This window comes from Haemaphysalis longicornis, unplaced genomic scaffold (assembly GCF_048455015.1).
Source record: "Haemaphysalis longicornis isolate Haplotype H1 unplaced genomic scaffold, Haemaphysalis longicornis Haplotype H1 scaffold_6, whole genome shotgun sequence".
Classification (NCBI taxonomy): domain Eukaryota; kingdom Metazoa; phylum Arthropoda; class Arachnida; order Ixodida; family Ixodidae; genus Haemaphysalis; species Haemaphysalis longicornis.
The window spans coordinates 59,425,917-59,570,095 of NW_027526407.1; the positions used below are offsets into that span (position 1 = coordinate 59,425,917).

Below are 144,179 nucleotides of genomic sequence, written 5' to 3' on the forward strand. Positions count from 1 at the left end.
CTACCCGTAATCTAGCCAAGGCGACTTCTGTGTATCTATTGAGCATGTCGGTGGTGTATGTGGTGCATGATCCCAAGCGTGGTTTTATTACGTGTAACTTGTTGTCTGTTTGTTCACTCCAGTGTGTTTGCCATGTTTTGCGAAGTTGTTGTCTGATGTGTGGCTTCACGTCGGCGTAGGGTAATGTGGTTATCTACTGTGTTCAAGAGTAGTAGCAGCAGCAGCCATTCGATCCGCGGCTTCGTTCCCGGCTATACCACAGCGGCCAGGGACCAAGCAAAGGACCAGTTCAAATTTGTGGACATATACAGACATTATACCCTTGACGATCAGATTGACAACGTGGTTTTTCGTAGACTTCGTTGACGACAATGCCCGCACAACACTGATGGAATCTGTATAGATAATGGATTTTGGGATGTGGCTTTGAAGTATATGATTAACAAGCACACCATAAGCCTCTGCCATAAAGATACTAGTATTACTATTCAGAGTTTTAGTGACATTAAGGCCGGGTCCACGCGCAGCGCAGGACACGGAGGTGGCAGTTTTAGAGGCGTTCGTATAAAATTCAGAACACTCATACTTCTGTTGCAAATACATGAAAGTGCAGCAGAATTGAACATCTAGGAGCTCGGTTTTTATCTATACGTGTGAAAGATGTGTCGCATGACACATGGCGGAGATGCCATGGCGCTAAAAAATCTGTTACAGAAGTTTGGATGGTATCTAAAAAGAAGACAGCCAGCTCTGACACTTCCTCTCTAACTGTGCAAGAAAAGGGCGCAGGCAAAGATGGTTGGTTTAGCAGGAGTTCAGTCATGGATGTATCATAAAAAACTGGTTGAAAAGGGTGGTGAGGCATGGATGAAATTCTAGAAGTATAAAAGAGATCTGTGTATGCTCGCAGACGTTGTAGGCTCCATTTATTACACTCCACATAGAGGCTTTCTACCGGGCTAGTGCGGAATGCGCCACATTCCAGGCGAAGCCCCAGATGAAGCACTGGGCCCGGCATTTTGAGGGGTGTTCTACTTGCTGACCCATAAACAACACTTCCATAGCCCAATCATGAACCTATCAGGCTAGTAAAAACACGTAAAAGAAGTTCTTTGTCAGCACCATATAAAAAGTGGGAGAGCACCTTGTGTCGTCCGTGTGTATTCTTTCCGTCCCGTGTGTTTCTTCTCCCCTACATTTGATCAATATGAATTACAAACTAACCCAGTCTACAGCTTTACTTTGTGCGGGTATTTGGCTGCATCTACGTTGAGTGTATGTTTGACGTGGGGATAGGGTTTGGCATGGTAACTTGCACGAGCTGCGTACCGGTTGACGTGGAATATGGAGCGCATGGGTGTAGTGATGTCAGGGTTTCGTTGTGAATCAGTGAGGCATGTACACGAAATCAATGAAGACAGCGTCCACAAGACGGAGGTGAAACGTAGTCAAATTATAATATGCACAGCGGGACAACGCGGTTGAGCAGGACAGGATAGAAAAATCATAGAATTGAAAGGAAAGAATAAACCCCGGGGGAATGGGGGGGGGGATGGGGGTAAGCGTGACAATGTTCTTCACTGTACCAGTTCAGTGGCGATTTGTAAGAAGGCGGGAAAGCGTGACTAAAAACGGGACGGTCTCACTTGCGCAGCTCGTTGTGACTCGGTCACGAGTGACGTCGATGGTTTCACATAGACCGGAATGGGATGAGAAGCCACCAGGAGCAGCAAGAACGATAGGAGAGGTATCCCGGCGTGGTTGCCCGGTGTAGTGGCGGATATGGCTGGTGACGAGGAGTAGATTGGCGACGTTCGAGTGCGGTACCACGGGTGCCATCGATGGGTAAATTCGCTGCTCTGTGCAAGCACATCCCAAGCGTGCATCCGCCGAAGATCGTCATCACGTTACTTTTTCTCGTCCTCTCTCCAAGGCTGTTGCCTTCTCGAGGCTCATACCCATAGGCGGGCGATCGGCCTACTCTCCATCCTGTGTTTTCTTTTCTGAGTTTTTTCTTCTCTTGAGCTCAACACAACTTGACGGGGAAGCTATTTTATGCGGATGAGGGCTCGGATATCGCGAGGAATGGGGTGAGGAAGGAATGGGCTGGCAACTCTTTTGAAGTGGTGGATAGTTGAAGCTGTGTATGTGGGGAGTGTACATCTGTTGTCTGGGATAGTAAGACAGAATTCTTTGCTCGTGAGTGTGGGAGTTCGGTATGTCATTCGCCAATACAGTAGCCGACCATTTTTTCCTACTTCGAAAACTCGGACTTGCTGGATATTCCAGACTTTCCCGAGGAACTGGCAGTTGTCCCTTAAGAGAAATGTACATGAACAACGGATATTTCTGGCAAAATAAAGCTTAAACATCGATTTTTCGGACAAATGTTTCTGCGACAGAGCCACGGTGTGACTCCAGGTTGACGCCATTTTGAATCCTAACACCTGGCTAGCTTCGGATTGGACGGGGATCGGCTTGACTCCCCCCGACGTAGCCACTTTGATCTTTCGTGAGATTGCGAGAGTTTGCTGCAGGGGACAGCAACTAACTGTTGTGCGCGGAGCTAACGGATGACGGGATCATATGCAGAGCAACCGCGGTACCGCAAAGTGACTTTGACTACGACGAAGGAACTCCCGACCACCTGCAGCCGTCAACGCAAGACATTACCAACAGTTTGGCATTGTTTCCCAATGTTTACGAAGAAAGCGTGACACCTGCAAAGATGCAAGCAGACATTCTCACACGAAGGAAGAAATTGAGGTAAGGTACCGTTCGCGACTTCTTCAGTCAATTTAATTGAAATAAAGATCGTTTTTGCGGCTCGCGAATTTTTCAGAGGCTCCTTTATTCGGGCTATTTTTGGTTCCATCCAAGTCCGAAAAATTGGTCGGCTACTGTAGTCGTAATGGGGATTGGGGAAGGATGAATTTCGGGAGTAGGACAGATTCGGTGGCCGATCATAGTAGGACATGGGGGACGCATGTGAGGACGTTGTGTATGCCGGTTTGTAAGATGTTTCCTATGCCGTTATCACTGCGAAGTGGCACCCAGAGGGTGATGTCATCTACGTTAATGGTGCGGCGAAGTGCAGGGCCTTGAGGAGCTGGAAATCAAGTGAAGGAAGTGTGATGTTAAAACGTAGTGGTGACAGAACTGGCCCTCCGGATACCTTTAATTACCTTGATACCTTGCATTCGGTGGCCGATCATAGTAGGACATGGGGGACGCATGTGAGGACGTTGTGTATGCCGGTTTGTAAGATGTTTCCTATGCCGTTATCACTGCGAAGTGGCACCCAGAGGGTGATGTCATCAGCGTTAATGGTGCGGCGAAGTGCAGGGCCTTGAGGAGCTGGAAATCAAGTGAAGGAAGTGTGATGTTAAAACGTAGTGGTGACAGAACTGGCCCTCGGGATACCTTTAATTAGGCAACAAGAAAGGTGTAGAGTGTATGGGGCCGAGTTTTATAGTGGCTGTGCGTTGAAGGAGAAAGTTGCGGATCATCATCAGCCAACTCACAGGCAGTTTAAGATGAAGGCCGCTGCCATTGACCTCCAATTGCTCCTTTCCTGCGCTGCTCGAGTCCACAGTTTACCCTCCAAGTTCAGTATTTCATCCCTCCATCGTATTATTGGCCTTCCCCTTCTCCTAGACCCATCTCTTGGCATTCAATCTGTTACCCTAATTCTCCACCGGTTGTCACTTCGTCTCATTCCATGGCCTGCTCAAGCCTATTTCTTTTTGTTTATTTGAACTACGATATCTTCTACTTATAGTTCGTTCTCTAACCCAAGTAGCTTGTTTCCTGTCCCTGAGTGTTATTCCTAACATTATTTGTTTAATATCCGTTGAACCAACCTAAGTTTACTTTCTAGTTGTTTAGTAAGGCGCCAAGTTTCAGCCCCTTATCTTATCACTGGCAGTATGCACTGGTTGTAGTTTACTTTTCGGTATTTGAGAGTGTTTTGCGAGTGCCATAGGTATGAAATCACGTTCGCAGTGCGAGGTTGCTGATAGCTGTGAGGATCGCCTGCCATAAAATGTCATCCAAAGCTGTGTGCAAGTCCAGTGAGGCTATCGCAAAGTTGTCTTTTGCAGGTGGGTGTTGTCTTAAGTCGTGGTGGAACTGAAAAAGGGCATTCTGTGTAGAGCGGGCCGCATTGTAGCCTATCATATTGGGGGGATATTGGTTGTAATATTCTAGATAGTGGGACATACGGTTGTAGAAGACGTGTTCCAGCAATTTACCAATACAGGAGGACAAAAATGTTGGGTGGATTTCGTGTCTAGAGGATGGTTTTCCCGATTTAGGTATGAGGGTGATGTCCGAGTGTTTCCAGGAAGATGGTAGGGTGGCTAAGGCCCATTGTTTAATGTAGAGGTCGGCAACTTGTGTGATGAGGTCGTTGTTCAGATATCTGAGTATCGTATTTTTGACTGTCGGGGTCCGGGGCTGTGATTCCGTGCAGGGTTCATATGGCCATTTCACTTTCTTTGCAGTCATAGTGGTATTGAGGGCTGCAAAGCTCATGTACTTTGAGGCCAGTAATTCGAGTCAAATATTACATCTGCGCTAACGTGGCTTAAGATGTGGATGTGAGACCATCATCATCAAACTGTTTGTGTCTTTCCCTTGATCTTTTCAGTATTATGACTAAAAGCCCTGGCCGATAATCCTCCTAAAGTCTGTAGCAAGGTGGACATTTGACAGCCACAACGATCAGTTTATCGCAGGCCAAGCAAAGGAAATTCTCTGTACGCAATCTTTGGGTACCGTTTTATGACATTCGAACTCATCCCGTTGTGCTAAACCTAACATCACCCCAGCGCAAACTCCTCGACGCCAGGTCCACTGTTTCTCCAGCCTTGCACCATAGTGCAAGCTGGTTGCAGTGAAATGCTCGCATGTCTAAAATCTACGCATGCTTTTCGTAAGTAGGGATGGTTTGGTGTATTTATTATAGATTTATGGGCGCGACGCGACATATAAACAAGTTCATTTAACGTTCTGCATCACCCCGGAAGTGCATGGCTTGTTCACGTCCCAAAACTGAACGTCACCGCCCTTGATAATGCAGTTTCATTCTACATCCGGTCAATCAAAGGAGGTAGAGGCGAATGGCTTTGACATAAAAAAGTACTTTATTCGTAATGGGCATATAAAGCCACGGGCGATTGAGGAAAGGTTCCTTCGAAAGATTTAGCGTGTTTTTCTTTGTAGATGTTCATGGAGGCTTCTGTTTGTGCGACAAATGATTTCCAGCATTCGGTAGTGCGGTAAATTCTAGATGGGCGGGTACTTTGAGTACTTTTGAATATATTGTTTCAGTAAAGACAGAAATTGTTGCTTCGTGGATTCAAGTACCTTTTATATGGAAGCTACAGGTGCGATGTGTTGGAGAGGCATCCTTAGCTCTTGGTTTCTCCATGACCGGTAGCTGTTGGCTGCGAGAAAATTTAATAGCAACCAGCTTAAATGGAGAGCACTGGGCACATGATCCAACAATTTTTTAACCGTACAATCTCTCAACTTTAAAAGTTTAATTAGTCGTTAACCAGATAACTAGTTCCATATTTCCCCGCCCGCGGATCATGTATTGCCTTGGCCAATACCAACTGAACTGGTAAGGCGTCAGATAGAAGGACAGGCCTTCCAATGCCGTAAGATGTGCCGCCCCTGTTTCTACGTAACCTTTGGCCATTATTTGAACATGATGTTTGTAATAAACGAATTGCCCTACCAGGGTTAAAAACGAAACCCTTCATGTGTAGGCCAAGTATTTATTCGGGGAGAGCAACAATATTTGCGGCCATTCGTCGTGACGACAGTTGGTTTCAATGACTGAGGGAGGATCGTTGTTTAGTAAGGAGGAGAAGGACACGGCCTGAGCTTCAGTTCCCATTTTCATGGGCACAAGCCCTATGCATTAGTTACTCTTTAGCGTAAGCCAGGGTGAACAAGCTCCTTCTGCAAATAAAGGACATAATTTTCAAGAATGAGCAATTCAGAGGAGATGGAGAAGTGGCGGCAGCAGCTCTATTCACGCCCAGCGTCAAACGCCGTTGGCTTTTGCTCCCCTTCTCCGGGGGCGTGGTGGCCACTTGCGAGCCAGGGAAATTTGCGCGCGAAGACCACCCTGCGGAGTTCGACTGGACCTTCAGCAGAGTTCACCTGCCTTCACGTTGATTATCGGCAAAAAACGCTGGGGTGTGCTCAGTTTTAAAGACGACAGTCGTAATTGGAATACTCAAACCCGAAAATGTCTGTCTGTCTGAAAAAATGTATCCGTCTCTCTCTATCGGCCTGTCTATCTGTCGTTAGATTTAGCATTCCGGCTAAAACATTCAATAATTCTTAAAGAATAATAAAGATTAAATACAAAATATAGCCAAATCTTTTCCGAACCACTAAATCAAAAACGCGCTTCAACCCTGTCAACATTGTATAGCAAAAACCAAATATTAGGCATATATTTGGCATACCTGGTACTAGACAGTGCTGATTTACTTGAAAATAAATGTGTGCCTGACATTGAGGTAGCACAACACAATGCATGTCGGAATAAATTTTTTCGCCCACAAGTACCAGAACAGGCGGCGTGAACCTGGACCTCGCGGTAGTGGTGCAAGTTCAACAGTAACAAGAGGCTCCAGTAGGTGGCACTACAAGTGGAACGCGGGAAAGTTGAAAGGGCTTTAGCAAAATTTTCTCATCTTTATCGTGAGAGGACCGAAAGGGCGGGGAAAAGAATGAGAGACGGGCAAGGGAGATGAGAGGCCTTTAAGTTGCGGAGGCGGCAGAAGACTGTAGTCGTTCGACGACGTTTCCAGCGAACAAGATAGGCGGTCAATTTTCGGTCAACTCTATAGTAACATGACTGCCCCCTGCAATTGATTCGGTTTGTCTTACCAGTTTATAGCATCCGGCAATCCACACAGTTTAAAAACAGCGCGGAAGACTCTTTTGCAATACACAGAGGGTAATTTCAATTTCTATTTTTGTACCAAGGTCTGTCGGGAAATGTTTATGGAGTTCTTTTGCGCGAAAGAGCAAACGTAATGCCAATAAAAATTAGGCATCTCAGAATTGGGGGTTCACATGCTAACGGTTGTGTTTGCCTAGTAGACACATATTGTTTTGCTTGATTATGTGTCGTATTGTCAAATATTGTCTAGCTTGTCTAGCTTTGCAGCGCGGTAGAGAATCCTACAATGACAATACAACAGATATTAGGCTTTGATTTCAAACGCGTTTGTACTGTCTTTAACGCATTAAATAGAGGTGAATGTTAACGACAGCTCGGGCTTTAACTTTCCTTTTCCATGCAGGTGTTCTCGCTCGAAGCCCGACCAGTGTTTCACAACATCATACAGCACACAGTGACGAAATAGCCATAAAGTACGAGAGACGTCCACTTATTTGCCCCCGCATAGCTTAAGTCTGTCTGTGTACGAGCCCTTTCCATGTACGATCATACGAACTAAACGATAACCCATCTCAGAACCCACTCTACAACAAGCATGGGTGCCGTAAATGGGCTTTCCTCACACTACGGGCACACAATGATGTCTTAGGTTAGCTGTTTCCACGCCTTGTCACCACCGTTGGAAGTATCTGAGAAACGGCACATCGACAAACGTTCGAAAGATCTGAGAGCCACTACAGGGCAGAAGGTATGCGGCCTGTTCGAAAACACCCACCTTGCTGTTGTCCTGCGCCCACGGTACTTCGGGGTCCATGCTTGTCACGCCCACAGTGTTGTCACTCCCGCAGTGTTGTCAGCCAACGGCCCACACCACGCAATCCCCTGATGAATGCTTGGGCTGTGGTTGTACACCGCGTATGGTTGGAGGAATCTTGCGCTGCGGCCCGCGAAGGACAGGCATTTTCCTCCAGTTCCTGAGAACCAGAGTGGGTCTCTACAGGCATATTTTCCCCGTTTTCATCGACTCGAAGGCCTGCCTTCTCCAGAATCTCCTTAGTCTTTGCGGCACCCTCCAGCGTGATCTTCTCGCTCTCAGCCATGATCTGGTGACCCTCATTGCTCTTGGAAAAGCTCTCGAACCTCTGGTCGATCAGCTGCGAGGCAAGAAAGTCCGCTGCAACTGAACGTAGTAAGGTCGGGCCCCACCGTCCGCTTTAGGCGGTTGTCTGTTCTGTCCGTTCCCCTTCGCGCCTTTAATAAACGAAGTCGTTTTGCCTAAAATGTGCGGAGTTTCGTGCCGGTGGTTGGCATGTCTTTTAAGATTGCTATCTGCTCTCTGTAAGCAGCGTAGTCTTCAGGCGCAGTCTTTATTGCTGTCATCCCTCAGGTTGATCACCATTATAGTTGAAAAGGCATCCACGTATATTACATTGAGTCGTATTCATTGCAGCTGAAATTAAGAGCCCTGTCCTGATCTTGCTACCCCTCCAAAACCCGTCGGTTCGTTGTTGCGTCTACTTAAGAGTGCGGCGCTTCGTGGGTGAGAAGGGGACGGAGCGCGCGCTGCCTCACACGTGGCCAGTTACCACTGCGGCTGGCATGTCAACACTGATTTCCGAAAAAAAAAGAATAGCAGGCCGCCGGTTTAACGTCTGGTATAGACAGCCCCTTGGCAGAATGTGCTGCTCAGCCATTTGCGTAATAACGAGCCACTGATATCTATTCCTGTTGTTTTTAACCGCACCTCGGCAATTTTAATGCGGAAATAATGAACTATATTTTAAGCGAAAACGTCAGCCGCGGCCTTGGCGTCGGTGTCCCCGTTTGTAAGAGAAAATTGCCTTCTTGGGAAGTCTTGCCTAGCTGGTGGGGGTTTATATCACAAGGCCCTCCGTAGTGCGAGCTTAGACTAGGCTGTAGTAACTGCTCCGCGCTGGAACACTGCATTAAAAAAAGTGGGTTAGCCACCCAAACGAGCGACCGTGCAAACAGCAAAGTACACCACCCTGGGCAACTCTTTCGTTACACTGTGGCAAGAAAGACCAGGGGCACAATGCATAGGATACATGTCGAAGCCATTCAAAAGCATTAAGGCGGATTCAAAGCTAAAATGCAAGAGTGGCAGCATTATACGGCTTTCACCAACGCGAGGCGGAAGCAAGGCGTGTAAGGTATTCAAATGGATATTCACACTTCCTTATTCACAACAATTAAAAAGTGCTTAGGCGTCTTCGGTGGCTGTAGTCAGTGTCCTCATATTTTTCATTTACATCAACGACTTGGTGGACATCAATACCTCTTCCATGCGATTATCCTAATATGTCTGCATGCTTTACGGACTGATTTTCTCAAATCCTTCGGTGACCCACAGTGCCACGTCATCGTGATTAAATCTCGACTTAATGCGGTGCTTGCCACGAGTAGTTAAGCCCAAATACCTGTAAACTAATAAGTATCTCGCCACCTTCTAATTTCGGAGAAAACTTCTTGTACAGAATACGAAGCCATAACTATAAATAAGCGCAGGATACAAATATTTGCGATGGCAAAATATCTCTCTTGGAACCCACACGTAAGCTACATCATTGCTTCTTTATCAATGAGGCACAAACATTTAAAACAACTTGTACTTCAAAAACTGCGCTCAAAAACAACAAGAAAACTTGACTAATCTTCCTGCGCATATTTCTGTAATTACACCACCGCTAGTGTGCGTTAGGATGCCCGTGCCACGATGAATGGATACGGGTTAATATGCTTAGAAGGCTGCAGGTTAAATTTCGTGCTCTCATACTCGCTGTCAATGTGTTGCAATCTTTGTCCATAATCTAAATATTCTACCACCTGCCATGCACACAAAAGTTTTCCGCCTATTATTTTCCCACAGGTTATGCTCAACTAATTTGCTCTCCGGAAATTTTATTTACCCGGCGCCACACGTTTTATACGCATCAACCATGCCCATGAGATCAAACCTGTAAACATATATACTATCCTATTCCGCCACTCAGCAAGTGGATTTCTCTGCCCTTTACGCTTTCTAGCCCCGGCATTCTAGTCACTTTTTTGGTTTACTGTGCTTTCTCGTTCGTGCAGCAGATAAACAATTTTAGTCACGGTCGACATTTGGTGCTGTATCAAGAGTAAGTACTGATTTTGCAATATGAGCTATTTTCTATGCCTTTTTGATATTGTCGACAAACTATTTTTCATCACCGAAGGATGTTAGGGTTACCTCATCATTTTTGCACGTTAAAACACTCCTCGCTTACTGTTTCCATACCTCCCTAGGTAATGAGGTTTTAGCCTTTAAGGTATAAAAATCCAGAGCTCTTTCACTACTATGCCTATAGATTATCAGCGAGCTGCACTGCTGGGTAGCTATATTAAGTTTTATAAGGTGAGTAACCATACTGATCGAATAAAGACTCGCCTATCGAAGAATAATTCGCAATTATTATTCTTGTATAACCCTTTTCTTGGGGGGGGGGTTATAAAACAAGAGTTACAGCCATTTTCTCTAACCGCACTCTATCCGCATACACATGTACTGACAGCAAACGGGAGTTCTCCAACATGAACAACTTCAGTGTTAACTAAATAATTATTACAAACAAATGAAACCTGGCATAATCCCATGGTCGTCTTAGCGGCTGACTTTCGTGCTTTTTTCCCAAGACATGTAAATTGCGTTGGGGCATTCAGAGCATTTTACACTATCTCCAGAGGAAGTGCGTGCGATTCTTTGTCGACGGAAAACAGTTTCGCTGTGAAATAGCTAAATTAGGACAGGGATACCAGCGACGTAGTAATTCTGACACCTGCCCATGTCGCGCTACAATAATTTACAAAAAAATTCCTCTAATCTCAAGTACATCTGTTAAGTATAGGATCCTTACTAACGAATTAAAATCCTTGCAGAACTACTATGCACACTCTGTCTGAAGTACTCTCGCAAGGCTAGTGAAACTTTGCTCAAACGAAACATAATTTATCTCAGTCTTTTCCCATGCAGAAAAGTGGCCCGACTAATCTTCTAACCAGAATGTACCGCCTGAATCCACTAGTGGAAAAAGATCTTCCCTCTAGTTTGTGCAACTAATGTAACTCGCACAGTACAAAATCGCACGTGGGCCTGCAAATCTGACCCATTCCCTTTTACAACTTGTCTCGAGCACTGGAAAGCAGCGCTGGGTTGCTCAAACCTGGAACACAATAAGGAGCGCACGGGTCAGGCAGCCATGTTGCCGAAGCCCACTCCCACCAGCCTTGACTAACCCATTGATCATTAAAGTTTTATATTTTTATCTCCCTCAAGAGAAAGAATAGCACCATTTGGCAAGACGAATGTACGCCAAAGGTAGCACAAAAGCGTGGTCAGTAAAGCGCTTGAGAAGCATTGAATACGCACTCATTTCAATTAAGATATCCTCCCCAACAAGGCAGAGGAGAAGCATAATGTTTGGTTGGCATTTACCGCTAGAAGTCTCTCCTTGTGCTCGTGAGAAATAGGTTTCCCGGAGATATTGGGTGCTTTCACGAGCAGATCTAGTGATGACTCCCGCAATCTGAGGTGCTGTTCGTGCAGAAAGTCGGCATCCAGGTAAGATCTGCTTCCGTTAAAGACCTGCGTGTAAAAAAGAAGTTTTCTATTTCCGAGCGCACGCTGCTAACCGCGCTCCCTCACTTCTTCCATGCCGCTCCTGTAGTGTTCAAATGCTCTAGTGGCAGCCGTCACGTCGCTCGTTTCTGCAGTAGCCTGCAAAACGACACCACTGTAGTAATGAATCCCACGAGGCAGAACACTGATTTGTCACCTCAATAATGGATTTCGGGTCAGGAAGATCGCCACTGTTGAAGACATCGGCGAGTTCCTGCAACGACACGAGTAAGGTGAAAAGGCGAAATACGATCCTAGCAAACGTACCTGCAAGGAGGTCAGTAGTTGCTGGCACGTCATGTCTGAGTCATTGATCCTCTTCACTAACAACTTAGTTTCGTCCAGTACCGAAGGCACAAGCACCCGAAGTTGCTCCTTGAAATCTTCGCCAATGTCTGATAGGCACCCGTCGAAAAGTTGTCCCAACGCCACCTGCGCAGTGGCACCAGAGCTGTTTCGCTGTCATTTTTAACCTCTGTGGGTACCTTTTTTCCCGGGTGCGGCATGAGGAAGCAACTAATGTCCGAGTAGTTCGACCTGATGTCACGTCGTGAGAGCTGGAGCTCCGGTGCCTGCTTGTCATACCCCGACAGGCGCTGTTCCAGAAGGCTGCTACCACCTTCGAAGCCATATGGCTTTTCGTAGGCATAGGGCCAGTCTCGGACGACAAATAGAAGGTTTTGGAACGGTTTTTCTCCCGCGGTCTGAAACAGCAGGGCAATTGAAGTGAAGGGCAGATTCTGCATCTCATTTAAAGAAGAGCGACAATTGTTACAGTTTTGCAATGACAGAAGTCATAATTTCTGATGCCAGTTGGATAACAAATAAAACTCTCAGTTTGAGAATATTTGGAAATGTCAGCCTGTAACGGCATCCCATTCACTCGGAAATTGATTCTGGAACATGCAAGCCAAAACGCGCCTTCTGTGTGTCACTACAGAGAATCATTATGTGACGTTAAGTGTAAAAATATCTCCCTTATGTGCCTACATCAGTTTGTTGAAGTTCTTTTTGTGTGAGATTTCATGAAAATATTTGTCCCTCAATTGAAGCCATTCATAGACATTGGTCATAAGAAGCCACGTTTGACGTATGAAAAACAGTACAGTCATTCAGTACCAGTTTTCAACACCTCTGTAAAAAATACACTGAAGAAAAAGGCTTAGGTGTTTTCTATGCACTCAGTACACTCCGATGGCAGTAATCACGAAAAACTGAGAGCGGTCTTGGAGCAAATACCTCATTCTGAACTCAATTATTGTCCCCTTAAGGACAGCCGATTTCTTCATCAGTTCTTTGAGAGTATGGCGGATGAAGGGAATAATACGTCATGTCACTATTGTCAGCACTAATTACGTGAGCTTAAATTTTATTTTCCACCAAAAAAGTGGAAAAACCAAAAAAGTAAGTTCCGGAGTGCCGCTGCGGAATGCAGGTTGTCACTTCACCAAGGTTGCATCTAGCGTGCTTTGTACTTTCTTGATGAAGTAATTCATCGCGTCTTCTTACAGAATCTACACCTTCACTCAGTGTGTTTTACGGACACCGCAGGCCTGCAAACCTTTCCTCCTAATCACGCATTCAGACGTGCTTCCGCTACTGTTGCTTTTGCCATTAACAAGTAAATGAGAATAAAGGAACTGGAACTTCCATTTCCCACTACAGTACTTTTATTAGCATAAAAATATATGTAAAGGTTGATTTTAGATTCCCGAAGCAATCAGAACAGGGGGCCATGGTGTGGACCTTGTATGTATGCCATAAAATGTGGCGGACATTTGGGGTGAAGGCTGCAGGAGGCTTTGGGCACAAGGCGTATGCTTCGGAGGGCGGAGGAGCTCCGCACGAAATTCTCTGCTGTAGAAGGCTCAACAGGAGAGGGACAAAAGGGGCATGGTACTGAGGTGTCCAGGTCCTCGTCACAGCCGGCGTGAGGGTGCTCCCCAGGCGAAGACGTAGGAGCAGAATCTCATCTTGGTAAGACGACCCGCCAGGGAGATCCGCATCGCACGGCAGTAAGAGCGCGCAGTGCGAAATAGGCGTTCTTTTGCACAGTCTCTTTGAAAAGCCACTGAAAAAGGTGCAAGAGCGGGATACCGCAGACGCACGCCGTGCGCATCGGCGTCTGCAGCCTGCACCACGGAGTGGCTGTTGCGTTGGCGCCATGACACATGAACACCGCATGAGTAAGTATCCATTATGACCTGAATTTCGATCAGAAGTTCAGAGGACGCAACAGTGTCCACTATGTCCTGAATTTCTATCAGAAGTTCAGAGAACGCAAGATAGTTACGAAGCTCTCCAACAGCTGGGCATAAATCCGTGTAGATTGCGCACGGTTGTGAAGCTGGGTTGCTAAGCACAGTTGTGTGTAGCAGAGCATCTCGCACTGCGAGGAGTCCTGCTTGCGTTGATGGACACTTCTATATCGCAATGTAAGTACACGTCATCGATCGGGAGCCACGGCCGGACAAGGTGAACTAGTATGAAGAAAAGTATCTGAAGCGCTGGCGTCAAGAAACAGTAGGGTATACAGCAGGGTCTATACGAAGGTGAATCGGGGCAACAACCGTTCGGGGATGCATGCGGCCAATAAGTCTTGTATCAGTTTATGGGTGTAACTTAGATGGGGGCCGTCTGTTGGTGTTTGATAATTATGGATCTGGTGAATCGGTCATGTACGCTACAAGAGCAGCGGCATCTAGGTCGAGGGCTTGTTTTTGGATGCGGGCTTATCGACGCTGGTGGCCTAGCTCCCCAGATGTGAAGTTCAGTTGTGCTTACAGTTGGAGAATTCGGGTGTAGGTGAGGGCTTGACGACCGGTTATTGCCCCCATTGCCGACGTGTTTTGATTCGAGTAGCGCCCAGTCTGACGTATTGAGGAAGTCGGATTGAGCTTGATAAACTATGCGAGGCTGAAAAATGGCTCCAACAGGCATGAGGGTCATCTTGGATGTTGCGCGCCGGCTTTCCGCGAAATGCGACGGGACAAACGCAATGATTGAGACGCTTGAAGCTTTGAAGTGCGAAGTTTGAAATTTGAAGGTTATATATTCAACCGAAAAAAGATACATATAAAATATACACAAGGACCCAGCAATTCTGCGAAATGGTCCCAGAGCAATCCATGGTTTTGCAAAACCAGTGGTCGTAATATCCAAGCACAACACCCATACAGTAGAAACTTGGTACAGGCATGCCTTGAGCAGAAAGACGGATATGGAATGTTGCAAGCGCTGACTGCCGGAAGTGTAGTTCACGTTGAGAATAGCTGTTCCGGTAGGGAAAGTGGGAGGTCAAGATACCTGATCCAAGAATTGGTTTTATCAAGAGCCTGTTGCAGGCTTACACAGAAAGCGGCCAGTGTCAGCCTGCATGATGAAAGAGTTTGTCCTGGTGAATAGACAATACCATAATGACGTCCACATAAATGACACTACAGATGTGCGGAACAGCACCGCGTCGCCAGGCGAGAGGTATTATGTGCATGTTAAAAAGCAAGAGGGATAGGAGAGATCCCTCAGGCACACCACGGCGGTGCTGGAAGAAGCCGGTGGGGATTCCTTGACACGGATGAAGAAGGTGCCGTTTCGTAGGTATAAGAAGCTGAAATCACATAGGCGTTGGGGCATGTGAAGAAAATGGAGTACCTCGATGAGGGTGGCGTGGCCCAAGTTATCGTACGCTTTGTAGGCTTTCATGCCTAGCACAAAAACGAACACACTCGGGTCGGCCGCCAATGAAGATAATCCCCGATAGGTGGCAGCAAGGGGGACACAATCCAATTTGGCATGGGTGGTAAAGATTTTGCATGTAGAGCCACCTCTGAAGGCCTGCGGGAAGCATGCGCTCCAACAGCTTCCAAATGGTCGTCGTGAATGCTATTGGTCGAAGTTGCGTATATGGGTATTCGGTTTTTCGAGATTGCAATAGTAATAACATCCGCTTGAAGCCAGGCCGGGGGAATTTTACACACCCAATTTTACCCCTCTACCAGACCCACGTGAGAACAATCGTCGAAGTTCTTGAAAGATTCATAGATCACACCGTCAGACCACGAGTCCAGCAGAGTTTAGGCATGTGAATTGCCGCAGTTCTGTCATTGTAAATTGTGATAGTATATCCTCGGTTGGTGCCTTCGATGGCGGCATACTGGCACCTGTCGGAGACTAAACTGAGGGGTATGATGGTTGGATGCAGTTCAATATTTGGGTATACAGTGTGAGGCAGCGTATCTGCAGATTTCAATGAAGTGGGTTTAGAGTTGATGAACACTCAGTCATCATGATCTGTGGACGTGGTGGTCGTCCCAAAGAATGAAAATGCGCCATATGGTGCGCATTCCAGACGGGCGCCCTAACGAAGCTCCCATGTCTAGCTAGCGCTGGCGGGGCAGCCGGCGTTCATGCTTAAAGCGGGGTTGGGAAGATCGACAGTTGGAATGGCTACAACCAAACAATTCCGCCTTGTCGGCACTACGCTCACAACTTAATAAGGCGCAAATCAGGGTTGAGGTCTCATCAGCCCAGTTTAAAGTCACAGAAACTTCACGAGCTCTTTGTACAGTCTATAAAAGGTTCTTTTTGAACATTGGCATCTGTACAACGATTTCCGAAACTAGTCCAACTTGGTGATATGAGATTTACGACGTAGACGACGAGAGGGTGAAGATGAATGTTCGAGGTGAATGGGATCATGGCCAGTACCTTCGCTGCCTGGATCACCACGAAGTAACTGCTGATGGGCGAAGCCGCCACATTTTTCTGCGGAACGTGGAGGCATACGCATGGACGTGGATTGGTGAGTTCACTGGGTCTTGTCAATAAGTAAAGTGAAGGGAGCATGGTCCATGATCTTGAGGAGATGTCAGCCTCGCGCATTCACCATGTCATAACCGCAGGCTGTGTGCGAGTCATTAGTCACCGCCGATTAGGATGGGACAAACGGGATGTTGTGCTCGTATATTCGAAGTCTACCTTAGCCAAACAATGGTGACATGGCTATTGGGAGAACGCACATACCAAGATATAAGGATCACTGCGCAGTGGCTGAGCTCACCTCTAACAGCAACTATTTTTTCCCACGGAGAGCACCAGGTTTCAAAGTCAACAGATTGCTGGGAAGTCTTGTGAGGACATACACCACACCTTTACTGCATGACGTTACTGGGGGTTTAAGGTTGTCAACAATGAATGGAGACGCGTAGCGGGTAAATGCGGAGATATGGGGTAGGCCGCACGCTTCCTGAAGCACTATAGCCCATGCGCAAGGTGAGTCCACACGAAGGCGTTCCTTAAGTTCACCCGCTTGTTGAGGCAGACCCCTGCAGTTCCATAGTAGTATAGTGTAACTGCCTGTTGTTGCAGCTACGACTGGCGAAGAATTTAGCGAATGCATGCTGACAGACTCGTGGTTAATATTTGTAGTCACAGTACCACCAAGGTAAAAATGGAGCGAGCGTCAGATGCTGACAAGGTTGAGGCTGCCCGATTGTTTCCTCTTGGAGTACCTTTGCACTGTACTGGAACTACGTTTTGAGGACACGGAAAAATACAGCTAAAATAGCATGTACACTTGAAGCTGCTTCCGTGTAGGATATCGAAATCCATGTTGTTCAGCAGGTGAAGTGCTGGTGAGTAATGCTTCCACATGTACTGCCTGTTGATTAAACTGCGGTGTCGCAATTATTACTTGTGGATTTAGCTCGAGTACTTCGGGAGTTACACCTGAAGCGCTGTGCATACAAAACACGTCTTTTTTTGGCTCTTGACTCCTCATGTTTTAGGGCTAACTACTGCGATATGCGGATTCGCGCCACTGAACGGGCAGCTTCCCCGAAATAAAGAGTTCTTTGCTGCTGATGTGCACCTGTCCTACAAGCTTGCCGTCACGTCCCGAGTCACGGGATATGATATCGCCGCCCTAACAATACAGTGAATTATCGTTGATACGTTGTTCACGGGGTAACCTGGACTAAAACGTGTTATGCAATATTTTATTATCCGAAGAAATTAAAATTAGGAAAATATGCATACATCAACAGAAACTCACATTTATTAAGCAATATTGAAGTGGCTGGTCAATTACCGTTGTTCCTTCTCCTTTTCAACGTTCAGGAGTAAATTCTTCCGAAATGTGAAAAAGAAGCTGCCGTTTTCGCGCTCAGCTCTGCATTCGCGACGAAGCTGCGAAGTGCGTCAGAGTGCTCGAGTGTCTCGCTTGCTGTTGAACACCAGCACTTTGATGTGTATCGAGTAACTATGGCTATGGTTGAACACCCGTCGCCCTGGCAGTCTTCATCTTCTAATGTGTCGTCGTCGTTGCCGTCGCCATCGTTCGCACCTGCCGCCACACCGGAGGGCTCCGCAATGATATCTTGCAGGGTTTGCAATTCGCAGCTTCTTAAGTCGTCATCCCCGCACACAAACACTCGTAACAGAATTCCCACATCTCACAGGTTCACTTCTGCGGTTCCTAACCACGTAACCAAGCAGCCTACCCACGTGCAGATCGTGGCTTGTTGCCGAGTGCTGTCTTAGCTAGCATACCGAAGAATAAAAGTACGAGATGTAGAAATGTCGGCAAAGATCCACTTTCGCGGCAGTAATTTTCAACAAAATTTGGATCGCACCAAACACACAAAGATTCATTATTGCCAACAGACGTAGGCCAGGAATACAAAGAAAAACGTATTACGCCGAAAAACGCATTATGTAGGATCGTATCAACGAGATTCCCCTGTAGTTACAAAAACATTGCGGGAAAAACGGGAGACGGACGAAGTGAAGACAGACACGCACAGCGCAATTGCGTTGGGTGTGCGTGCTTTCACTTCTGCCGTGTGCAATGTTTGAGATAATTATTTGTAATTATGGGGTACTAACATACCCAGACTGCTACCCTTATCACGTAAGCAAAAAGCTAATTCTTGTGGCGCGCTGGCAATGTACTAGGGTGACGTGTTGGTACGTACTCGGCACCTCTTTCGGGCGGGGGGGGGGGGGGGGGTCGATTGTTATACGAACTCTAATGTACCCCATTTCGTTTTAAAACTGGTTTTTTAAAGCTAACTTATTTCACATTCGCACTTCGTATATGCGAACGATTTAGTAATGTTTTTTTTTTTACAGCGGCAATAGTTTCTACACTGGACGCCGCCACTTTTTCGCACTATACTGAACTTAGGGCACTCATGGCTTAAACATAGGTGCAGACTTTCTTCTGATCCACATCATTGTCATCATCATCATCACCACCAGCCTATCTACGCCCACTGCAGGGCAAAGAAAGGCCTATCTCATTAATCTCCAATTACCGTGGCCGTGCGCCAACTGCTACCAATTTATCCCCGCTAACTTCCTGGTCTCATCTGCCCATCTAACTTCCTGCCACCCCTGCAACGCTTGCCTTCTCTAAGGATCCACTCTGTTACCCTTAATGACCAACAGTTATCTTGCCTTCGCATTACATGCCCCGCCCACATCCATTTCTTCTTTTTAATTTCTACTAATATGTCCTTAACACGCGTTTGTTCCCTGACCCACTCCGCTCTTTTCTTGTCCCTTAATGTTACAGTTATCATCTTCCATTGCATTGCGCGCTGAGACGCCCTCAATTTGACTTGAACCCTGTTAGTGAGCATCCAAGTTTCTGCCCCGTAGGTGAGTACCGGTAAGATGCAGCTGTCATACACTTTCTTCTTCGGGGAAAATGGTAGGCTGCCATTCATTATCTGAGAATGCCTGCCGAATGTACTCCACCCCGTCCTTATCCTTCGAATTATGTCTGCCTCATGTTTGGGATCCGGGGTCACAACTTGGCGTAAGTGGATATATTCGCTTACCACTTCCATGGCCTCGCCACTTAACTCAAACCGCTGTGCTGTCCCGAGGTCATTGATCATTAATTTAGTTTTCTGCATATTAATTTTCAGGCCCACCGTTGTACTCTGCTTGTCCAGTGCGGTAAGCATACTTTGCAATTCCTCTCCCGTGTTACTTAACAAGGCAACGTCATCAGCAAATCTCAGGTTACTGAGGTATTGTCCATTAACCCTTACTCCCACCTGTTCCCAATCCAATGTTCTGAATACTTCTTGTAAACATGCTGTGAATAACATCGGAGAGATCATGTATTCTTGCCTGACGCCCTTCCTTATAGGGTGAACAGTCCTTCCAAGCGGTAATTTGTACTAGAAAATATTTCAGCGAGCAAATGATCCAGCGAAAGTATAGGTGGTTGTTGGCCTCGGTTATGGACGCAGTAGGACTGCTCATTCCTTCAGATTCCATCCACCGGTAAGAGCGAATTCTCATAGGCTGGGATAGCCCTCCGCCCTCTTACTGTTCCTCAAATGGTTATTTTACCGGTGGCACCTTAGTTTCATCGAACTCCCACCCCACTTAGCAGTGAGTATTTGGCACTTTGCAGTGCGGATTGCCGACTTCCTAGCCCGTCTCACGTACTGAACGTAGCACGAACACGATTGTACAGTGCGTGAACCCACCTGCAGTGCCAGCCGTCCATATTCAGTGAACACTTGTAAGTATTGCAGTTCATCTTCGCCAATGTTCTGTGAAAGATTGAATATCTGCACTGAGCTTGCTATGATGCTGAAGGCAGATATTGTGGTCCAGGATTTTAATGTCGACCGCCCATCGAACATGCCCTGGGTGTCCAGAAAAACCACGGCCATTCTCTTCCCTTCTGTTGTGGTTACCTGGAAATTCCCAGCGGTGACTTCGCGATTGACAGTTCTGCAGAAACATTAACTTACCACAAATACTTCATCCCACATCAAAATGCCCATAGTCTCGGGCTCCGAACCACCACGCCAAGGAAATCCTTTCAGTGGGGCGTCGCAGTCCTCCATCCATTGGTCTTTTGTCCTGTTCCGCATGTACTGAAGAAAAAAATTAAGCAAGAAAGACTTTCCTTTGCGGAACGCTCCAGCTACCGACACCACCACAACAGGCAGGTTCTTAACGTTGTCGTCCAGTAGTATTCGCTCCAGCTGACCAATGTCGAGGGTAAAACGGCTTCCGCCTTCACGTCGCAGGATCGGAATTGGCCGACCAATGTCCCGCTGATGTGCCATAGCGCCGGAATCGTTCCAATGTTTGCGACAGTGGTGATTTTCGTTCGGTGCGGAGAGAATCTGTTAGCGTGCCCGTTTTTACGCCTGCAATGAAAGTACAGGTTGAGTTTTTATTGTGTTTTTTTTTTCCTCTTTATGTTAGGGTAATAGCGCCATTATAACAGTGTATCCGTTGCGCGACATCTAGTTTACTAATCGCTGGTTTGAAACATAAGGCTGCTTTAAACAGCCGAAAAATCTCCATGTTTGGACTGCTCGCTGCAAACCTGCCTACGAACGTCGACTCAAATCCATCAGAGGGCCTGAATACCTCGTCCCGAAAAGTCCACAAAGAGAACAGCCCGACCATACAGTGGCCGTTCAAATAGACAAGAAATAAATGTTCTAGTGGAGGGCAGAACAATGATCACTTTTTGATTCTATACATGAGATATTCCCCTATAGATGAAAGCCAGAGATCGGGGAAAGATACATTCCGAACGAAGGCAAGAGATGTACTAGAAAGGGTGCCCTCACTGACCTGGGGAGTAAGCAGCCTTTTTCAAAGTTCTCAGCTTAGGCCTAATGGGCCTGAATAAGAGTCTTCGTGGTCCTAACAATGCGACTTTTTAAAAGGCAGTTCTTGAGCTGCAAAGTTACACGTGAAAAAGGGGCCACGAAGATAAAATAGGAGTTTAGTTCATTACAATACTGCGTTATCCCTGTAGTAGCGGTGTTAACATTATCACCAACGTCAAAAAGTAATGGAGATTATAAAGACGTGTAAAACATTGGCGACTTTCCATCACAGAACCTTGTTTTATCGATTGGGGGCCGTACCCTATATATATACCTCCACTAAGACACAAGACTGGGCGATTACATGGCACCTTTATTTCCGTTTTTTTATTTATTTATTTATACGTACTGCAGCCTTTCTTAGGGATTTTTTAGGGGCGGATATACAAATGATAAAGTGATAAAAAGCAGAAACAAAAACACGAGCGTATGGCACAGATTGACTCGTTCACAATACTACATAAGATACGCAATAAACAAAGGCAAGACCAAAGAAAGCCGGCGTACATACAAATCTGTATTTAACATGCATCTGATGTTGCACTCAAGAGTTTATCTATAAGGATCCCGCGAGTATCACCGGGTAGCGAGTTCCAGAACCCAATAGTCAAAGGGAAAAAACAATATTTTAAGAAATCATTTTTGGGGTGAAATGGTGTACTATTTAGCGCATGTTGGCTTCTCGTACGTACAGAGGATGCTTTCTAAAGCTGAAAATACCTTTGAAGCGATGGCAAGCGCGGTCAATTAATCAAGGTGTACTGGAATTTTAAATATTCTGATTGCCGCCGAGCAGCTAATTGTGTTAAGCTCAAAGGTGGCAAGTTGGATTAAGGCGACGGATTGCGGTCATATCTTCGATATATAAAACGGACTGGTTGTTCTGGATTGATTCTACATTTGCTATGTAGGAAGCGTTACTGGGATTCCAAACGACAGAATCGTATTCAAGTTATGGGCGTACCAAGGTTTTGAGACTTAAAAGCTTGGTTTCTTTTGGGGCGACACAGAGAACGGGCTATAGATAACCTAATCTCTTCAGCGCTTTGTTATAGGTGATATCAATGTACTTGGACCAGGACATATATTGAGCAACATAAATTCCGATGTATTTATACTCCGTTTTCCTTTGTAAAGGGCAATCATTGAGTGAGTAAAGAAATAAATGAGCAGATGACCAAGTATGATGATGATGGTTGGTGTTTAATGGCGCAAGGCCAACGAGGGCAAACAGTGACAGAGAAGTGATTTAATAGTTGAAGAGGAGTGATTACCACAGAAAGGTAGCTATAAAAACGGGTAAACCGGACTTAGTAAAATCCCTTGAAGATAATGGTGATGGCTGGTGTATAGGGCCAGATTTGGTTATGCATGATAGGAAATGAGGTGTAAAAACTTACCGTCATATTCTTAAACACGCGTTTCACAGAAACCATGGCATCGTCACCTAGAAAAAACGTTGGGGGTAGCAGAATGTGTTGTCTGTAGAGTTCTCTGAAGTGTTTATGTCGTGTAGTTTCGAGTGCCTTGCATTGAATGAGTATGTGAACTACGGGTAGGGCCTCTCCACACCTGCTACACACTGGTCTTGAAGACCCTTAGAGCAGATACGAGTGTGTGACATGTGTGCGCCCTATCCGTAGCCTAGCATGTGCAACTTCTGTGTATCTGCTGCGTGTGTCGATAGTGTATGGTCCCAAGAATGGCTTTATTACGGCTAACTTGTCTGTGTTTTCAGTCCAGTGCGTTTGCCATGTTTTGCGAAGCTGTCGTCTGATGAGTGGCTTTATGTCAGTGTAGGTTATTGTTGTTATGTCTACAGTATTCAAGAGTGTTACAGCAGCAGCCATTTGATCTACGGTTTCGTTTCCGGCTATCCCTCAGTGGCCAGGAACCTAACATAGTTTTTTTCGAGGCTTGAAGGGCCTTAAACCCAAGATTGATTGCATAGTGCACACCCGTCTTGCTTACGAACTTCACCAATGAGCGTCGTTATCTCGCGAAAGGTACTACCATTACATTCATCGAGGAAGTCACCGAAGTGACCCATTTAACCACATTGGGGACAACTATGGATGAGTCACCGACAGCTGACATACAGATACCTGTGGAGATCGGCCCGAAACTCTCGACCACAGTGAAGGATGCTTTATTACGCTTTGTGCGCGAATTCTCCGATTGCTTTGCCACGACATCTAAATTACACCGTACGCCGGTCAGGAAGCACCGAATAATTACGCATGAGCCCGCCAGGCTTGCGCCGCAGCACCCGTACAGGGTGTCGCCTAAGGAGCGGGAGGAAATCGAGAAGCAAGTGAAAGAGATGCTAGCAGATGATGTTATCCAACCGTCGAGAAGCGAATGGGCCTCACCTGTCGTGCTAGTAAGTAAAAAAAAACACCCTCTGTTTCTGCATTGATTACCGCAGATTGAACAGCGTTACAAAGCGAGACGTCTATCCCCTGCCCAGAATTGATGACACATTAGATCGCCTGCGTGATGCTAAATTATTTTCTTCATTGGACCTGGAATCTGGCTATTGGCAAGTCGAAGTCGACGAGCGAGATCGCGAAAAGACGGCGTTCGTGACACCGGACGCGGCCTGTACAAATTCATGGTCCTTCCCTTCGGCCTATGCTCTGCGCCGCCTACGTTTCAGCGCATGATGGACACTGTTCTGACTGGACTTAAATGGCAGACGTGCCTGGTGTATTCGGATGACGTGGTTGTGTTTTCTAGCACGTTCGCAGAACATTTGTCCCGCCTGAGAAGTGTCCTCGAAGACATTCGTGCAGCACAGTTAACTAACTATCAAGCCGGAGAAATGTCACCTGCGTTTTCAAGAGCTCACATTTCTGGGCCATAAGTGATACAAGCGGGCCATAAGTGATACGAAGGCTGTCAGACGCTTCTTGAGACTTTTGGCATACTACAGACGCTTTGTTGAAGGCTATTCTCACATAGCGGAGCCCCTCACGCGACTTATGAAAGATAGTGTAGCCTTCGAATGGAGTGAAGAACAGCAGAATGTGTTTGACGTCCTCCGTGAGCGCTTGCAAACTGCACCCGTACTGGCCCACTTCGACGACGCTTCGGAAACCGAAATTCGTACTTACGCCAGCAACGTTGGCATCGGTGCCATCCTTGTACAGTGGCAGAACGGTGTAGAGAAAGTGATAGCTGAAGCGCAGCCAAGGGGTGAAACCTTGCGTCAAGGATAGGAAAAGGTCACCAGACGTTCAGTCAGTTGCACTGCTCAAAGTTCCTGGGCGAAATTGCCGTTCGTCACGCGCCTGAGCCTGGTGACTTGGCGGCTGGATCCGTCAATAGGGAGGACGACCAGGCTTTGTTAGGCGCTCCACGTGTCAATAAAGGAAAGGAATTCTGGCGGCGCGGAGCACAAACATAGGCGTGCACGGTTCCCGTAGTTAGGTCTGCTTTCCGTTGGTTGGTTTTTATTTCTGTTGGATTTGTGTTTTTCGGAATACCTTTGGGTTTCTGAATGAGGGTGATAGAGGTGGGTCACGTCACTATTTTGAACCCACCTAGCTTTGTTTGTCACGGTGGCCAATCAGTGGCCTAGGGTGGGCTAATAATAAGCCATCCTCACTCTCCAGTTGTGACGTCCCTTGTGTGGGCGGGGTTTTGTTAGTAAAACCGAGGTGTTTGATGACGGATTGGAACAGAGCAGAGAGGAGAGGTGGAGAGCGGCGAGCCCCGCTCGACGCGGGCTTTGCCCGACCTCTTGTTTGCGATCAGTAGCCATGAGTTGTAAATACGTAATGTAAGTAAAGTGTACATATTGTACATTTTGAGTGTACTTGGAGTAGACCGTCGTCGGCTATGTGCCGTCGGCGAACGAGCCAGCGAGTCGTCGCTTCATCGGATCGTCGATCATCGACAGCGGGCGACCGATCCACCACCTTCGTGTTTTAACTGAGCCTTTACCAATATTTCTTGATTAGTAAAATTGAAAGGGTACAGAACTTAGCTTTATTTTTATTTTTGCGGTTTATACCCGGCACTCTAGTGTAAACATTTTTCGTAATAGGACAAACCATCAAAAAGGTGAGCAACGTACGGTCATATGCAGTTTAAAATTCATTTACCAGCTTTCCCACGGACACTTCATATTGTCGCCGGGTTAATACCTCCAAGATTCTTTGAAATGATCAGTGGAAACACATAAGAGGGAGACAATTTGGCAACCAATCTGCCACGTTATTACCGTTGAGTCCTCTTTGTTGCATTCTGCGATATCTTCCTGGAATAAATGACCTAAGACAACAGTGAAATCGGTGTTAGATTTTTTTATCAACGTATTGTAAATATATGTTTTAATTGAAGTGCTCTTTTTTTCAAAATTGAAACACATTATTATTGCATTTCTTTTACGCACCAATTTGTGTCTATTGCATACTTTAGGCCTCCACTGATTTTAAAATTACGGCAAGCAAAACTAATCCATTGCTGAGTTATGTGCTGTATTTCATTCAATGTATTGCCCTGAGTCCACTCTTACATGAGTTTGAGAAGGACCTCAGGTGTATGTAAAAAATAAAAATAATGTACCCATAGTAACACACAGACTTTTCGACTGATTTTTCTATAAAAGTTTTTTTTTCAAGAATAGCACCCGTCCTGGTGGTCAATCTGTCTTAGATTCTTCTGTGTTGCAGATATCTTAGGTTCGTTCGTGCATATATACCAACCAGCCCAGCTCGCCACTCTGCTGCAGCATTATTTTCGTCAGAAATAATAACTCATATTGCAATTTCTAATACATATGACAATGTTTCATTTACGATGGCACAAAACTGCGCTTTACCAGGGATTATGGTGCACATAATTGCAGTGTTAAGCGGGGCACCACCAAAAAATCTAAATGAACGACACGCTTCATCGTGATCTATCAATAGTTGGCTGAAACATTAAGTTATGAGCACGACATCGGGACACGTTTTATTAAGGAATTTCTGGCCAATATATGAAGGCTGTCGCAGTGTAAAACTAAGATTTTATAAGAGTGGTTTGCTGCTTTTACCGTATATTATTATGAAGGAATCTGGCGGCTTGTTTCTAATACATGGTAAATCCTGGCAATAACAAGTCTACATTGCACGGTGGATGTGGTGAAATAACAAGCAAGAAATAGTGCGTTGTGATGCAAAATGGAGCAGATTGTCCCAGATTGCTGTTGCTACTTTGGGTGAGTATACGTTGGATAAAGATCATTCAAGGAATTTGGTCCTACGTTACCGGGGACGTTATCAAGAAGATTGTGGATTTCGTTTTGGAATAGAGGCCATTTCAGCAGAATACGTTCAGTGGTGTCCGGAGTTCCACAATTGGTTCATGTGCCTCGATTAGAATAAGAATAAATTATTTTGCAGCTTAGCAGTGGAAAGGATCGCGCAAATTATACGTTGTTTGAGGTAGACTTGGGAGCGAGAGAAGAACGAGGGAAAGAGGGTACAATTACTTAAGAGGCCAGAAACCGAATCACTAGCCCCGAAGAAAAGTGTAAAGCTGCCACACAACATAAGAAACGTGCTTACCACCATACATATTCAGCATTTATCGGACCGGTTTACAGAAACATTATGTTAGCTCGAGTACACACAAGCTGGCGCTGCCCAAACGCAATAATATAAGTTTGTGTAGCTCACCGCTCAGCGATTCGTCGCCATCTCGACCGACTGGATCAGCGGAGGACGTTGTGTGCGTGCGCCTGAAATAGATCTGCAACGAGCGCCGCAGACTAAAAAGGGCGAGCGATAGCACGAAATAACTTTTTGCGTACGGCGATCATCCTAGGACATGCACACGCACTTCGAGGGGAATGATATGACTCATCTGTGAGCTCAAAGGGATATTGCTCGCGATAACTAGCTCGAGTCAACAGTCCCGCCTCTTTAGATAACTCTCTGTCCTTCTCGCTATCCCCGACGAAAGAGCAAGGCTAGCTCAATCGGTCGATAATAGCTCGCAGCAGTAACGTGTACAGAATAGAAAACCTCTTGGCCACCCTTCCTATGCAAAAACCTACAACAGTCGAATTTTGTTATATCAAGGTAGTATCAGGGAAGTAAATTAGTTTGTTATATCCGATATTCGTTGTAACAGTAAAGGTAAAAATTGGCTCCAACAAATCGGCAATTTGGCTCGCCCGAAAATCCTAGATACTAAAACGCATTATTCTGTTCTTCAAACCCGCTGTAAACGCCGTAATCGTTACCTGTCTCCTTGTGCCATTTCAAACTAAATGGACCGGAACATGGCAACGTAAAATTACGACAGAACAAAATTCGCGTGAGAAAACAGGCCTTCGTTCTTATTTATTTAAAGACGGATCTGATCTTTACCTGGCGGCTTTTCATATATCACTGCAGGATGAAGTGTCCCATAGTGTACCCGCACGAAACGGCCCTTTCTACTTTTGTAGGTTTACAAGGTGTTACCTTGTAATTTTTTTTAATGCTTAGCATTCATTGCCGACTACCACCCCAGGGTGGACCGTGTAATGCCCTGCATTTCCGCAAAAATGTAGAGAACGCCGAAGTTCCGTCTTTAATCATTATAATAGCGTAAATGGAGATAATTGGTCGCCCGAAATGTTGAAAAACTAAAAATAACAGAAATAAAAAAATTATGAGGAAGAGCGATACATGTCACCCCCTGCATTTCCACAATAATGCAGATTTCGCGGAAGTTGAACCTGTAATAGTTATAATAGCATAAATGGAGATAATTGGAAGAACGAAATTCTGAAAAAAAAAAACTGAAAAAATACGGCAAAATATAAGAAACTGGGAAACGGTATAAAGCATAGCATCTACACAGAAATGCAGACTTCGCGAAAGTTTCCCCTGTAACCGTTAAAACACCGGGAATGCAGGTGATTGGTACAACACAATTTTGAAAAATTTGAAAAATAAGAAAGCTATTTAAATCTCGGGAAATGCCGAACCGTGTAACGCCCTGCATTTCCACAATAATGCAGATTTCGCAAAACTCCCAAATTTAATTGTTATATTAGCGTAAATGAAGATGGGCCGAAATTGTTTTTGAAAAATGAATAAATGAGAAATATATCAAAAATTAAGGAAAATGGCCAACCGTACAACGGCTGGTATGCCCGCCATAAGGTATATTTTGCGGAAGTTCCACCTGCAATTCTTATATTAGCGTAAATTGGGTTAATTGGTCGAACGAAATTTTGAAACACTAAAAAAATAAGACAAATATTTGTAAAAATATGGAAAATTTCCAACCGTATCACGCCCTGCCTTTACACAATGATACACATTTCACCAAAGTTCCAAATGTAACGCGTTATAATAACGTAAATAGACATAATTGGTCGAACCAAATTTGAAAGAAACTGAAAATTAAGAAAGATATAAAAATCACAGAAAATGGCAAACCGTATAACGCACCGCATTTAATAAAACAGAATTCGAAAAATTTCCAACTCTACTCGTTATGATAGCGTAAATGGAGATAATTGGTCGAAGGAAATTTTGAAAAACGAAAGCAAAAAGAAAGTTTTAAATACAAATTCTGCAAAATTGTTTAACTTTTCTAGCTTTCGAGTGCCAGCCTCGCGCGAATGAAATATTTCTTCGTTATAGCCGATATCGCACATGGCTGTGGCGGTTTCGGTTTCATTATTTAAAGGATAAGTGTAACTGAAATAGGAGGTGGACCAGGAAAGTTCGTATTTAGTGTGCAACAGCCGATAATTCGCTACATGAGTGTTGGTTATAACGAGGTTCGGCTGTAGTATTCTCACGAGGCGGGAAGGGACCATCTTTTCTATTCGAAACTCCAAGTCCACAGTGTAGCCTGGCAACAATGTCCAAAAACAGCAGGTGGCCGGTGCGTGCCGGTCAGCGGCGACACCATAGCGGCGCTACTGCCCTTTGCTCTCCAGTGGAGTCTTTTGGCGCAGCAGCTAATCTCGTTTTTCTGTCACCTTTATATTACCGCGACCGAGGCGCAGGAAACCCAGCCACTGTCAGGTAAACCGCACGCAAACGACACGCTGCGCTCGGTAGTGAGAGCGAATTGCCGAAGTAGGCTCGCACGCGTTTGCTTGCTGCTGCGCCAGCTTGCTGCAATGCGCTTCGGTCGCAGCCACGTAACGCGCCCATTAGGAAAGAGTGTATTACGCCTAGTGTCAATGAACTCTGCTTCGATGAAACATTGAATCATATGGATCAGCTTCAAGGACTGCCCAGCGATGGCGCGGAAATCGCCGTTTTATAAAATCCCCGGCCATCTCCACTAACGTAAAACCTGCGGAGGGAGTAGCATAGCATGCAGTGTATAAGTGTACTCTTGGCGCCTTGGCGTTTTTGGCAGCGGATGTGAAACCGTTGGGGGGTGGGGGTATACAGCTTTGCTGTAGAAGTCTAGTGTCTTTGGAGCACGAAGCTCTCTAGCGCGAGGCGTAAACGAGCGTCCCGGTGTTTTTTTAGCACGAGTTAACGAAGCACTCCACGTAAGGCGTTAACGAATGTCCCGGTGTTTTTGTTGCACGCGTTACGTTCTAGAGCGAGGCGTAAACGAGTTTCTCGGTGTTTCAGTGCCATAACTACATTTAACGATGATTCGAATGGCGATTACGACGACGATTACGACGACGACGAGAACAGGATGCCAACAGCCCCAGCCCCTAAGGGGCTCCTCCCCTAAAAAGTAGCGACATCTCCTTTCGTGAAGGGTCCTGTGGTACCTCAATTTAAAAGGCATTTCCAGGGAACCTAAAGTTGTTGTGGAGACAGACCTGTGCTAGAATTCTTTACCAGCAGAGCGGTTTAAGCTTGAGCTTGGCCCGGCGGCGTTCACAAATTGTGTTCGCTAAAAACTATCTAAAAAAAATGAAGACAGGTCACAGTAACACGTAAGAATTGAAAGTAGCGAAGCTGTACGCAACCTTCATTACCATCACGAAGGTCTAAGGCCACGATTGCAGCGAGTGCAGCCAAGCTCCTAAACGTCAGTGCGGCTCTTAAAAAAATTTACAAACCAGATAGCTGGGAGCATGTTACATATTTTGAAATTTAGCAAGCAGACTAAATATCTACATTTCGTCAATTCCAGTGAGAACAAACCAGCGTGGAAACACACAGGTGACGAGTTTTACCAAGCTACAGAAAGAATTTTTACAGCCTAAAAATTTTACGTGAGGTAAAATGCGCAGTTGTGTGCAATAAAAACCCTCCAATCTTGCTGTCAGTGTACTTGTGTTCAGAGCCCTGCTTCTGTCGAGCGAGCAAGAAATGCAAATTTGTTCAAAGTAGAAAACTTGTTCAAGTCAAATACGCACATTTTGAATTCTTCTAGGTCATGGTTATAAGCACAGATAGTGTACTAAAATTCATTACGTAAGCCCGAAGCGGCCTGCGTAAATAAGCACTCACTTTTTCATCCATCAGCAGCAGCACTGCCATAAAAAAATCCTCATCAGCTGCACTTGAGTATTAATAACGTTACAATGTGGTCCCAGTAACTACATTAACAGTATAGATTCAAAGGCAGCATGCGCTTTGTGCCACTGATGAAAAATGGTAGAGGGAGGCGTGACTTCAGTGTTCAGTTGACATGCCACTTGCGGGAGCCAGTCATTTAAACCTCTACATCTGACCTGACCCCTTCATGCCTTTCAATAGAGACTAACTTCTGCCCATTATATAAAATCCAAAGTAGAGTTGACCCCTTGAAGTATTTAAAAAGAGATTCCAACCTAAATGACACCTGATTACTGTCAAATGACTCATGCTTACAAGAACTCCCTGCAAAGGTCCCAAGAAGGCACGTAAATATCAGATGACGAAGACGACATGATGCGAAGAGGATGACCATACCCTGAAGTGACAACACAGGCAGCGAATCCACGATGTGCTTCTTTCGGAAAATATTTACGCTGCCATTCTCTTCTCAGAATAACCAAGCCTCGAGGAGACTTATTACTCACCTGATGTGCCTTTAAGGAAAGAACAAGAACATTTTGTTACATGGTGGCTTTGCATAGGCACATTCATGAGTTGCATAGGCACATTCATAACACAATAATTGATTTAAATATCAGGGATTTGTTGGTTTCTTTTCTAAGAATGCTGCTTAAGGTGCAAGTATGCGCGAAAACAATATCAGACTAATAATGGCCTTGCTCTGACTATGAAAAGTGTTCCCGCCAGTCTGACCGACGATTTCTTTAGTAACCACATCAGGCGTATGACACGAGCAATCAAGAAAACCGCTCTATTGGCGGTGAGCGCGAACACAGGCGGCGCTGCGAAGCGCGCCTCCGTGACGTCAGCTTAGGGATTCTCGCATTTGTCGTCTGCTTCACTCAGGATCGCTCTCCCTGCTGTTTCTTTGCGCTCAGTCAACGTCTGATGCTTGTCCGCACCAGAATTGGCGTGTGGGTAAATTTTTATCATAATAATAGGCTTAAAATCGCATACACTAGCTCATGATGTCAATTGAAGTATAGTTTTGGATACCGCTACGGGAGAAACATTGCCGGCGCCACCCCATTCCTTGCGAAGCCGGTCCTGTGCGGAGCGCGAAGAGTCGGAGCTAGGCGTCGGCTTCTCATGTAAGTATTCGAACAAAAGGAACAGTCAGCTGCTAATAACCGACAACAGCGAAAATGGAAGACCAAAACAAATTCTAGGCCTTCAGGGCTGTCGGCTTTGACAGAAGGCATCACGATTCCCGGTAATCATATGTAAGGTAAAACAGTTTTTGCAACCTTGCCGAACGCTCGAACGCGTTTTGTCAGATCACTTTACGTTGTCAAGGCATGAAAGTTTGCCGACATGCACTATAGACTACAAAAACTGTAGGTTGAGTTCAAATAACCCAGTGTGTATATACGCGCGTGCTGGAGGTTTATTGAGCAAAACGAGTCACGTCTTCGTTAAATTTATAGTAACACATATATGTTTGCTAAGACCTGGAGGGATATTTCGGAACATTTTGCACAGCCATATCTTCCCGATATTCGGATATGCGTTATAGGAAAACTACACTCAAGAGGAGGAGGAGGAGTAAGGGGAGGAGGGGAAAACTTAACAATTAAATCGATCTGGTTAGTGGGCCGGTTCCTCAGTCCAGGACAAGAGAGTAAAAGTAATTTTCTTCAAATCATAGAACGCCATCCCGAGTAGAATAGGATTTGTTCTTCGCGCCTGGAAGGGTTGAAAAGCAATGAAGAGCTACTTGGAATTCTTCTTCGGTTTCGAGTCTTGTAATATATGCAGGTATACTATTTATTACGTTAGTTAGCGAGTATATCATGCCTTCAACACCGTAATCATGTCATCATTGTTCGAGTTGAGAGTCAGTTCGTTATGATACGATATAATTACGATAGAAATTCGGAGCGCAAAAGCCGCCTTCGAGTACTGTGGACCACGTTGTTTAGGGCGCGATCGCGGTGGCGTAGCACAAACCTTCTCATTGTATTTGCATGTAAATAAACAAAGCACGCTGCGGATATGCACCTTCTTGAACGCAGCCGTAATGAAGCCAATTTGTGAAGAAGGGAACGTATGCCATACAAAATGAAGGAAATATCCACACGATTTTTGTGAGGCTCCCAAACATCCAGAAACCTCCTAATAAGAAGTTTGTGACGGCGCAGAAAAATTAATGCGTTGGGCAGAAAAAAAAGCAAGAAACATTAATCTGATACAAGACAACAACGAAAGAAACAGAAGAAAGCCGCTTTATTTCCTGCTGTGCGATGAGCGTGTAGAGGCCGCTGCTTGGTACGTAGTATTAGACTGTTGAGTCTTCATAGGAGCATCTCAAAAATACTGCAAAGAAGCCTACGCATTTTGAATACTTATCGAGAAGCTCTGATCGCCGATCCTCGCGAATAAGCAGGAAAGGACGAGTTACACACGATCTTCTGACCGATACTCTAAAGAAAGTTGTTCGTAATCTCTTCGTGTGTTGCAAACTTGTGGGGGATACAGCTTCAAATTATTCAGATGCGTCAGAAGCTGGCAAAATAACTGAGTCGCTAGAAATACGCTTTTTAACGCACTACAGCAACGAAGCGGGTGATTTCTAGCCCAGGCACTGTTGCCCCTCACAAGCGGAGTGTAGCAGACGACAGCGGCGCGAATCCCTAAGCCGACGTCAGAGCCAGGGGGCGCCACTCAAAGATCTCACCGCCAATAACACCACTAGTGGCGCTGCATGCGGAAGAACGCAATGCTAGCGGAGTAAACGCTGAGAGATAGAGCCGCTGCTGCCGTTTAAAGTGTTGACGAGGTCCCATTTTTTACCAATCGTCGATGTACCCGTTGTTGTCCCACTGTACTGTGCATCAACCCGGAAGATCTGCCGTGCGGCTGCCGACACAGGCGCGTTGCATGCCCTGCTGGAGTGGCGGTCGCTTCATAAGGCTTCGTCCAACTTTTTCTTCCTCCGTTGCTTCGGCGATGTGCGCCGTAGCGCATCGCCCACGAACTCGGCACCTTGACTGCTTTCATTTGCTTCGGAAAATGGGAATATGCCTCTAGGCGGATGTCTACGGTACCCTGAGACTGGAAAAAATTGGCTGTGGCTTAACTCAGTTATGCCTGGGTGTGCGTAGGGACAGGTATGGTTAATGTTATTGTTTAAAGAAACAGCGCAAGGACGCGGACGACAGAACGTAAAAAAGACAGTACAAGCGCTGTCTTGTCGCGAAACCTATCGCCAAATATGAAGATATTCTGTTCCCGTATCGCCAAATCAAAAGAACATTCCCGGCTCCACATCCCGAGTTGTCCAGACAAGAAGCCACAAGCCTCCAAAGAATATAAACTCCTAAGCTCATTGCACACTTCTTCATGCCGTCTACCTTACACTATACCAGGCCACCTGTGATTTATATCCCTTAACCGGCACCTTATAGCACCAAGTATGGGAGTACGGACCAACCCCTAGGCCTACCCACAAACTCTTCCACCTCTTACGAGGAGTGGGTGGCCTGCCTGAAAAGTCCGGACCCTGGGACGCAGCGCATACTGGGGAAGAGGGCCTGGACAGCCGCCAGCCAAGGTCAGGGCATCCCGGACTATAGTCCGGGATGCCCTATAGGGACGCCCCCCTATAGGGACGCCCCCCGCTGGGCGGGTGCCCTAACAGCAGCACCAACGCTCGTGAAATAAACATTTATTCCTCCCCGTATTGTTACTCCGCTTGGTAACTCGCCCTTTTCAGCCCTTATATACGCACTTTTCGGCGGGAACGTGCACTCCTACCTACCTAATTGCTCCTTGTGTCAGTTAATTGCTCCAGCTAGTTGCGGCTTGTGCACGCGTTTCAAAGTCGAATGCCACAACGGGATCCCTCGTTTTATTTCCAATCAGCTGGAATGATGCGGCTGTGGTTGCCCAGGGGTTTCGCGCTCGTCTCGCATTCCGGTGAACCTTGGTTGGAATCGCACCTATAGAGTCAAATCAAGCCCGCTTCCGTTTCATCTGAATTAGCTACTTAGCCTAAAGTAGCTTCCACCGGAGATATGTGACGCATTTCCCATCATTCATTAAGCTTGAATTTATCGTTCGAGCAGTCGGCCTTTACTCGTACAATTCCTGAGCCGTTTGGTGTTACATGGACTACACATCTTGCACCATCCCAGATAACTGGTGCATTCACATTAAAGGTGTTACAGCGGTGCCTTGGCTTTCAAGGTGGTGTTCTGGGAGTCAATTTCACATATCCTTAATTTGAAGAGCCGCGGATTAGGGACAGGGGTTAATCTATACCATTTCGATCTCCGCAACGCCCACGAAAATATCGCTATGCGGGGTGTACATGTCCGACTTCAGGTTAGGCTGGGAAAAGAGTGGAGCCAGGCTACGCTCCGAACAAAAAGGGGCAGAGCAATCTAACCTAAGTTTTGGAAGGTTTAGACGGCCACTGATGCACACGGCGTTGACGACCGCGAAATGGCCGACTAAAGTGTTCTTTCCGCCAGCCCGAATACGAACGAGTGCTTCCGCAAGAGGCAATTAAAGTGGGCACTTCCCACGGCGGTAAAACAATTGTTTCCCCGCCATGGGAAGATTCATTTTGTTTACGTGTAAAAGGCAGCACTGAATCGGCTTTTTCGATGCAAAGCATCTCTTAGTCGACCCTCCATCGTCCGGCGTCCCCACTTCTCCTCCTCTCCACAACAGCTGTGATAAGGCTGCTCTCTCTCCCCTCCTCCTCTCCACACCACCTCTGCGTTAGCGCACGCTGCTCCTTCTCCCCTCCCCTCTGCCCACCAGCTGTACAATCACGCGCATGCGCGCTGCTCCTCCTCTCCACTCCCTCTGCTGTGCAAATAAACCCGTCCGCGCTCCGCTCAGTTGCTTCTTCGGCACTGCGCCGTCCGATGACTGCAAATGAACGCCATGAATTCCATCAGCGAACTGACTGGCACACCTTCAACTAGCGGCAGCCAGCACGCTGTCAGAACCGCGAGCACGTCCGAAGATGAGGCTGCACAGAGGAGAGCTCGCGACGCCGAACGTAAACGGCAGCGCCGAGCAGCGGATACCTCGCTTCGAGAACGACAAGCCGCTTTGAAACGCCAGCGGTGAGTAGCTGATCCAGATGGCGGGCGGCAACGTGACAACGCTTCGAAACGCCAGCGTCGAACAGCGGATTCCTCGCTTCGAGAAGGAGAAGCCGCAAAACGTTCCCCACTACTCGATAAATAAAGAAGACATTTAATACGCTACTACACGTGTCTTTACTCTAACAACCAATTAACACGCTACTACTCCACGGCTTTGCATCCCCTCAGGGCTCCCACGTGGGAAGATGGTGTAATTTTTTTTTCCGTGATTGTGGAACGCAGAACGCCGGCCCATATCTTGCACGGGTAACTGTTCGGCTCTGTTATCTGCCGGTACAGCCTAGCTCGCTATTTTGTCGGCGGTGGCCAGAGGGACGGGGTTTATCTGGAGAGGCGCGGTTGTCCGGCGTCGCTTATCGAAGGCAGCTTCAGTTCAACACAAAAAGTAGTCATCGCTCTCAAAAGGTGCCGCTTTGGCCTGGGAGGCTGGGCAGTAACGAGAGTGGGAGAGACGGAGAGAGAGAAAAAAACTTCATTATCCAAACAGCTTGAGTCCGGGCCGTCAGAAAAATTTCCTGACAGTGTAGTTAGACTTCTGTTTTGTGGCCGCGCTAGTCGTCACCTTCCTTTCCAGCTCACAAACATTACGGAGCTCGCAGCTACCCGACCTACACAGTCAGATGGGATGGCGACAAACCGCTGATGTGTGAGTTACACAATCTTCTCGTGTCCTGCTTGCGTTCGACTTTCTTGCTGTGTCAAATCGCCCTTTGTAACAGCCCGCCTTCTATGCCACGTGCACGTCCATATTCCAGACAAATATTTGTTACTTTACATCACACACATTTTGTTTCGAACACTTTTTCCGCTACTGTTTAACCCTATAGTACGCGTGCGTAATATTTTCCCTCGTTCCGAACAATTTCTGTCATCGCAAATGGTTTAGTGCTCTTCCCGCAACTCGTCATCGTCTCACTTTTTTCAGGCAATTATTTCCAGTTCTTTCATTTGCTTGCTCACCGATTTTTGTACGGTTTTTGACGTACACTCTTTGTCAAAATTTTGTGGGCCACGGCTCCCGTGGCCGGAGCAGGCGCTCTGCCGAGCAGGGGCGCTGCGCTCACGGCTGTCGGCTGGTTGCGCTGCTAAAGAGAGTGAGGGGGACGCTCTCTCTTTCTTTCTGTAACAGGCGCGGCCAGCAAGTGCGCCGCGCGGACAGTTCTCAGCGCAGGCACTTCGCGGCGGGTGGCGTCCTGGTGGATTCAGGATGAATTTGGAACCACGCGGTTTCGGGCACAGCCGCGCACCTTCCAAGCTTTTGCTTTTTGGTTTAGGCAGCGCGCAAACACCTTTGGCGAAGCATGCGCAGTTCATTTTGGGCGTTTTTTTTTTTTGTGCAGGCATAAAATACTTATCGCAGGATACACCATTTCTTTTCCGTGCTTGCACATCCGAGGACAGGGATTGAAACAAATAAAACGGAGCGTCTCCAGTTGTGTTACGGAGGCGCGTATATAAGGTTTTGAACAGAGTGGCTGGGATACCAAGCTTCCAAATTGGTCACCTGTGCCTAAATTGCGTCATAAAATTCTACCTACAGCAGCAATGCTATAACCCGCACACAAAAAAAGAAAATTTTAATGGCAGAAAATACGCAAAGGCTTGGAATAATCAAAATTCTGTATACTCCCCTTTATCTTATGTGCTGTATTTTCTGCAGAATCCGGTTTTTACAATTATTGTGTATAGCAATGACTTTATTGGTGGAAGTTTAGTAGACAAGTGGGTTTGAAGTGTTAATTTTTATTTCCGTGGCTTTCAGACGTTACGGTCAATTTCGGGAGTGCAAAAGAAATAACAAACCAAATGCACTGGCGCTTACATATTTCTCTGTTGTCACGTAGTGAAGGACGCAGCAGAGTATTGTAGAAATAGCATTTATTGGAGTGACTTTGTTCCTACGAATAAACCAGAAGAAAACGCCAAAGGCGAAGACGACGTCAACGAGGTGACATGCACGATCAAGCGTCCGTGAATTGTATGCGGCGATGTTTGCTTTGCGTGCATTTATCTCTACTGACCCTTCTTCCGGAACCAATGAATTAGACCGAGAGCATTGCTGACTAAAGAACAGTAGGTTATTGACGACAATGTAGCGTGTTATTTCGTCTAACCCGCTAGCGTAACATGTTGGTTTTTGCCATGAAGTACTCGAAGGCTCTTGAGACTCTGGGCTTAACTTGTGTCATATACTGGCGATCACAGTTGCTTATAACCAAGACATTATTTCATATGTTGCTCTGTGTACATCGAAAGCATAAAAATACTCAACGACAATTAGAGCAAAAGATCTGACCAGCGACGGTCTTTCGGCGTCTCCTTGCGCCTGCTCTAGCAGGGTGTCGGAACGAAATGTTTTTCGTTCCGGTTTCTGTTTCGTTCCATGAATAAAAGTTCCGTTTCGTTTCAGCTCCGGAACTAAAAAAATAATGGTTCGTAACGGTTCATAACGGTTCGTGTTTGCGCAAGAAAAATTGATATGTATGAAATTGTTAAAAAGTATTGAGAATTGTGAAATTACGTTAAAGAATATGAAGTGATGCTTAATAGTTTTTTTTTAAATATAATTTTTGAAAAACTCGTATAGTTGTGATCTTACTGTTGAAAGTTTAAAACGGTCTCTCTCACGGAACACTGAAAAACCCAGTTTTTAATATTAAAAGATATTGTGTGCGACTATGTAGCAATGAATTACCATCAGTATCTTCAGCAACCCCCCCCCCCCCTTCCACCGTATATATTCGAACGAAGGGATAACAGCACGAAAATTGGTGAATAATTATTGCGCACTTCCGCATTGCAAGCGTATTTTTCTAAAATACTATAATAGATAGGAGTGCCCTGTCCAACATGGTTGCTTCCGCGCTCCTTATGAAATATTTTCCGCTGCGCTCTGGCACCACTTCCTTACAAGGGCAACATGACTTGTAGCGGTTTGCATTGAGTGTGCGGCTGTAATCTGCTTTTTGCGCTGCTAGTGGTGTATGCAAAAGGTTGTACGCTTTTGCTCCTTGTTCTTATGTCGTGTTTTAGAATATTCGTTTCTTTATGTATCACACCCCCTAAACAATGCCGTAGGAATAATGTGGGTATTTTATTAAACTAAATAAATAAATAATGCCGCGACGTCTGCATCGAATCCAGATGCCCGTGGCAATCACGCGTGGACCTCAGCAGCACGCCTATCGGCACAAACGGAGAGAGTATGGAAGCAGGCAGCAAGGCGAAAGACGATTTCATGCAAGCAATCGACGGCAATTTCTCATTTCGCTGAATGTAAATTGAATGAATCCTGAAACACATGAAATTGCCACTCAAACCTAAAACCGAAACGAAATTTTTTCAGTTTCGCTCTTGAACGATGTAATAAATATCGTTACGTTTTCGTTTTCGTTCCGGCCAAAAATTCCGTTTTTTTTGTTTTTCGTTTCTGGTTTTCGTTTCGTTCCGACACCCTGTGCTCTAGTTCGCTCTTCTCCGCCAGCATCTGTCTAAAATACCAAAACCCCCGGTTTTATTACAATTTCGCAAATCAAAAGGAGGTCGCCAAAGCGAGTGAAGAGGGCCTATCGATTAACGCCCATTAGTCCACTGGTTGGCCACAACAACTAATCCCGGGTGCGCGTATAAACAGCGACGTGACGCAACTCTGTCTCGTGCAGGTATTAAAAGGTGTTTATCACAAGACGCCAAGGAAATTAAAAAAAAATGGACAAACCCTCAACATTCTACGATTACACCTGGGACGCTCTGTACCGTCCATGAAATGAACTCCGGATAATGAGCTCTTGATGTCAGTGCAGTTCCCCGTTCCCAATACACGCAAACATCAACAAAGCCAGACCGTCCTACTTCTGTTCAAGCCGTTTTCATGCACAACACACAACGTACCTCTCTCGAAAACCGAAAAATTGCGAACGGGATGCGGGCTTCGCGACAGCAAGGTGAAACTCTTTCCCTATCAAGCAGATTGCCGGGCGAGGCACACTACAAAAAAAAAAGCTAACTCGCTCGCGCTCAGCTCTGAATAACAGATAAGATAATAAGGCGCTGTCTGGCGTTGTTATGAGAACCTAAAGACATGTTCCAGGCAATAACCCTCGATTTCAATCCGGTTCCGATTGGTCTTCAAAAGCTAAAGCTGCCGTTTGCAGTCTTCGGAACAAAAAATGATTAAGGGCGCATTGATGCGCAAGAAATACAGCGTCATTGACACGAATTGTTCAGGTTAACAGGAAAGTCTTGCGGGGCTGCCACGGTCGCTGAAAGCTTTGTCTTAGTGTCGCCTGAAGCTGCCCTTCGCATCCACCACATCGAACACGTGGCCTGGCAGAGAGCGGTACAGGTTTTTCACCAAGTTCCGCGTCTGCCACAGGCGCTCCCACTCCTCTTGCACAACAGACCACAGATGGTCTCGGAACTCTTCCTGCAGGGAACGTTGACCTAGATGTTTCTTCATCAGGACCCATACATTCTCAATGACGTTCAAATCGGCCCCTTTTGGCGGCCATTCTAGCACGATAACCCCAATTTGGTCCAGGCACTGCTTAACCTTCCTACAGAACACAAAACAGAAAAATACCATTCAGCAAATCTCATTGGTATATAACCATACTCCTTCAACAGGAGCTCACTTTGCGGTGTGAATGGGGCTCATGTCCTGTTGGAATACGAAGAGGCCGTCAGGAAAGTCGCCATCCAAAAGATACGGCAGCAGGACATGCTGGAGGATTTCCAAGTATTTTCCTGACGTGAGCGTCCCTTCAATACGAACTGCCCCAATCCATGGCACGTCATGAAGCCCCACACGCTGACGGAGCAACTCCCGCTAGAAGCGACCATCTTGATGTAATTGATTGATTGTAGGGTTTAACGCGCCGACGCAACGCAGGCGATGAGGCGCGCCGTAGTGGAGGACTCCGGATTAATTTTGACCACCTGGGGATCTTTATCGTGCGCCGAAATCTCGTACACACGGGCGTTTTTGCTTTTCGCCTCCATCAGAAAAGCGGCCGCCGCGGCCGGTAATCGAACCCGCGACCTCGTGCTCAGCAGCGCTACGCCTTAGCCACTGAGCCACCGCAGCGGGTATTGATGTAATCAGGGTCGTATCTGAAGAAAAAGACAACAGCACGAAATTTCATTTTGAGAAAGTTGCTTAATTTGACTGAATGAAGATATTGACGCCTCTGGGCTTCCAAATTATGATTTTGTGTAGGTATTGACTACTTGGGTCCATGCTTCTGGGACTGCATCAAACTTGCTTTCTGCTAAACGATACCTCTTTCTCTGCTGCAGTGTTTTTGCAAATATTCTGAAAGCAGAAAACAACCAACGTTTGACGCTGTAGATTGTGATTATACCACTTCAGCCCAAGCGACGCCCCACAGAACACACATTAAAACTGTGAGAACTGTGAGAATGTTAGAACCCTCTGTTCTGGATGGAAATAACAAAAATGTTCGCGATTTCTAAACCGTGCAAAGATTTCGCCGTAATCAAGCTCCACTTATAAACACATCGCGCTATAATGCTACGATTGTTATTAGGCGAAAAGTTGGGAATACCGGCAACATTCTTTCACACACAAATTTTGGATCAGATACCAATTAATCTGAGAGAATCCTAAGCGCGCAACACCCAACCATACAAAGGCCATAAAACATTCGAGGGCGTAAGAATGTTTCTGTTGTTCGCTTTTTCTTGGAATAAATGTCGTTGTAGATTGTTGCCTAGGCTTTGTTTTTTTCAGTGTATAACACCTAAATAAAAGCTAGTGTATCTTACCGTGTTCCTACAAGCCGCCACACACGTTGTTGTTGGTCCCATCGGCTGACGAACGTTGACTCGTCGCTGAACACGACCTGAGACCAATCCTCCTCCTTCCATGACTTGTGGTCTTCCACGCATACCAGGCGCGTTTCCTTTTCTCTGGGTGAGAGCTGGGGCCTCTGGCATGCAATTCGGCTGCTCAAACCGGCTTGAGCCAGTCGGCACCGAATGGTGCAAAGAGACACATTCAAGGATAGCTGCCGCCGTATCTCGGTCAATGAAAGGGACGGCTCCAAATTCACCATGGCTATGATGGCAAGGTCCTGATCTTGGACGTTGACGACGGTCTGCCAGTTCTCGCTGCATCGGCGATTCTGTTTTCATACTTGTACGCATGCACAATTCTGTCTACGGACGCCCTGGCACAACCGATTTCAGTAGCAATTTCCCGACGCGACTTCCCGCCTATGGCTATGCCTATTATTCGCAGCCTGGTCTCTCTACTTATTCTTCGCATAGTACTTCCACAAACTAAAGAACCTGGAACCCACCCGCCTGTTTCCTGCTTATATATGGTAAAATACCCATCAGTCAAGAACCCTATTGGCCGAAAGCGAAGGCGATTACGTGCACAAGGTATACGCGTTAGTTTTACGTACCGAACAGCATTCGCGGCCTTCAGTTCCCGCTGTTATCGTGTTTCTTTCATAAAAGGCAGATGGTTCTAGACGTCAAGCTGGCTCTTCGTGCTACAACTGTCCGCTAAAAAAAGCGAAAAAAAGCCGGTTGATGACGTGGTCACAGTGAGTGGCGTTGACTTAGGAAAATTTGAAGGCAGTAAGAGTTTTCATTTATACGAAATTGCCAAGCATTAAAGCGTTACTTTTTTTTCGGAAACCAGCTCAGTTCAGGAAAATTGGTTCGCCTTTTTTGGAGCAATATCGAATTTACAGAATTTATGTAGTAGGTTCCGGGATTTGTAACAATATTAAGACCCTAATGTAATACGAGTGACAACTGAGAAAATCACAAAATCACAGCCCCCCCGAGATAACAACCACAGAATCACGCAGCATAGCGTAAAGAAATGATAATATTCTGCTGTTAGAACTATGCTGACTGCGTGTTATTCCAGCATTGCTGATTTACTTGTGCTCATAGGACGTTTTATGTAGTCTATAGTTCAAGGAAATGTTTTCTCTCTTTAGTGTTGTCGTCTTAAATTTGGTTTTCGCCTTCTCATGGTGTCCTTAAACAAGGACGTAATAGGAGGCGTCTTCAGGGAAAGACGGATTTTTCAATACGCGACAAACAATATTAGTAACACCTCAACATTCTCAGCAAGACAGCTTGGAGTTCTCAACAGCTCTCAATGCCTCGTCTCATCTCCCATCGCTCAGTAGTGGGCCCCCCACCTCTCCCTGACGCTACTTCATTACCGAGCGTTCAGCCGCGCTGCGTAAACCAACCGCCTACAATCGCTGGTGCAGTTCGCACCAGCGGGTGCAGTTCGCACAGAAGAAAATGCGGAATCAAACGACGAAGTGCTTGCGACTTACGACAGAGAATGCACGGACGCGGAGCAGCGATGCAGAGATTTGCAGCGTGAACGGCAACATAAGCGTGCTGCTTTTGACGAACGGCTGATTCACCTTGAGCAACAAATAGGTCAGCTCCGTATTCAATACAACCATTGGGAAGAGGATCAAGAAAACCTCCTGCGCACTGTTCAAGATAAAGCGGCTGAGGTTCACCGCAAACGGAGCGAATATGTGGAGCATTGCAAACTTGATGCCCAGCGTCAACACCCGGACATCTCCCTTCAAGTGAAACCGAGCAAACAACAGGCAAGCAGTGCATCCCCAACCCAACCACCCAACCACCAGAGTTCCTAGGTGATCCATGCCATTCCTGTGGCTACAGAGCAACGACAACAGCTATCAACTACAGTTACAACGGATAATACAACGGTAGGGGAACCTCGCCCTTTGGTGGACCGTCTTCTAAAGGCGCAACAACAATTACACCAGCAGCAACTCAACCATCTAGTTCAGCAGATTACGCAGCTCATAGCGCAAAGCATTCCTCAATGCGTAATACAGCAAACGATGACTACCACGACACCAGTTCCACAACATGCTACAGAGATCAACGAGCAGGCATAAAATGCAGCTATCCAGTAAAGCATCCACAGCGGGCACACCTCCGGACCTACTACAGTGGAATTGCCGCTCTCTTCGACAGTGTGCGGCCGAGCTCAATGAGCTCTTCCGTAGTGTCGGTGGGCACATCACACTCCTGTTGCAAGAAACTCGGGGAGATACACCTGGTATTTCCGGATACAAAGGCTATTTCCAACCCAGTATTGAACATCGTGTGCCCAGAACTCAACAACAATCAAACAAGGTTGAGGCACAGGCGGCTGTGTTTGTGCGCCAGGATATTCCCCACGCGCAAATCGATACTGCTCAATACTGCAGTAGCTTCCAAGAGATCGTGGCTGTATGTTTATATATTGGTAGAAAGACTATGCTAATTGCGTATATTACGCGCGTCCTGAGCCCAGCTGCTGCCGCCACGGGTCTCAAGGGGGCAATGTCGGGTACCAGTGGATGCTCGACATGAGAAAACAGTACCCAGAGGACCGATTCCTTGTGGCAGGAGATTTTAACGCACACCACCCAGACTGGGGATACAGCACGGCGGACGCACGTGGCAACAAACTTCAGGAGTCTACTGAAGCAGCCCGCCTTACACTCATCAATGACTTGGAATACCCTACGAGGCGCGGACTTCACGCGAGACAGCGCGATACCACCGTAGATCTCACATGGGCAGATCACCGCGTTATTAAAGAGTGGCGCTGCGGAGCAGATCCCATGAGCTCCGACCACTACTCCATATGGCTGCAGTTAAACGCCTGAAGCCTCCGACAGTCCAAGCGTACTACACAAACAGTCGATCGGGATGCCTTCCGTGCTGCTATGGCTGAATGTGAAGGCAATCTTTCCATCACTCAAACGTTGAAGCGCGCAGTTCAGGACTCCACACGCGTAATCCAAGTGAGTGAAGACATGCCGGTACCGGACAAACACATTGTCAATCTCTGGAATACGAGGGAACAACTATGCATTCAGTACTTGAACAATGGAAGACTGTTCAAAGATCTTCTAAGGGTACGTAAAAAGGCGGCTGAGGCTCGACGGTACGCCAAACGACTAGCGCGATCGCGCTGGCTCGACCACTGCGCCTCTTTTAATGAAAAGACCGGTTCAGCCAAGCTATGGCACACATTTCGTACCCTAGCTGATAGGGAAGGCCAAAGCCGCGCATATGGGCCGCAATATTTGTCTGGCAACCAGCCTTTCCGCTGCAGAATTTGAGGAGGAGGCCGCTCGCACATTTTTCCCGCAACCCAGCATTCCCCCGGCAGCGACTACGTATCAATGGCAACCACCAGATAATGATGTGGCCCAAAATGCGCCGTTCACTCCACAGGAAATGGCAATCGCTCTGGGGGCGATCAACGTGAGGAGCGCGCCCGGTAAACATGGGATTACATGGCGTATGCTTCAAAACTTGGATGAAGACGCCAAAATGCAGTTGTCAGAGTTAAACGCTGTGTGGATGTCCGGTGAGCTGCCAGTCGACTGGAAGCACTCCGTAGTTTACCCCATTCCCAAGGCAGGAAAAAGATGAATAACATCAACATGAGGCCCATCTCCTTGACTTTTACACTTTGCAAGCTTCTTGAGCGCATGGTTCTCACCAGGTTAACCTACATTCTTGAGCACGCTGGCGCAGAGCCGTACTATGACGCAGGGCAAACTGGATTTCGCCCTGGTCTTTCCACCCACGACAGCCTGCTGCTCCTCCGCAACTCGACCAGCAAGAAGCGCCGACGTGGAACGAAGATCCCCGCCGTGATCGTGGCAGTCGACCTCAAAAAGGCTTTCGACACCGTCCGCCACAGTGCCATTATTGAAGCTCTCCAGGACTGTGGGGCGGATACGGGCGTAATTAATTTTGTTAAAAGCTTTTGAAATGGCCGCACGTTTGAAATTAGAATGGAGCTAAACCATCCCCGCGTCCTCACAAATACAGCTGGTGTACCGCAAGGAGCCATCCTCTCGCCCACGCTATTTAACCTAGTGATGCGGAAGATTGCAAAACAACTTCGCCACATTCCACACCTGCAGCACACTATGTACGCTGATGATATCACCATCTGCGTTGACCATCGATGCACTATAGATATACGCTGAACACGCAGCACGTCATCGACACAATTCAGCTCGGACTTGATACCATTGACAGGTGCCTGCCTCCGACTGGAATGAGTCCGTCTCCAGAAAAGACAAAATACCTCGTCATTGGAGGGCTCGACCATCTGCAGGCACAAATACATTTCACGCTGAATGGTCAACCCATCGAGCGTGCTGCCGACAGGTGGCTCCGGATACTTGGCGTACCACACCACGAAGACGGAGGGGCCAGTGAATGGATCCGGCAAATCATATGTGTTTGGAAGCAGCAGCTTCATATCATCAAGCGAATTGGAGGCCGCTTCGGCGGGGCAACAACGCAGGTCCTGCGCACACTTACACAGGCCGTCCTGACTTCCAAGGCGTGCTACGGTGCTCCATGCTTTGCCCTTACGAAGACGCAATATGACCGACTGGAGACATTACACCGCGAAAGCCTCAGAGTAATTACTGGTTTACCTCGGCACACCCGCGTGGAAAAGAACTCTACCGCTATTCCCAGCTGCCCCCCCCCCCCCCCCCCCGCGCGCTATCATAACTGAGAGGGTCGAAGGCCACAACAGGAGACGCGCCGCCACCCGCGCGGGGCAGCTTGTCCAAAAATTGGCTTCCGGTCAGAGCGATTCGCTTTTACCGCAACTGCCGGCGGTTCGAGCCCCTTGGGAAGATGTCTTGGTTCGTGTGCCAAAGCCCCTATCTCGCCTGCGTGGCCGAAACCATAACCACCATGAGCGCGCCGCTGTTGCTGCACGCGCAGACCTCCGAGCCGGCGCCATCTTTACAACAGCAGTCCTAAATGAAACAACATCTCACGCTTCACTTTCCTGTATTGACGGCCAAATGCGCATTTCCCGCAGAATTCAATTTCTTCACCCTCCAAGCCCATGTCAGACCCGTCTTGCGGCAGTTCTTCTCGCTGCGGAGCACATTGAGGCAACTTACGGCGCCGGTGACAACCACCACTTCACAATATTTACGGACAGCCCCCAAGCCCTCGAACGACTTGGCAAAACCCCATACGTCGGAACCACCTGCGACCTCATCAAGACCATTTGTCGCAGACTGCGAGACACACGCAATATAGTCGTTCGGGTAGACTGGGTCCCGGGACACGCAGGCGGAATCGGCAGCGAGACCGCTTACGCGTGCGCGAGCGAGCACTTCGAACTCCGCTCCAACCCGGCGTTGCCCGTCCCATTTGCACAATACGACCCCGGCCCCTCAGAAGCAAAAGCGGCAGCACGGCACGCGTCCAAACACTCGTTGCGGAACTTGGTTCCACCAGACCCCGCCCCCCCTGCCCGCTGGATTGCCCCATGGCGCACAAGTACTTCTACACAAGGCACGGGCTGGTGCCGCGCTAACCGATGATGTGTTGGCCAAGTGGCATGCGTATGTGCCAAAACGTCACCACCATGCCGTCGAGGTTGCGCAATCTGTGGCCACAGTTGCCTGCACCTCTTGCTCCACTGGAGCCACGCCCACTGTACACCACATGTTGAGGGACTGTCCCGGCCTTCAAACGCTCCGTTTACAGTATCTTCCGCCCGGCGTCCAGCGGCTTGTGGAATGGACAACACCGCTGCAACCCGCCAGTGCAAGGCAGACGCTGCTTTCTCTGTGGGAGTTCGCGCGCTCCTCAGGCGGAAGAACTGCGTGGCGGAAGAACTGCGTGAGTGTAGCCTGCTTCTTGGAGCGCAACGCGTTGCTGGTGACTGCTTGCTCCACGGTATCTATACAGTCGACAAGAAAAAAACCGCTGCCCTCAATAGCGCTGCAGTATCGCCGTAGCAGGACCACGACAGCGATGGCTTCGTTCGTGCTCGGAAGCGGTGCGGAGTCCTCTGCGTCTTCGACAGAGCGGAGACAAGCATGGATACAAACGAATAACGGCGAACCCACCGAACCGAGCAAGTGCGCGCAGCGAGTGGCGCGGACTTGAAGTTCGGTGACACCGCAGCCCGCAGCGCCCAATGTGGCGCTTTCGGCTCCAACGGCATGCATGCGTGGAGCTGGGGCCCTATTCTCGACTGCACAAATTCCCGGGAAATTCGCCATGTTTGCGTAACCACGACGTAAGCAACAGTGACGTGCTGCAGCTATAGCTATGACGACATGCAGTATAATTGGACGATTCACTCATAAATATTGCACCCAAGGTATCAAATATTGCACAAGAAGGATATAAAAACACTTGGCGTGTACTATGAAAATTAAGAAGGTAGCTGAGGCTGACAAGAAAAACACGTTTCTGGAGGTCAAAATTGGCGTCAACACTACAAGGCGATCGAGTAACGTTGATCCAAAAGCGAGCGAAATGCGGATGTCAAGCTAAAGAACATCACACAATATTTTTGCCATGCCTAGTTATTTCTTTCAATCGCTTTTAGTAACATAGTTGGGCTCTCTGCTTCAATGCAAGCTTTGTTGTGTTATCACCTTCCCACGCCGCCACACTATCGTCTGCTGCTATGTCACAAGTTTATGGCGTGATCACAAAAAAAAGACGGCGGCGACATCGCTTGTATGACACATAAGAGCAGCGAAGCGCTACGCCTCATAACCGCGGAGCGCACCGATGTCGCCGCTTCACTCATTCGTCAAACTCGACTTCAATAAGCGCTGTAATGAACCAAATAGTCACTTTTCTTTGTTATTTTTTTCTTGAGTTCGATCGTGTCACCCAGCATATTACTTGGAGGTGCCAGGACAAATACCATGCATTGGGTTCTCTTTGTCATGGCGAGACTTGTACTGCCCTCTTATGTTGCGGTTACGCCAAACAAATATTTTTTTTTATTTTATTGCCAAACATAAAAGCAAACTACGGCACGTTATTTGTGTGTTCCCGGATCGCTGACTTGGAAACAGTCGAAACTATTAATTCTTTTGGTAGAAAACATGCTTCAAACCGCGCGTCATGCGAAACTGTGCCGTCTGCAAATTTGTGGACATTTCGCGGCGCCGAAAGCCGGGGCAATTTTTTGCCCTATTTTGCGACAAAATCAGCCGCCATTTTCGAGCTCTTACGTAACATTACGTCACCTTTACGCAGACTGAAGTTGCCAATGCATGACGTGTTCGTTCCCGCCAACTGTTTAAATTACGTTATGCCTTCCAAGCCAATCACAGAGAGGGCGTGTATTACAGGAATTATTTTTGTTGAATAGCAAAGACAGGTCTACGTTGTCATGTCTAGTGCTTTCAGTCTGGATTTTTATTGCCGGCCAAGAAGTATGCGCTTTCATGAAAGAGAAATAAGCCAAAACTTTAGATCTGGTGCCCGTAAACGTCATAAAACGTCAAAATGATGGCAGCACACACAACCGCTTTGTCAACCCGAAGCACGTGACCAAAATATAAATCCAATCAGAAGAAACTTCCTGCAATTCCCGGGAATTTGTGCAGTCGAGAATAGGGTCCCTGGTCCACTCTGCCAGAGCCCGTTTGGACGTGCCCGAGCTCGCGCGGAAGTCGCAAGTGACACCCGCGCCACCGCTGCGCGCCGATGTAATGCGGGAAAGCCTGCCGCATGCCTAAGGAGAGCGAAAAATCCCGCGCGGGAGAGTTCTATATATTCATTTTGAGCGAAATCGCGTTCGATATAAAAAGGTTTAAATGCGTGTAATTTTCACCAGAATTATACAAGGATTCGCGATATATGCAATAATTCGATATATCCGCGTTCGATATAAGCGGGCTTTCCTGTATAAGCTATCCCGCCAGTAACGTTTTCCAAAAAACGCGCGTCACGCAACACCTCGAGGGAGACTTTCTGCCGCGCTGATGATAAACAAAACGCACGGTCATGCAACGCCTCGTTCGAAACTGTTTTGCGGGCAGACGATAACTGACGCGCAGGCTCCGGCTGCAGACGGATAGACACGCGGTAGGAACCTGCGGGAGCCATGTTTGCCAAACCACCTGAACAAAAGGCGAGGTTTGGGAAACACGACTCCACTGACCATATGTGCACACACTGGCTGACGGTCCACTGGTGGCGGTCAGTGGTGCATTCGCCACGAACGCTTCTGTAGAAGCGGCCCATGGCGTAAAACCGCAACTACACTTGATTCGCAATGGTCTTGGAGTGAAAGCCGCCTCTAAGTCATGGCAAAGGGGGGTCTGTCCCCAGACGACTGCACATCTTATACACAGCACTTCTGGAGAGGGAAAAACAAGCTCCAAATTCCTCCTTCGTTTAAAAGACCTGTCGGGGTAGAAATATGCCTGCTACGGTGACCATAAAAATAAACCACGCCGCAGTAACAACCACCACGGGCGTCCCGAGTTCAACCCTGCAGGGCAAAACAATGCCCGAGTTTCCTCCCAGTCCTAATACCTGTCAAACACGCCCAGCCCATTCGTGCGCGCCGGTTAACAACCAAAGCCACACTCACCCATCGCGTCCACTTTGTGTGGGCATAACGTCGTAACCATGAAGTCGTCATTTGATGCCCGCTAGCAGCGACAAGACCATAGCCCAAAACCAGAATGAAGTCGCCAGGTCTCCGTGAGCCAATGCTGCTTAAGTCGCGGGGGTCTCGATCCGAACTGGAGTTCACTTATGTACACCCGCCCAATTTTTTACCAAAATTACTCCCACCTCCCCTCGCGGGAACCCCTGTGTAGATGCGACGCATAAGGGGTTCCGTTGTTTCCGTTAGGTTGATTCTCCCATCGCGTGAAACGTGTCGTGAACCCCCTGCCGCGGCTATGACGCAACGTGGCGCGCGGCTATGACGCAACACAATCCACTTTAATCCAATCCAATCCAAATCCAATCCAGTCCAATCCAATCTAAGCCAAGCCAAGCCAAGCCAAGCCAAGCCAAACCAATCCAATCGAATCCAATCCAATGACCCTCGCGAGAGAGTGTTCGCAATCTGAGAGGAGAGGGGGTGAGCGGCGGAGAGCGCAGCTCGCGCGGCGACGAGAATGGGGGAGGGGAGTGGACGGACAAAAACAACGCCGTATGGAGGGACAAGGCGAGTGAATGAGATGCAGACGCATATGATATTACGGGAGCGTAGACCGTTCGGTCGACGCTCCCGAAATGCAACCTGCAATCCAGACATCGCTTTATTTGTCCAAACTTTGGCATACCCAAACGTGTCATCACGGTATATGCAGTGAGCGAAGTTGGGCCGGGTATAATAGTCAGTTTTGTACGACGCGTAGAGCGTACAACTTCGCGTTTTTAGCGGATCCAAATAAGGATAACAGATATAGCAGAGAATGCTGTTAGCGTAAGGCACTCACTTTCTCCTTTTGAAAAAAACTTTAGCCTCCGACCTTGCCGGGGCAACGTATTTCGTCTTGGAAAAAAACAGCGCTAAAAAACCAGATAACGCACGCAGCAAGGCTGGCCGGTCCCGCATTATTCCAGTAGCGCTTCTACTGCTGTTCTGTCTCTTTGATTGCCGCTTCGTCTTCGGTTATGCGCTTCACTGACTAGTCTAACTGCTACCTACTGCTACTGGTTCAAAAGGGGGTGATGATGTCGGCCAAGTTACTAGTCTCTCCCCAAAGAGTTACATCTCGTGCTTCACGTGTCTAAGACCCCTTTCAAGGGCAGGAACGGGGGTGGTAGCAAGGCGGAATGGAGACGTATTGATCGTGACAGCACATCCGTAATAGCTCTCTCAAAATACATCCCAGCAATTAGAGTAATAATGAGGAACTGAGTGTAATCTAAAGCTCAATTTTAACAAACCTTTGGCTCACACCTTCGAATACGTGACTGCTAACAAAGTGTCCTAGGTGGTCAAACAATCGAATTTGGAGGTAGCATTTACTTGGCTGTTGGAGAATTATTTTTCTTACGCTGCAACTGATGAAAAAGTAAACCGGTGATATTAAAACACGTCCCCTGCTAATGCACGGAGTATACTTGACGGTACCCAGGCCCAACTGTAGAGGTTTAACGTTCAGGGGGATGAACAATTCCGGAGAGGACATTGCAATTTAGGCAAAAAAATGTGACTCCAATCCATGCTGTGAAGGTGGTTGCAAATCAAAGCTTCAAACGACACCCACAACAATTGCCCCACCTACGTCCCTCGAATTCACACACGTGGCTCTCCAAAGAGCGAAACCAGAAATTCTGCCAGCCGTTACCTGGAATTCGCGGGAGCGGCGTGCCGAACGCAGCAGCGTCGGGCACAGCTGCGCTAGAGCGGCGGACGCCGCCGCGGTAGCCCGGCCGCGCGTCGGCGCAAAGAAAACGGAGAGGAGCGTCTTTGGAAGGGCGAGACAGCGGAACCTATCCATCCTGATCTGCTAGCTCAGGGTACATCACCGCGCGACACAAGCGCAGACACCGAAACAATTTGGCATGTGAGCTTAGTGATTGCCTTTCATACCAATTCAAACTAGTTAGTTTCCTAAGTTTGAGAAATATGAGAAACCTGAGGGAACTTTCATAATCGCTGTTTATCATATCCAGTTGCTCCGTTCGCATTTTGTAATACTTCTTAAAACACAACCGAATCGGTATTTACCAATTTAAAAAACAGAGTCTCAGTCATGGCAAGCAGTGCGCAAAAGGTAGCGTTTCTCTAGCGGCCACGTGCCTGTATGTGGTCTCCACATTTTGTTTTCCCACCCTGAAATGCAAGCATTAACGTATCTATGCCGTACGCTCACTTAATTCCGTCGGGTCCGGATTACCCAGCAGGTGCTGTCGAACTAGTTAATCTAGCAGTGCGAAGGAAGGGCGCAACGGACGCGGAGCTGCGGGAAAACAGGACCAAACCAACCGTCGCTAAAGCAGACGACCAAGCCGGATCGCCGACGCGCCCGGCGGTGTGAGCAGTCACCTGTGTGCGGGGAAAGCTGGTTAATAGCGCCCTATCCCTGCGCCATCTACACTGTGCTCCGTTAGTAAAAAGCACCCTCCCTACCCCCAGCCGCGTCGGGAGTTTCTTGTCCCGCACCACAAAAGAACCGTTGGCAGGTAGAGGTAGAAAGCTTTGCTTTAAAATAAAAGAAGCTTACAACAAAATGGAGTAGATGTCGTTGCGGCAGCGAAGAAGCAGATCGACGGCAATCGTGGACTTAAACCTTCGTGATGGCCGTGAAGTTTGCGTACAGTTTCGCTACCTTCAAGTCTTACGTGTTCGTGTAAGCTTCCTTCATTTTTTTTAGGCAGGTGGGTAAAAAAATGGGCAAAGATAGAGAGCCTTTCGGGCAACGATAGATCAGCACGCAGGGGACAGACACAGGAGCAAAGGGTAGCCCAATCGGCTCGTATGCAGGGCCGCAGATACGTAATCGAAGGGTGCGGTGTCCAACAGAAGCATCGCCCCGTGGCGCGGTGCTGACAATAGGAGCTCGGCTGCCGAAATCGAAATAACTGACTTACATGCGAGTAAGAAAGGATGCTCTTGCGCGTCGCGTCGGTATCGGCAGCAGGCGGCGTGCCTCCAGAGTGCGCAGCGACGGTTTTCGCCAACCCCGCCTGAACGTTCTTCACCTCTTCAACCAAAGGAAACGCTCTGGGTTTATATGACACTGTCTTATGACGACGATATAGTCATAAAATCATTAAAAAAACCGTTAACTGCTAAACGCGCGAACCGGTAAAGATGACAGTGCGGGTGCCAGTTCACCCACAATTTCGTGCAAGGCGCTACTCTTGCACAAGCGCTAACAGTCTTTTTTTTAAAATGGCCCCCAAGAACCCTGCGCAGAAGTTCACGTTGGAACAACATTCAAATGTAGTACGCAATTTTCTGCCACGCGTGTTCCCAAGACGTCAACCAAACACCCTTTTTCAAAACGACGGCCGCAGAAACCCAGCGAATTGTGTAGCCTAAAGCAGAGAAGTACCTGACAGACACCTCCGCAGAAAACAAAGAAATTGCGCCACAGTTGGGCACGCGCCGGCGCCAGTGCGTCTGCAACGGCTATGACATCCGTCCTCTGGAATGCGCAGACCGGCGAATGTGCAGACCCAATTCTCTACACACCCCTACTCCAATTGGATTGGATTTCCAATCTAATCCAATCTAATCCAATTTAATCCAATCCAATCTAATCTAAATCCCAATCCAACTAAATAAATCCAATTCAATCCAAACCAATCCAATTCAATTGAAAGCTCCTCGCGTTTGCGCAACACGGCCCTTCAAGGTCCACGTGAAACTGCTCAACCTCGGCCAGTGTAGCTTACGCTAAAAAATTGCGGTTAGCAAATATGTTACTGGGTTTGCAGCAGGGTGCTTTTTAAGTGTCTAAGTGCGTTACCGCACTACATATTAAGGAGCCCTTCAGTGAGATATCTGAAAAAAGTTCCCTTTCAGTCGACGGGTGGGCACGAAAAACATACCTAAAGCCTTGACCAAAGTTGTCGTATATGTTTGTACCTCTGGGAAGTCGTGGTGGCGACATCCCACTTCGATACACTGTGTCAAGGTCATCAGTAAAAGGCTTTTGTGCCGAAAACTATAGCGCCTTTCAAATGATAAGGTCTCATAAAGCAATTCTACACTCATTTGAAAGAAGGCGTGTTACACAGATTAATGACTTCTACCTGCGTTTTCATTTCAGGATATCAACTACCACGCCTGCGGTTTTCCTTACGATGTATCCCGGAATCAGCCCTTTTGACCTTCGTTGAAATCGCGGTGATACTCAGGCGCCATGACACATCACGAAAAGGAAGGTCGCCACGTTCAAATCGTGCGACTTGAACGTGGAAGCCCCTGCAATCTCGACATCGCTGCACTCAGGAAAGTACTACTGGCTGACAACGTTAAGAACCTACCCGTGATGGTTGTGTCGGTGGCTGGCACCTTCCGCAAGGGAAAGTCTTTCTTGATGAATTTTTTTCTTCGGTACATGAGAAACCGGACACAGCAGAACTGGATGGCCGACACCAATGCTCCACTTCAAGGGTTTCCATGGCGTGGTGGCTCGCAGCCAGAAACCTCTGGCATTTTGATCTGGAGCGAGGTGTTTGTGGTGAGGGAATCCATTTGTATAAACTCCAAGTGCCCAACGTCAGAGTTCCGCGTTTTCAGGTTACAACGACTGAAGGAAGGAAGGTGGCCGTGGTGTTTATGGACACTCAGGGGATGTTCGACTGCACTTCTACGATAAAGGATGGCGCCACATTGTTTGCCTTCAGCATGATGGCAAGCTCGGTGCAGATCTACAACCTTTCTCAGAACATTGGCGAAGACCACCTTCAGCACCTGCAGCTTTTCACGCAGTACGGGAAACTGGCACTGGAGGTGGGTGCCTTCTTTCGCGTCCATGTATTAGCAAGGGGCATGACGTGCTCTATACTAACAGGACCATTGCAATTTTTGAGAATTTAAAGGCTTGCGGAGGGAACTACATCCTCCGTGTAGTCTTTTCAAAACCTTCGAGATCAATTGAGGAGTCTCTTTCGAAATGGGTAAAATCCACCCATTGAGAATTTGAGAACAGCGAAACGTTGTTACGGGACCTAAATGCGACGCTTTAAATGCCATTATGTGATATGTTTACTTGTCAGCTAAGAGAGAGAAAAACGTTTATTGACGCCACTGGCCTAAGGGGCCGCCACCACGGCTTGTGCTCGGGTGACCAGTGGGCGCTGGGAGTCTTCGTCCGAGCGGCCCAGGGCCTCCGTCTAGTGGTCAGGGGAAGTTATGGTGGGTGGGGGTGAGAGGGGCAGGCCCACATGTGGTGTTGCACTGTGGATTTAGCGCCACAATGCGGGCAGAGCGGAGATGGGTAGGCGGATGGGTAAATGTGATGAAGGAGGGCTCGGTTGGGGAGTGATTCCGTTTGGAGGAGGCGCCAAAGCCGTTCCTCCGAGGGGGTTAGGGATGAATGAGCCGGGGGCAGCGCGTTGCGGGAGAGGCGGTAGTAATCTGTAACCTCCCTGTAAGTGGTGAGGGAGTCCCTGGCGGAGTAAACTCCTTGACGGGAAGTGGTCTCGTCAGGCGCACGGGTGACGAGTGCTCGTGCCGCCTTATGAGCCCACTCCACGCCATCTAGTCCCCCCCAGCATCCTACGGAGGTCCTCCGGTACTTGTAAGCTAAGCGAAGTTTACGGCCACAAGAAATCAAAAAGTACATAGATAATAGGTTAGTGAATTGTTGAAATGATTATCTACATATTTCAATAATTACTTAAACGCGTGTAACAGTCCGAGCTGTCTGCCAGAAAAAAGGCTGCCATGTTGGTTATATGACGTCAAACCAAAAGCAAACTCCTGTCGGGAAAACGAATTTGGCTTATTTTGATCCGAACGACAGCAGGATCTGGATGATTTTCGATGCGAAATGCAATCTGCGCACACATTCGCCGGGGGTTATCGGACCTATTTTGTTGCAACCTGTCTTTTAGGGAAAAGTTGTCGAGGTTTTTTTGAACTACAGTTTTATCTGATTTAGTTTCGGTTTCTGAATTTGGCTCATTTCGAAGAAAACTTCTCATTTGCTGAGTACGCAGCGTTAAATGTAAAAACACTGTTAAAATGCGTACAAGGGATGTACTGTTCTTGGTAGCCGGATATAAAGAACGACAATATTATAAAGCAAAAATAAATTTCGGTTTATCTTCGCGGGTGGATGATTTCATAGCACATAACTGCGATGTTAGAAAAGAGTACAAAACGGAGATATGAGCAGCTAAATTTCTCCTCTGCATCTTCTTGGTAACTGATGTAGACGAAATAATGAGGCTCTTGAAGACGCTCGAGCCGAGAGGACAATCTCGACTCGCTACGATGACCGATGTCCGATGCTTGAAGCAGGTGAGAGATGAGGACTGCCTTTCTTGCTAGATATTAGGTTTATTTACACTATTTACATTACTCCAAGTAATTACATCAAGACAGAATGGCGGTTACATTTTCATTCTGCCCGCAGCAGCCTGTTCGGCCAAGATCTATACTGAACTAGATCCCTCTTGACCGACCCCTGACAAAACCCAACACTCCGGTTTTGATCCCAAAAACCACGCCTCCAAAGGGGGCGTTCAAGAAAGAGCGAAAACCCCTTTCAAAATAATTAATATGAAGCATTGATTGGATACAACAGCCAACAAATCTCACACATGTCCCCACCTGCGGTCACGTGACACAACACTCTCTCTCATGCACTCGTAGTACGTTTCCCACGCACGCTGTTGTAACCGACCAGCAAGTACAAGACATCTGCATCCTAAAGTCACTGACCGCGTGGAGTGGACACACCATTACGTTGAGCGGGCGGCATCTGCTCAAAAGCCAAGCCGAAGGCTTGGAGTGGTCTTCGCGCGTCTAACCTCTTCCCGCGTCCTCGCTTTGGCGCCTCGTCTGCGCGCGCGCCGGGACAATGAGGGAGTCGTTGCTAATCCCCTCCAAGACTAAGAGACGCCGCAGCCCGCCGTCTGACCCACGGGAAGAGGCGCTCCAAGCCCAGGCGACCATCTTCGAGGCAAACGACCCATCAACGAACAGAACCGACGCCGGCTTCGCAAATCCTCCAAAACTACGCCGCGCGCCTTTTCGACACCAAGAGACGGCACCCTTTCGCTTCCCGTTAGCTCGTCACCGAACGACCGCATACCAACAGAGGTACTCGGGCTACGCACCTCCGTCTTTTGCCACACAAAAACGAAAGAGCACAAAGCATGCACTCGGCGGCCTCCAGCCTCGCGTCTATGCGGCTGCATGAAAGGAACGCAGCATGATAGCTACAAGCGGAGGCGACGCCGATACATGAGCTACCGGAGGCTTTAATTAATTAAATGAGGAGCCCGAACTTAACATGAGCCAAAGGACATGCGGCTGCGAGCAGTTGTGAAAAAAGTTAAAGCAGTATCACTCAACCTGAAAGCTCTCGGAATTACAGAGCAGTGATTCACCAGTGTTTCCCTTGTTATTCTTGTGAGTACCTTGGGTTTTTATTGTTTTTTACAATATTTCGTACATTTATTTACGAACACCGCCTATATGACACTGTGATACAGGCGGCGTTTCCCATACTCCCCAGCCAAGAGTGCACCATCCTGTGCCGTCTTTTCGTGACTATAGTTTCAGTATTAGCATGATGTTGTTACCGAAATTAGAAATAGAGGACACCGCAACACCTAAAAAAGTCTATAATAAGACACTAGATTGAGTTTTGATTAGTTTGGAGTCATAATGCAATTCATGATTTCTTCTTTATTTCCTAATATTGTGTACTTATTTGCGGCCTTGCAACGGCAGCGTCAGTGGCAACGGCGCAGCTCAAAGATCACCCCCAACACTTTGCATATAAGTAACGTGTGGCTCTGTGACCCAATGGCATAGTCATTAGCCTCTGTTCTGGTGCGTGACGCCGTGACCACGGGACGAGCTACGACGACGAGAAGCCGGGCCCCTAAAACACTACGCACTTAATAGGGAGTTTTCGAATAGAGGGCCCTGACACTCTTGCGTCCCCAAGCGCCTTGGGGCCCCGTATTGCGCATGCGCAGAATCGAAGCCACCCTTGGGCTTTTGGGTTAGCGTTTAGCGCGCACGCTATTTTGCCGAAATAGCGAGCACCCCAAAGCTGCCCCAAGAGGAGCTTGCGTTTCTTGCGTCGCTCTCGCAGCCAGCGAGACTGCGCGTGACCATAGCTGAAGCGAAACCTGCGGCTCGTTTCCCGATCCCCCCGATCAACTGCGACGATCGCTGAGCTAACAACTTCCCCAACCCTGTTCTCTACAACCGATATTACCCAGACACGTATTCCGACAGATGCAAGTGGTGTGCAGATAAAGCCACCCTACAACACATCATATGGGCATGCCCACAGAAACCTCGTTCACCTAATAGAGCATTAAACATCAGGACTCAGGAGCAATGGGAGGCCGCCTTGCTCAGCGCTCACCGCGACTTACAACAACTACTCGTCCAGCTGGCGGAAGATGCCGCTAGGGCCCACGGGCTCATGGCCGCCATCTAACGGGGCAGGCTAGGTGACTTCCTTCCTGTCACCACCTTCCTTCTACCAGTTTGGGCTCAAATAAAGTTCCTTCTTTCTCTCTCTCTGAGCTGAATTTGTAGATTCCGTGCACCGTTCGCAAGAAATTTATACAGCAGGCAATCCTGAAGCGTTTGTGCCCTCGGAAACGGTCCAAACACAGCCCGGCAGCGGCTTCCCGCTCGGTTCATGCAGTAAGCGGCTCAAACCGGAGCAGACCACGGTAGCAACAGCTTGTCGCCACTCTTCCGATCAATCTGACTGCGAAAAAGAAGTTCCGCATGCGAGAAAGTAGATCTTAGTGTGGCGCAAAATTGTGATGCGGATTGTTATCATGGCTGATTTTAAAAGCGGCGATCAGATGTCTGCCGCGATGCTAAGCCTACGCAGACCAGCCGTGGAGGTTCGACGGTCCGACTTGGCCCCGCCCCGGTGCGCCGCGGTGCCAAGTCGGTGCCGTGAGCGGCCGAAGGATGACGCCACCTGCGCGGTAGAATCAGAACAGGCCACGGAAGATGTCTTAGTTGTTCGCAGTTGTGCAGATAGCAGCGATCAAATATTCGCCACGAGAATAAGCCTAATGTTTCCAACACCCGAGCCGACCAGAGCAACGTAAGCCGGTTGCGGGCTGGTGGGGACACCCCTCTTCTAAAACTATCTGCACGTGAGCGCGTTGCGTTTGGTTTCCCCTAACTTATTGGAAACCCCCCACGCCGGCTTCCCCTATTCTAAAACTGCCTGATATATTCTGGTGAGCCGGTACGGCATGCGGTGTGAGCTTTTATTTGATTAATTAAACATTTGTTTGAGTGTCTGTTTGTCGCTCACAGTTTACATGGGCGGAAAAAGTGCAACAAAGCTGCGTTTGAGCAGTTTTACTGATACATCCACCAGTTCTGTCCCTTCTCACAAATTCCACAATTGGTACAGACAGCAAGACAGTGACGCACAAACGTCAACCTCAGTACTGTTGGCTTCGAGGACATACCGTGGCGCCACCAACGAGGGACGTCACTTGTAGGACGTTGGTTTATGTTGTCGCTGCTAGAACACATTTCCTGTGATTATACAACCGCGTTTTTTGTTTTTTGTTTGCGGCCACCGTGTACCCACTTCTCGCGGTTTTGGTGCAAATTACAGAAAAACGTTCTCTACAAACCGAACTATCCGTGCAAGCAATCAGCGACGCGCTTTTTCCCCGGCGGCACCACCGCGTCGAGGTAGTTGCTACCATAACAATCGACAGCTTGTACGCAGCCAGCTAACACCAAGGAGGATGAAATTGATGCCGTCAAAAGTACGCTGTTAGTTCATTGTGTAATACTTGCGACGTTACATGTCCGAGACTCTGTGTGCAAAGCAAATAGACCTTGCAACAGCTACAGAAGCGTGCTGCTTAGTTGTGGTGTTGAATTTTTTTTGCGTAGTATTTGTCGGCAAAAGGCCACTTAATTCATGTGATTTTTAATATTTTTACGTAGTCTTTGTATACATTGGGCCAGCACTAACATCTGTGGCTCTTAAAACTACCGTCATTGGAAAGCTGCCCACGAAACTTGAACAATTATGTTTTTGAAAGGTTGATGTCGAACCACAAGGCGCAACTTCTCTTACATAATTGCTCGTGGTGCATGCCTATAGTGCCGCACATGCCCACGCGTTGTAATATATACATGTGGCAATAAAATGCATCCACTGTATGCAAAAACCTCTAGACAGTCTCTATCGATGGCGTTAATAAATTTTTAGAAATGTGGGTTTCACTTTTAAATGCGAAGCATCTCATCCTCGGGGCTGTGTCCCTCCCTCCCTCGTTGTCCGCCATCCGCACTCTACTGCGCATGCGTGTCTCTTCAGCCCCGTCAGCGCTTGGGCTGACGTAAGCGCAGTCCACTATAAAAAGAAAGTTAGGCGGCGCCCGGTTTCGATCCCACAACTCTCTGGTCACAACGGGAGGTACGTGGCGCTCTTCCCACCGCGCTACAAACTGAGACGGGAGCATGTGCTACGAACGCGCTTTATGTCCTTCACTCATTCAAACTACGTCAAGAAGCTACTGAAAGAACGAAGGCACGCGAAGCTGAACGTCAACGGAAACGACGAACTGAAAACTAATGGGAACTTCAGTCGACCCCATGGCTGCTTCGCATACTACTCAGGGCTCCCCTACGGGAAGATGGTGTAATTTTTTTAGTGAGTCACCATTGGCACTATTAGCATTATCAATGCAAATGTTTGCAGAAAATAGTACTGCTAATAGTGAGATGGCATGCTTCCAGCTCACTGCCTCGTTTCTGTTGTTGCAGGAAACCGGAGAAAAACCGTTTCAGAAGCTCATATTTCTAGTCCGAGACTGGCAATACCCATACGAATGGGCGTATGGGTTTACCGGTGGTAAAGGACTCGCGGAGAAGCGCCTGTCGGCTAACGAAGCGCAGGAACCGGAGCTGAAGGGCGTGCGTAAGGACATCTTCTCGAGCTTCGAGGAAATTTGGTGTTTCCTCATGCCGGAACCTGGGACAAAGGTATTCCCTACATGTTTGAATGACCCCAAAACAGCTGGGTTCCTCCGCAGGTCACGTCGGAGAAAACATTTGACGGGCGCCTTTCGGACATGGACAAGGATTTCCAAGAGTATCTAGGGGTGCTGGTGTCTTCCGTGCTACAACCAAATGAACTAGTAGTCAAGAAGATCAACGGCTGCGACATCACTTGCGAGGAGCTTTTTTACCACCTTGAGGTAGGTTCGCTGGGGATTTCTGCCCCTGTGTCTCTTAACCGTGTTCGTTCCAGATCTACGCTAAGCTTTTCAACAAGGGCGATCTTCCGGGCCCCAAATCTATGTTTGAGGTGAATTCCCAGCGTTTTATCTGTGGGCTTTTAAAGACACTGTGCTTTAATTTTCCAGGCAGCTGTCGAGGCAAATAACTCTATGGCTGTTGACAGAGCCATGGTCCACTACAGGGACACCATGAACGAAGTAAATAGTCGCAACCCTCCTCATGTATTTGCAATTCGCAAAGCTTTTTCGGTACTCGCAGGTGCTTCATCGAGGGAAGCCCTACCTTCTGAGCAGCCGTCTCGAATTGGAGCATTTTCGAGTCAAGAGCTCAGCGCTGGACCTGTTTGACAGAGTGTCAAAGTTCGGCGGGGTGGCCCGTTCCCAGCAGTACAAGAATAGACTTGAACATGTAAGGATCACAAAACAACATCTAGCTTGATATTTTTTCCAGTGCTGAAAAAACCATTCATTGGACGGGCTGCAGCCTGCGTATCTGCAGTGAGTAGAGAGCCTTACGGATAGCGCGGTTGTGATACCGCGGACGCTGACTTGGTGGGCTGGTGTAGGTTATTTCAATGGGCCTTGTGGAACACACTATTGCACGTATGCAGCGGCTTATTGGGAAGCCTGGCCTTGTAAAGATGACGTGTGCGTGGCGCATACTCAGTTTCATCGTATTTTCTCTGCTCATTGCGCTAAAACGCGGAAGGTGTGGTTTTTATTAACACATACTGCAGCAACAGAAATCATACAACAAAAGAAATTGAACCATTTCGGATGCTTATATAAAAAAAGCAAAAATGCAAACAATTTTGTGAAAATATTTTTCTCTACCGCTTACTGCAATTCTGAGTAATGGAAGGATATCTCTCTCGGGCGCACAAAATACGAATTCAACCCGTTGATCTTGAGAGGAAATTTCTTCTGGCGTGCGTCCTGTGGCCGGTTTCGCTGTGCCGAGCGTTGCCCTGCATTTCTTAGTCATAATTCATGCTCCTTAACTAGTTTTCTTACCACATGGCACATACCTTAAAAATGATAGGGAGTTATTAGCAAATGGCTTCAGTAGTATTATATCGGCTGCAAATGGTGGGAATGTTCTCCAGAAATTTTGTTGCCGATTTTTCGAGTGTCACTTTTTCGAAGCCGGTTTTACCTTACTGTCACCATTTTTTTGCAAAAAACAGTGTTCATAACAAGGTCCATAGACAACAAGATCTATGTTCTCACAGACGGATGACCCATCAACTAATTCCTTTAAAATATATTCATGCGAGTAATCGTACTGTCGAAGAACACGAAAAAACGACCGTCGGAGAGGCTGGTGGACTGGTTTTCTGACATACAGTAATTATAGGAGCATTACTGGCCGACCGACCGACTCACTCACCCACTCACTCACTCACTCACTCACCCACTCACTCACTCACTCACTCACTCACTCACTCACTCACTCACTCACTCACTCACTCACTCACTCACTCACTCACTCACTCACTTACGGTCTAACTGACTGATGATTCGTCAGCGACCAGACGAAGCGGTTTGACATAGACTTGACATCTGGGGAGTGCATTTCTGTTATACCGACGGGGATCATTGAAGATAGCATCTCAGAAATTACAACGCTAAGAAGAGTCAAAAGGAGGAATTGTGTTTTTAAAAATTTCTCAATATTTCGCCTTACCGTTGAGTTATCAAGCTGGGTTTTGGTGATATAAGATTGTTCTTTAGTCCGTCAGCGCTCACCCAATATGTGTACAAATCATATGTATATTTTTGTGTACCATATGTCGGCAATTTCCGTGCCCTGTGCAAGGAATTTTTTGTTATACAAAAGTAACTATTTCTTTTGCAATAACACTTACCCAGTGTTGCAGATATAGACTGATGGCTTGCAACTTTATGGTCTGGGTGTAACTCAATCTTGAAATATCTATAAATATGAGTTTTGTTGGGGCAAATTGTACGGTGCTAGGTGGTATTGATTAGAACTGTTGACAACGGGGTTTTAAACCGGAACTCAACCGAAGCGAAAACTCTAACGGGACCAGTATTTTTGCCGAAAGCGATCCCTAACCAGAACCGTTATTTTTGAGCACGCTGAACCCAAACCGAAACTGAACCGCAAAGAGGTAACCGCACTGTTACCAGTTCACGATGAAGCGGTTCGACTACCAGTTGTTTATAATGCGCGGTGAGTGCTATCCGGGGCTCCTCTCTTTCACGCACCACCAACTTCATAAGTTCTCACGCACTTTCCCCTTCAGGCATGTCACAACACTTTCAACGCTCTCCTCGTATTCACAACACCAGGAAAGGCATGCGCAACAATGTTGCAATTGTGCAGTAACTGGTAGCGCGAGCAGAGTGTAAGGCTGAGAAAACAATGTCATGCTCGCGGCCGCCTGGTGGCCAAATAAAGCATCTACTTCTCCCTTCCCTTGCTGCGACTGTGCAGGGACAATCAGGCCGCAATATTGCACCATTGAGCAACGGCGAAGGCCCACACCCAAAATGGGCAGACTTCGGTTGAGCATTTCATCATTTGTTTGAAAAGGTCGCATTCCTGGAAAGTGTGCAGTTGCCACCACTCTTAAAGGTAACAGTATCAAGCAATGCCACGACTTGGGCCACGAGCATAGCGCCACGGCTAGCGCCGCGGGGATGTTGCGGCAGTGCGCAATCATCGCCGCAGGTGGCGTTAGCAGCCTGTCGCCTGATATGGTCACGCAGTGCTTCGCGCTGCGCTGCTGGTGACGAACTTCGGAGCACTCTACAGGCTGCCGTGGTACATCTTACAGTGGCTGCGCCTGTATATGATTGACAACTGGGGTCCTCAAAAGCTACTCGGTGGGTGAGCCGTGCGCCGCTAACCACAAGAATGTAGATGATGTCGAGATTCCGACGACCGTTAAAGGTCCCCAGGTTTGTCAAAATTACGCTGCTGGCCTGCAATAAACGGTGTGCGCCTCATAGCACAGTAGTAGTTTCGGGGGATCAAACACACTAATAGTTTTCGAGAAGTGTCTTTCCAAGGGAAAACAAAAGAAGGAAAGGCCCACCACATGGTTTTAAATAATTCCTTTCGAAGTTTCCGCACACATAATTCGTGCTTTTTCGCTACTTTCAAAAGGTAGACATTGTTCTAGACATCTTTTTTCTTAGTTCGAACTTTCACATATCGAGACGTGTCATCACTGCAAAGGCATGGCACGCCGTTCTGCCGGGTAAAATAATAGTCACTTTTTTCAGGATGCGTAGACATGACCACTTCGTGTTTTAGCAGCAGCCCTGATGAAGCTTCAGCTTCATCCGTCTGCGTTCGCAGAAAAAAATATCAAGAAAAATCACCGAGCGCAGGTGAGTGTGAACCTCCTAAGGAGCGCCCGGCGTCGTCCACCTCGACAATCGAGAACACTCTGTCCAGTGTTCGCGGTGTCATATCTCGCGTGTTGTTCTCCTCAGCAGTTCACGTGAGCTCACGCATGAAGCGGGCGCAACAGAACAGCTCGTGCTACAGGCGCCGAATTCGCGACGATGGCGTACAAAACGATCCGGGTGTGCCAGTGACAGAGAACATTCAGCGGGAAATTTGAAAATTCATGTGAGGTGCACCAGCCGGTCTCCGACGTATGTAGAGGGGGCCGGCAACTCTGCTGTTTCTCCAGCCGCGCCCCACTAGCAGAAGCTGCGCCAATTTTCCAAAACGATCCATATAATGATAACACATATAACAGAGAAACGTGTTAGCGTATGGTACGCACTTTTTCCTTCTGCGAAGAACTGCATCCCCTGTCCTTGCAGGTACTAAGGCACTAAAGAAGTAGACGACACATGCAGAAAGGCAGGCCAGCCCCACACTATCCAATTTGCCCCGCGTTCACACTTGACCCTAGCTCTGCTGTTTTGTCTCTTTCACCATGCACGGCTTTGTTTTCCGAGGTACTCTTTCGCTGAGTTGTTTATATCGCTACTCTATTGCTATGGCTGTTCGTTCCGGAGGGGGAGTAAGAACGTCATCCCAATACAGTTCCATCTCATGATTCGCGCGTCAAATTGCACATTGACTTGGTAATTACATAATCTGTTATATAATTCCTCCGTGTTGCGGGCGGTACATGGGCGAATGCCGAACGGAGACGTATTTATTTGGATGCAGAAATCCGTGGTAGGTATCTCACAATTATTTACAGTGATCACAGCAATAGTGAGTAACTGAGAATTAACCGAAGCCAAATTTTAACAAAATGTTGGCTTATACCCTCGGGAACGTGGCCAAACACTAAAATTCACAGGTAGCATTTACATAGCTGCTGCACGATTGTTTTGGCATTCTACCACGGATGACAAAAGTACGCCGCTGGTATTTATACATTTCCTTCGCTAATGTACGTAGCTGACTCGCCGGTACGCTGGCCTAACCACCGGGATTTAACGTTCAGTGTGAAGGCCGACTCCACAAAGGGGATTGCGATTTCAACAAAGCGGAACCCGGACAAAGTTCACCCCGCGGTGATCAAACTTGTTGGTGGTCGAAAGTCCTATTTTCACTTAGGGACCTTAGGATCACCACGTGGTGGTGATCCTAAGGTCCCTAAGTGAAAATAAGGGCTAGTGGAAAAGTAGCCGATAAATCATTGCTACATTCGTTTTTCTTAATCTCTGGCCTGATTACTCACAGTGGTCTCAAAAATTTCGCGAATTTTAGTGGGAATAAGCAAGAATTTGAGTTAACCAGAATTGTACTTTGTTGTTTAGAGTACCTTTAAGCTACATTACATGTTTTCGCACTTTGCCAATAATTTAGCTTACCGAACACGTTCGCGAATTGATTCCAGCTTGGTAACCGGTTCCCGAACCGGTTCAATACGGGATTTAGCCGAACATGAACTACACCGAAACGAAAGGAACTCACCCGAAACAGAACCGTAAGGGAACCGTAATTTTTTTCGTTCTACAAATTGATTTTTATGGGGTGCCCCTCTATTGCAATAAAAAAGAAGGCAATGTGAACAAAAAAGAAATGAAGAATAAATATACCGTATTTTATTACTGTTCAACATCGCTCCAGGCTGTCCAATTTATGTCTCCCATGGGCCACCATGTCCTCAACGCGGTGCAAAAAATAGTACTCATTGTGGGCGAGCACTTTTCGCCCCATACGCAAGATGACGAAAATTTTCTGTTGTATGTCGTCTCCAGCATGGATAGTAGATATGGAAAGTTAGTAATCTACGTTGTTGGGCTAGTTGGTCGATCATACTTAAGGAATGTATAGCGGAACGAAAAGACAAAGGACGGGAGCGATGCATAAGGTCAAAGGAATAGTTGAGCTAGTTGGTCGATCATACTTAAGGGATGTATAGCGCAACGAAAAGACAAAGGACGGAAGCGATGCATAAGGTCAAAGGAATAGTTGAGCTAGTTGGTCGATCATACTTAAGGAATATATAGCGCAACGAAAAGACAAAGGACGGAAGCGATGCATAAGGTCAAAGGAATAGTTGAGCTAGTTGGTCGATCATACTTAAGGGATGTATAGCACAACGAAAAGACGAAGGACGGAAGCGATGCATAAGGACAAAGGAATAGTTGGGCTAGTTGGTCGATCATATTTAAGGGATGTATAGCTCAACGAAAAGACGAAGGACGGAAAGGGTGCACAAGGACAGCGCTCTGTCCTTGTGAATTCGTTCCGTCCTCCGTCTTTTCGTTGCGCTATGCATCCCTTAAGTATTGAAAGGCAAGACGTCGCGAGTCATAAACAGCACCTGATATCCAGGCCCCACCACGCTGCAGGCTGCGTGTTTATAATGTCGACGGGAATCCTGAAGCCGAGATACTAATAAGCAGAGTTAACTTTCCTCAACCTCAGGTTTCGTTTTAATTCAGGGCGGTCTAGCCTTGCTATGTTGAGCAATCAACGCGCGGCTAGATCGTGGCCGGAAGCTGCGATCTGAGTGTGAAGAAGTGTGCCTCTTGCCATTCGCGCAAGATGTACGCTGCACCAAATACGGATCTGAAAGGACTTTTGTGTACTGAGCCATGACATCGGGGTCTACTGTAGATTCCAGCTCATGGTGAAACACTGTTGGAAGTAGTACGTAGTACAGCAGTTCAATTATGACCCGAGATACGCGTACATACTGCTGGAGCCCCGACTACGGTACAACGTAAGACGGCGATAACATACCTACCATGACAGTTTCGGTGGCGGAAGAATGGCTTGGCCTGTCGTAGGCGAATGAGGATAACACCACAACCTGTGGCTGGATAGCTCGGCGCTTCCTGCTGTGCCGCCAACTTAAAATAGAACCTTGAAACCTTCACCAATATACAAACGGTTATTTACGTTACTAAGCAGTTATTTAAAAAAAAAACACCTATCTTCCTTTTTCTCATCAGGTTAATTTGCTCACGTTCCCAACGGAAACAGTATACTAATGAGTTTCCCATCGTTATCAGCGGTCAACGTGAGCCCAGTTTCAGGTTACACAGTAAACGGTAACATAAACACTATAAGGGTGGGCTAGGATTTGTACGTAAGCATTCGGGTACCGGTAGACTACGTTACAATTGAAAGCGTAAGGTTGGGCCCAGCGGGAAGACAGCGCCTATCAACGTTCGCTTCGTCAAGCAAGCAGCCCACGAACCGAAATCGTACCTTGCTACTCGCGCCAGTACTACTTCTAAGTCTAGCATGGTCAACTTTACTATGTAGGCACTAGTACCTGTCTCTAACGCTCGTTATCAAGTCGAAGGCATAACGCGTTCCAGGGGTCCGCGTTTATCCAGGTAAAGCCACCTAGACGTCGCCGCTTTGAGGAAATGTGCTGGTCTGTATCGAATTCCTCCGGTCCTGGCTTCGATTCCTATTCAGACCGAAATTTAGTCAATTTTATGTTCAATCCTCCTTGCTTTACTTTGGTTCCTTTCCTCACTACCACCTGTGTGGCAGGGACACAGGGTTTTCTAACTACAGGAAATTTAAACAGGAGACCAAGTTACTGGACCAGAGATGGGTTGTCGGAACTGCCAACAGCTCTGCTACAGTTAAGAGTGGCAGTGCTGTGGGCTCAGAAACGGAACAACGGAAACCATCTCAGGGCGGCTTCGACACGAGGACCGGGAGAGCCTCATCTGTTTTTTTTTATTTTTTGTACTTCTTCTGGGTGTACCCCAAGAGTGATGGATGGTACTAGAAGAGCGTCCTCCTACGGCCAGAGTTTACCGGGGGCTTTTTAATGCGAACGGATTGTCTGGCTCACTGAGGGAAAACGCCGCAGTTCCAGAAACTCACGTAATACAATATTTTCAATACATGCATCGCATTCCATCGCGCGTGCCTTTAAATTGAAAGGCAAAAGAATGTAGCCGGCCGCCAATCTGGCAGCGGCTGGGACGCGTTCCTTGGCGTGTTCCTCAAAATAAAACGGTAAGAAAATATGAAATGCAACCAAAGAAACTGATCAGCACTACAAGGCAATCCGAGCGCATCCGCAGAGCATTGTAGTTGCAGGAGCAGCTGTTCCGCCACCGCTCTCCTTCTGCCGAGGTCGGCACTGCAGCCCGTCCTCTCCTTCCGCACGACGGCGCAACAGTTATCACCCATCTAGAAGCCTCTCAGCAGCCCAGATGACCGGCAGCGTTCAATTAAAAATTCTGCAGAAATTCAGAGAATTATTCACTAATGCGTAGCATTCTTATGCCGCCTGTCTTGAGTGTGAGTTTTTTTTTTCCAGCGAAATTTTTTTTATTTATTTTCTGTCCGACCAATTATCTCCAATTACGCTATTATAACGATTACAGGTGTAACTTTCGCGAAAGCTTCAATATTTTGGAAATGTCATGCGTTACACGTTTGGCGCTTTTCCGTAACTATTTTATATCTTTCTTATTTTTCAGTTTTTCGAAATTTCGTCCTATTTACGTTACTACAACGACTACATTTGGAACTTTCGCGAAATGTGCATTTTTGTGGAAAGCAATGCAGGGCGTTACACACTCCTGGCTGGGGTGGGGGGGAGGGGGGGTAATCCGCGAAGAATGCTACGCATTAGAAATGAGCCGTGTTCACAGTGACATTAAAAATGTTTTCCAGTTCAAAACTCTTAAGGAGTGGTTACGCTTTCTGTATTCCCATTTTCTTCCTTAATATGGCTTCATTTTTGGGCTTATTCTGTTTATTCTGTTTTTGAAGAAACCAACGACTGTTTTTAACGCGAAAGTGTTTAATGCCGGGGTCATAGCCACACCGACGTCATATCCGTCACAGAAATGACATCACCAGGAACAGTTCCGTTGGCGTGGCGGCGCTAGGATTCCAGCCAACGATCAATCCGGCCGCTACGGGAGGTGTCGAAAGCTCTGCCAACTCAGACATGAAGTCGTGCGCGTATAGCTGTACTAACGCGCCTTATGTCCTTCCCTCTACCTTCTCCATTCAGATGGTGCTGCCGTCTAGGAGAGGCGAAGTGAAGTAGTGCGTCATGACGCTAATGAGCGCCGATAGTTAGTGCCTCGATAGGGCAGGGTATAGCAGCGGAAGCTGCTCTGTGTTTATCTATACGCCGCCTATGTGAACGCCGCTCAGCTTGCAGAACGCCGCCGCCGCGTTCCACAAGCTGAGCTCGTCACAAGGCAAGCGTCTGGCGTACAGGCCACGGAGCAGGACCAATGTGGTCGCGCCTTGGCCGAAGCGACCCGCCAGCAGGACGTCGCTCGCCAAGCACGCCCACAAGACTTTTGCCGACCCGCAATTCATGCTCCTTTCGCTGTAGCGGACCATGACTTCAGCAAACGATTCGCACACAACCCGTTCGGTTTCGTTCGCATGGTTTGTAAGTGCCTGGGATTTGAATCCGATTTACGCAATGCCCCGCGGCGTGTAATCCAGTTTCTAATGTTGATGCGTTGACGGTGCCATACCGACGAAATATGCATAGCGATGTGCAAGTTCATATCGATGCACAATAAACATTCAAATGCACCTGTGAAGGCCCATTTCACTTTCGTGTTTTACCGATTCCTATGAAAGAAGGATCAACCACATTTTTTGGTAATAAGAATAGTACTACCATCGGTAATTAGACAGTATTTCTGTGAACTGGGTGAACGACTTTTATCTGCAAGAAATTGTAGATATATCATTATGACACGCTGGGAAACCTGTTTGCCTATTCATGCGAATGCTCACTTACTCGGTGGAGGCCAGCGTGTTTTGCCACCAACATGAACCCCGCTCGTTTCAGGTTGCTTGAGTATGTAAGCGAACCCAAAAACGTTGATTGATTGTGGGGTTTAACGCGCCGACGCAACGCAGGCGATGAGGCGCGCCGTAGTGGAGGGCTCCGGATTAATTTTGACCACCTGGGGATCTTTATCGTGCGCCGAAATCTCGTACACACGGGCGTTTTTGCTTTTCGCCTCCATCAGAAAAGCGGCCGCCGCGGCCGGGAATCGAACCCGCGACCTCGTGCTCCGCAGCGCAACGCCTTAGCCACTGAGCTACCGCGGCGGGTGAACCCAAAAACAACGCTACAGATAGACACCAACGAAATGCTGGGTTCGTCTAAAAGGTGCGCTTTAGTTAAAACCTTGAGTGCAGTCACGCGAGGGTAATGCGCAATTTTCAGTGACAGAAGTCGTTACGACGCAGTACATGGGCGCCGCGGTGGCTCAATGGCTAAGGCATTGTGCTGCTGAGCCCAAAGGGGCGGGTGCGTTCTTGGCTGCCGTGGCAGCATTTTATATGGAGGGGAAAAGTGAAAATGCCCGTGTGTCCAGATTTCGGCGCCATTTAAAGATCCCAACGTGGTCAAGATTAATCCGGAGCCCTGCAATATGGCGCCCCTCATAGCTAAGGTGTAGCTGCGATGCGTTAAACCCCATAATGAATTATTGAAACCACGTGGGAGATCCAGGGCGTGATCCTACAAAGGAGTTTTAGGCGTTGAACGTATAACTTCTTTGTCCTCATCGCGTCCCCAAGGCAGGGTTTGAAACATCGAAACGCTATCGACGACGACGATGAGACATCTGCTCTTGCAGGACCAATTCCTGTATACGTGCAGTACTTGTGGGTGGCCGTGATTGAACGTCGCAAAAACAGCTGGTGTATTCCCTCACACTGCTGTCATCATTGCAATTGGAGCAGGAATATTGGTTCCAGTCTAAACCACTGACTTTACCGACAAGATACAACAGTGAGTGAGTGAAACAGTTTATTAAAGACGAGAGGCCATAAGGCCCTGCGGGGAAGTGAGGAATCGAATGAGGAGGAGAAAGCGAAAGGTCACAATTCACACAATGCACACAGTTCTAGTCTTGGGGTCCAATTCACAGAAGGCACAGTTCACTAAGACATGAGTGGCAATGTCGCTGTTGACATCGACCGTGGATAAGTGAGGTCAGTCCGAGAGAGTCTGTGAGACCGCTACACCAATTTGTAAAGACAGTTCTCAAGGGCGTAGTGCGTTATTCGGGTTCACGGACACGACTAACGTGCTCCAGTTCAGTCACGGGTGCAGGACCTACTGTTAGCAGCTGATAGCGGTTACGGGCGAATACAGGACAGAGCCAGAATAAGTGGAAGAGATTTGGTATGGCATCACTATTACAGTGGGGGCATCGGTGCAATTGAGAGCCTGCTGGGGCTGACCACTTATGTATAATGTGTGGTGTATACGCTGCATTGAGATGCAACTGCATCCTGTTGAGATTGCAGCGGCGCGTGCATTCTAGGTTGCAGTAGTAATTACCGCTGAGTCATAAAGCGCGGAAAAATCGGCGCAATTCACATAACCAGGGCGTCAGCATGGATGAATGAACGTATAAGTACAGTGATGCATTCTAGACGTCATTCCAAAAGTGGGGCATACAGAATAGCGAAAAAAATTGCATAGTAAGAGCGGGATACTTACGACCTCTTGGCGATAACTGTAAACAAAATTCAAATAACTGTGCACGAAACTCAGAAAATCAGTGAAAAATCTCGCTTAAAGCAGCGGTTTCAGTGTTATTTATGTGAAGTAGTGCACCGAGTAAACAATTAGCTGTGGCGAACGTGACTAATTTGGCTACTACATTGTGTTTTTTTTTTTCGCAGATGATCGCCCAGGAGTTCAAGAGCTTTGCTAAGCGCAATGAAGGTCAGCGGATTAAGGCAGAGGAAGAAAAGATCAAGGCCAAAGCCCTAAAAAAGGCGAAGAAAATAGCTGATAGAGCAAAAGCTAGGGCCCAGGGGATGCAGATAGGCGGCATGGCTAGCGGAATTGCGCTAACTGCCGCATTTTTCACGCCGCTGGGGTCACTCTTTGCCGGTGCCTTGGCGGCGTCATACGGAATATTTACGCTCTACGTAGTCGGTGAAGCCATCTCCAACGCCGTGGTGAGTGCTCTCAGCCCATTTGCCTATGCCTATGTCTTCCTTGAAGTGGCTCCGGTTCTCTTCCTGGGCAGCTGATACAAGATAATGTTAATGGCGGGAAGCGGGCCTCGCAACAGCTAATATAAATGCGCAGTTTGTTGCGTGGCGAGCACTAAGCACGCTCTTGCAATGTTTTCTGCAGCCCTTTGCTCCGCAGATGGTTTGTAAAGTTCATCTTATACCTCCATTATTTCGAAGAAGGTGCACTGACTCGTATAAATTAGGCACCCACATGAGTCCCTGTGGTTTTACCGAAAAATATACCTTTTTGTTCTATCCTACGATGGAAGAGTGGAACAACGCCACGCCTCAAGAAAAAAATGGCACACACCTCGAGAAACTTTCAGAAGAAGTCGTGAATTTCTTTTTGACGCTGAAGGGGCCTATCGTCAAAGTAATCACGCGGGTATGGTGGCCATGTAGAATCAAAATGCCCAACAATCCTATTACCAGGACCATCTGGGAACTGATTTTGTTGACTTTAAACCCTTTTTGAATGCACGAAGGAAACACATCGTTGCTTGGCCCTCAACTTTCTTGCCATACGCTGCAATTTCTGGTTCTGAGCCCTAGTTTTCTTTTTCAGTGCTATGTAGAACACAATGTTTACACAGTGCTCATGTACACAGTTCATGATGGTCGCAATGATTCCTTCTCGAAAACACGAGTTTAAAGTAAATGGCTTTGCTGTAAAGAAAAAGCGAGTGCCAAGGAAGTTGAGAAACTTCACAAAAATAAGAGAGGTACAATGTTTTCTTTTCTTTTCATCTCGTGCTTCAGCGGCTATTATTTATGTTCTAGCGGGTGACACCGGCATGAGAAATACCATGGTGTGCGTGCGGGCCCCTTTGAAGTTAAGCGTCATGTTAGCGACTGAATTATGGTCACCCCGCTCATATCAAATTTGTGGTACTTTGCTCCCGTGAAAAGCCGTTACGTACACTTTCGAATTTTTTAATCAGTGCTCCCTATCGATGACACACCCAATTCTCTCGCAGAATCGAGACGTCAGCTCCGATGAGGACTCGGATGAAGACTAGAGCACCCACTCATGGCATCATACTTCTGACACCAGATATACGGAGCCTACTCCAGCAGCTGTTTTAATTTGTTCTGTAATGATCCATGCCGGAGTGCTTAACGTTGATTTCCTCCGATACGTTTCTGCCTCTGCCAATATCAGAACTGAATGACAAAACAACGGAAGGCTCAGTTGCAATCACACAGTCTTGTATCTAGCATCTTGGGGCGCGGGCGAAAGCTTTATAAGCGATCAATAAAGATTTCCTCTGCTGCGTGTGACACTGCCGCTATAAAAGTTGCGGCCTTGCTGCGTCCGCTTCGGGACCCAAGTTAAAAGGGTAAGCCTGTTTCTACACTTTTTTTTAAATAATAAGACGCCCGTTTCTCACGCAATTGAGAGAATCCTAAGTTTAGATCAATGTTCAAGGTTATAAAAGCCATATATTCTATCGCCGCCAAAATGGGGAAAAACTTCATCTACGAAATACAAGGCTTGTAGATACCTTGTATATACACTGATGGAACTTTTTGGGTCTGAGACAAAGGCAAAAAACAGCCGTTAGCCCTGTGCTGCAATGTATATAACGATACTAGAGTTGTTTTTTTCTCGCTTGTAGCTAATAATGTCAATAAAATTTACGAAAGACAAATGACTATTTACACTGCACACAATATTTTTAATGGCGCTGAAAGCTAGCCATTATCCAATAACACTAAAGAAAACAATGTTACAGAAATGTGTCACAATGGAGATAACCGCCAGAAAACTGAAAAGATAGCAAACAGCGTGATTATTCTGGGGTACTGGCCACACTAGGCCTTTATACATGGTGCTGCAGTCTGTTGCAACCTCCGAAATCAGTTTAAAAGTGTTCTAATTTATCAAAGTTTATAAAAGTAGCCTATATTGTAATCGGCGCTTGCAATTTATGAACCCATATGATTTGCAAGACGCAGGCTAGATGTCACGTGCCTTTGAAGAGCCTGGAGCCCCGGTAGACAGGCCTTTTTCGCGCTTCATCTTTCACGCATCCGCCAACAGGTGCCGATCATAATCTATTCACAAAATTCAAAACGACATCATATCATTTGCCGCAAAGTTAGCTGGCTTTATACAACGCGGCCGGAAACTGCTCTTTTAACAACGAACGTTTTTAATAAATCGTAAATGTTTGTGTCCACAGTAAGAAAAAGCAAAAAATTGCAGAGCGTGCTCACGTGATCGCGGGCCTCGCGGCAAGCCCCCGGTGGCTAAAAAAGCCGTTCCGCTCAACGTGAAAGCTGTCGGTAGTGCAGAGCAGTGATTCGCCATAATGGTCGGTGGCGCAGTTATCCGCCCACTGCTGCCGCCCATCGCCCTTTTCGCCGCCCTGTCTAACTCCTATCTTGACGAATGATACACCAATTTCCCGCCTTCGCAGTGCTCGCGCGCCCCCTGCCTGAAACTGCGGCAGCGGGAGTTCTGTTCCTTTTGTGCTTGCTCTAATTCGTATGCTGCAGCTGTTTTTCATCATTTCGAGCGCATAATTTTTCTTTTCGCGCGGCTGGAGCCTTTCTCCGTCATTTCGAATGCGCCATTTTTTTCCTGGGCTGCTGGAGCCATTCGGCATCATTTCGAACACACCATTTTTTTCTTGCGACGGCGCTTTTTTTCGCTTACAATCGTAAAAACCAACCCAAAGAGCGTTCCTAACTAACTGAATACGGGGGCTGCCGGTTATAAACACAGATTTTGCCTGAAATATACCTGCAGTTATTTTTTTAGCTAAACTACAGGGAGATGTATGACAAGCACCAACGGTTCACGAGGTTCGAACGGTTATGACTACTTAAACCGCGTGGTTTTCGAAGCCTCGGCTGGACTCCCTGACCACGGTACGCCAGTCTCTACTTGGGTCCATTATCTGGCTGCGCCGCCTGATTCCGGCAGTCGCTTGACATCGACCGTGAGTGAGTTACGATGACAAGGCGAGCCCATAAAGGGCTCTTCAACTAAAGCGCTAGTGAGCGCTTGCCTACCGACGACTGCCAAGCGTTCCCTGCGCATGTTTTTCAAACCAATCATACCCACTTAGGGAGATTGGCCAAGACAGGCGAAATAAAGTCCAGCGTTCGCCGTACTCCTGCAACGCTTGCTCGAAACGAGAAAGACACCAGCAGTCGCTGCAATCGTGCAACACTTGTTCGAAACGAGAAAGACACATGACCGCGTATGCCCTTTTAAGGTTATTTCCAATGATTATCACTTCCAAAAAATGAAGGAAGCTCACACCTATAGCAACAATAATGGAGTAAAGGCCGTTTCAGCAGCAAAGTAGCAAAGCGGATGCAATGGTGGACTCGCACCTGTAATCATTACTGTGGTACTACCACTTCATGACCCACGGACTTAATAACCATCGTGTACCATTACAAAAAGCTTTACAAGTACATATCAATGTTCACAACGGCCTAGCTTGGTTATTTTACAGGTATGTTTCTTCTGCACTGAAAAAGAAATATCCAACTTTTGCTCGCTAGACAGCTAGCGCCATGTAGTACCAACTGGATAAACCGAAATTCGGGTATTGTTTATTTTGATGTCAGCAAAAAGCAGTGATATGTTTCTAATAGAAGCAAACAAAGCTGTCAGGAACATTTTCACGAATTTCTAAAACCTTTCGTATCGGTACGCGTGCTTTTTTAACTTTGTGGTTCATGATTTATATAACGCCCATAGGAATGCGATAAATCAGCCCCCATTAAACTTTTGTGACGGTCGTTAAGGGTGCATAAAGCTTCGCTACATTGAAGCCTTGCGCGTTAGTGTGAGCTTCCTTCATCTTTTAAGACTTTCCTGCACCATCGCCCCCACCCATATGAAAAGAGCTAATATTCATTTAAGCAACAAATATTAAAAAATACCCTCCTTAGAATGCAATCAGTCCACTAGATAGTAAGTAACAGGCGTTGCCAGTACAAGGCCTTAATCACACTCGTTTCCAATCTGATAGGAAACTTCCAAAGCAAGACATTATTGCGAAAAAGGCCGTCACTGCAGTAATTTGCGATTCCAAAATACAGTGCTCGAAAAAGGTACCGGTACCGACAGTTTCAAACAGAAGTAACTTTGCCAAAACGTCCGTGCACCGAAATTTCCCAAGTAGAAACATACTCGCCTCCTTTGAGTGAAGGCAATTTCTTTAGGCCCAGTGACAAATCTAGGAAGCCAGAAGTGGTCCCCTGCAGGTACATCCAACTCGATCGGCACGGCTCTATGATGCCCTCTTAGGCTAAAATGACAAAACGTTTGTCCTCTGGGGAATAACGGCCTTTGCCAAAATCATTACTCCCTTTGGGGACTAAATAAAAGGGCACGAATGGTTCGTCGGCCACCCCGTTGGTCCGTTCCGATGCTCCTCAAGGAAGAACTGCTGAAAGAGGGTCGCAGAAAAAAAGAACGCGAGAACCAGCAAGGATGGAACCACCCCCTCCCGCAAGTATACACAAGGAACCCAACACGCTACCACTGGACTACGCTGCCGGATGGAAGCTGCGGTAGATCATATTGAACTGCACCGCATGTAGTGCTGTGCACAACGCGACATATGCATTGCGACTGGTGTCCGGAATCGTATCCGTGCAAATGAACGTTGCCCCGATATACGCTTTGCGCGTAGCGCTTTTCAAACTGTAGGGACTATTGCTCAGTTCGATACAACCATAGGTTTTCCTTGTAAAGAACGACTAACTCGCCGCTCTAGTTGAGACAGGTGGCTGGGTGATCGAACAATTCATTTGTTTCCACACAAATTTTCGCCAAGAGTGTATTCATAGTGTTCGATACATATGCTAAGAACTTGAGGTATCGTTTCTGCAAGTGGTCGTCTGTGTGAGTGTCAGAAGACGGAATGAGACCATATTTTCCCGCATCGGCAAAACCGAATTCGGTGTTGCTTAGCCTCAGTTCTGGAAGTTCCGTTGATAGGCGATCGTGACTGGGAAATGCAACCAGGTTTTACGCCAGTTGCAGCATTCTCATAGCTACGGTACATAAGGCAATTATGTACCGTGTATAAAAGATTAAAAGATAACTTCAAGACGCTTAGCTGTAGCAAGCAATTTAAACTTGCAGTTTTTATCAGCAACTAATCCGTTTTTTTTTTGCGTGTTAAACATATACATATTCATTACGCTTGGGGAACAACGTTTGCTCTTGTTACTAATACTTGTGTTATTGTTGACGTGCTTGAAATCTTTCATTGGCCGTTATTACCTCGCGCGAATCGTCTGCAGCACAGCGTATCAACATAACCTCACCGAGAAGTGTTTGTCCATCGCGTTTCACCGCTTCTTGTATTACCCGCCCCTCAGTTAACACTAGGTGCTTTTCTTACATTTAACATCGATATTTTCTCCCGTGACACAACGTAAAGTACCCACTGACTGCAGTGTCGTGTGTTTTGGAAATGTGAAACTTCCCACAGACATATGCGCGAAATGACAATGATGACGCCATTACAGGGGAGAAATGCTGCAGCAGAGAGACTAAATGCCTGTGTTTCGTCTTCCCGTTACTGCTTATTGATCGACGGGGACGAACATGTAATCCGTATTGGTACACACGGCACACACTCTGCCAAAAATACTTCCCTTGAAGTTGAATGGTTGCCCACGAAGACGAACGGCTGTATTTTAGTCCCTGGTTTTGTCCTTTTTGCCTAAGAGTGTACCGTGCTGGGCAGCTGAACCCCCTTTGCTTCCCGTATACACTGCGGCGAGCCAGGTCTGGCAGAAAAAACCAGGCCCGGAAAAAGGGCAAACAACTCTCCTCAGAGAAGGGTTCTCGAAGGCGGGGGAATCCCCTTGTTAAAAGGGGAGTGGAGAGGGAAGGTTTCGAAAGCGGTATTCTGGGAATGGACGTTGGAGATTAGATTGCACCGTGCCTACCCTCGCTTCACCAGAAACTAGCCTATCGGCGCCGGCATTTCTACCTCGCGTGGAGTGCTGGTCTGCCGTATTTTCACGCGCCGTTTCCGCGTGCAGCTATCACGTCGCCTTGGCAGCCGTGTATTTCGACGGAAGGTGCAATGTTGCGAAATGTATGTTCTTTTGTCTCTATTACGTGCCTAAGATTTGAAGCCAAATAGAAAACCGGTTGTCCTTTGTCCGTTTTCAACGCTTTATGTATTAAACTGATTGCTAGATGAGAAAACGCTATTTTTTTAATACAACAGTATGCAGCCTTCGCACCATTTTCGTTTCAATAGCTTGATATTACGCTCCTTATACTTCGCAGGGAAATTGTTTCATCCGCGATGCATTTGTGCACAATTGTGCGGTGAATTAATGAAAGCTCGGCGTTCTCTCGTATTCTCGTGCGCGTATTTAATAAAGAAAAGCTTGTGGGCATCATACTTAGATATCAGGGTTCTTACATTTCCCGTCAAGAAATCTCTCCGCCCAATGCAATTTTGTGTATTGTATAGAAGTGAAGCCACCTCTAAAGGATGTATATCGGTTTAAAGATATACTTGAAATTTCATGGAGCTATTTAATGAAAAAAACGCTTCTGCCTGCATATTTTCGTATAAAATATTTTGCAGTGACTCAAAATGTCTCTTGTAAGGAACGTATCTGTGTGTAACTGTGGAGCTGGCTTTAAAGGGCCCGTATTTGGCGCAGACGGATATAAGAGGTATTCAGAGCATTCAATAAAGGACCCTTGGGCGTTTGTACTTGGGTATGAAACTGCTCATGAAGCTCGAAAAAAAAAATGGTTGGCAAGGCATGTGCGTTTAGTTGTGAAGCCCACTTTAACCGGTCTCTGTAGGTTGCGGATCCGCGTTAGAATTTATTCCCAAGTTCCCACTTGGGAGTTTCCGCAATTCTTTTTTTCTCGCAGTACCGAAGGCTGGGTCCTGTACAGTGCAGCTAACGGTGCGCTTTATAGATATATTTTAATATCATCAGATGCTAGGTATCTCCGTGTGTTTGACGGGTGAGGTGTTCCATCGCACGTGCTTGAACAGGACTGTATCGGAAGGGATACAGCAGCAACGCCAATCGAAATCCTTTCAGAGCCCTTAATCCCTTCGAATGGACAATTGCCATGAGAATCGCGACCAGCGGCAAGATGATGAACTCCTTCGATATGAGAGAGGGGGGGGGGTTAATTGAGCATGGCCCCTAACAGGTGGCGACGATGGTGTAAAACTGGAAATATGGCCCCGTCTTTGCGTGGTTGTTGTGCGTGCTCCCCAACGTCATGGCCGTGTATCTGGTCACTTCTCGGCGAATGTTGTCCAAAGACGATAGTCTTGTGCCGCCCCTGACACGTCAATACCTCTCCTCTCTCTCTCGTCATGCCTCACGCTGACCCTCCGGCGCATAACTCTTCCAATGATAAATACAATGGAGGTTTGCTAAGCCAATTATATTCTGCCGCCTTTCACTGCTCACGCGCCATCTGTTGGAGCCTTTCGTGACTGTTGGGTTTCAAACGCCGCTACGTGGTCGCGTCTCTCACGAGCTCTTTCGATTTCTGGGTGAAAATATTGTTTCAACGCGAATTTCTTATATAATATCGCAATACCATGTGCACATATATTTTCCGTAAAAGAACACTGCCTGTACCAGTTATGCATATAGACGTTTTTACTTCAAATATTCTGAATGTTTCCCATTAGCTCAACAACGTTGGCAGGTATGAAGTATAGTACCAGATTCAGTGGTTTGGATAGGATTTGTTATATAATCTTCTAGTTAAAGAGTTCTTTTAACAGCGCGCTGTTGTAGAAACCGTAAGTTCGGTTCTGCAGAAAGAAATCCCAATAAAATGCGGAGCGCTCGTGAGCGAGTGCCTCACACCAACTACCGAGCGTTCCCGGCACGCGCAGTGGCTTCAGCAAAAAAAAAAGGAAAAGAACTTCGAAGAACTTCGAAGGGCGATAAAATGAGGAGCGCTCGTGCGCATGTGCATCGTGGTGACAGCCGAGCCCCCGGCTAGCGCAGTGAGTTTAGAAAAAATTCCCCCGCATTTCCCCGAGGGCGAGAATGTGAAAGTGCGAATGCACGGTTGTCGGCCCGCTTGCGGCGCTTGCGCTCGGCCCCCGCAGCCCACCGCCTCGCCGCCTTCTCTTCCATCTCTTCCATCGGGTTTGTAGTATCACGTGTACACCACGCAGTTATCAAGCCGCTATAACGCCGCTGAGTCGCCAACGCACGCCGCTGACGACGTAGTTTGAATGCGTTAAAGATATAAGGCGCGTCACTAACACTGATATCAGCGTCGCGTCCGTGGCTTGGTCGGTAGAGCGTCGCGCTGCGGCCGCAAAGTCCTCGGATCGAAACCTGGCGCCGGATGCTGTTTCTTTTTTAAATATAGAGGAGCACTGCGGACGCCGCCGCCGCCGCCGCCGCCGGCAATGGATGGTTTGGGGTCGCTTATAAAGTGCATTCGCACTTAAAAAAAGGAAACTCTAGGGCGGTCGTCAAGCGCTACGGTGCATGTAATGCTCGTCATGAGGCACCCGACAATATCGATGTATTTGGCGGTGACTACTCCTAGGACAGTTCAAACTTTGGCAGCCGCAGCGGCCGCTTACGGATACGGATTATAAGCGCTCCTCGGTTTTTTTTTTCGTTGGCCATCTGCACGTCGACTTTGCGCGGGAAGACTTTGCCGTGCTGCCCTGTGCTCAGGCTCGGCGGAAGTAATTGGCTGGCGCACTTCGACAGTCTGACGACGTCTTCTGCCGAGCCACAGCCCATTCCTGGAATTCAAACCAGTTCTTCCAGCGCACGGACGTCACTGCTGCACCTGCCATCTCTGAGCAACTGAGGCAGTACCTAATCTTATCGTTAGTGCTGGTGAGCGTGATACCAGGGGCCGGACGCTTCGGCTAGTTTCGGTATCGGAAATAAAGTGCCGCCAGGACGCTGGTAGCCAAGCGAAAATTGAGCAACGTTTGGATACGTGGCTTCATCTTTCCAACATACGCAGCAATAAAGTGAAGTGATGCTATCATGTGTAGCAATAAAATGTGTTCTTGGCTATTTTCTTTTCTCGACACCCTATTTCTTTGTTTAGGCGCTTCATTCATTGCGCCGACGGGCGGCGCTTTCGCTTTTATATTTTCTGCTGCAACGGGATTCGTCTGCTCCGGCCATAGAGTTTCTTAGTAAGTATACTAGATAGGAAACTGCGCCTCGTAAGCCATGTCGTCGTGGGGTTCATGAGAAGACACCCCTTTTTCGCTTGGGCTTGGCATAGAGTTTCTTACTAAGAAACTCTATGGGGCTTGGTATGACAATTAGATTCTTAAGCGGTTTTTGGGATTTGCTTTCTTCACTATGCATTAACACGTTTACGAGCTACAAGGAAGCCGAAATGCTCCCTTTTCTGTGGTAGCCGTGTTCGGTGAAACAGCAGGCAGTGCGTGATCGCACCTGACGTTGCTCATGCCGCAGTCGAAGGACGTATGTCTGAGCGGGTAATATCCCGCCGCGAAATTTGTAGCCGACGAAAAGAAGAAACAAAACGTACCTACTTCGACGAAGACAAGATACGACCGATACGGGCGTTTGTATGCGTCCTATCTTCTCATGGTCCACAAATGTTTAACGCCACGTTTTCTTTTTTCTTGTTAAACTAGCTGGCGGTCAGTGCACCGGTTCACCACGAAGGCAACGTTTTAATAGTCTCGCTCAAAAACTTTCCAAACTCTTCAAGCAACGTAATATTTTCAATAATGGTACAATTAATAAAATCAGAGTCTCTAATGAGTTTCCTCACCAAATATTAACCTTGTTCGTAACTACAACCTCGGCCAGCGGAGTAGCAGGCACAACCGTTCCTGCTAAAACACGCTTCACTTCCTTTTTCTTAGTTTTAAAACAGCCTGTTTTTATTTTCCACTTATATAATTGCACACTATTCTTCGCGTTTTTGTGGCACTTTGTTTAAATTTGCGGTCACCAAAACGTTTCAATCCAAGCCAATGATGAAACTAAGGCGAGCGCGATGTATAATGGCGGCCCATGACGACACAGACGGCCTTGATGTGAGCCGTATAGACGCTAGCGCCAGATTCCTCTCTAGTGTATATTGTAAGAAACTCTATGGCTCCGGCCACTTGCCCTGTGTGCACGTGCAAAAATTTAGTAGAATGCCCTAAAGGCGAAACTTTTGGTGTCTGTGAGTGCGAACGGGCTTAAAATGTCGGAGAAACTGAGAAAAGGACACAACGCATCGGTTAGCTGCTGTGCTGTGCGACAACTCGGGAAGGAATAGCACAGCGAAATTTTTCCGCTTCCAAGCCAACGGTAGGTCAGCACACTTTTTTTCAGTCCAAGTTATCAAGAAGTAAGCGCTATCCTTCTCAAAAAAGCTGCAGGGCGAACCGAAAAATCTTCGGCTGTTGCTTTCCAGTGAATTTTTTTTTGTACAACAAATTTGTCAGTATTCTTGTAAGCATGTGAACGTTCTTGTCGACAGTTTCTCATGAGCCGATTGATGCCAGCGGACACGCAGACGAAAATTTCGCTTCGGTATCAATTTAGTGAGTGGTTGCTCTTCATTTTCTTTCCAACAGAGAAAAGCTTGGAAATTATGTTCGCCGAATGTGCTTAAATGCTTCATCGACGAACTGCTTTGGCTTTAGAGCGTTCCTACGATCAGTTTCTTATAGTGACATTACTACCTATGAATGCTTATTTACACGAAGAAGTCCCCAAAATTATTTACGTGGCAGCTGACCCCTTGCATTCCGTGTTACGAGAAATTCGTGTAACCTGCGTGGCGGCCGAGCTGCGCTCCGCTTTCCAACCTGTGCTAGGACACGTTTTTTGTACCCTGTTTGCACTCTCAATATTTGTTTCGCTTTTACGTGTTGTTTATTGGTATCCATGGGGGTATTTCTTGCATTTTCTAGGTGTGGCATATGGCTGAAACACGCAGAAAATTCGCTATCTAAAAAATATTTTTAGGGCTAGCAAGTTTACAAGAATTAGAATATGGAGCGCTTGTTAATGGTGGCGAAATGTGCTGGTCACCTCACTTCATAATCATTTTATTATTCACGAACGCGTGTCTGTATGAAACATCGTTTCTGTAGAATTGTACTGTGTACATCAAATGAACGTGGTGACGTCTGCAGCAATTTTCTGCATACGATGAATTGTACAAAGACGTCTCTTATGTTTGTGTTACCGACACTGGATGCTGACATCTGTAGTTACTATACGAGATACACAGCTCTGTGCTATTGTGGCATGTATTGAACTTCGCTTGGGATACGTTGCTAATAAAATAAATCAATAAACCACATTTCCCGCCTACTCCTTTTTCTTACAAAATAATTCTCACGCTTCACGGTGTGCTGACTCGCGTGTATTGGACTATAAGAAAGATGAACGTGTTGAGAGTCGAAGCAAATCAGCAAGTGAAAGCTGTCGAAAATAAGATGGGCAGCAGCAACACAATCTGAAGAAAAAAATGCAAGCGGTGTTTGTTCCCGCTTGCGGCACACAAAGACAGTCGCGCTCGTTCAACCCATAGCAGACGATAAGCGGCGCGGCGTTCCCTCCCCGGCCATCAGCGAAAGCGTTGCCATAAGAGGATGAGTGATTTTTTATGTTTTTTTTTTCTTTTGGCAGTTTGGCCTACCAAGCACCAGGGGAAAACTTGGCGCTAGTGAGTCAATTATCGGTTATCTGGAGGGTACACGAGCTGACCTAGCCGTGGTGATACTGTTCACTTTGGCAGCGGCGGCGGCGGCTTACGGACACGCCATTACCGGGCTCGTCTGTTTGGAGGTTGGTTGCACTTTTTTTTTTTGGCTATAATGTAATTGCCGATGCTGCCGATGCCCGAAGTGCTTGCACGTGTGCTGCTTTTTGCAAAGTGTTGCATCGCTGTCTATTCCTGTGCTGCTACGCTGCATATAGGATTTGTTTACGGGAAGGCAGGCCCACATTCCGGCCCTTTTAACGATGTAGGGAAGGCGCTGGCCGAGAATGCTACTAATAGTATTAAGTTAGTCGTCAAGGTCATATCTGAACTAGCCACTAAGCTCGACACGTTCATGGTCGGCTATAAAATTTAGGTTGGAAAGATCGAAGAGCCAAACTCGGAAATAAAAGCCGAGATAGGTAAATTGTGCGAATCTGTACAGTTAATGAGTACGACCTTTGAACAGTTTAAAAAAGATGTTCAGCAATTTCGACGGGAGCTAACGGAGGTCAAGGGCCACAACCAAGAGCTTGCGAAACAAAAACTGAGATGTCAAGGAAACTGGCGGATGAAAAAAAATTCACAGCATATCCACGGGGTGAATGATGATGAGTGGGCGAAGCTCCTTTGGGGAAATCATCGGTAAAACCGTGACTCTTCAGTGAAAGTTCGCCCACTACATCTGTGTCCGAACGTAACGTCTAGAAAGTCTCGCTTAAACCGCGCGTCGGCACCTTGGGGCTGAGCTCGCCTGATGCGTTTTGCAGACGCCTCACGAGCTCTCACTGCATCGGGGTCTGCCTGCCGATACGCGCGCTTTCTCGCCGCTTCCCGTTCTCTGACGTTTTGGAGATCCTCTTCGCGCCGCAGCCGTGCCGCTTCGCGTACGGCAGGGTCCTCGCGCCGTTGCCGTGACGCTTGGGCCTCTCGTTCTCGAACGCTGGGATCTTGGCGGCGTCGTCGCGCAGCCAGACGACACGCTTCGGCCTCCCGCTCTCGTACGGCAGGATCTTGGCGGCGGCGTCGCGCAGCTTCACGGAGCGCTTCTGCCTCGCGGGCTCGCACATCTGCAGCCTTATCCATCGGGCGACTCCGAGCACGCGCCAACAGCGAACGGATTTTATTACAACGCTCCCCGCCATCTAGTAAACAATCCAAGAACTAAACTAGAGGTAGCCACGCCATCTAGTAAACAATCCAAGCGCATCTTTTCATCATATACAAGAACCGCCATCTAGTAAACAATCCAAGAACTAAACTAGAGGTAGCCATGCCATCTAGTAAACAATCCAAGAACTAAACTAGAGGTGGCTACATACATACGTCGAGGATGGACAGACCCACGCCCTAAGGAGCTTCGCCCCTAAAAGGGAGATAATTGAACTCAAGCAGTACGGAAGGAACATGAACGCGGAAATACTAGGATCGCTGTAGGAGGGTTTGTAACTGGGCTAGTTGGTTCTTGCATGAAATTGAACAGCGCAGGGACGGGACCAAGAGTAGAGGCGACAAACACGGGCGCTGACTAACAACTGTTTATTTTGGAAAGAAACAACATTTATACGTGTACAAAAATTAGCATGGTTATCCGAGAATGGATTCCAGAACGCGGGAAGGCATGGCAAACCGGCAGGGAAGCTCTTATCCAGCATGCGCGCGAAGATATGGGCGAAACGTGGGCTCCTCTTATCCGGCAAGATATGCGAGTTCCTTATCCAGCAAAGCCACCGACGGTGTGTTGACGCATGACGACCCTCTTCTGTGAATGAGTAATGCCTCGCATATCTCACGTGTGCGCTGGCCTCTATACCTAGACGGGACGATGTCTCAATGACAGGCTGCGGGAACATGGCAACTCGCTGAAAACCATGACAGGCAGCATGCTTGTCCAGCATGTGAAAACTTGCAAGTCGTGCGTGCCTGATTTTGAAGCCTGCCGTGTCCTGAAAAGGTATAGATGGTATAGAGGCCAGCGCACACGTGAAATATGCGAGGCATTCCTCATTCACACCAGAGGATCGTCATGCGTCAGCTCACCGTCGGTGGCTTTGCTTGATAAGGAACTCGCACAACTTGAAAGTCGTGCGTGCCTGATTTTGAAGCCTGCCGTGTCGTAAAAAGGTATAGAGGCCAGCGCACACGTGAAATATGCGAGGCATTACTCATTCACAGCAGAGGGTCGTCATGCGTCAGCACACCGTCGGTGGCTTTGCTGGATAAGGAACTCGCATATCTTGCCGGATAAGAGGAGCCCACGTTTCGCCCATATCTTCGCGCGCATGCTGGATAAGAGCTTCCCTGCCGGTTTGCCATGCCTTCCCGCGTTCTGGAATCCATTCTCGGATAACCATGCTAATTTTTGTACACGTATAAATGTTGTTTCCTTCCAAAAATAAACAGCTGTTAGTTAGCGCCCGTGTTTGTCGCGTCTACTCTTAGTCCCGTCATTGCGCTGTTCAATTTCGTACTAGGATCGCCATGGGCTGAAGACTGAAGCCTAAAGGAGATAGTGGGTAAAATGGCCAATTGTATAGGACTGGAGTTAGGTGATGGAGGGGTTGACGTGGCCCATCGTTGATTGATTGATTGATTGTAGGGTTTAACGCGCCGACGCAACGCAGGCGATGAGGCGCGCCGTAGTGGAGGGCGCCGGATTAATTTCGACCACCTGGGGATCTTTATCGTGCGCCGAAATCTCGTACACACGGGCGTTTTTGCTCCTCGCCTCCCTCAGAAAAGCGACCGCCGCGGCCGGGAATCGAAGACGTGTCCCATCCAGAGACAAGGATAATCCAAATGTAGTGGTGAGGTTCGCCACCAGAACATCCCGTGATAGTTTCCTCTCTGCAGCTAAAAAAACAAGACTAAACATGAGTCACCACCCAAGCTACCTCAATGAACACCTCTGCTTAGAAAATAAGATATTGTTTCACAAGGCTCGTGAGGCTCACGCAGCAAAAAAAATGGAAATTTGCGTGGACATCCCAGGGCCGAATTTCATGCGGAAAGCGGAAAACTCAACGGTTGTACACATTCAGTCTGAAGATGATCTCCAGAAAATTGTGTGAGGCCACAAAGAATGAGTAGAGCTCAATTTTTGTCAATATGCGTCATCTTACTGGGTTAAAAAATCAAAAGGATTCAGACTTTTATCGCAACCACGGAACTCTGTTGCGTGGTGGGGGGTGGAGGGGGGGGGGGGGGGTTGGGGTGGCATTGTCTTGTTTGTACTGGAGAACACTGCGTGCAGTGTTATACATGGCGTGTGTGTGTCAAGTGGAAATATAGAAACAATGTTTATCAAGATGGAAAAAGGCCCAACCATTGGTGTCGTATACCGCCCGCCCGGTTCTTCGGTGAAAACGTTTGTGAAGGAAGTTGAGGATGTGCTAGTAGAAACTTCTCGCATGCACTGCAAACATACAGTAGTTGTCGGCGACTCCAATATTTACTTGTCCAGCGATACCTAAAATGAATACACATTTCTGCTAAAATCATTTAACATGCATAATGTAATAACTGAGCCTACACGTACCACTAGTACGTCAAGCACCATTATTGATCACGCACCCGCCGCGGTGGCTCAATGGCTAAGGCGTTGCGCTGCCGAGCACGAGGTCACGGGTTCGATTCCCGGGCCCGGCGGCCGATTTTCTGATGGAGGCTAACAAGCGAAAACGCCCGTGTGTACAAAATTTCGGCGCACGTTAAAGATCCCCAGGTGGTCACAATTAATCCGGAGCCCTCCCCTACGGCGTGCCTCATCGCCTGCGTTGCGTCGGCGCGTTAAACCTTACAATCAATCAATCATTATTGATCACGCCTTTGCAACGTTGACAGTGATGCGTCTGCTGCATAGGTCGGCGTACTCACTCGTGAGTACACTCATGTGTACTCACTCGTGAGTTTGAGTACACTCATGTGTACTCAAACTCACGAGTGAGTGCGATGAGGAGTGAGCACACACCCGGCTTAAAAAAGTGAGTAGGATTACCAGTGAGTACAGGGGTAAGTCCACTACTCGTGAGCACAGTACTCATAGGTATACTACTGATGAGTATGAGTGCTGCTGCCGGGCGGTCGCCGCAATCTTGGGCGATCTCTCTAAATGGGTATCTGAACCACTGGGTACTTGTCGCGACAAATGTGCAGCGGGGACGCTGAGCGGCCACCGCAAGGTTTGTTTGTAGCGTTTGTTTGTTTGTTTGTTTGTTTGTTTGTTTGTTTGTTTGTAGCGTAAGCTACACTGGCCGAGGTTGAGCAGTTTCACGTGGTCCTTCAAGGGCTGTGTTGCGCAAACGCGAGGAGCATTGGATTGGATTGGATTGGCGTTGATTGGATTTGGATTGGATTAGTTGGGATTGAATTAAAAATTTAATCCAATTGTAGTACGGGTGTGTAGCGAATTGGGTCTGTGCATTCTAGAGCAGTGATATCGTAGCCGCGGCAGACGCACTGGCGCCGGCGCGTGCCCAGCTGTGCGCCTCCGTTGCGCAGTAGCCAAGTCTGACGCTGCGCCGGAGGCGCTTGATAGCCGTTTCGCGTTGCTCCTGGAGAGCCATGCTGCGCATGCGCGAGGAGAAGTGACTGTACTGGACTGGATGGGATTGAATTGCTGAAGATTAGCTCGCGCTACGTATATCCTGGCATAGCCGAGCTAAGCCACTGCTAATTTTTTTACTGCCGGGCGGCTGCCGCGAGGCATGCGCTCAGGTGTGCTCGGCATTTTCTTCCTTTTTTTACTCCGAACACTAAAAAAAAACAAGTTGCTGAACAGCTTCGCTTACACAATCATGCACCGGAGAACATGCTTCACACCAACACCCTGAAACTGCTGGAGTGTTGACACTACTTCATAGTGGGTTGGTCGACACTGCGTAGGGGGCACGGAAGGGTGGGAGTGGTAAAGGCGTGGTGCCGTGAGGTATTTTTTCTGCCGAAATGCCTGTACCAGGTCCATCTGTCGCGGACGTCAGGAGTGGCCGCTGTGCCGAAGGAGACCTAGTGTAGAAGTACGTAGAGTCCTTGCGATATGTCCTCGGGCACTGGCCGGTCGGGCTGTTCGGTCGCTTTGCGTAGGTGACAGCTTTAACATGAAGATTCCGAGAGCGCTCAGAAACCTCGTAAACGCGGGCGTTAATTCGTGTAATAGGAAGGCAACATATACGCGCGGATGGGTTTTGATTTGGTACTAGCAGATAGAGGAAGATGGGAACGTTCGACGTTTATAAATATAAAAGGCGACAAGTCCTAGATCCGGCACGGATTTGAGGGCTTCATTCCGCAAGAACTGCAGAATGTACACCGTGCAGAAATGTAATGTTACATCTTTGCTGGCGTGATTATATTGCAGATGTCAACAGAAAGTCCGTGCGTACCGTCAAAATAAATTGAGTCCCGAGAGAATGTTTTGCTCGTGCATGCGGGAGGTGCAGTGAAGGGAAGAAAGGATAAGACAGAGTAGGAAAGTCCGGGAAGTTAACCAGACAGGAGTACTGTTGGCTTCCCTGCACGTGGAACATGAAAAAGTAGCGGTTGAAAGAGGAGAAAAGGGTGTATATTTAAATGGGGAGTGGAGCTTGAGGAGTGAGAAAAAAACGAAACTCATTTAAAAAAGGGGGTACAACTCTACCCTATACCCTTCTAAATCTTTCTCGGGGACGCAGCCAAAAGTAGGGGGGAGGGGGTAATACACCGCCTGTAAAAAAAATGAAAAAACGATAGCCTGCGGCCAAGCAATATCATAAGCCATTTTCGTGCTGTAATTAAATAAAAGAGTTGGTTGTCCCGTTCACTGACGAATTCAGAAGTGCAACGGGGGATGATGATCTCCCACCAAGACACCTCCCATGCCCCGCCTTTGCTTCTCGGCACTGTTATCTACCGACTCAGCTATCTCTGTACCTGCGCGAACGGTGGGCGGTACGGGTGGGCCTGGAGGCGCAAAAGAATGTACATAAAGATAAGGTAGCTTACTCATGCCGCTTATCGAGGCAACGTCAGACGGACAGCGCCCGTGTTTGCCTCTTCCTCGTCCTTCATGGCGTTTCTTTGAGCTGTTTTTTTCCATCGACGTCAGCGTCTTGCCACGAAACTCCGCTTTCCCTGTAATTGCCGGTACCATCGGTAGCTTGATACGAGGGGCTTTCCGGCTTTTATATCGGCGTTGGTCGTTCGCAAGCCACATTGCAGCATAGCTCCACTGCTCCGCTGACTCTAACCACGAATATCGAGCAGGTCGTCACTGCGACTAAGCGAAGAGAGGTGAGTTGCACTGACTTCAAGTGCCACTGCTACGTTGCGTACATGGATAGGTTCGAGCTGTTATGCAGACCCAAGATGACTCTTTTGGGAGTTGGCTTCCTGCGTTAAACGGCAGTAGTCCTGCGAGCACTTTCATAAGTAACTCTTATGTCATTTCATGCTAAGCATGCACTATTTGACTGGACAAACACGAAACGGTACGTTGCTTTCACTAGTTGTTATTAGCGTTAGTTCTGGTGTTCACTACTGCGTAGACCATTTGGATGTGCGCACGGGCAGACTTCCAAGCTCTCAAACTAATGACTGAATTATAAACTTGACGTGCTGTTAACGCTCAGCGCCAAATCACGAGTGCGGAAGATTTCTTCCTGTCTTTTAATTCTTCCTTGGAGACAGGAGCTCCGCACTCCACAGCACTCAGGGGTTTGCGCATTTTTAGGCGTGCTTCTATTCCCACAAGCATGTATTTTAGCGAAATTAGTGAACAATCTGGAAATAGGCATACTTTCGGTCGAGCTTCGCGCAAGAACGAGGCACGTCAGGCGTTGAGCCATGATTTTGTTTATGTTTTTTAATCTGGAAAGTCAGGAAAAGAGAGATAAAATTGATATGTCCTTTAGGCTAAAGCCTTCCCATTCGAGGGGGCCACTGGATTCCCTCATTGGTGGGTCTTCCAGGGGTCTTGCCGGGAAGAGGGAGGGGGGTGCCTATGGTGTTTTCAACAAAGCCTGCCAGCGATCGCCCATGGTTTTGTTTTTGCAGTTACCTTTATTTTTTATTTTCTTACTCTTCAACCTCTATTCCTTCCTGCCAACGATAACGGCTGCTCTAGCGTGGCCGGTTCAGTCAGTCAGCCACTCCTTGCGGATATTGCTTCGGTCTACCTTGGGCATAGCCACAACATGTGCTCTAGATTGATCGGTGCGTGACAGTGATCACGCACTGATGGGAAAGTGTTTATAGAGCCATTGTACGTGTATACTTTGTCGGGTATGAGCAGCGTCTTCGTCAGCCTTATGGTGGTTTGCTGTTGCCTGGACAATTCCTTTTGCGGGGATGTGAATTTGCGTTTGCTGTCTGTGTATTCTTTAAGTTGTAGCTTTGGCTGGGTCTAGGGCTTTGGAGTTGGGCCACAGTTGGCAGGTGCCCAGAGAAGCGTTTTGAGGGCGAGCAGGCTTGCTCTTTCGTTTCCTGCCAAACCTGTGTGTCCCGGTGCCCAGTGTACCCTTATCGTGCCTTTAAAGTGTTTAAGCTCTTCCAAAGGCGATTTCAGAATGAAGTTGTGTGTCAGAAGGGTGCATACGTTCTTGCTGTCAGTGTATATGTTAGTAAGAGTGTGCTGTGTTGCAGTGCAGGCGGCTGCCCAAGCTATTGCAGTGGCCTCGGCTTCTTCGGCGGAACAGCCATTACCCTGGTTTGTCCCTTCCTGGCCTGAACTGCTCGTGAATGATACAGCTACAGCCTTGCACTGCCGCATCAGTGTAAACATGGATCTGATGCGCATCTCTCGTGGCTTTCTTGGCACAAAATTTGACCCGGATGAGTATTCTTGCTTGGTTGCGTTCCTTGTCCATATTTCTCAGGATGGGTGCGGTTTGAATGAGGTTCAACAGTTCTGGTGGCAATATAGCCAGTTCTCCGGTGGTGGTTGTAGCCCGAAGCGCATAGAATTTCCTGGCCTTGCGAGGATTTTCGCAATCGATCCAGTTGGTTATGTCTGTGGACTCCCACTACTTCTTGGAGTGTATTGATGGCACCTGTGTCAAGTAGCAGCTTGGTGCTGGCATACAAAGGAACGCCGAGGGCGATCTTCGTGGCCTTCCGCAAAAGCGTGTAAAGTTTGTTCTCCTGAGTCTTATGGATATTTACGTGAGGTATTTGATATCTGAATTTTGACGTGATGAGTGCATCTCTCAGATGAAGGAGGTCGTCTTCTAGGAGTGGTCCGTTTTTGTTAGATGTTCTCTGCAGCGTGTGCAGAATCTGTTCTCCCTGTCTGACAGTGTTATTCACCGCCATTCGTCCTCCTCCGTCACTTTGTAGCGGCAGTTCTAGTACCTTGGTGTGCTTGCCTGGGACGATGGTGTGCCCGTTCAATGATAAGCGAAGTTCTGGTGCTTTCTATCGATGACTATGGACTGCCGGATGCTCTGTTTTCTCCACGGAGCAGTTTAATCCTATGCTTTCAGCGGCAGATTCCGTAGCGTCGAGAGCTTGTTGTAGCAGGTCTTGTATGTGCCGAGGACTGCCTGCGTTCACCCACACGGCAACGATGTCCGCGTACAGGGTGTGAAGGATGTCTGGTACCGATTCCAAGGCCCTGTGAACCTTTACATAGCCAGGTTAAATAAAGTCGGCGATAGTACAGAACCTTGAGGGATTCCTCATTGCGGGTGAGGAAATTCTTCTGATGTGTGCTCGCCAATTCCAGCCGTGAGTACTCTTTGTCGTAAAACGTCTCTGACATAATTATACAACGTGCCCCACAGTCAGTTTTGGCGAGTTCCTCTGAGATTACATCATGATCCACGTTGTCAAAAACTTCCTTCAGATGTATTGCTAGTATAGCTTTGAGTTGCGAATTGCTGGTTTCTTTATTGATATCTTCGTAGATTTGAAGTAGTGCATCCTGTGTGAAAATGTTTGCACTGTACCCCGCCATGCTGTATGGCAGAGCTCCTTTTCAAGAAGATCCTAAAGGCGGTACAAGGCCATACGTTCCAGGATTTTGCCGGCGTTTGAGGTTAATGCGATCGGTCGTAGGTTTTCATGTCGGATTGGCTTCCCTGGCTTCGGTATAAAAGTCATGTTCCCAATCTTCCATTTCTTAACCAGGGGTTGTTGCCCCAGCTACATACTGTTAATTTCTCTCAAAAGTACCAACATAACCTATTCCGCTACGTTCCTTAGATGAGCTGAGGTTATCCCATGTAAACCCGGTGCCTTGTTTCCTTTGCAGTGGCTGAGAGCTCGTTTCAGTTCTGTCATCTCAAATTCTTCATCGATATTTTTTTCCTTTGGAGCACTAGTACACTCAGCGTATTCTGGTTTTCTAGGTGCTGGGATGTATGTGTCTTCTATGGATTTTATGTGTTTGTCCGGATCGTTTTCGTGCTATTTCAGGAGTGCCTGTAGCTTGTGCCGCGTCATGGTTTTGTCGCGTCAGGGTTGATGAGCGCTCCGAGTATCCTCCAGGTTTTCCCTGTGCTAAGTGTGCCTTGTAACTGTTCACACGTTCCGTGTGAACAGTTGCGGTAGATAGTTTTGTATATATTTTTTTAGATGATTGATCCGGTTCCTAACTTAACGGTTGGCATTATTGTTGTTCCAGCGTTTCACCAGTGCCGTCCTTGCTTCCCAGCAATGCGAGACGCGTTTATCCACTGCTGGTTGGTTCTCCGATTGCGACTATGTGATCCCAAAAAACCCAATCTGTGATGGGTTTTTTTTTCTACTTTAGACGCTTAGGCGTAGCTTGAATGATCGCTTGTATGATTGCATTGTCGCTGCCAAAATATTGTTGAGTGAGTGACCATTGGATGCTAACCTGTCTTAGCGAGACAGAATTTTCAAATCTCGTATATTCACTGAAGTCATCATGTACCGTGTATTCGCCTTCGCGTAGCAGTCGAAGTAATCTGCTGCCCTTGGTAGTGTTTCTATGGTATCCCCAAGCTACCATAGAAATGGTAAGGAGTATTTCATTTCCTGTAGCTTATCTTTTGACAGGATCGGTAACGTGAAGAGGGCCTTGCTTTGTAGACACATAGTGTGAGGCTTGCGTTTGTGGCATGTTCAATGTTGGTGGGTATACGTTTTTGGACAAGAGTGGCGATGTCGTGGCATCTTTGATACATCATGCACCCCAAAATTTTCGGGTTCTTGCCTGCTTCTTGTAGTAGGATGATGTCCGGAGTGTGGGGTAACGATGTGATCTAGTGGAAGGATGCTGCCTGTTTTCTTTCGAAACTACGGCAGTCGCACTGTATGACCGTAATATCCTTATTGGTGTGCGTTTTCGTAGCTGGGGATGAGGGGGAGCTGAAGATGGCGTGTCATTTGTTCTGCCCTTATAAAGAGAGGGCTTATTGCCTTCAGGACCCGTGCCTCAAATGTATTCTTGCTGAGTAATCAGGTTGGTTAGTGCAGTGATTGTGCTTGAGCTTCGAAATTTTGCTGGAAAGCCAAGCAGGTGGCTTGTATGGCGTTGGCCTGTTCGCACATTTTTGTGTTCTTCTCTAGTAGGAGCTTCACTTGTTACTCATTTTCGGCGATGTGCTTTTTAAGAGCCTCCATCCTTTTTATGAGTTCGTGTGATCGGATAGATGATGGCTAGCTTGGGGTTTGGGTCTGCTCCCTTGGCGAGAAGCGCTTTGTCAGTGTCGTGCGACCTGTTCTCACTCTCCGCGTCCATGTCGGCAGATTCTGAGGTCACGTATTCATGAGTACCTCCCTAGAGATTTTTGGGGTGTCTTCCGGCGTTTTGTCTGGTGAGTGTGCTTGCCTTTCAGTGCATGTTCAAACGATGCGTACCTAACGTTAGTTTCTTTGCGATGTTTTACAGCAGGGAGCGGCTGACTCCCCTGACGAGTTCGGTGGTCTTGAGGGGGCTTTGACACTTTCATGAGCCCCGTGCTGGTCGATTTTGTTTAACAAGAGCAACACATTGCGCACATATAAGGCATCAAATCAATACAAAACAGATATTTACAGTGTTCCTTGGTTAAAAAAATTCACGGATGGTTGGGCTTTGCGATTGCAAATTAAATACCACATCAACGCCAAAAAAGCCGTCACCTGCTGTTACCAGTGCTATCTCGTGGCGCTATTTAAGAAATCAAACGGCATTAGGAAAGCAAGGTTCCACGTTCCGCTTGAAACGCTCGTGGAGTAGGGCAACGTGCTACTATAAACGTTGTAGTAGGCTGCCTCGATTCACACGTGTCTCCGCCGTACGGCAGAGCTGGCATCGAGACACCCTACTGAAGCAGTGGAACGCGGCAAATTTACATTTACTTGAGCAAACCTGTAGCGTGTTAACTTTGAAGGAACGAGACGGGAGAGGAACAGCATGAGACGTGAGCGGGACAAAGAATGGGGGCCTTTTTTTGGTGGGGCGCCAGTCGATTATCGTCTTTCGGCGACATTTACAACGAAAGGAGCAGATAGGCGGCCATTTTTTTTAAGTTTGGAAATTGCGAACGGCTTTTGAGCAAGCAAGACAGCAATATTTTTGCCAGGTAAGATGCTTACTTTGAGCTCAGCAGCTTCGCTCACGGTGAGTTGGGCTCGAAGTCGTGATGAAGATCTCGTAGTAAGAAGGACTGGATCGGGAAACCGTCCTGGGAGCGAAGTATGAGTTTGCGAGATGGGGGATCGCTCGCCCTCGTTTTAGAAGGTTTACGGCACCAGCTGTCTTGTTCAGGAGTGAATCGTTTTATCTTGCCGGGTTATGAGGCTCTCGTTGTGCTGTTCATCGGCGACGCCGTACGGGTGCAGGCGAGGTTGTCGCTATGACTAACTGCCTGGGCCCATTCCAACGTGGTCCACACACAGAACGCTGTAACTTCACCAATGCTTGTCGAAGTGTCCTAAAACGTGCTGAGGAGGTCCCGGTTATGCTCCTAAACGCGTCGTGGTAATGATACGCACCAACACAGCAGGAAAATCGAACTACAACTCAATAGATGCGGATTTCGGATCAGACACGGCCATCAAGGCGAGACTAGTGGCGCCCTGGAGAATCAGGGAGTCTGCGCGGCATTCTGCCCCTCCTTTCGACGCTTGACGAAAACATTTCGCGGACGTTTGCTTATCGTCCGCAAGAGTATAAAACGAACGAATACTTTATACTGTATTGCGATAAGTATACAGACAAAAAAGACGCTAACAGGACTGGGACGAGGCCCGTCGTCCCAGTCCTGTTAGCGTCCTGTTCGTCTGTATACTCACCGTAATTCAGTATGAATCATCACCAACTAGCCCCATTCTTAGTCCTTTTGAACGAGTACCCTCGGTTCTTTCCTCTAATATTCGATCCGTGTCTTCATTTGCTAGTTGTAAACCAATTGTCTACTTTGTCTGCCAATGCTGTCTGCCAATGCCAATTGTCTGCAATGCTGTGTGCTTCCTAGATTCCCAATTACTTCGTGTTACAAACCTGCGTTCATTTTCATTAAGCGATCATGAGCGGAAAGGCAGGATATTGCGATTTGTAAGGCTGCATAAGTATAAGGCTTCATCCTTCAAAAACACTGAGTTGCGCGGCCTGTGAGATGCGTTCGTGCTTGAATCGGCAGCGCTGTGCAAGCGATAAACTCACAATGAGATTTTTCTAATGCTTTGAGAGAAAGGGTATTTTCTTTTTCGCAAAAGCTTTCAAAAGTAAGTTATTGCATTTGTAAACATGCTTTCACAGATATATGTGCACCGTTAGATCTTTTTTTGTAATTTGATCGAGCATCACTTTCATTTTCTGTTCCTTCAGATGTCTCGCTGGTTGTGTGAGCCCTCAGGCACATTCAAGCGATCCATTATCGCTTTTCGCCTGGAAGGCCCCGGACAAATTTTGTTGAAAATAAAAACGACTTGAATTGACTTCACAACTGCCTATTTCAAACTGTATTTTTTTCTTTCAGGATACACACTGTCGGTGCTTTGAGATAGCTCGGAAGATCAGCCCTCCACAGCTTCTTGGAATCAGCTGTGTTATTCGGGCTCTATGGCCAGCCAAAGGAACACCGGTCGCCCCGTCCAAATCGTGCGGCTGGAAGGGGGCAAAGGTTGTAGCCTCGACAAAGATGCACTGGCGCGAATACTGCTGGCTGACGACGTCAAAGACCTTCCAGTTATGGTCTTATCTGTAGCTGGTGTCTTCCGCAAGGGCAAGTCTTTCTTGCTGAACTTTTTTGTCCGGTACATGCTAAACAGGAACAAAGCCGATTGGTTGGTCGATGACAACGTCCCACTTCAAGGCTTTAAATGGAGTGGCGGCTCGGCGACAGCGACCAAGGGCATTTGGATCTGGGACGAGGTCTTTGTGGTAAGGCAGTCGATTTTGGTAAACCTTCTGTGTGCGATGTTACCGTTGGGTATTTCCAGGTGACGACGACTGGAGGGAAGAAGGTGGCCGTAATTTTTTTGGACACTCAGGGCACATTTGACACCAAATCTACGGTCAACAACTGTGTCACAATATTCGCCTTGAGCATGGTGGCAAGCTCGGTGCAGATCTACAATATCTCGCAGAACATAGGCGAAGACCACTTGCAGCACCTGCAGCTCTTCACTCAATTCGGAAAAATGGCACTGGAGGTGAGTGAACTCTTCGTTTTCGTGATTATCGGGGGCGCTGCATTTGGGTTGATCTTTCAAAAGGTCACCATTACAGTAATAAATACATAGTAGCGATCATTTGATTGTTGACACAAAACATTTACTGTCACCTACCGTTTTTTTCTGAGTCGACGGGAACCGCCGATAAGTCCGAATAATTGGGAGGCCGAATAAAAGGATTCACTGAAAAAAACCTTCATTGACCAAACGGCTGAAAAAACGTATGTATGCGCATCTGTACACACGCACGATGCGCGACTAAGTCCGCCAGCATTTCCGGCAGCCTTTGTCCGTCACAGTAGGAAGACAATAGCACCGTAATGCCGTAATGACTCGTGCTAGATCAGTATTTGATGCCTCTGGTGTTGGCGGCACGTCATCATCGGAGTCGCTGTCCACCTGCGCCAATTCGAGGACTTGGCGTATGATTCGTCATCATCCAACTCAGTACACGGCAGGAGGGCACTGTCGATGTTGGTGAAATCTTCAAACATAGCCGCTCCAACATCGACACTGGTAGCGAGCAACTTCGCGAGCAACTTCACATTGCGGTTGGCGGCTTTTAACTTTACGGATAAAGGCAGCTTTTTTCTAGACCGTGAGTGTCTGGTAGATGCCTCGTTTCTTTGTAACCCCGGATAGCTCCTGACGGCCAGTCCTGAGAGCGCAGGGGGCCATGGTGGCATGGGTGGTGTCGGAGCCATCTCAGAAGATCACTCTTAGCAGCCAAGCAACAGACACAACGGTACACAAAGCACAGGAAACGATTGACCATTACAGCGGCGAAGATGCGCAAACACGTGCGGGCCTCTCCGATTTTTACAGTTTGGCCAGTCCGACAACTCCCTTCTGTTGTGCCACTTCACTGCCAGGTGGCGACACAGGTCTCATGAGAGCACCGGGAGAGAACCAAAGCTGGAGTCCTAAAAATTACCCCGCATTTCCCCGAGGGGGAGAATGTGAAAGTGCGAATGCACGGTTGTCGGCCCGCTTGCGGCGCTTGCGCTCGGCCCCCGCAGCCCACCGCCTCGCCGCCTTCTCTTCCATCTCTTCCATCGGGTTTGTAGTATCACGTGTACACCACGCAGTTATCAAGCCGCTATAACGCCGCTGAGTCGCCAACGCACGCCGCTGACGACGTAGTTTGAATGCGTTAAAGATATAAGGCGCGTCTAACACTGGTATCACCGTCGCGTCCGTAGCTTGGTCGGTAGAGCGTCGCGCTGCGGCCGCAAAGTCCTCGGATCGAAACCTGGCGCCGGATGCTGTTTCTTTTTCAAATATAGAGGAGCACTGCGGACGCCAACGCCGCCGCCGGCGGTGGATGGTTTGGGGTCGCTTATAAAGTGTATTCACACTTAAAAAGCGAATGTCGTGCTTTTCGGCGTCCAAACTATCGGTCGTGGATATACATGCACTTCAGTAGGACTAGTGGCCATGCCGTGAAGGTGTCCGAATAAATGAGCATGTTCGAATTTTCGGCGTCCGAATAAACGGTCGGCGACTGTATGCATATTTTTTTTGATCCGGAGGTGACATTTTGCAACTGTCTTGTAGCTATTTTACAAACGCTGTTGCTTTTATTTATTTATTTATTTAAGTACCTACATTCGCCCGAGGGCATACAGTAGGGGGGCGATTCACAAAAGGCATAAAGAATTGCGCCTAACAGTTTCAAATGCTACAGTCAGAAAAAGTTTACAAGCAAACAACAATATGAAAACAAATAAGCATAAGCACCACAATTAACAATTGCACGATATGTGGTAAGGACTGCTAGCAAGGCATGAAAGAGGACATAAAAGTCACAAAACATGGCTTAAACCAGGGCATATACAAGACAGATTTTTAAGACATTGCAAGAAGTGAAAAGCACAAACGCAGTACTATTCACTGAGTAAATGCTGGGTTAACAATTCAAAAAAAATTATCGTCGCTTATCATCCCCATGACGTGTTGCGGAAGGTGATTCCAATGCTTGATGGAACGGGGAAAGAAAGAATTCATAAACATCGAGGTACGCGCAGCAATTTCTCTTATCTTAAATTGGTGGTCTCGCCGAGTAGATACGTAGTTTGGTGGTATTAAATATAGATTCCTGGTAACGGTATTACGCTGAAGGTATACATCACGAAGGAAACAAATGCGAAAACGTGTCCGATGAAAAGAAAGGTTAGGCCAGCCAAGCGACTTCTTTATTTGAGTAATGCTAGTAGGAAACTGGTAATTATGAGTTAAAAATCGAGCAGCACTATTCTGAATTGACTCTAGATAGTCGATAAGGTTTTGAGTGTGGGGATCCCACACAATGTATGTGTACTCGAGTATGGGCCGAGTGTTTGACAAGTATAGCCGTTCCTTTACTTCCTGAGGTGCATGTCTGAAATTTCTACGAATGAAGTTAAGAGTTGATGATGCTTTGAAAGACACGGCTTCAATGTGACCTTTCCAGATTAGATCAGCTGAAAAGATTACTCCTAAATATTTAACTTCGTTTTTTGTGGAATGGGCACGTTATTCAAACTGTATTTTGCTGGGAGAGGCACGTGTTTCCTAGAAAATCGAATGTGTTGGCATTTACTGATGTTCAAGGGCATACACCATGTGCAGCACCATGAATGAATTTTGTCGAGATCTGATTGTAGCGACATATTTAACCGAATGGTCATTAACCTCTCTGTATAAAACGCAGTCATCTGCATAAAGTCTGATTTTTGACTGAATGCCCTGGCCTATATCATTAATAAATATCAGAAATAACAATGCCCCAGCACTGACCCCTGAGGAAGACCAGAAGAAACAGATTTTATGGCTGATTCGGTTCCATTAACAACTTTTTGATAGCTTCCATTGAGGTCGCAGTGGAGCCATTGAAGAATATTTTTGGGTAATCCCAGAAAAGACAGTTTGTGCATAAGAAACACACGAGAAACCTTATCAAACGCTTTTTGAAAGTCCAGTAATATACAGTTGGTTTCACGGCCACGGTCGTAAGATTGCAACACGTCATGAGAAAATTCTATCAGCTGAGTGGAGCAAGAATGCTCAACCCTAAAGCCGTGCTGATAATCTACAAAAAAGGTATTATTTTGAAGGTGACGATAAATGCTCGAATACAATACGTGCTCTAAAATTTTACAGCATACGCTTGTCAACGAAGTCGGTCTATAGTTTGATACGGAGTTACGTGGGCCACTTTTGCGCAACGGGACAACGTTACCAATTTTCCAGTCTTGTGGAAGAACAGAATACGTTAAAGACAAGTTGAATAACAACACAAGATACATAGTCAGAACTGGGGCACAAGACTTAAGTATAATGTTTGGGATACCATCTGGGCATGGAGCAGCGTTAGTTTTCAGGTTCTGCAGAAGCTTGAGGACCCCGCAACTGTCTACTATAATGTTGGGCATGCTATCATATGAAGGGCATGAGTAGCCAGGCATATCCTGGGGAACAGCCTTTGAAAAAACAGACTCAAAGTAATTAGTTAAACAGTTAGCCTTGTCAGCATCAGCAGAAACGGAAACATCATCGTACGTTAGCAATGGAATGCCCGTATTATCTTTACGATTAGATTTAACAAATTTCCAAAACTCTTTGGGATTATGTTTTATTTTTGAACCAAGAGAGAGGAAAAACTCTTTCTTGGAAGTTTAGATCTTAAGCTTTATTTCAATATTCACCTGCTCTGGGGCAGCGTGAATACCTTTTTTCTTCTGCGTATGGTACTCCTTGAATATGCGTTTTCTTTTTTTTATTAGAGTTTTTATTTCCTTTGTGAACCACGGTTTATTTTTCGTTTGTTTAGCTGAAAGTATTTTAAACGGGATATGTAGTTCGATAAGAGTTAAGAGTTTATGTTTGAGCAGTGACCATAGATCATCTATAGTGGACGAGGCGTTGAGGGATTTAAATGTTTCAAAGTATTTCTCTAAGGCCAGCGATATGCTACCAAAGTTGCCCCTATCATATAAATAAACTTTTCCATGTCGGACAACAGGCGCATGAGGACGCGTACAAACTATGCGAGCTGTCACGCATTCGTGGTCACTAATACCAGGTATGGTTAACACGTCTCGTATTAAATCCCGTGAATTTGCAAAGAAAAGATCTAGAGTGTTGCTTGTGGAAGGAGTGATACGGGTGGGGTTTTCAACAAACTGAAAGAGGCCATGACTGATAATTAAATCACCGATAGCTTTCGAAAGGGCTGACTGAGACGAAAACATAGGCATTTCATTTCGCCTACAAACATCTGGCATGTTAAAGTCGCCACCTAACAGAAGGTTCTCTGTGGTAACTTTATGCAAGATGTTCGAAAGTTCAACAAAAGGTTGATTGCTCAATCACAGGGTGGGCGATAAAAGGCGCCAACTGAAAGATATAATCCAGAAGAGAGCATGACCTTACACCATACCGACTCGCAGTTTATATTGCCAATATCGAAAAACTGGCTGGGTAAATGCTTATTATATGCTGGGTATATCTATGGTAAACGGAGAGCACACGCCCATGCTTGGGTGAAGGGGCTGCGCATTGAGAACTTATAGAACTGGAGGGCCAGTTTGGCATTGTGTGTTTTTTGAGGCAAGTAAACAAAGTCTAACTAGAAAACGTTTGAGAAGATAACAGAAAGATGACAAGAAAAAACTGGAGAGGGGGATGAATCGAGAAATAAAACGTACTTTTTCATCTGCTTGAGGGGATGAGTAGACATAGCGCCTAAATAGCTTGTGATGGCACGTTAAAAAGGCACGCATTGCGCCCCAGTTTTCGGCAATGCTTTTACATTACTAATCAGCGACGCCTGTCGACTATAAGAGCATAAAAGCTGGGTACTGGCATTGAAATGAGTGACCATTGCGAAACTCTCAAGTCATAAATTAAGATTTCTTCTGAACTGTTATTCGTTTCAATGGTTCTCTCCTGCGCACGCCACAGCTCGCCAGGGCTTTTTTTTTCCAAGCTCGGTTAGGAAAGTGTGCAGGTAGGGTAGGAACGGCTCTCCTACCTGCCCACCACGTAGGTCTCATCATTCCAGATTCCGTGCCAAATGGGACAGGTGGCGAATGCTCAGTAGGAAAAGAAATCGTCAGAGACTGTGTAGCCTGCCTATGTGTAGGACAGCCAAGTGCGCAATGGTTTCAACCATTCGTTTCAACTTGCATTTCATGCACACACAAATTCGGAGAGGGGAGTGGGGTGTCGCGGGTATATCTCGTGTTTTCACGCGCGCACTTCGCAAATGGCGCTATGACGATAAAACGGCTTTCTGCGCATTCGTTTCAATGGTTTTTCACGCTAATTGCATAGGGACAAACTTGGTGGCGGGTTCGCTTCCCGGCCGCGGCGGCCGCTTTTCTGATGGAGGCGAAAAGCAAAAACGCCCGTGTGTACGAGATTTCAGCGCACGGTAAAGATCCCCAAATGGTAAAAATTAATCCGGAGCCCTCCACTACGGCGCGCCTCGTCGCCTGCGTTGCGTCGGCGTGTTAAACCCTACAATCAATCAATTAGGGACAGACTAATCAGCTAACACGACATTGTCACGCATAAACACCTGTCCATCCGTATCCCACCACCCTTCCGGGGGTCACCAACCATCAGGAACGGCTCTGCGTCTCCGGCAAACCAAGACCTTGATTTACCGGGCAGTACAGCCCCGCATCTATCCTGCTCAGTACCCCTCACCGAATTGTGTTTTGTGGCGACCCGGCCACGGTTGTCTGCTCTGCGTGGGAATACCCCAAGGATACCTCCTGAGAGGTGAATATTGACGAGCATGAAAGGTTGCGCTGGGAAGCTCGGACGTGGAAGACCGATGACTCCTGGTCACTAGGGCTGCCGCCGTCGCCGCCCGGCTTAAACCAGCGGCCAACGCGCTCCACTAACCCACATGACTCAATAAATGTTTCTCCCTCCCTCTCTTGAAAGGCAATAACAATTTATGCCTCAACTTTCTCTGAATCACAGCTCTCAGTGTGCGACAAGTAGTGGCAGTCTGCGGCGTTGCGCATGTTGCAGACAAATGCGTTCCTACATCCAGTCACGTCGTTGTCATCGCGGGCTCCATTCGAGGAAATGTAGTCTATGTACGGACCGTACAGACTTATGCCGTTGTTTTAGGGCAGGTCGCCTGAAGAAGACACTATTAGGTGATTCTCTAATATTGAGACGGGGCAGTGGCGGGAGAGCATTCTGCGAAGGTCTCTTTCTGATGGCGAGATCCGTGTTGTCCAAATGGCTGAAGACGCCACCGTAACCCTAGAGCTTGTGGCCGCCGTCTGAATGGAGCAAAAAGACTGTCTTCTTGCATTCAAAACCATGTTGTGCAAAAAAAATCTTGTTTTTCTCTCTCCCTATCCATCCATCCATCCATACATACATCCATGCATCCATCCACTCATCCACCCACCCACCCACCCATCCCCCCATCCATCTATCCATCCATTCATCCGTCCGTCCGTCCATCCGTCCATACATACAGATATACATACATACATACATACATACATACATACATACATACATACATACATACATACATACATACATACATACATACATACACATATACACATACATACATACATACACATATACACATACATACATTTCTGATGGAAGCGAAAAGCAAAAACGCCCGTGTGTACGAGATTTCGGCGCACGTTAAAGATCCCCAGGTGGTCAAAATTAATCCGGAGCCCTCCACTACGGCGCGCCTCATCGCCTGCGTTGCGTCGGTGCGTTAAACCCTACTATCAATCAATCACATACATACATACATACATACATACATACATACATACATACATACATACATACATGCGTACATACATCCGTCCGCCCGTCCGTCCATATATATCTTTATCTCTATATCTATATCTAGATCTACATCTATATCTATATCTATCAACCCTTCTATCTATCTATTCATCGATCAACCGACGGGTGGGTGCCGTGTACTTGTTTTATTCCCGTGCCGTCCTGATTACGTATCACAAGGTCAGCCGCCAGCGACGCGCGCAACAGGCTAGCCGTACTTCCGCCGCCGCAACATGATATGTAGCGCGGTATTAACGCACAGAACTACCCCTGCGGAGACCGGGTCCACAATCCGGTGCAATCTCCACTGTACCAAATTTTATTTTGCAAATAAGTGATCACCTTTGTGCGGGTAATTTTCACTTTACAGCAGGAGCATTTGCCTCACTGGACAACTGAAGCAATGGCCCTTTTTTCCAACTTTGGAGTTAAAAATCATAAAACATCCATTGGTGCCTCAGGCGACAAAGGCCCATGCGTGAGTTCGGTGTTTTACCCGCCAACACGATAGGCCAAGTTTCGCGATATGGCTAGACTCATTGAGACAGTCTGCTAGCCGGTCGGTTGTGCACACGTTTTGTAGGTGTACAAATCAATCTGCAATACAGGTGACGCTGCACAGGAAAATCTACATTTTGCCTTTGGGCAAAATTAACCTTGGAAGTCTTGGGGTTGGCCGCCCTTGATGCTGAGGAGTAAGCAAGAGCGGCGGGACAGTGGGACACCTTGATCAGCGTTGTAAAGAGGCACTTGGCGTAAATCCTCAGTACTCCATAGTAAACAAGGTGATCACCAATATTTTCAAGCAAGTCGATCCGTTTTATATATACTTGGTACACACTGAAAGCACGATAAAGGTGGCACGTATGTGAAGCAGCAGGCGTCCACGCACGCACCAATAGGTGTAATGGGATGCAGTGGCGTAGCCAGGGGTATGTTTGGGGACTCCAATCCCTCTGCTAGGGCCAATCTCTCATCTGTGCATACCGATTATAATCATCATCTGTGGATAATCATCGTCACGAGTGGCTTGTTCTGTCGAGTCACCGACGGAAAGATTAAAACAGACTGCTGGTAGTGCTGCCGACCTGTGGGGGGTCTTTCTCCGCCTTACAATATATATATATATATATATATATATATATATAACACAGAAATAAGGGTTGGCAGCCAAGAAAACCTCGGAAAGCAAAGGGGAGGTTGTGGTAGGTCATTGAAACAGATAAAGAATTTGGACCAGACCGGTATTCTGGAGGTCGAGGCTTCGGATCCCACCTGGCGGTCATTTTTTCTCCGCTTTCTTTATTTCTTTCCAAATTCTTTATCTGTTTCAATGACCTACCACAATCTCCCCTTTGCTTTCCGAGGGTTTCTTGGCTGCCAACCTTTATTTCTGTGTTATTTCTACGAGCCCTCATTTCCTATTCTGATTCGCTATATATATATATATATATATATATAAGGATTGGCAGTCAAGAAAACCTCGGAAAGCAAAGGGGAGATTGTGGTAGGTCATTGAAACAGATAAAGAGTTTGGAAAGAAAGAAAGTGGAGAAAAAATGCCCGCCGGGTGGGATCCGAACCCACGACCTCTAGAATACCGGTCTAGCCGCACCAGACCGGAATTCTGGACCATGTTGTTTCAAAGGACGGCGTTTTCCCCTACCCTGCGATGCTCCAAGCCGTTGCCGACTTTCCTAAACCGACTAATGTGAAAGCCCTGTGGAGTTTCGTCAGACTCTGTTCCTACTTCCGCCGCTTCCTGCCCAACTTTGCGTCCGTCATTGCGCCTCTCGATAGTCACGATAGCGGTAGTCAGTACTTGTCTAGCTGGTCTTTGTCTAGCTGGTCTTTGTCTAGCTAGCCTTTGTAACGCTACGCCGCTTACTTACTTCACCTCCAATTTTGCGCAATTTTGACCCCTCCACGCCCACCGAGATCCATACCGACGCCAGCGGTTTTGGTCTAGGAGCAGTGCTTGCCCAATGGAAGGCGGGATTCGACGAGTACGTCGTCGCATACGCGAGCCGCACTCTTATAAAGGCGGGATCTAATTACTCTGTTACAGAGAAATAGTGTTTGGCCATCGTGTGGGCTATCTCAAAGTTCCGACCTTACCTCTACGGTCGAACTTTCGACGTAGTCACAGATCACCATGCCTTTGTTGGCTATCGTCACTAAAGGATCCGGTAGCCTTGCACGCTGGTCCCTTCGTCTTCAGGAATACGACATCCGAGTGATACATCGGTGGATGAAGGCACAGCGACGCAGATGCTTTGTCTCGTTCACCTCTATCCACTAATTCGTCCGAGATAACAGCCATTGATTGCATACAGGCATCTGAACCACTTGAGGACATGGCAGTACAGCAACGCAAGGACCCTTGGAACTCTTCACTTTTTGACCTGATTTCGAACCCTACGGAACGTCGCGCCTCGCGGGCGCTGCGACGTCAGGCCGTACATTTTTTGGTTCGTTACGGGCTTCTGTATCGCAGGAATTACATCCCCGAAGGCCGCAAGTGATTTGGTGATACCTCGTCACTTGCGCTCTACAATCTGCGCTAGTTTCCACACGAATGCGCAATTCGCTCATTCAGGAGCATTTAAGACATACCAGCTGTTGCGGCTGCGCTACGTTTGGCGAGGAATGTATTCCTTTGTAAGTACGTTCATCATGTCATGCCGAGAATTCCAACGTCGCCAGTCTCCGCCGCAGTCACAAACCGCGCCGTTACAGCCTTTGCCCTGCCCCGCGCGCCCTTTCGACCGGGTCGAGATAGACTTATACGGCGGCCCTCTGCCCCTGAATACTGCCGGCAACCGTTGGGTTATCGTCGCCGTCGATTACCTTACGCGATACGCTGAGACCGGCGCCCTACCGGCTGCCACAGCGCGCGAAGTTGTTACCTTCATTTTGCACCATTTCATCCTGCGTCATGGATCACCACGGGAACTTCTACGTGACCGGGGGCGTGTCTTTTTGTCAGAAGTGTCGAGGCTCTTCTCAAAGAATGTAACGTACCCACCACAGCACCACAACCTACCATCCCCAGACTGATGGGTTGACGGAGAGATTTAACCGCACCCTTGCTGACATGCCCGCGAAGTGCGTGTCTTGTGACCACTCCGATGGGGGATACGCTTCTCCCCTTTGTGACTTACGCGTACAACACTGCGACACAGACTACTACAGGGTTCTCGCCGTACTTCCTCCTCTATGGCCGTGAAGCATCCTGCCCTCTTGACACCATTCTACCCTACCGACCCGACGCTACCAAATACACGCCTGTTTCTCAGCTCTGCACCCACGCTGAGGAGTGTCGCCAGCTTGTTCGCAATCTTACTTCCGAAGACCAATTCCACCAAAAACATCGGCGTGCCGATGACAACCCACAAGTGACTTTTTCTCCTGGTACCAGCCACTACCCCTGGACTTTCTAGCAACCTCCTTTCCAAGTTCCATGGATCGTACCGCGTACTCGAACGAACCTCAACTGTTCATTACGTTATAAAGCCGCTCACCCTGTCGTCTGACCTGCGCTGCCGCGGCCGCCAAACAGTACACGTGCATCGCCTCAAGCCGTACTACGACACGTCCGTCGTGACGTGCCCTTAAGTCACCAGGATGCCTCCCTTTGCAGTGGGGGTAATTGTAGTGCGAAAGACGAGAAAGTGGCGCGAAGCCACCGTGAGAGCACTGCCGAACAATGTGTAAGCTACGCGGCCAAAACAATTGTCAGAGAGAGAGAGAGAGAGAGTAAACTTTATTCGAAAATAGGAAGACGGGAATGTGGAAAGAGTTATGGGTGAAGTCCTATTTCCAGGACTCCAGTAGCAAAGGCTCCCAGCTTGGCTCTCTCTAGCAGCTCACGCTGTGTCGAAAGGTCCGAGCTGGACAGTGCTAAATCCCAGGACTCTCTGGATGTTTGGTAGGTGTTCTGTTGCCAAATTATAGGGCAGTTCCAGACTGTGTGGAATAAGTCTGCTCGTAATTTGCATTTGTGGCATTCTTCGTTATATCTCTCTGGAAACATGAGAGACAGTCTGGATTTGTGTGGGAAAACGTTGGTTTGAAGTTTTCTTATGTTTCGTGCGTCTTCGGCATCTAACATATGATGCGGTGCGGGCATGGTCTTTCTCGCTTGCCTTTGAGTGTAAAGCCTTTCATTAAGCGACATGAAGGGAGGAAGGGTGTAAGAGTGGTCCGTTTCCCTGCGGCTGTTGATTTGCCTCGCTAGGGAGTCGGCTCTCTCATTTCCTTCCAGGCCTTCGTGTGCTGGGCTCCATAATATTCTATGTTGGCCTTTTGGTTCGGCTGGTAGAATATTCCTGGTGTCTATGGGAATAAGGCCGCATATTAGATTTCTAATGGCTCTTGTAGAATCCGTGATGATGATGAGGTTTTTGTTGTTGTATTCTCCCCATCTTACAGCGAGTAGTATGGCTGTGGTTTCAGCTTCTTGAGATGTTTGTTTTCTGTTCATGAGAAAGTCCAGGAGTTTGCCCCGTGCATCCACAACTACGGCTGATGATATTCCGTGGTGGTTGGTGGCGGCATCCGTGTATACTGCATCTGGATTTTTCCCGTATGTGTTTCTTATACAATTGTCAGCATTGGCCTTGTGATTGGAGTACGCCCACTCAAGGAGATTCACCACTCGGATTGTGCAGATGACGGCGAGGCAACAGGGTGAGCCACTGCAGCGGCATCGTCATCCGCGTGAAGCTTGTGACGTGCGAGAGACATTCGGCTGGCCGGCTGGACCACCGATCCTTTTGCCATTTCTCTGCTTCTACTATCCGCTGCCAAGCCAAAAAACCCGCATTACAATATATGTATATGTATATGTATATGTATATGCATATGTATATGTATAGTTGAAAAAATGGTAGACGCACGATTAACAACAAAAACAGTGGTTTACTGACGTTTCGACTGGAGGACCAGTCTTCATCTTGAGTAACATACAACGTTGGAGCAGTTGAAAAAATGGTAGACGCACGATTAACAACAAAAACAGTGGTTTACTGACGTTTCGACTGGAGGACCAGTCTTCATCTTGAGTAACATACAACGTTGGAGCAGTTGAAAAAATGGTAGACGCACGATTAACAACAAAAACAGTGGTTTACTGACGTTTCGACTGGAGGACCAGTCTTCATCTTAACAACAACAACGTTGGAGCAGTTGAAAAAATGGTAGACGCACGATTAACAACAAAAACAGTGGTTTACTGACGTTTCGACTGGAGGACCAGTCTTCATCTTGAGTAACATACAACGTTGGAGCAGTTGAAAAAATGGTAGACGCACGATTAACAACAAAAACAATGGTTTACTGACGTTTCGACTGGAGGACCAGTCTTCATCTTGAGTAACATACAACGTTGGAGCAGTTGAAAAAATGGTAGACGCACGATTAACAACAAAAACAGTGGTTTACTGACGTTTCGACTGGAGGACCAGTCTTCATCTTGAGTAACATACAACGTTGGAGCAGTTGAAAAAATGGTAGACGCACGATTAACAACAAAAACAGTGGTTTACTGACGTTTCGACTGGAGGACCAGTCTTCATCTTGAGTAACATACAACGTTGGAGCACGCACGCTTATATAGGCGCAGGAGGTGTGTTGCAGTGCACCCTTTTTAACAACATTGACGGGTTGGGGCGAGGGAACAGGGAAGGGAGGGCATTATACATGTGGCACTATACATGATGACAAACTCTTTTCTTAAGAGCCCAGCAATATTCAACTTAATCCATAAAAAAGACAGGGTAGGGAGCTGTTCAAAAACACTTTTCATACGAATTACACGAATAAATGAATGGTGCAGGGAACGTCTCGACACACGAAATGCAAAGTACACGAACAACATATTCAGAACGGAAGCCGCCGGTGACACGTCCATTCCTGAAAACACCAATCCCCCACGCCACCGGTAATTGAAACAGATAAAGAATTTGGAAAGAAAGTGGAGAAAAAATGCCCGCCAGGTGGGATCCGAACCCACGACCTCCAGAATACTGGTCTGGTGCGATAACCACTACGCTACCAGCGGGGCTATTTTTCCTCTCCACTTTCTGGGGTATTGATGTCAATGTAATTTTTCCTGTGCTTGGGGGTGGTAGCCAGCGCCACTCCGACTTCCGCCTTATTGCACCAGACCGGTATTCTGGAGGTCATGAGTTCGGATCCCACCCGGCGGGCATTTTTTCTCCCCTTTCTTTGTTTCTTTCCAAATTCTTTATCTGTTTCAATTACGTACCACATCCTCCCCTTTGTTTCCTAGGTTTTCTTGACTGCCAACCCTTATTTCTCTTTTATTTCAACGAGCCCCTCATTTCCTATTCTTATTCGCTATATATATATATATATATATATATATATATATATATATATATATATATATAAGTTGCCGACTGACCATTCGGACCTTTAAGTGACCGTTCAAATGTCCAGAAAATCAGCTAGCCCGACACAGTGAATGTGCCAACCACAAGCACTATTTGCTTTGGGGAATGGGGAACAAGTGATGAATGCGCTTCAGAACCATGCTTTGCTTCTTTACGAGCAGGACCGCCTGAATTTCGGCGAGAATCATCGTGACGAAAGAGTTGCGACCGCTTGCATCAGCTGAGCTTTCGTCGGTTGCGCTGCTGCAGGAGACTCGTAGTCGTCGCTCTGAGACTCCGCAAGCACTCGGCGAACGATTTCTTCTCCCGTCAGCCCAGCGCACAGTTCCAACTGGACGTCCAGGACTCTGAAAATAAGACGGTCGGATTTCGGCGCAGGCAGTGCGAAGGTCGTTGATGAGTAGTTCACTGCTGCAGACATACTCGACGACGCTATCCTCGTCAAAGTAGGCCGACTCCCCATTCAACACAAAATTCCACGTAAAGCACAGTTGCACAGCGTTGCGCTGCTACCGACGCACCGTGATATATGCGTTAGCCGGCCCGACTGACAATTGGACAGTCCGAAATATCGAAGAACCCGTCCTAACGTGTCTGATATTTTGAGCTGCGTGATACATGAATGTGTGAAGTACGCCCTGGTGCCGCGAAAAAGTTCGTATAATCCAGCATATACGACAAATTTGGCGCCTTAAAAATCTGCCCGCAACTATATATACTATTCACATTATGGCAGCGGCACTATTGCACATGCAACCTGCCCCCCCTGGAAATAAATCTCTGGCTACGTCATTGGTAGAATGGACCAGTTTGGGTAGTTGTGCAGGATGATTTTGCGGTAGTTATTGCGGTAGCCAGAGACATCCAGTATAGTGCGCGGAGAAATGTACCACTCCTGCCAAATGATGCCTCGTAGTCTCTGCACTAACGGCGCACAAACAGAACCATTCGGATCTAGATTTCCCAGAAAATATGCATCCAAGGGGAAATTTTGCACCCCCAGAAGTGTACCATTGCGAGCTGTTAAAACAGTAGTTAAAAATTCTGATGTAAATTCGGGATCCATATTTCAGCGTATTCCGATCTGCAGTTGTGATCTCTGTCATCGGAACCATCTTCACAAAATCTCACATTGCATTCAGCCTGGCAGAACGAGTCACCAAATTGCATTCATTTTCAGTCGCAGTTCATGGAAGAAAAACCGTTGCAGAAGATCCTGTTTCTCGTCCGCGACTGGCAGTATGGTTACGAAAGTGCGTATGGCTTCGAAGGCGGAAAGGACCTACTGGAGCAGTGCCTGGCGGTTTCTGAAGAGCAGCATCCAGAGCTTCAGAGCATACGGCGTGACATTCGGTCGTGCTTCTCGGATATTTCTTGCTTCCTCATGCCTCACCCGGGAGCAAAGGTACCCACTGCATGTTTATATGGCAGGGAAATAGCTCGGCTGCTGTGCAGGTCGCTTCGGATCGTTGTTTCGCCGGATGCCTGTCAGACATTGATCAAGGTTTCAAGGAGCAGCTGCGGGGGCTGGTGTCTGCCATACTTCAGCCAGATCGGTTAGTAGTCAAGAAGATCGGCGATTCCGACATGACTTGTAGGCAGCTGCTGGATTATCTCGAGGTATGTGTACGTCAGTTACGCTTGTTCGCGTCGCTCCTCAGCTTTGTCCTTGCAGACGTTCGCCAACATTTTCAACGAAGGTAAACTACCTGACGCCAAGTCTATGTTTGAGGTCAGTACCCAATGCTCTTCTCCGGTGCAATTGCCGATACGAGGGTCTCACCTTCCAGGCAGCTGCGGAAGCACAGAACTCCATGGCTGTCAGAACAGCCTTTGACCACTACAGGATTGGCATGGAGAAGGTGAGTGGTCAAAGTTCGGACAGGCTTTCCCATTTTAAAAGCTTCGTCTTGACGCGCAGGTGTTTCATGGAGAACAGCCATTCCTGGATGGCCAATGCCTAGAGGGGTATCATTTCCGATGGCGGGAACTGGCACTGCGACAGTTTGTCGAGACGCCAAAGCTCGGGGGAGATGCACGCTCCAAGCTCCATAAGGGCAAACTCGAACAGGTATATATCGTATCACAACGTCTTATTTTTTGCTACATGAGAGTGAAGGGCAGTACCGACCTCGCTCTTGTAATATTGTGTACGTACACCTGTTGATTCGTGATAGCCCATTTGTTGCGCGTAGGGGAGGCGTTGATAACTCGACGCGTTTGTAACTTGTTCAAGATGTATGCTGTGCGGGCGAGGCCCGCCCATCTGGCTGGTCATTGCATGTGAGGTTAACAAATTATTACGAGCCAAAGGAGGTTAAAAATAGTGTTCATCATACGAAAGCGTATTTCAATAACATTGCAGTAAAGTTAGCCAGCTGAGTAGTTAGTGAAAGGTTCTCTACAAGCCTACAAGTTTTCGCCTCTTCTTGCATCAAGACTTCACCTGAAAATTCCACATATATATACACAAGCAAAATTCTCCCGCAATGAGTACTGATGCCGGCTTCTTCAATGCCACCAAGGGGAAAATCCTACTGGGTGGCGGGAGTTTTCTCGTGCGTTCGATTTCTCGTGCGGGTGCGCGTGATTGGCTTCTCAGGGTTTTTTTTTCGTGGCGTTTTCGGGCGCGCAGCAAACCAGGCCAGACAGCATGAGACATCCAGTGCAGCGGAAATTTTCCGGCACTCAGTACGGCTTGCCCCCGTTACCCCCCCGATTATTTAGCACGCTTCATCATTTTAATGAGTTCTCTGAGCTCCGTCAGGATGCAGCTGCTTTTGACAGAACATAAATAGACTCTAGACGAGCTGCTTGTAATCGTCATCTTTCTCCGTGTATTTTTGTACACCACTCTTCCAGAGCCACTTTCCGCCAGCTTTGACCATTCCTTTGTAAAACATTGTTCTACCACAGCACGGTCCTTGACACGGTGTATCGGTTGTCATAATACAGGTGTCCGAACAGCTAAATTCGAAAAGAAGGTTTGTTTGAACTAACCTTTGCTGAAGAAGACGAGCGAAAACGGGAGGGAAAGTAGGTTGACGCGTATGGCCTGACAATCGGGGAACTAGTTCTACAAGCGACAGATTGTTACGACGCCCGAAATGGGTAACCAACGAGAGAGACGGTACGCGATCGTTAGAACAAGATTTGCTCTACTGACGGCGAAGTTAAAAAGCCGGCATGCTGACTTCAGGCCTAGAAAAGGAAGTTGAACGAGCATGCGTACTGTCGCCGACCGTTAAATACCCATGTGCATGTTTGCTCGCCATTGCTGTCAGCGTAAATCACCCTATGAAGCATGCCTTAAAAAGCAGTGTGCGAGCAGTCTATCATATATTATAGAAGGGTCTGCGGACCAACTCGGAGCCTTCGCACAGCGTATCGACTTTAAGCGTGCTCAGAAACTATTAATACCCCTCATCATCCAGGTATCCGTATGAGAGGGCGTTCCTGTAATTCGAAATTCATAGGCAAAGCATTTACTGAGTTCCAACGCCGTCCATACACGAATGTGATAGCCGAGTCTGAGACTGTCTTAGGGACCACAAGCGTTGCACTGTCTTTTCGCAGTTTACTGGCCTTCGGGCCGGATTCGTGTGGGTTTGTAGGTTCTTATCTTTGTGTGAACGCATTTTTTATCCTTCACACCTTCAGGCGTGTATTGGCGTTACCGAAGACTGTCCTCCAACTACTAGATTAATTGAAATTTTCCGGTTGTTTTGTTTCGGGAACAACGACGTTGACTTCGAACGTCCAGAAGTATCATATCTAATCCCAAGCCTTGTGTTTGAGGTTCGCTAACAATGATAACATGTACTCGTCTCGTTCAGGCTCTGCATAAATGGATTCTTTTGTTCATTCTAACTTGGCGCCCTCAGGAAGTGGGACAGTGTTTATTCCGCCTCACAAAGACCCCGACAAGCCTGCGCAAGTCACCTGTGCAATAGTATAAGCCAGTTCCACTGACGTCGGTGTGGAATTAATTTTCAGCGGTTTTGTCGAAATGCTCGGCACCGCAAGAGACTGGAGCAGATTGCGAAATTCTTGTAGGCACTCTTCTTATGGTTTATTTATTTATTTATATAATCTCAGGGGCGGCGCACTGCCGAGAGGAGCGGGTGTACAAACTTTGGACAAACAAGAAAGGAGCATATAACAAATACATACATACAATGTTGGTCTGAAAGCTAAAAAACACTTTAACAAGACTGCAAAAAAATGAAGATGCAGGACTGTTACAAACGCAGATTCACAAAAAAGATCAGCAATACTCAGCATGGTTGGGTTCATGAATGACACACACAAGATAAACTTGTGTGTTCAAAACAACTCAGCAGGCCGCTGCTACTGCCGAATTGTTCTCAAGTTAAAGCAACGCGGTCTTTGGTGAAGCTTTGGACATCGCTTTGAAACGACCTACGACCGCGTCCGGAGTCGGTTTTTTTTACCAGGCTTATATATCCACAAGTGCCAGGCTTATCCACAAAGTATGTCGCTTCGTGCGCGCCGTACCAACACCCCAAGCGATCAACGTCCCCTCCCGCTGGATTGTTGCACCCGGTTCCCTGCCCATCTGTTCCTTTGAAGCCTTGGGCATAGACAAGTACGGGCCCTTACCTACTACATTTAATTGCTGCCGCTGGATCGTAACTGCGGTCGACCAGTTGACTAGATACGCAGATACTGCTCCCCTCCCGTCTGGCTGTGCTAACGAAGTTGCCGACTTTATCTTACGCAATATCATCTTGGGACATGGAGCACCTCGGGTCCTGCTGAGTGACCGCGGCAAGACATTCCTTTCTCAAATCTTTGCAGAAGTCCTTCGTGCTGCCAACACCATTCACAAAACTTGTTCTAGTTATCATCCCCAAACGAATAGCCTTACCTAACGTTTCCACCACACTTTGGCCGATATGCTCTCTATGTACATAAGCCCCGACCACAGAAACTGGGAGACCATTATACCCTTCTTTACATTTGCTTACACTTCACTGGTTCAGCGCACGACGGGTTACTCCCCCTTGTTCCTTGTTTATGGCCGCCAACCCTCTTTTGCACTGGACACCGCCTTTTTCTCTGCTCCGGTATCTGCCGAAAAACCTTTTCATGAACAGTTGGCCCCGCGGATCACTCACTGTCGACCCACGGCAATATTTCATCCGGATTCGAATCAGCAACAACGGAAGGCAAGATGCGACGCATCACATCGTTCTTTTCGGTTCTGCACAGAGGATGAGGTGCTACTTTACACTCCGATTCAGACATCATGCCTCTGTGAAAAGTATATTCAGAGGTACCTAGGCCCCTACGTCGTAGTCGAACGAGTTTCTCCCGTAAATTATCGCGCATCTCCAGTGGATATCCCAAGGGACCGTCGCTGTCGTGGAACCGAAACCATGCATGTCTCCCGTTTGAATCGTTTCAACCGGCGCCAATCACAGCCGCCTGCTGCGAGGCGGTTTAGCTCGAGGTTCACTGGATTGCTCCAATGTCACACCTTTGTAATCAAGAAGATTGAAACTGGGGAGCAAGCTATATCGCGCCTTCTGCAAAAGACCTTACGCAAAAGTGGTGCCCTATCTCGCCGCCAAAGTAAACCCTCCTTTTCACGCCTTGTTAAAGGGTAGTTCCGATAGGTGATACGAGTGCTGCACGTGTCACGACTTCCCTGTATTCCTGAACGTGGGAGGATCGCGGTACCCTTCAGCCAAGTGATGACCCGAAGCCTGCTGGTGGTGACAGTGACTGACCGCGAGCTCCTGTGTTCATCAGTGTTTATTGGCCATCCCAGCACAGTGTTGCTTACCGAGCCTTGCGGGGCCACCGAACTTAGCGGCCAACGAAGATTAGGGTCGGGAGACACGACATGCTTGTCACAACTCTTACCCCAAAGTTTGTTTGTCCAGCGCAAACACAAAACTGCGCCTGTTACCCCGGCGAGTAGCGGTCTAGCGGTCTCCGCACTCTCGTACGCCGCCTTAGCACAGGTGCCGATGTAGGTATGGCAGCATCGGGTGCTGCCTGTGCCACTCTCGCGCCGTCCGAAGGGTCTGCAGTTGGCGGCCTTGCAGGTGGCGCCGGACTTGCGAGTGGCGCCCAAGTGGCCCGAGTAGCACCAGCCCTTGCTTGCTGGCTTGCTGAAGGGGCGGCTGGGATTGCTGGCGAGGCCTCACACGGCCAGCGTACCGGTGCCACGTGGTTCCGTCCGACATACGGAAGAGCAGTGACGACGCACTGGCACGAGAGACCACTTGCCCGTGGACCAGGATGAACCAGGCCGGAAGTTTCTAGCGAAGACCGTAGCCCCAGACTCCAGAAAAGGCCCTGGATGGCAACTTCAGTCATCAGCCAGTTTCAGCTGCTTCAGAAGCGCTGTGGACCGGAGGTCCGGATGTAAGATGTCCAATGGTGTCTTCACCATCCGCCCAACAGAAGCTCGCAGGGGCACGGCCCGTGATGCCGTGGGGTGTGGTCGTGTACCGGAAGAGGACCCGGGCAACCTGCGTCCGGAAATCCCCAGCCGTGCTCTTCCTGAGCTGATCCTTCCAAGTTTATACCACCCGCTCGGCAACACCATTTGATGCAGGGTGGTGCGGTGGAACCATCATCCGGTGGATTCCCTTCTTTGTCTGCCAGGTGACGTACTCCACGCTGGCGAAAGCGAGACCATAGTCGGACACAATGACGTCTGTCAACCCCTTGGTTGCGAACACTTGCCGCAGTACAACAATGGTTGCTCCTGCCGAGGGAGTCGTGACTGGTAGTACATCCACCGGCTTCAAGAAGGCGTCCACCACCACCAGGAAGTAGTGGCCCTTGCGGGGGCCCAGTGAAATCCACGTGTAGGCGCGACCAGGGTCTCTCCAGGTACGGCCAGGGGGTGATCTCCACATGACGCGACGCTCGCTGGATCTCCTGGCAGACTTGGCAGCTCACCACCATGCGAGCAATGTCGGGGTCCAGGCCAGGCCACAAAACGTGGGACCGGGCCACCATGTTCGTCTTCTCCACGCCTGCATTACCCGCGTGCACAACTGCAGGACCCTGGACTGGAGGCTCTGCGGAATCAACACCATGGAAACGCAGAGCAGGCAGCCTTGCTGCAAGACCAGCTCGGCAGCCTTGTGGCTGTACATCGGCTTTGCCAACTCCTCCCTTCGGGACACCGCTTTGACCACCTGTGACAGGAACGGGTCCCAGCTGGTCGCCTGCGACACTGCCGATCTGGCCAGCACTTCCGGGTATGCGTGCTCAAGCATGAATCCTTCGGCAGGTTCAGGAACAGCAACCCGCAACTCCGGCAGCGACAGTCGGCTCATGGCATCAGAAGGTCCTTTCCCCGACGGAAGGTCAGCTGGTAGCTGTGGGCCGCGAGCCTCAAAGCCCAGCGCACAACTCGAAATGATGCCTTCACTGGAACCGCCTTGTTAGGCCCAAGCAGCGGCTTGTGGTCCGTGACCGCCTCGAACTTTCGTCCTTACAGCTACTGGTGGAAGTTCTCGACCCTGAACATGAGGGCCAGGCCTTCCTTGTCCAGCTGGCTGTACTGCTATTCTGCAGCATGAAGCTTACGTGACGCTAACGACACAGGGCGTTCATGGCCATTCTTCTCCCGGTGGGCCAGGACGGCTCCCACGCCGTACAGTGACGCATCTACGGTATGGACGACAGTTTGGCCGGATTTAAGTGCCCCAGTACCGGAACATTGTTATGAGCTCCTTGCTGCGTTCGAAGGCAACATCCGGTTTTTTTCTTCCAGGTCCACTGCTGCCCATCTCGAATCAGAAGATGGCTGTAGATGCGACGGCAATTTTGACAGGAAACTCCTGTAGAAGTTTCCTGCCAATCAGGCCGAGGTAGCTCTGCAGCTCCTTCTTATGCTGGGGCTTGAGGGCCTTGAGCACAGCATCCACTTTGCAAGGCGCTGGGTCCAGGCCGGCCTGAGAAATGGCGTGTCCCAGGTACTCAACATTGGAAGCCAAGAAAATGCATTTCTCCTGCATGAGCTTCAGCCCGGCACCCTGCAATCATGCCAGGACATTGTGCAGGTTCTGCAGGTGACCATCGTCGTCTGTACTGGTCCCCAGGATGTCGTCTAAGTACACTACCACGTGCCTTATGCCCCTGAACAGGTTGTCCATCGCCCTTTGGAAAATGGCAGGTGCTTAGGCCACTCGGAACGGTAAGCGCGTGTACTGGGAGAGTTCCAGCTTTCTTGAAATGGTGTCATACATTCGGGACAACTACTGGAGCACCAGCTGCTGGTAAGCATCTCTGAGGTCAAGCTTAGTGAACTGCTGCCCCCCGACAAAGCTGACTAGAGATCTTCAATTCGGGGCGCCGGGAACTTTTCGACCGTAACGACAGGTTGGAAGGTGATCTTGAAGTCCTCGCAGATCCAGACACTGCTGTCTTGCTTGGGGACTGGCATGACGGGAATGGCCCACTCCGAATACTTGACGGGCACCAGGATGCCCTCTCGCTGCAACCGTTGCAGCTTACGGTGGGTGCCCCATCCTTCAGGGCGAACGGCTGCGGGTGAGGCTTGAAAACATTACACCATCTTCCCGTGGGGAACCCTGATGAGGATGCGAAGCATCGTGGCGGTTCCGTGTGGTTCTATTGTGTTGCCGGTATGTTGAGTGATCTGGTTTTTACTAGCGCCAGAGGGAATTCCGCGTCCGGGTCCACACCGGTGGCAAAGGCACGCAAGTGCTGTTGTGTTACGGTGAGGAGGCGGTGGTTCTCGAGGCGGCGCAACTCGTCCATCATGTTCTTGTCGATGTTGTCTGTGTGGTACAATCGGTAGTCTCCGTCAGCTTTAGTGAGGTAAAGGTTGTTGACATTGCTGCACCGGCTTAGAGCAATGTACACGCCCACCTCTTCGCAGCTTTGTCTTCTCGTTCTTCTTCTTCTTCGGCGGTTCCCCTACGGGAAGATGACGTTCTTGTCGATGTTGTCTCTGTGGTACAATCGGTAGTCTCCGTCAGCTTTAGTGAGGTAAAGGTTGTTGACATTGGTGCACCGGCTGAGAGCAATGTACACGCCCACCTCTTCGCAGCTTTGTCTTCTCGTTCTTCTTCTTCTTCGGCGGTTCCCCTACGGGAAGATGACGACGGTGGTTGAACGCGAACCTATCTCGTGATGGATTCTTTGGTTGGCCAATCCGTAGGGGCATCCTGCCACAATCAGCATCAGAGGCGCTGCGGACGGGGCTGGTTGAGCTGCAAGGCGCGTGGCGCTTCCCGCCACAGCTTTACAGCTTTCCCACGGGAAATTCAGTAGCTTCGTGACGTAGTTTGAATGAGTCAAGGACATAAGGCGCGTTCGTAGCACTTGCTGCTGTCCCGGATTTGTAGCGTAGTGGGAAGAGCACCGCGTACCTCCCGTTGCGGCCGTAGAGTCGTGGGATCGAAACCGGGTGCCGCTAACTATTTCTTTTTTTATAGTGTAGTACCACGGAGCTGTGGGTGTAAGGAGGAGAGTTGCGCATGCGCAGTGAGCGTGTGGACGGCGCCGCCATCAACGACGCAGGACAAGGCGAGCCTAAGAAATGCTCCGCATTTAAAACGAGGCTGAGCTCGCTATGGGACATGGATGCTGGCCGCCGTGCCGTTGAACGTGCCCACCCTGTGCTGGAGCAGGGCCTTGAACTTGGTCAGGAGGCCTGGGACGTCTTCCACAACTTGTACTGCTTCCCGGTATTCCGGTAACCGCACGGCAATGCCTAGATCCAGTTCCGGCCCAGCAGCGTCAGTGAGGACCCCTTCGTTAAGTACAGAGGCAGGGTTGCCTCCCTGTCGCGAAGTGGAACGCTGACCTAGGCTTGACCCTCGGCCTGGGCGAGCTGTCCGGAGTAGCTCCGCAGCAGGATGCCCGACGCCTCCATGGACACTCGAGGGAAGGTGCGCTTGAAATGTTTTCTGGCCATAACCGACACGCTGGCCCCTGTGTCTACTTCCATCGAAATGGGTTGCCCGCAGACTTCGACGTTCAGCATATACGGTGGAACAGACGACTGAACTATGCCCGTGTGCCACATGTAAAAATCTGTGGGACTTCAACCACGACGTGAAGCCTAGCCATTGAGAAACCCGAGGCTACTGCCGCAGGTCCTCGCCGCCTACCCTTGTGCCGGCTCCCTTGGCTGTGGGCTTGCGTGGAACATGTGCTTGCCCCCGGCTGCTGCTTCTGTCCGTTCGCCGTCCCCTCTCGGCACGCACGCAATGTGCCCAGTTCTCCTACACGCTAAGCGTTCTGCTTCCGCAAACTGCACCGTGAGGGGGGTCACCACCGCAACGACCGCAATGGTCATGCCCTGTCGCCATCTTGTTCCCTGCTGCTTCCGCCGCCGGTGAGCCGGCTGGACGGGCTATCTCGCCTGCATCCTTGGCCGCAGCATCCATCGCCAGCGCTGCCTTAACGGTGTCGTCCAGCCATGGGCCAGGAAGCTCCAGGAGTCGCGTCTGCATAGCGGGGTCGTTTATGCAGCTGGTCCCTGAGGGCGCAGCCACTCGCTAACCCTCGCAGCACTGCGACAACCTGCCCGAGAGTCTGTCCTTCTCGGCGGCTCCTGTAGTTGATGCGGAAACGAGCACAGGGCCGGGCTGAAGTGTTATTAATTAACGAGCACAGGGCCGGGCTGAAGTGCGAGCGTAGCGTCGCGGGCAGCTCACCCAGCGACTTGTCACGCGGCGTGGCTGGCTAGATAGGTCGAGCAGGAGACCGAAGACGCGGGTCCGGCAGCTGGCCAGAAAAATGGCGTGCTGTTATGCCTCGGGTGTGTCGTTCGCCCGGAAAAAACACGCCGACTTGTACTCGTAGACAAGCCAGGCGGATCCCTCACCCCCGAACGGCTCGAACTTCTCGTACAGCGCCATGGTGCTAATGGCGGAAGGCGTGGGGGGCGGTGTCTCGGCGCTGTCGGTGGCTTTGGTCGGTAGTGGGCTTGTTCCCTCGTCGCCAGTGTCACGATCTGCCCCGCATTCGTGAACGTGGAAGGATCACGGTACCCTCCAGCCGAGTGACGACCCGCAGCCTGCTGGTGGGGACGGTGACTGACCGAGAGGTGCTGTGCCCGTCGGTGTTTATTGGCCGTCCCAGCACAGTTTTGCTTACCGAGCCTTACGGGGCCACCGAACTTAGCGGCCAAGGAAGATTAGGGTCGGGGGCGTCACATACTTGCCACAACGCGTGCTTTTTTCGTGCCGTGCTGACCCGCTGCCCACTCCGTGCCGTTTGATCGCTCACAATGACTAAAGAATGTTGTGTGACTTATCTGTGCTGCCCCGGTTTCCGAACGGCTTCGCGCAGAGACATTCCAAGTGTCCAAAACGGAATCTTACAGGAAGCAAAAGCGGATTTTACAAGTTCGCCACCACATCGGAGAAGGCTTCTTCGGTGATGTGCTGTGAACAAACGTGGCCTGCCCTGATGTCAAATAAGGACTGGATAAAAAAAACAACCACCTCGACCAACAGCCTACGTGGTCACAGAAACAGCCACCCTGTTCCTGCCTTCTCCTTTTTGCGCTATCTTCTCAACCCCGACACAGAAAACATTGTTGGAAAATCATTTTTTGCGCTCATAGCAGAAATAAAGCATCCACATTTCACTGCATATATAACTGCGCCTTCTTTATGTTATTATTTCTGCTTCAGGGCATATTTGCGCAACGTTTCTTTTTATTTTTTGAGGTCGGCGCGTTTCTCCGCTCTGGTTATTTAATTGTGCCAGGTAATTGTTATTCATGGCAAGAAAAAGCTCAGAGCTATGAGTGGGCTTCGACACAAAGTTCATACGCACGATTACCCGAGCTCTTTACGCAAAGTGGGGCGGAGAGTGATTGCATCACGCGAAAAACCTACTTCGGTTAACCCTCCTCGTCGTGTACATGTAACAACCATTATTGCACACTGTGCATAAAGAACATCAGACCATTATTGTAGCAGCTAAGTTTGCCTTGAGCTCACAAAGCATGTATATATGTCTGTATATATGTATGTATGTATGTATGTATGTATGTATGTATGTACGTGTGTGTATGTGTGTATGTATATAGGTTTGTATGTATGTATGCAGGTATGTATATATGCATGCATGTATGCAAGCGCATGCAGCGCAACATAGCGATTGCAGCCTCTCCGTTCAAATGAGAGTTTACATTTTTGACTTTCGAATGATGAGATGGTTTGAAACATTGAACCAAAAAAAAGAACGCTGACCAGTAATTGTTCGACACAAGTTTGTATATATCCATTCCGTTTAGTGTTCGCTCTACATCGTCTTAGAACCTCGGTCTCGTTCGGGCCCATCAACAACACACTAGCCCGCAATCACCACTGCGTTAGAGGGAAGTAATTGCCAGAGTTTAACCCGATCGAGAGAGGTTTCATTATTCATAAAATTTGTGAAACCTGGGGTCTTTTTTTATCATATATGCGTCTAAATAAGTCACTCTGAAGCCATCATTGTGAACGTGCTCTATGTTTTCAAATATGGCCCGTGACCATATGGTCACGTTGGGCTCTTAGGTTAAAGCGAAAATCATAAAGCCACACATTTTATCTCAGGCCTTGACACATCGCAAAACATCATGATTAGGAATTTCTCGGGCGCTTACTTAGTGTGCTATAGTAATAATCACGGAATGCACATGCCGATATCACGTTTAGAGCACTGCGTGCGCACCGAACTGATGCAGTTGTCTCCTGCGCACCAGCGCCTTTTGCCGTTATGCACAGTTACAACAAACTGGGCTGGTTCGTCATACCTTGGACCACAAAGCGCACTTTCACCAAGCATCGACGTTCTCCGACTACCTGGTCCTTTTGGTTTGTTATCCCATCTTGTGCGGTAGCTTTGAGCGATTTGCCTCCGGAACTCAAGTTGAGTGATTTTGGATACGGTGCTGCGGATAAGAGCCCAACCGTTGCTTATGGCTACGCCGCAGAGCCAAGTGAATATGGGCCACCACCATTTTACCACCATTTCCTGCCGCGAATTGTGGTTCGATAGGCGCCTACGTTTGCATCCATCTGGTCACTGCCTCCCATAAAGTACTTATATTGGGTTACGGAATCAGGGCGAGACACTTTGATCCTTTTTTTTGTGTACGCGAATACCTTTCTGCGGAGGACATTGGCTCTACGCCGTGCACGGTGCTTGCGATTGTTGAAAAAGAGTTGTCTATCCAGCGCACAATGATTATCCCGTCATCCGAAAGCGCGTGTTCTTCGTATCCACGGGCCTTGGGTTTGATGACATCAGGCCGAGCGATGAGGCATTCCTTCGGCACACGGTTCTTCCTCACTGTGCAAGTGAATTCAAAGTTCTGTTTCAGGTGTGTCAGTAGGTGCACGCTGGTGAAGAGATTGTCGAAATAGAATTGACATGGCAGATGACGAACTGCGCTTGAAAGTTCATCCACCATTTCAAGGAGTGGTGCTGCTGCTTTCCCGAAGTCCTTTTTATTCTGCGTGCTTCTTCCAGTGTATTTCTGCGTTCCTTGGTAGACTTCAAAGTTTGCAAGGTAGCTGTTTTTCGCTCTCAAGCACCAGACTTTGTACCCGAAGCGAATTGGTTTGCCTCGTATGAATTGCTTGCAGCCATGACGCTCATAATATTTTATCATGCTTTCGTCATAACTCAATTGACGCGCAGTCTGAAAGTGCTGCAGGAAATTTGCCTTCAGCAGTTTTATCACGGCGCCAACTTTCTCAGTATGTCACTAAGAGTAAGGCTTGTATTGTCGGCACAGTGAAGAAACCTCATAATTTGAACGAAACGTTTTCTTCGCATTGCGTTGTATACTATTGCATTGCGTTGTATACTATGTCGGTTCCGCCTGTCCCAGCTGGAATTATTTCCTGGCAAGCAGTTTTAACCGTAGAACACGTGGATTCCAAGAACACACTTCATCTCCTCTTTTGTGACTTTCGGGTCAGGCATATTCAGAAATGAAAGTATAGCTTCTTGTTTGTTCTACCAAGAGTTCTATGACACTTTCATCAACGAAGAGCTCAAACAATTCCACAGGCGACAGGTCCATATAAGCGCTGAAGTTTGTGCCTGGAAATATTGTGGAATTTTGACAAGGTCACTATTCTTCCACTTGGTACTTGAAGATCAATTCGAGTCAGCGCTTTTCTCTACTACACATGAGGACACATTTGGCGATTCTTCGCTTTATTTTTCACACTCTTCTTCATCTTCATCAGAATCGCATCTACCAGTACGACGGCCATCGGTAAGAACTATTTCAGCACCTGCTCGAAGCGGCCTACTGTACTGAGGTTGTCTGAGACCACCGGAATCCTCATCTGCGGAATCTTCGTCCGAGCAGATGTTAGACTCCGGTGGCTCAATGTAAATAGGTGACATAACATCATCATCCTCTTCGAATATTATGGCTATTTCTTAAAAAGTCAACCTACGCAGACAAGAGAGTGACGCGTGAGTGCAGCGGAATAACCTTGCAAGGAGCGTAAATTGAAGTAATGAAATCAGGCAAAATACGGAGCCTAAGGGTCCAGCGTGACCATATGGCAACACATAAAGTAACACGCTTTTTCACTAACAACGCATTGATTAATCTTTCTCAAATTCTCACCGGAGATTGCATAGTGCAATTGCTCTTCAAGGATATGTATATAACGCTATTGCAAATAAAATATTACGAAGACTTCTGCTTACCCGCGAGAGCGATGCATTTCCACACGCCAAAATACAGCACCACTGTTTGGCGCCTTTTTAGCAGCTCCAAAATAAACATAGACAACCTCTGCCACCTGGTGTCTGGAACGGGTACCATAACGTATTAAAATGCGTGGTGCCGTAATGTTGGCGCGTCTTTTATGGGCGAAGCAGCTTTAGGCCGAGCCCTGTCCGGCGTTCGTACCAACGGCACAGCACCGTGTGAATCAAACATTTGTAAACAAAAGGTTCACAAGAGGTTAACAAGAACAAAATAAAAAGTTCACAAAAGATTAGAGAGAGAGAGAGAGAGAGAGAGAGAAACGCACAGCACCGTGTGAATTTAAACATCGCCTAACAAAAGGTTAACAAGAACAAAATAAAAGGTTCACAAAAGGTTAGAGAGAGAAAGAGAGAGAGAGAGAGAGAGAGAGAGAGAGAGACAGACAGAGACAGAGAGTGCTCCTGCAGAGCCGTGCTGCATATGCGCGAGGAGCATTGGATTGAATTGGATTTGGATTTGGATTGGGTTGGATTGAAATAGATGTGATTCGATTGGATTAAATTGTATTGTATTCGATTGGACTGGATTGGATTGTTTTAGCAGCAGTAAGCACTCTTACGGATGATTTACTGTAAGAAAGATCCCAAGTGCTTTCCCCCCTCGTCATGATTCACTTCGTGGAGATGCGTGAATTTTTTAAACCTTCAGATATTGAAACGCGTCGTGGAGATATGCGTGATCATTTGGTCACCCTGGTACCTAATGGGTTAAACAAGCAGCAGTTCTTCGGTAAATGCTTTCGTACCACACGATTACAAATGGTTCTTATCATTGCTACATGAACGAAGGCAAAACACATACGATTCACAGCTCACGCAAAACGCATACAAGAGAAAGTAGTCTCGGCACCTGCTGTGCCGCAATGAACAATAATTCTTTGGCTTCCAGAGTCCTTTCCTTTTCTCTCTTCAGCATACTTGTTCCTACTTTGTGTGCAGCGTGGCCCACAGCAGTATGTGAGCATCCTGTATCGACAGTACATGCCATATCTCCCAACACTCTCTGCAGTTAGCTGCTCCGTTTTCAGGTTCAACCCTTCGACGTGCCGGCCGCGCTCGCGATGGCCGCGAGAGCACAGCATGTTTCGCATGGGCCCAATAGCTCTTCTGAAAAGAAGACATTATTTTGTGACGCTTTAGATCTCAAATGTGTCACATATACTTCAGGGTAACGCAGTCTGTACTTAGGTGCCGACGCCAGAAACAACCAGCTCAATTTAGGGCGACTAATAAGGCCAAGCTGTTCACACGTATTTGCAGCCAAACTTGTTCCCTTGCAGATGATCGACCGGGAGTTCGAAAGTATTTATAATCGCAATGAGCGAATGAAGGCAGAGGCAAACAAGATGGAGGAGGAAGCCCACAAGAAGGCAGAAGCGGAATTCCAGAAACAACTGGCCGTACAAGCCTTTATTGATCTTGTTGCGACGGCAGCCCCTCTCTTCGCCAATGCAGCCTGTGAACCATCATCTGAGGTACCTAAAGTAGTCGCCCGAATCTGCGAGCTTCTGAAGCTGGGAAATGTGCTCTACGCGAACAGTGAAACGATCGAGGTGAGTTCCCCCTCAGTTCGTAAGATATCCCTCAAAATTTTCTTCGGGTAACCTTGATCTGTCCGAGGTACTTATATCCTTTACTTTTCCTAGCCTTTCGCTTCCGAAGCTGAAAAAGACCACTTTGGCATGCTTATTCATCATAACTTTAGATTTTTTCATATTTATTTTTGCAACCATGGTTGTGCTTTCTGATTGTAGTTCCTCAAGCAATTGTTCGCGGGTATTCTTCAGTCTCACTCAGCAAGACTATGTCGTCTGCAAACCTAAATGGCTCAAGTATTCCCCGTTTTTCGCTAATCCTGTGTTTTCCCAGTCATGCTTTCTAAACTTCTAAATACGGCCTTTAGAATTGCTGCGATCTTTTTTTGGTGAGATGGTATCTCCCCATCAAAAGCCGTTTCGGATCGGGCCATTATAGCTATGCTTTGGCTGGTTTATACTGGCCATGCATTCCTTATAGCTATATGTCTTCTAGAAATCTTATGTAGGTCTCCTCTATTCCCTTGTCTTTTAATGCCTCTACAACTGCGGCGGTGAGTGCAGAATCAAACCCTTTCTCATTGTCTTTAAATGCCATGTAAATGGCTTTAGTGTATTCTGCGGATTTTTCTATCACTTCATTTGCGACATAGATGTGACACATGGTTGAGAACCCTTTTAATACCTAATATGCTCTCTGGGTTGTTGGGTACGCAAACTGTAATTTATGCGCTTAACTGTAACCATATTTCTTCATTTTTTTCTGGTCGTAAAACTCCTGCCCAAGTTTCGTTTGAGGACAACGGCTACCGCTAAGGGTGGGGAGGGGGGGGGGGCGGAAGGCGCAGATCTGTGGGCAACGGGCGTCCGCCGCTGCTCTCTGCGCTCAGCCGCGCCGCAGAACCTTCGCCCCCCTTCGACGCCACTTTTTCGATAGAAACGCGTTGTTGGTAATGGTGCCCACAAGTGTTGCTACAAAACGAAGCCCGCATGAAAGTCTTATAATTGTAGCCTTACGGGGAATCCGCAGCAGGCAAAACTGACAGACTGATGGGTGTGTTTGATTATGGGAAATTTCTCAGAAGTAACAAAGGGTTCAGAGACTTTCCGGGGAGTTGGGTTCGAGATAGTGCTAATTCTTTCCTGACCTTCGACCGCGCTCGCTCCACATAGCATTGCCTAGCGGTAGCTGTAAACCTTGAAAATCTATTTCTTATTTTGATTATGAAGTTTAACGCGCCGACGCTACACCGGTGATGAATCGCGCCTTAGTGGAGGTCTCCGTATTAATTCTGTCCACCTGGGGATCTTTAACGTGCGTCGAAATATTGAACACACGGCCGTTTGCACTTTGCACCTCTATCAGAAAAGCGGCCGCCGCGGCCGGGAATCGAACCCGCGTCCTTGGGCTCAGCAGCAGAACGCCTTAGCCACTGAGGCACCGCGCCAGGGGGCAATCTACTTCACAGCACGATCATTGAAGCTCTGCAAGCGGCGTTGTTCGCTTCTAGGGAAAATTCACCCGCGTCGAAAGCATAAATAGCTTATTCGAGGTGCTCCGCGTGCTTGACTACCGTAGGCGCCGACGTTCGAGACATCTTCATTGAACCCGCAATGGCATGCGGAACTATTTTCTGACACCTGACAGGGCTGAACCCCGTGCGAAAAGCGGGAGACACATATCGACGGATGGAGAGAGAAAGAGAGAGAGAGAGAGAGAGAGAGAGAGAGAGAGAGAGAGAGAGAGAGAGAGAGAGAGAGAATAAATATTTTATTTGTCGAGCAGAGGCTGACAGATGGACAATTATTTTTTCCAGCTCCCGTCGGACTCAGCTTCTTCATGCAAACTCATGGCACACGTTAGTTATTCTTGCGTTGCCAAATTTTCTGGAAGGCATTTCATTGTTTAGTGATTCACAGCACGCATTCACAAAATCCTTCGCATGTGAAACACAAACTTTATGTTTGACATAATCTTCACTCGGTTGCATATAGCGGATTGATTACGCACTACATATTTCTTGATTGTCCGAAAACTTTCTACACTGTTTCACATGAACTTTTGTTTCTTAAACTTCACAATGTTCACTTGGATGCTAACGTGCTTGCGTGGTTACGTTGTTTCCTAACAAACCGTTCACAATGTCATTGTAAATAACTTCGATTCTCCTTTATCTGCCGTTCGCTGAGGTGTTCCCCAAGACTCTGTTTTGGCTTGCTTGGTAACAGCGCAAATAAAACAGGACACAAAAGGAAGAAGGAACGGACACAGCGCTGTGTCCGTTCCTTCTTCCTTTTGTGTCCTGTTTTATTTGCGCTGTTACCAAGCAAGACAATGTACCAACTCGCCCAGTCGTCTGTTTTGGCTCTGTTTTGGATCACTTCCTTTTTCTACCTACTTCAATGACTCGCCGATTAACATCCGTTAATCAGTCCGACTTTTTCTGATGATTTTTTATCGATAGAGTCGGCGAGAGCGCTTGAGCTCCGCTTTATTTGCGAGCACCGGGCACGGCCACAAAAGAACAGCAACCATTCCAGTCAGCGGAGATGATGGTGATTGGCCGCCGAAAAGCACGATGAAATGACATGATAAACGAGCACAATTTAAAAATACAACGAAACGTAAATGGGATATCAGCCGCTCAGGTTGCTAAGCCTGTTGTATGCTATGTTCACGATCACACTATTATTCCCCCTCGGCTGAAGCGGCCATGCTGGCCGTCACTGTCAGATAGAGGAATCACGGCGAAGATTTTATCCAGGAAACATGCACGATCTTAGTTCCATGGCACCGACGGTCAGTGACAGCGGAAGTAGGCGTTACACGGTAATTGACTGGTGATGTTTACTCGAGGATCTTGTAAGGGCCGATGAATCGGGGCAAGAGCTTCTCGCATAATCCTGGAACACAGACAGGACTGGCCAGCAGAACTTCTTCACCAGGTTGAAAAGAGGCAGAACGATGCTTCTAGTCGTGGTGAGACTAGCGGTTTTCTTGACAGGCTGCCGTGTTGAAACGGGCAAGACAGCCGCAGTGAGCCAGTCGAGGAACATACTGGTCGGGAAGATTCGTTGTTGAAGGAATATGTGCGGAGAGGAAAGACGCGTCAAGTACAGAAGCAGGGGAATGGCCATAGACCATGAAAAATGGGGAAATGGGGGTATAGACGGTATTCATTGAAACGTTTAGCGGTCAATTTCTTCGCTTGGCAACGCTGGAAACGGCCACAGACATGGCCGATGCGCCACGGGCACGGCGCGGCATGGGCCACTGCGGCCGCACGCCGACTGATTGATTGATTCAAGCAAGAAAAAAAAACACCGGCGTGCGTCATCTTCTCCGTTCCAATCCGATTCTAAACGGTGGCGTCAAGAGAGATGTTATATTAACCGCACTCAAACTGAACTCGAGGCAATACTTTGCGTTCGGAAAAGTTTGTAACGTGAAACAGAATCATGTGTTTCACAGTCGTGCTTAACATAGACAAGTACCGCCATCCCGCGGAGCCCGACGTAACGAGTGACGGCGCACTCGCACGGTTGCATGGAGATGAGGGGTGCCTGATCTGGGGGCCGTGCGCACAACGTCGCCTAGCAAGTTAGCAACAGACGCTTGGCCACAGATATGGCGGCGCACTCCTATATGGTTGCCTGCATGCATTCCACGCAATTGAATACCGGCTACACAGTGGTTTGTTCCACCGCGGTATTGTAGGCGTACGTTAGAAACAGTAAAATGGTGTCATAATTGGTGTGGTCAGGGCCAATGTAGAAGGAATAAAGCATGTCCGAAAGAGTTCGATGGAAGCGTTCTGTCAGCCCGTTTGTTTGGGGGTGGCAGTTCGACGTAGTTTTATGAATGGTTTCATTGGCTCGAAGAACTTTGGAAAGTAGAGAAGAACGAAACTTTCACCCACGGTCACTGAGAAAAACTCGGGGCGGATTGTCGCCCAGGAAGATGGTTCACACAAGAAATTTTGCAACTTCTGAAGCGCAGCCCGAGCGAATAGCAGCAGTTTCGCATATCGGGTCAAGTGGTCCACTGCTACGACAACCCACCGATAGCCGGCTGCAGTTCCAGGAAGGGGTCCGTACAGGTCAATTCCGACAATATCTAAGGTAGCTGAAGGGCATGGAAAGGGTTGTGCGCGTCCCCAATAAGGTCGAAGTCGGCCGTTTGCGGCGTTGGCATGGTTCGCACGACGCAACATACTTGGCGACGCTGGTGGAGTGGACGAGACAAAAACAACGGATTTTGATGCGGTCGTATGTCTTCTGGAAGGCAAGGTGACCAGCTGTAGTGTCGTAATAAAAATTCGCAAAATGTGTGACCGAAGGCAGCGGGGAACGACAGGGACCCACTTGTCTCCAGTAGGGTGGAAGTTGTAGTAGTAAAGGCCACCCCCTTCAAGAGTCTGAATTTTTTAAAGTTGGCGGCGTGGACGACTGTTGCATTGTCGAGCTGAACCGTCCAAAAGGTTAATCAGGTTGCGGCATCACGTATCGGAACGCTGGAGAGAGACGAGATCATAAGGGTGTTCCGGGCTGAGAGGTACCGTGATGAGAATAGGGATAGCTGCCACTGGCTGGGCAGACGCTAAGCAACTTCCCTCCGTTGAAGACAGTGGACCACGTGATGGAGCGTCGGCATCTGCGTGTTTCTTCTCGGCCTTGTATATTACGGTAAAATTGTACTCCTGTAGGCGAAGTATCCAGCGGCCAAGGCGTCCGGTTAGGTTTTCGATGGACGGCAACCTGCAGAGTTCGTGGATGCCGGTAGCAACAGGGAAATGACGTCCGTACAAGTAGGGCGGGAACTTTTGAATAGACCACACGACATCTAAGCTATCCTGCTCGGTTAGGGTTTAGTTTTTTTCGGCTGGCGTCAACGTGTGGCTGGAATACACAACTATAAAAGAAGCAGTTCATTGCAAGAGTTCAGCCCCAATACCATGCCCACTGGCGTCTGTGTGGAGTATTGCTGGAGCGTTATTCATTCCTACCCGCGGTGATCGTTCATGACAATGGGCTAGCTTATCAGCGCTGCAAGCCAGACATAAATTCTCTTCGCAATGTGTCCCTTTAAAGAAAGATAACAGATTTTTTGTTACAGCTCCGGTTTTCCTAATGAACGCTGCCGCATAAAATCCGACGGCTTGGCGGTGTTCTCGGGTTTAAGTCGAACAAATATTGATGTTCTGTCAGAATTACAACGCAGGGCACTCATTTTGATGCCTATTGCGTATGCCTGTTCCCTCCGCATAAAGACGATTATTCGGGTGCCATAAACGACCTCGTGCTTGTAGCCTACATTGTACTCTTTGCGTTACGTAGTGGAAGAACAAATCAGGCGAACAATGGTAGATCAGGAGCCCAATATTTACACTATGCACATAGCGGCCCTCAGAGAGTCCTCGCAGGCGGCGCGCCACCACCGAGCTTCTTCCTCGTAAGAGGCTGTGATCCAGAGCTACGTCTCACCGCCCTCTTCATAGTCGTCTCAAGACATGGCCCCCGTTTGCAAGCTACCGTTCCTTTCGAAGTCGCAGTAGGTAGAAGATTGTCGTGAGAACAAAAAAAGTGCTTAGGATAAACAGTGAAGTCCTTTGCGGCAGTGAAGAGTTATGATGATCGTGAGCACCAGCCACGCAGCAGCAGTTCCCGCCGACGCCACGAAAGAACTTTCAAATTTCTTGGAGAAGCGCCGGAGGCTTCAGCAGAAGAACGTCGCCGGCTTTACGTCAGGTCGCGGCGATCAGGTCGTCCGGTCTGGGAGGGTCATGGGCAGGGGACATGGTACTAGCGGGAGCTTGACAGCTTGAAGCCTCACCTCGCCACTATTCAGCGTTTACATTAAATATCTTTTCAATTGTATATTTTTTCCCAAATCTACTAGCAGCATTCTCTTGTTTCTCGTTTTTAGCGTTTCTTGTTTGTCTTCCTGCATTGGCCTTAACATCTAATATTCACCCCCCTATCTGGTGTAGCAAGCATTGTCCCTAGTCACAAGTTTACATTAAAGAGCTCCCTCTCTCTCTCTCTCTCTCTCTCTAGCTCACAGATCACATGTCACGCAGAGCACAAGCAGAGAAATATTGCTACGAAGGTTGATTCTATAAAAGACAGACTCTCAGCTTCTCTGTATTCACCAAACATTTGTGCAGTGATCCCCAATTGTCTGCTTTCAGCGAGCGTTTAGGTTGCCAACTGCCACGACCATGTTTTGTTCCCGTGGGCGATTTTGGGAAGACCAATTGCATTTCCTTGTAGGATGTCCGCACTGCGAATCTCTACCATAATCGGGAAATATGAAGCAGTATTGATGCCATGTTGGACACTCCAGCAGTATTCATGGCGTTTACTGTCCCAGTCAAGATACAGCGCTTTAGTGCCAAGTGATGATAAAGGGTTACCCGCCTCTTACAGTAAGCTGTCATCTGTAGAACCAGGAGAAAATTTGATTTCCAGCCCTTCCTTCTTACCGTGCACTTCTCACCGAACAAATTTGACTATCAGAAAAAAGCGATCTTTTTCCAGCCGCTTTTTCTTTCTGGTAGCTGCGATAGATGGATGGAGGCAACTTTATTGATAGCCTGCAGATCGACGCTGCGAAAAACGTTTCTCACGCCAAGCGTCATGATTGCCAACCTTACCTTTCGTAGTCCACCTGCACAACGTGAGGAAACACTTCAACTTCTCTCATGATAGAGTACGAGATACTGTCTGAACTCAGTTTTGTGCAATCGCCATGGTGAAGTAGGCAACCCTCGAGGAAAAGGTTGTGTTCACATTTCACAGAATTTCTCCCAGAGAATTTCCTTCACAGTGAAATCTCACCTGCACGATGATTCCTCGATATCGTAGAGGGAACATGAAGATGTGTGGATATCTTGTAGCCGGCGCTGCCTTTGTACGGAACAATCTAAAAATGTACTAATTCACTTTTAGTACGACGAGGCGGATGTGGAGTGAAATAAAATGAAATTTGCTACGCAGTTTCACTTGATTAAGGTATTACTGGCACAACATTGTTGCGATCATGCTTGAAACGTTGCTTATTTCACGAAAACTCTCAGAAAACTCTCATGAGAACTCTCATGAGAACTCTCAGTTCAGAGAAGCACATGAAATACTGAATATACAACAGCTACATATGTACAACTTAGCATTATATGTCTACAAGGAAATGCGCATAAATCGTCATGAATTTCAGCAAACATATCTATCAATGAATGATTGTTTTCAATTCAGAAAAATAAACTACAGGTTACCCCGTATTAGAACAAACTATGGCTTAAAGACCATGCCCTATCTCATTCCTAAATTCCTAAATGATAATGCAGATATCGGTGAGATTATCGAAACATGTCCTCCAAATTCCTTTAAATTAATATTACGAGAATACTGTTTTGCAAGATTTCTATTTTGACTTATTTTATAAGCAAATTTAGCTATTGGCATCCTGTGTTGTATATGTACCTCTTATTTTTGTATAAATAATTCCTTTTGAATTTCCGTTCTCTGTAAGTTTATATCGATGTTATTGTGTGATGATATGTTGTGTTATGCTCACACTGTTCCGCGAAGTGTTGCGAGTGTTTGAAAATTTGTTGTTTTTTTGTTTGCTCGGTTACCAGTTGTACTGAATTTTTTTTTCTCGTCTTCTAACTTTGTGCTGCTGCTGATGTCTCAAAGGGAGCAAGGACCCAGTCAGGTACTTATGTGTACCTTTTGTCCCCTTACCCTTAGTCTTTGTTTATGAAAAATAAAGAGTTTTTACATTGAAAAAAAAATTTCTCGGATTAAAAGTATGCAGCTGAGTTGACAATACCAACAACCAACTGGAGCTAACCCGACAATTAGGCCCTACCTGACGACGCGTAGTGACAGCGAACTTCCTTGCTTCGCAGTTAATCGCCAAGATGATCGCTCAACGGGGCATCCATCGGGAGGACCTACAGAAGTGGGTCGACCAGCTGGAAACTTGGATCGCGAAGATGGAAAAGTCCACCGGGATGGAGCCAACTGGAGCATCGGGCACTTTCTCTTTTTTTGCGGGCGGAATGTCGATCGAAATGGCCACCACCTTGCGGAATATTCTGCTGGTGAGTGCTCTCGGCAAGTTTCTCATGGCCACATCGTGGCTGTGAGGTCACTCGATTTTTTCCTAGGTTGCCGTTCCTCTAAAATTTATTGCGACAATATATATCGAAGCAGCCTGAGTCACTTCGCAACCTGTTCACGTAGCCTGAGGAGTTCATGCACATCCAAAGAGTGCTTGCTCTGGCAAATTTGCGGTGGCCGGTTTTTGTAAACTAATTTTCTTAACGTACAAAGAAATACTGCCGTTCAATTAATAACACGAGCGGAAGGGGCGCATAGATCATAAAAAACGTCTTGCGTACATGCGACAACATATACAGTATGCGCCAAGTCATCGATAATATTGAGCAAAAGGCAAAATGAGGAACACCAACAATGCGTCGGAACGGTGACGAAATGGTTCAGATGGTCAGAGAAAAAAACATGCGGCCACCTTCGCAATTGAAATGCAAATACGGAGGAAACAGCGGATCTGGTGGTCTTCACTAGCTTTAACGTGGCTTTACGTGGGTCTTCCCATTGTATTGGTGCAATTTTTTTAACCTCCTTGATTGGTACATCGGACGCTGAGGCCGCCGAGCAAACGCCGTCTTTCTCAACTAGGAGAACACTTGCACCTAAAAGTTCACGACATCAGTTGACGCACCCCATTCGCGACGCGCGCCTCCCCACCCGAATTATATGCGACGCGCACGCGCAGTCCCCACACCTGCTCTTCTGGGGCCGTATTCTCGAGTTTTGTCCCTTTTGCGTCCCTTTCAAAAGTGTCTTTTTTGGCAAGCCCTGATTGGCTAAAAGCAAACAACCGGAAGTGACGTAACGCAAGCGCGGCAAACCTGCTGCCAACACTCACTGCTTAACCGGAAGTACGTCACGAGGAAGGGGCGCAAAAGGGACGTTTTCAAGAGGGCCAGTTACGCGAATACTGCCCCTGGTACTTGCCTCCTCATCACTTGCCATCACAATTCTTGGCGCAGGCGGTATTTTCCTCCTCTCCAATTTGCTTCGCCGGGTTTTGGGCGATGCCAGGTGAGCTTGGCGTCGCTCAAAACCGTCAACGTTAACCTTAAACAGCTCCGCCATTGAAATTTGCATAAGAAAAGGTATTGGGAGGACAAAATTTCAAGCAGATATCTATTTCCAAAGCTAGGTTCTAAGCACTTGCATATGGGAGGTCTTCTACAGAAGAGTTATTTCATTCAGTGAGTGATTGCGTAAAGTAGGGAGAGACAAAAATTGGCCGCATATATGCTTCTTTTGTTGAAAATGTCTACAAAAGACGATAGTCTCTGTCCACATTTGCTTAGTAAATGCCTCTCTTTCCTTTCCCGCTCACCTCTCATGCTGTCCCTCTTCCGTCGCGCTCCTCATAAGGTAAAAATGCAAAAGGTTTGCTCAGGTCAGTTTAAATTTACCGCGTTCCACAGCTCCAGGCCGTGTGCCTCGATGCCAGCGCTACCGCATGGCGGAGACGCGCGTGAATTGAGGCGTCGTACTTCAAGGTTTATAGAACCACGTTGTGCGTTCCAAGCAGAACGCGAAACCTATCTAGCGGAACCTTTCGTAACTGTTGCTGCTTGACTTCTTTAAAGGCCGCCAGATGTTATAGTGGCGCGGGCGACAGCAGGCGACGGAGTGATTTTTTTTTCTGCAGTGGATGTAGTATTTTATTTCGCAAAAATAAAGCATCTGTGATTTTTAAATGCAGAGCATTTCAGTAACTCACGATGTCACCCGCGTTGGCGTCCGTAGTCCGCATCGCTCCCCGTCGGTCTGGCATTGGATTGGATTGGATTGGCTTGGATTGGATTGGCTTGGCTTGGATTGGATTGGTTTGGATTTGGATTGGATTGGATTAAAGTGGATTGTGTTGGATTGTGTTGCGTCATAGCCGCGCCACGTTGCGTCATAGCCGCGGCAGGGGGTTCACGGCACGTTTCACCATCGACTTCATCGACAATGTCTACGCGGGAAGAGAAGGCGGCGCGGCGGCGTGCTGCGGATGCTGAGCGCAAGCGCCGCAAGCGAGCCGCCGACGCCGAACTTCGCCAGCGAGAAGCTGCAGCCATTCGTGAACGTCGGGCGGCGATGCGGGAGGGAAAACAAGCACAAAAAGAACAGAACTCCTGCTGGCGCAGTTTCAGGCAGGGGGCGCGCGAGCACTGCGAAGGCGGGAAATTTGAAATGCGTCGGGTGGTAGCAGTGAGCGGATAACGGCGCTACAGCCCATTATGGCGAATCAGTGCTCTGCATTTCCAACAGTTTTCACGTAGAGTGGAACGGCTCTAACTTTCCTTTTTTATAGAGGAACACTGTAAATATCGCTTATGTATAAATTTGCTGTCTTATATTTGCGTAGTGTCTTGTTCTTGTTCAACAGTGTTGAAAAGTATGAACATATAAACCAGACCTAGACGTTTAGATTTGGCTGTGAGTATATAAGAGTATTGTGCACAGTTGGTTTCACTTTGGCCGGGTGGCTGAACATAGTCACAGACAGACAGATAGAGACATACGGACAGACCGAAATTTCTGGGTTTAAGTAGCCCAAGTAAGACTATCGTCTTTAAAAGAAAGAGGATAAACATCTTCAATTTTGAGCTCAACGGTGCAGGATGGTGAGCGCGGGATGCCCTGGTCCTTGCTTGCTGCTCGTGCTCTCTCTGTCACCAAATTTGAAGAAATCGGTCTGGTAAAAAAACGGGGAAGAGATTATGTGGTCGCCATGGTGACTTGAAGGACTCTGCCGCGGGTTGCAAAGTGAGCTGTGTCGAGACCAAGCTTGCGGTCTGGACCGTATATTCGACGGCATTTCACATACTCGTCGTAAACGCTTCATCTGCCTCATCTAGTGCGTGCCTTGTGCTGCTCACAGCTTTGTGGAGAAAAAACGAATCGGGAATTGCTACCGAATTCACCCATAAAATCAATTCGAGAAACCCTCTTTCTTTCTTTTGTATTTAGCATATAATGTATATTTCGCAATTTATTTTACCCTCCGCCCTGTCTAGGCATGCATGTATAGTTCTTATCTGCCCAATACCTTTTCTGCGCATGCAAGTTGTTTTAAGGCGCGCTGCAGGGCCACAAGTTCAGTTTCAGAAGTCACCAATGAAACGTTCATTTGTTAAACACTGTTATAGACCATGACAATAGGAAGCTACGTTTATTGCTTAAGGGAGTACTGACACTAAATTTCTCGCTTTCGGTTTTTGGGCTGTAACGAATTGGTTCAGTAATTCCAAAAATTAAACAAAAAGCGGTCAGCCGCCAGCATAGAATTAATTATAACGCATTTGTTCCAACCAGTTTCAAATTCGGTCGTCACGCGCTAAATGGCCGTTCAAAAGCAGGACGGAGAGTATGACGTCACGGTATTGTGACCGCAAGAACTGCTGGTGCTCACGTCAAACAAAAACCCGTGATGTCAGTGACGTTTGCCGCATCGTCTGCCACGATTGCACGTGGTCTGCACTCGCCCGCGCAGTCGACGTTTCGTCTAAATCATCAGACTCGGATGGGTCGCCGCCACCATACATACAGACAGACAGAGCAACTTCATTTGGCCACAGGTAAAGGCGATTAGGCCGGCGACGTGTTCGCCGTCGTCCGTTTTTGAATATCGCTGCGGCTCGTACCGGCGCAGACCATTGTAGCAACAGCTCGTCGCCGCTCTTCCGAATCAATCTGATCGCCGAAGAGAAGAGTAGACGTTACTGTGGTGAAAAATTGCGCTAGGGGTTATTATCAGCGCTGATTTTAAAAGCGACGATCAGAAGATATCTGCCGCAATGCAAAGTACTTCGCCTTCCGTGAGCTCGCCATAGCAGAACTTTGGCGAGCTCGGCGACCCACACAGGCCGCTCAGATAAGACACCGCACAGTTTTCGGCACCGGTGCAAAGGGCGCATACCCCTGCGCCGGCCATGACCTGAACAGCAAATACGTCGAACACACAATGTACGCAAAGTTTACAAGCATTGCTCGCACAGGTACATCCACGCCTCCTGCCTAAACAAAAATCACCGACAACAGCAGCGCAGGCTATCGTTTCCGATTCCGAAAACGACTATATGACGTCACCCTGAGCCGGCCAGACACGCCGGGCAATGTGTCGTCACGCCGATATTGATTTCGCTAGTGCTGCCGATTTGTGGCAGCTCGCGGCTGGTATAATTAAATTCTATTTTTGATGTGATTGGAGCCTCGGATCGCTTCAAAATTTCTGTGAGGCATCTGCACACTGAAGCCAATTGTACCATGTTTAAGCGTCCAAATTTCGTTTCAGTACTCCTTTAAGGGTAGTCCCCAACCGCAACGTACCCGCCTTTCGGTCTTAACAAAGCTTCTTTGCTTTTGTTTATGCCTCAACCTTTCTATCGCTCCACTTGTCTGTCCGCTTAACCGGCGCATTATCCATGGCCGTCTGAGCAGCCTGACGGTTTAGTAGGAGCTAATCTAACATCCCATCTAGTACGTACGAGTGAAGCATCGGAATCTCCTCTAAACATTCCTGTGTAGACAGTGTAAAAAAAACTTAACCTTCCCTAAGCTGTTCAGTAGCAACAAAAACGTCCAAAATGGGCTATCGATAAAACAAATACACCCATTTGTGGTTTAATGGACCCTCCAACTGACCTCAACCAATAAGGAAGGAATCTACCATAACAGCAAATGAATGTGTTAATTAAAACTAGGAGTTAGCTTTCCTTCCACACAGAAATGCAGTGCTGTTACCCCTCCATCCATTTCGCAGCTTTACATAGTTACGGATAAAACTTCTGCGCTTAAATGATTGACGGTTCTGCCCGTTCACGTTAGACCAGCGGGTAATTTACCGTGATTGCGTAAACTACAAAGCTCGTTTCATTCATCAATGCGAAATTTTTTTCAACAACTCCTGTACAGAGAAACAGATGAACGCGCATACCCCTGCTTAAGCGTGCTGCGCAAGCCTGCCCATGGCCACCAACCGTTCAATATGCCAGATGTTGCTCCCCCACCCCCCACCCCCAAGAAAAAATTGGGCCCATCTCCCCGCGAGGGGGACTCGAGTAAATGCGTCGCATAGGCGGTGGGTGTATTGCGTTAACGTTTAGTGTTTGGGGAGTTGGTGGTAGAGAATGCGTTGTATCAGCAGCTTCTTGACGTAATTTGAATGAGTCAACGATATAAGGCGCGTTCGTAGTGTCCCATTCTGTGTCGGCTTTGTGGTGCAGTGGGTAGAGCACCATGTACATTGCGTTCCGCCCGCAGGGTCGAGGGATCGAAACCAGGCGCCGGATAGTATTTTTTTTTATATAGTGTAGGGGGAAGGGTGTTGACAACGACGGTGCGGACTACGACGGACGTCAACGCGGGTGACATCGTGAGTTAGTGAAATGCTCTGCATTTAAAAAAACGAACTTCGCTATGCAAGAGCTGTCCCAGCGCAGTCCAGAGGCGCCTAATCCTCGTGTGTGGCTGGAAGAGCACAGCGTAGATTTTCGTTCTTCGACTTCATGAAAATGAGCCTGAAGCTAAAGTCTCTGGGTTGTGATGCGTTCCCAGCGGGCAGGCAAATTCGCGTAAGGGCCAGCTGGCCGTTGTTCTATTCCAGTTTTGTGATAAACGCAACAATGTTGGGCAGACGGCCTTCCTAATACCACCGCCAGTCTTCACGCGCTCGCGAGCTTTGCGCTCGCTCAAGACATGACAATTTTCATTTTTTTTGCGCTTTGGCGTAAGACTCAGGATAAAGAACGCTTCAATGTCACCTTGCCCGTGTAGGGCAAATGGCTTTACCACGTGCGGCCACTGCTGTCTCAAAAAGTTGTCGGCGCAGTGATAACATGTCCTCAAGCACCTTCAGATTGGCAATCAGCAGCACCCAGTCCCGAATTGAGTCTTGTTTATAAGCACAGCTCTAATAACGCTCAGGTAAGCCCACATTCTCGTGTGCCCTTCTCACATTACCGTGGGTGCACTGCCTTTTTTTTAACGCACTTAGTCTACTAGGTCAACATTTCGTGGCCCGATTTCTCTGGTCTTTGCTAGAACGGAACCATCAAAGTAAGCGCACGCTGGTCTAACTAACGTGAGTGCTCGGGCAGTTTATTGAGGAGGAAGAATCCGAGTACAATACAGAAGCAGTGGCTATCATTTTGACGTTACACGCTCTTGCATTTTCTGTCGGCAGCTGCTTGGTTCGTACATCCACCCAAAACACGTTGCCACAAACGAAGATTCATGCGGTGCAAAGAGGGGAAAGAATAGTTCTACAAATACACTTTAGCAGCATCTTGGGGAACAGCGCGAACTAACAGGGACTCAATAAGAAAGAAGTGGAGAGGACTAGCGCTGACTTTCAACTCGATTTATTGGAAAAGACGTAACTACTTATACATACACAGAATCCTCCTCCCCCACCACGTCACGTGCCCACACCAGCCAATGACCTACTGTCACGACCAAAACACTCCACTGTTGACAACGCAATGGCTGGTGTGGGCACGTGGCGTGGTGGGGGAGGAGGATTCTCTGTATGTATAAGTAGTTATGTCTTTTCCAATAAATCGAGTTGAAAATCAGCGCTAGTCCTGTCCACTTCTTTCTTATTGTGTCCCTGTTAGTTCGCGCTGTTCCCCAAGATGCAAGTACACCAACTCGCCCAACTCGCCACCCTGCTACACTTTAGCAGCATGGCGAGGGTGTGATTTAAAATTAAAAGAGGCTCGAAAATAGAGAGGCTTCGAACTCCTCCCGCGGCCAGTCATGCGCACCGAGCTTAATGTCCGTTATAGCCTGCGCTAGGTACACCATGGTTAATGCGCGGGAGCCCACAGCCAAGCGCGCCTCCAACATCAAGGCTCATTCCGCTGAGCAATAGGTCAAGTGCGGTGAGTACTTGAATGACAGGAAACTTTGAGGAACTGGATAAGTGCGCATCTGACCATTGCTCAAAAGCTAATACGCAGGCTGCTAGTAGCTGTAACTGAGGCCCAAACCACTTTCTGGCTTTGCGCTGCTCCACAACATGCGAAACAACAAACCATAGAGAATCAAAGTGAACTGCCAAGGAGCAACAGCAACCGAACCCTGCCTAACAACGTTTCACGATTCAGCGACAAGTGCTGGGCGATTTTCGAATAAATTTGTGTCATGGCTTAGAGAGTAAACTGCCTTTGTCCATTGTTCGGGCTTCCCAATAACCTCTGAATTTCTGCGATTGTCCTTCCATCCCCATGCTCTCATACTCGATTGCCCACACCGATTTCGTCGTCCTGGTTTACTCAGAAGGCATTGGGGATAGATGCTTGGAACTTTCTAAGGGTGTGAAGGAGAGAGCGTAGTTGGACATTCTTTGTAAGAGCTGTTGAACTCTGTGTTAGCCTGTCATGTTGCTATCGTCGGGCCGCTGAGTAGCTCCACTCCCAGTCGTTTTCTTGCGATGGCTGTTACGGCGAACGGAATTTTGCGCTACCCACGCCTCCTCCGCCGTGGCGTACTTTTTCCACACGGCGACATGTGCAAAACGAGTGTAGAACGTTCTAAGGTCCATAGCCCTTCCTCAAGACCCACATCTGGCGCTGCTGTTTCCTTTTCCTTGCGTGCTCCAAGGCTTAAGGTGTGTTTTTCCGCGGCAGAGATTTTATGAACGATTATCGAAGCCTGACTCGTTCCATAAAACAAAGGTCCAAAGCCTTCATGTTAAAGAGAATTTGTAACACTTCCGATAAATACTTTCACTCTTTCCTTCGCCTCTGGAAGCACAGCGAAAGCGATACTATTCGCACGCACGGAGTGGCAATGCGTGATTTGCTCATCCCAAGAGATAGGGCCGGCCAATAGTCGCAGCACCACTTAAATGACGCGATTCCAGTGGTCAAAAAACACCAAGACCGGAAAAAAGAGAAAAACGTTCTGAGCATGTTTCTATGCTATCTGATGGGCATAGAGCAGTAATTTCTAGCTCAGGTACTTTGCGACCTCCTAATCTAACAGCATTTAAGATTTCGATAAAAGCTGTGATACGTGTTGCAGGATCCCTTTAAAAATTGTTGGACCTTGCCTTTGCTGTTAGTCAGATAAGAAAATACTGGAGACCAATGATGGATGCTTTCCATTTATAACAATCAC

General features: G+C 47.8%; 3 protein-coding genes and 1 non-coding gene across 7 annotated transcripts in view; 2 read left to right on the forward strand and 2 right to left on the reverse strand.

Moving 5' to 3' along the window:
* Positions 1-5,357: 5,357 nt before the first annotated feature.
* Positions 5,358-27,082, reverse strand: LOC144142767 (atlastin-3-like). Of its 2 annotated transcripts, none has more exons than XM_077674471.1 (10): positions 26,917-27,082; positions 20,369-20,773; positions 20,099-20,311; positions 12,077-12,295; positions 11,859-12,023; positions 11,749-11,805; positions 11,619-11,690; positions 11,409-11,558; positions 7,707-8,085; positions 5,358-5,450 (listed from the first exon to the last, which is right to left on the reverse strand). In XM_077674471.1, exons 2-9 carry the CDS (start codon positions 20,687-20,689, stop codon positions 7,768-7,770), a joined length of 1,515 nt encoding a protein of 504 aa, XP_077530597.1. In that variant the 5' UTR covers positions 20,690-20,773; positions 26,917-27,082; the 3' UTR covers positions 5,358-5,450; positions 7,707-7,767. The 2 variants fall into 2 exon arrangements, with proteins under 2 accessions (XP_077530597.1, XP_077530598.1); XM_077674472.1 differs by lacking the exon at positions 26,917-27,082 and adding an exon at positions 25,476-25,495.
* Positions 27,083-36,388: 9,306 nt separating this feature from the next.
* Positions 36,389-73,234, forward strand: LOC144142768 (atlastin-2-like). The gene is made up of 9 exons (XM_077674473.1): positions 36,389-36,534; positions 54,479-54,892; positions 54,952-55,164; positions 61,168-61,386; positions 61,437-61,601; positions 61,655-61,711; positions 61,770-61,841; positions 61,903-62,052; positions 72,754-73,234. The coding sequence occupies exons 2-9, from the start codon at positions 54,572-54,574 to the stop codon at positions 73,108-73,110; spliced, it is 1,554 nt and encodes a 517-aa protein (XP_077530599.1). The 5' UTR covers positions 36,389-36,534; positions 54,479-54,571; the 3' UTR covers positions 73,111-73,234.
* Positions 73,235-84,738: 11,504 nt separating this feature from the next.
* The window catches only part of LOC144142769 (atlastin-2-like), a 59,757-nt gene continuing 316 nt past the window's right edge, over positions 84,739-144,179 (forward strand). Inside the window, exons 1-10 of one of the 3 annotated variants that reach the window (XM_077674474.1) lie at positions 84,739-84,894; positions 97,714-98,117; positions 98,177-98,389; positions 112,838-113,062; positions 113,113-113,277; positions 113,333-113,389; positions 113,448-113,519; positions 113,579-113,728; positions 127,701-127,973; positions 135,869-136,063. In XM_077674474.1, the coding sequence (XP_077530600.1) occupies positions 97,797-98,117; positions 98,177-98,389; positions 112,838-113,062; positions 113,113-113,277; positions 113,333-113,389; positions 113,448-113,519; positions 113,579-113,728; positions 127,701-127,973; positions 135,869-136,063 (1,671 nt within the window). In that variant the 5' untranslated portion in view covers positions 84,739-84,894; positions 97,714-97,796. Of the gene's footprint in view, positions 84,895-90,852; positions 91,076-97,713; positions 98,118-98,176; positions 98,390-112,837; positions 113,063-113,112; positions 113,278-113,332; positions 113,390-113,447; positions 113,520-113,578; positions 113,729-127,700; positions 127,974-135,868; positions 136,064-144,179 lie in introns of those variants that run through there. The other 2 variants (XM_077674476.1, XM_077674477.1) reach the window with 2 other exon arrangements.
* Positions 111,230-111,302, reverse strand: Trnat-agu (transfer RNA threonine (anticodon AGU)). Its single transcript has one exon. It is a non-coding gene; the product is annotated as a tRNA-Thr (tRNA).

Excerpts from the sequence above, each read along its gene's own strand:
- LOC144142767 (XM_077674471.1), bottom strand. The coding sequence starts at position 20,689 with ATGGCACATCAGCGGGACATTGGTCGGCCAATTCCGATCCTGCGACGT. Across the intron at positions 12,296-20,098 it reads ATGGACGGCTGGCACTGCAG|ACCGCGGGAGAAAAACCGTT; the intron begins GTGGGTTCACGC and ends CTGCTGTTTCAG. Across the intron at positions 12,024-12,076 it reads TGCCGCACCCGGGAAAAAAG|GTGGCGTTGGGACAACTTTT; the intron begins GTACCCACAGAG and ends GCCACTGCGCAG.
- LOC144142768 (XM_077674473.1), top strand. The coding sequence starts at position 54,572 with ATGACACATCACGAAAAGGAAGGTCGCCACGTTCAAATCGTGCGACTT. Across the intron at positions 54,893-54,951 it reads TCTGGAGCGAGGTGTTTGTG|GTTACAACGACTGAAGGAAG; the intron begins GTGAGGGAATCC and ends CCGCGTTTTCAG. Across the intron at positions 61,602-61,654 it reads AGCTTTTTTACCACCTTGAG|ATCTACGCTAAGCTTTTCAA; the intron begins GTAGGTTCGCTG and ends TGTTCGTTCCAG.